Genomic DNA, 144,179 nt, shown 5'->3' with positions numbered 1-144,179 from the left:
GTCTCTCACTACAACTTACCCCTATTATTCTTAGAATATCGAAAATATTGCGCCATTTTACGTTGGCGAACGCTTTAGCCAGTTCGACAAAGCCTATGAACGCATCTTCAATTTTTCTTTAGTCTTGCTTCCATTATCAATCCCAACGTCAGAATTGCCTCTCTGGTGTCTTTACCTTTCCTAAAACCAAACTGATCGTCATCTAACGCAATCTCAATGTTCTTTTCCATTTTTCCGTATGTTATTCTTATCAACAGCTTGGATGCACGAGCTGTTAAACTGACTGTGCGATAACACTCGCACTTGTAAGCTCTTGCCGTCTTCGGAATTGTGTGGATGATGTTTTTCCGAAAGTCCAATGGTAGGTCGCCAGAATCATACATTCTACACACCAACGTAAACAGCCGTTTTGTCGCCACTTCCCCAGTAGTTTTAAAAATTCGCCGCACGGAGTGGCCGCGCGGTTTGAGGCGCCATGTCACGGATTGCGCGGCCCCTCCCACCAGAGGTTCGAGTCCTCCCTCGGGCATGGGTGTGTGTATGCTGTTCTTAGCATAAGCTAGTTTAAATTCGATTAAGTGGTGTGTAAGTCCAGGGACCGATGACCTCAGTAGTTTGGTCCCTTAGGAATTCACACACATTTGAACATTTTAGAAATTCTTCTATGTTATTTCATCTTAAGTCCTCCAAAGCTGTCTTAAATTATGATTACAATACTGGATTTCCTATCTCTTCTTAATCGATTCATGTTTCTTCTTCTACCACATCAAACAAATATAAGCCTTCAACGTACTTTTTCCACCTATCAGTTCTCTCCTCTGCATTTAACTGTGGCATTCCCGTTCCACTCTTACTGTTACCATCCTTGCTTTTAACTTCATCGAAGGTTGTTTTGGCGTTCCCATATGCTTAGGCAGTCCTTACGACAATCATTTATTTTCCGATTTCTTCGAATTTTTCGTGCTGTCATTTTGTCTTAGTTTCCCTACACTTCCTGTTTATTTCATTCCTCGGATACCCGTGTTTCCGTACTCCTGAATTTCCCTGAACAATTTCTACTTCCTTCTTTCATCCATCAGCTGAAGTATTTCTTCCGTTAGCCATGATTTCTTCGCAATTACCTTACTTCTACGTATGTTATTCCATATTCTGTGATTGCCCTTTTTAGAGATGTCCATTCCTCTTCAACTGTACTACCTACTCAACTATTCTTTATTGCTGTATCTACAGCCTTAGAAAACTTCAAGCGAATCTTGTCATTCCTTAGTATTTGTATACACCACTTCTTTAAAAAGTGGCTCTGAGCACTATGGGACTCAACTTCTCAGGTCATTAGTCCCCTAGAACTTAGAACTAGTTAAACCTAACTAACCTAAGGGAATCACACACATCTATGCCCGAGGCAGGATTCGAACCTGCGACCGTAGCGGTCTCGCGGTTCCAGACTGCAGCATCTAGAACCGCACGGCCACTTCGGCCGGCCCACTTCTTTATTACCACTTCTTTATGTAATAATACTTTCTGAGTAATCTTTTAAACTTCAGCCTACTCTTCATCACTACTACACTCCTGGAAATGGAAAAGAGAACACATTGACACCGGTGTGTCAGACCCACCATACTTGCTCCGGACACTGCGAGAGGGCTGTACAAGCAATGATCACACGCACGGCACAGCGGACACACCAGGAACCGCGGTGTTGGCCGTCGAATGGCGCTAGCTGCGCAGCATTTGTGCACCGCCGCCGTCAGTGTCAGCCAGTTTGCCGTGGCATACGGAGCTCCATCGCAGTCTTTAACACTGGTAGCATGCCGCGACAGCGTGGACGTGGACCGTATGTGCAGTTGACGGACTTTGAGCGAGGGCGTATAGTGGGCATGCGGGAGGCCGGGTGGACGTACCGCCGAATTGCTCAACACGTGGGGCGTGAGGTCTCCACAGTACGTCGATGTTGTCGCCAGTGGTCGGCGGAAGGTGCACGTGCCCGTCGACCTGGGACCGGACCGCAGCGACGCACGGATGCACGCCAAGACCGTAGGATCCTACGCAGTGCCGTAGGGGACCGCACCGCCACTTCCCAGCAAATTAGGGACACTGTTGCTCCTGGGGTATCGGCGAGGACCATTCGCAACCGTCTCCATGAAGCTGGGCTACGGTACCGCACACCGTTAGGCCGTCTTCCGCTCACGCCCCAACATCGTGCAGCCCGCCTCCAGTGGTGTCGCGACAGGCGTGAATGGAGGGACGAATGGAGACGTGTCGTCTTCAGCGATGAGAGTCGCTTCTGCCTTGGTGCCAGTGATGGTCGTATGCGTGTTTGGCGCCGAGCAGGTGAGCGCCACAATCAGGACTGCATACGACCGAGGCACACAGGGCCAACACCCGGCATCATGGTGTGGGGAGCGATCTCCTACACTGGGCGTACACCACTGGTGATCGTCGAGGGGACACTGAATAGTGCACGGTACATCCAAACCGTCATCGAACCCATCGTTCTGCCATTCCTATACCGGCAAGGGAACTTGCTGTTCCAACAGGACAATGCACGTCCGCATGTATCCCGTGCCACCCAACGTGCTCTAGAAGGTGTAAGTCAACTACCCTGGCCAGCAAGATCTCCGCATCTGTTCCCCATTGAGCATGTTTGAGACTGGATGAAGCGTCGTCTCACGCGGTCTGCACGTCCAGCACGAACGCTGGTCCAACTGAGGCGCCAGGTGGACATGGCATGGCAAGCCGTTCCACAGGACTACATCCAGCATCTCTACGATCGTCTCCATGGGAGAATAGCAGCCTGCATTGCTGCGAAAGGTGGATATACACTGTACTAGTGCCGACATTGTGCATGCTCTGTTGCCTGTGTCTATGTGCCTGTGGTTCTGTCAGTGTGATCATGTGATGCATCTGACCCCAGGAATGTGTCAATAAAGTTTCTCCCTTCCTGGGATAATGAATTCACGGTGTTCTTATTTCAATTGCCAGGAGTGTATATTGTGATCCGAATCTATATCTGCTCCCGGGTATGCCTTCCAATCCAATCTTTGATTTTGGAATTTCTTCCTGATCATGATGTAATCTAACTGAAATCTTCCCGTATCACTCGGCAGTTTCACGTATGCCTCCTCCTCATGTGATTCTTCAACGACGTATTCGCTATTACTAACGGAAATTTATCACAGAACTTAATTAGGTTTACTTCTCTCTCATTCCTAGTCCAAGGCCCAGATTCAACTGCAAACGTTTCTTCTGATCCTTCCCCTACAACTGCATTCAAGTCACCCATGACTATTAGATTTTCATCTCCCTTTATGTGCTGTATAACCCTTTCAATATCCTCATATACTTTCTCTATCTCTTCGTCTTCAATTTATGATGTCGGCGTGTAAACCTGAACTATTGTTGTCGGTGTTGGTTTGGTGTCGATTCTGATCTGAACAACCCTATCACTGAACTTTTCACATAACACACTCCTCCGTCTACCTTCCTATCCACAACGAATCCTACTCCAGTTGTAGCATTTTCTGCTGCCCTGTACACATCTGATCAAAAATTCTTGTGTTCTTTCCATTTCACTTCACTGATTTCTACTATATCTATATCGAGCATTTGCACCTCTCTTTTCGTATTTTAGAGTTTCGCTATCACGCTCAAACTTCTGACATTCCACGCCCTGACGCTATTCTTTCGTTGGTTATTTTTCTCGTGCGTTGGCAGTCCCCTCCTGGAGATCCGAATGGGACACTATTCCCGAATCTTTTGCCCTTGGACAGATCATCATGACACTTTTTCAATTACTGCCCTGTGTCTTTAATGTAGTAGCTTCTATTTCCTTCTGCATCCTCATGTAGTTGATCATTGCTGATTGTTCTGCCTTTAGGGCAGTTTCCCACCCAAAGGACAAGACAGTGTCCTGATCTTCCGTCCGTTCCTCAGCCCTTTATAACAAGGCCGATGGCAGAATGTGGGTGACTTCTTATGTCGGCAGTCTTCGACCGACAATTTTGGTTATTAATCGATATTTAAGCGGTGCCGTTGTTCGAACCCGGGACCGAGAACGTTTTGATGAGTAATCGAAGACGCTACCCCTAGCCCCCCCGTGCAGACCTCGTCCCGTGAATATAGGAGTAAAAAAAGAGAATAAAAATGATGATCATAATATACACGAAATGTCTTATGCTCTTAGATTTGTTTTTAAGATGATGTGTGAGGTAATTTTCTCTTAGTATTTTATTCAGTTGTATTTTTTCCGCAGTTCGCGAACAGCTGAAGGAACTTATGACTATCGTCACGTCTTCTTCAGGCTGCTGCCTCAGGGTGTACGCATGACAGAGCGTCTGGTGCATCGCAAGCTTGATTCACTCACAGGTTTTGAAAACACACCTTCCAGTGGACACAGCGGGGGATCCAGCATCGTAGGGTGATACATGGCTCGTAACGCCCACCTATCGCGGGATAGTGTGGAGGCTTGCTGTCTACCTTCAGACATTCACAATGTGAACTGACAGGTGGCCGCTCATACACCGTGGTCCTAGCAGGTACGAGAGGGGAGGGGTTTATCAGCTATCGGGAGCTCCAATGGTAGGAGCATTATGGAGCCTCTAAGAGAAATACCATTTAGAAAGAAAGCCAATGTGCTGTCGGTATGTCTGCTGGGTCCTCATCCGAGATGGAAGTAGTGGTTCACTTCGGCACCAATGGCGACTGTTGCTGCGCGTGTGAGACCATGCTCAATTCATACAGACAGGGCTAGCAAATTTCACCATTCTAGGATTCTTCAGGAACCTTTGGTTTGATGTCAAGTGGAGATACTAAACCAGAGGCTTTGTCTACTCTGTGACTGTCTTGGTTGCGGACATTGAACCAGTGATGATTGATGTCTCAAGCCCATCAGTGGAGCATGGCCTGTCCTGCTGATCCTTTCACACCTAACTAGGATATCTCTCAAATAATAATTAAACGGACTTGGAAAGGATACTGCCGTCACCTGCCACAGCTACAACAACTACTTTCCCCTTGCTCTGCAACCTGAGTTGCTCACAAAGAAATCCACTTGACTGATGAGCGCCCTCCAACCGTTAGACGTAACCGTGTATTTTGTCAGAAAACTGTTCACTGCTACAGAGAATTTGCAGTCAGTACACTGGTTCGCACAGATTTTGTGAGAAAGCAGTGCTCACTATTTGTAACGTTTACTTACCTCCAGGCAGGAGACTTACTCACCAAGAGATGAATAACGTATTCCATCAACCAACCCTTCTTCTTTTTTCTGTCGTGCTTGACTCGTTAGTCTACTTACGTGTGTCAAGCCAAGTAACACGGCTCGATGAAACTTGGATCATACAAATAAAGATGTGCTACCATACTGTACAGGAAGTAACTGAATGAAACACGCAAGGAGGCTAACAGAAATAACTCTTTTATTCGAGGACAATAATTACATCGAATTCACTGTGACTTATGGCGGTCTGAGTGACATTGCAAAACGCGGGACATTGTTCTCAATAGCGTGTGTGATTATTACAGGCGCCAGTGCACGTTCTGCAACGTCCTCCCACAGTGGACACGAGGTTGGTAGGGAGTTCTTGTGCTTGAATGTTCCCTTCCTCCAACAATATGGTTAACAACTGCTGGATGGTCGTTCGTGCATGTAGGCGTGCTGCAGTACATTTTCTCACTGGTTCCCGTAAGTGCTCGATGGGATTTAAGTCAGGGGGAACGAAAGCCAGACCATTCGCCGAATACCCTCGTGTTCCAAGAGCTCCTCCGACTGCGCTGTTTGAGGTGGCCACGTATTGTCATCCACACAAATGAAGTCATTGTAAGGACAAGCTCAGATTAATTACAGCATGCACAGATGCACTGAAACAAGCATTCTTCCCATGCTCCATATGTGATTGAATGGGAGCAAACTGGTACAATGGAATGTACCCTCTTCCAAGCACTTAACTGTGGTTTGCGGAGTATAGATATACACGTCATGGTCGAATTCACCCCTCAAAAGACGCATATGGGCAATGAGTACAGCGTCACAATAATTGATTGGAGGTGTAACGTGTCCAGTGTTTTGGAGGTCGGTGCGGCGATGCAACCCTAGGCCTCCCCACACCGTAATACCTCGACTACTAAAACGATCACGTTCGGCAATGTTCTTCGGTAAATTACGTGTACCCACGTCTCACCGTACGAGGGAACGTCTTAGCGTTGTCAAACATGATAGTTTTGGTGATCCAGATGTTAAGGTGTGATATCGCATAATATTGGATGGGCGGCGTACTGAGCTCCAAATATTTCAATATGAAAATCATCATAAATTATGGTGCTTTCAGTGTAGTTCTTGACTTTGGATAAAACTGTAATTTCGCTATCGTATTTCTGTCACTTACCTTCTGTACTGTACTGCAGCAATTTTTATTTAAGCAGCAGTCAAATAAATACGACACAGATGGAAAAAGTAAGCAAACTATTTATTATTTCAAAAGCAATCTCCACAAATACAAATATATTTAGCCCATTGTGAAACAAGACGGTTAACTCCTTCATGGAAAAATTGGTGCAGTTGCCTGGGGAACCATCATTGTACCCAGGCGTGCACTTCTGAGTCCCAAGCAAATCGACAGCCAAGAATGTCTTTCTTCAGGACTTCAAAAGTATTGAAATCTCACAGGGAGGAATCGGCACTGTATGGAGGATGTGTAAGAGCTTTCAGCGAAACTTCTGCAGCTTAAAAGAAACGACATTATCCTGTTGCAGGACAATGCCTTCGCACATGTTACCAAGATCGTTTCGACTACACTTCATAAGTTTCGCTGGGAGGTGTTACACATCATCCATACAGTCCCGACCCCTCCCCATGCTATTTCCATGTTTTGGAATATCTGAAGAAAGGCATCTTCGAAAGAAGATTCACTCCTGGAGTATGGCTAAAATCATATTACAATTTAAAAAAAAAAAAAAAAAAAAGATAGTCATCAGCCTTATAATGCGGCCCTCCACGAATTCCTCCCCTCCTCTCCTGTACCAACCTCTTCATCTCGGAGTATCACTTGCAACCTATCTCCTCAATTATTTGCGGGCTATATTGGAGTCTCTGTCTCCCTCTATACTTTCTACCCTGTACAGCCCCCTATAGTACAATGAAAGTCATTCCGTGATGTCTTAAACCACCCTGTTCCTGCTTTTGTCAGTGTTTACCATATTTTCATTTCCTCGCCGATTGAAAGGAACACCACCTATTTCCTTACCTCATCAGTCCACATAATTTTCAACGTTCTTCTGTAGCACCACATCTCAAATACTTCGGTTCTCTTCTCTTCCGGTTTTCCTACAACCCATGATTCATCATACAATGCTATGCTGCAAAAGAAGATACTCAGAAATCCACAAATTAAGGCTTATGTTTGCACTACTAGACTTCCCTACGCCAGGAATGCCCTTTTTCCGATGCTCGTCAGCTTTTTATACCCTCGTTGTTCCGTCCATAGGTTATTTTGCTGCCTAGGTATCAGGGTCCCTGAGCTTCATCTAGTAAGTGATCACCAATCCTGATATTAGGTTTCTCGCTGCTCTCATTTATGCTATTTCTCATTACTTCCGTCTTTTTTCGGTTTGTATTGTACTGCATTGTACTGTATTGAACCGGGGACCTAGAAGCGACAGAGAGGCTTCGTCGCTGCCCCATACCGAACCCAGGGTTATTGTGCAGTTCGGCCCAAGTGGACCCGCCTTCCCTCCCCCTCGGGAACGTCTCACTTACACCAGACGAGTATAGCCCCAATGATTGCGTGGTAGATGGACAGATGGGAAACCGCCTTACAAACCATCCACAGACTGGCCGGCACACCGGACCTCGACACCAATCCGCCGGGAGGATACGTGCGGGGGACCGGCACACCTTCCCGCCGGAAAGCAGTGCTTTAGACCGCACGGCTAACTGGGCGGGATTTTTTCGGTTTACTCTCAATCCATATTCTGTACTCATTCCATTCAACAGATCCTGTAATTCTTCTTCGCTTCCGTTGATTGTCATTGATGAACCTTATCGTTTCACCTTGAATTTAAATTCTACTCTTGAACCTTTCTCGTATTTTCGTAATTCTTTCTTCGATTTATAGATCGAACAGTAGGGACGAAAGACTACGTCCCTGTCTTACATCATTTTTAATCCGAGTACTTTCTTCTTGGCTTTCGATTCTCATTGTTTCCTCTTGGCTCTTATACATATTGTGAGTTATTCGTATTTCACTGTACCTTACTCCTATTTATATTAGAATTTCGAACATCTTCCGCTATTTGACACTGTCGAACGCTTTTTCTAGGTCGAGAAATCCTATGAACGCTTCTTAATTTTTCTTTAGTCTTGCTCCCATTATCAACCGCAACGTCAGAATTGCCTCTCTGGTACCTTTACCTTTCCTTAAGCCCAACTAGACGTTATCTAACACAGCCTCAATTTTCTTTTCCATTCGTCTGTATATAATTCTCGCCAGTAAACTGGACGTGTCAGCTGTTAAGTTGACTGTGCGATAAATCTCCGACTTCTCGGCCCTTGCAACCTTGGGAATTGTGTGGATGATGTTTTTCCGAAAGTAAAATGATGTATCGCCAGACTCATAGATTCTACTCACCAAACTGAATAGTCGTTTTGTTACCACTTCCACCAGTGAATTTAGAAATTCTAATGAAATTTTATCTATGCCTTGTGCCTTATTCGATCTTACGTCTTCCAAAGCTCATTTCATTTCTGTTATTAATACTGGATGCTCTATCTTCAATCTCTTCTACTTAGACTCGGGTTTCTTCTTCTACCACTTCATTAGACACGTCTTGCCCCTCATATAGGCCTTCAATGTATTCTAGCTATCCACTCTCTCCTCTGCATTTAACAGTGGAATTCCCATTGCCTTCTCAATGTCACAACATTTGCTTTTAATTTCACCGAATGTTGTTTCTACTTTTCTATATGTGCCTCAATCCTTCCGACAATCTTTTGTTTTTTTCGATTTCTTCACATTTCTCAAGCAGCTATTTCGCCTCAGCTTCCCTGCACTTCCTCTTTATTTCATTCCCAAGTGACTTGTATTTCTGTACTCTCCTGGATTTGCCTGAACATTTTTATACTTCTATCTTTCATCGATAAACTGAAGTATTTTTGTGTTACCAATGGCTTCTTCGCAGCTACCTTCCTTGTACCTATGTTTTTCTTTCCAGCTTCTGTAATTGCCGATTTTAGAGAAGTCCATTTCTCTTCACGTGAAATACCTAGTGAACTATTCCTTATCGCAGTATCTATAGCCTCAGAGAACGCCATGCGTATCTCGTTATTCCTTAGTATAACCATATCCCACTGCTTTGCGCACTGATTCCTTTTGGCTAGTCTCTTAAACTTCAGTCTGCTCTTCTTCACTACTAAATCATGGTCGGAATCTATATATGCTCTTTGGTACGATTTACAATCTAGTATACCTCAAATATCGTTGTCGGTGTTGGTTTGCTGTCGATTCTAATGAGAACGATCCTGTCAATAAACTGTTCACAGTAAATCACTCTCTGCCCTGCCTTCCTATTAAGTACGAATCCTACTCATACCATTTTCTGCTGATTAATATTACCCTACACTCATCTGACCAGATATCCTTGTCTTCTTTCCATTTCACTTCATTGACCGCCAATATATCTAGACTGAGCCTTTGCATTTCCAGTTTCAGATTTTCTTGCTTCTCTGCCAAGCCGTGACTCGTGGACTTGTGGGACGTTATCCTTCCGTTGGTTATTCAATCTTTTTATCATGGTCACCCCTCTCTCTGAAGTCACCTCCCTCAGACCCGAATGGGGGACTACTCCGGAACCTTTTGTCAATGGAGAGGTCATCATTACACTTTTTCAAGTACAAGCCACTTGTCCTGGGTGTGGACACACAGTACGTGTCGTTAATGCAGTGTCTTCCATTGCCTTCTGCACCCTCGCTTCGTTGATCATTGTTGATTCTTCCGCTTTTAGTAACCGCTACCTACCCCACTCCTTAACCATTGTCCGCTCCTTTTCCCTCTTTGACAAGGCCGTTGGCTGAATGAGAGCCACCTCGGGAGCCATTGTTGAGGATTTTTATTCAAATTTAAGCGATGGTTGGATTCGAACCCGAACAGAGGACATTTTGATTACTAATCAAAGACGCTACCCCTAGACCACTTGTGCGACCTATGTGATCGTTGCTAAACTCAAACATTTTTCCATGGCAAAGGTCCCGAGTTCGAGTCTCACAGTTTTAATCTGCCAGGAAGTTTCATTTTTACATGATGTCTTTGACTGTCTTGTCTCACAGTGTAATAAATGTATTAATAGCCATTATCATTACTTTTGAAATAAGAAACAGTTTACTTACGTTTCCATCTATCTCGTTTTCTTTTGGCTGCCCCTTATATACTTGGTAGAAATTTCATAGATCTCTGTTACTTGAAGTAACGGCGTGGTTAACTCACTCTGTATATTATTTCAATAACAGCGTTTATTTCTGCAAGCACAAATGATTGTATTTTATTGTATTGTATGTTAACCGGGGACCTAGAAACGACGGAGAGGCTCCGTCCCAGCCCCAGCCGCAGTGGTCCACAACCCCACGACGACTACTGCAGTCCACTTCACCCTTCCGGCGCCCCACACCGAACCCAGGGTTATTGTGCGGTTCGGCCCCCGGTGGACCACCCAGGGAACGTCTCACACCAGACGAGTGTAACCCCTATGTTTGCGTGGTAGAGTAATGGTGGTGTACGCGTACGTGGAGAACTTGTTTGCGCAGCAATCGCCGACATAGTGTAACTGAGGCGGATTAGGGGAACCAGCCCGCATTCGCCGAGGCAAATGGAAAACCGCCTAAAAACCATCCACAGACCGGCCGGTTCACCAGACCTCGACACAAATCCGCCGGGCGGATTCGTGCCGGGGACCAGGCGCTCCTTCCAGCCCGGAAAGCCGTGCGTTAGACCGCACGGCCAACCGGGCAGGCAAGCACAAATAATTAGAACCATTTTGTAGTACTTAATGAAATTAATATTTGAAGCACACTGTACTATCAAAATGTTTTCTTGATACTAAATACTTACATCAACGTTATAAAAATATTTGTACCAATCCCACACTGCATTATTGAGAGACTGTTCTTCGCCATCCCCTCTATTTTTCTGAAGGCTCAGAAGTTCACGTGCACATCATCTCCATTCGCTTCTGTTAGCTGCTCCAGTAGCCTCCAGTCCACGCAACTAGTGGTAAGACACAAAGGACTTCTTTGACCTAAAAAGTTATGTAGAGCACAACACGCAAGAACAATAACGTCTGCTGTTCTTATGTCATCATTTATTGTTGTCTGGATAATTCTAAACCTATCAGCACGAATGCCAAACGCATTTTCTGCCACTCTACTCCTACGGCAGTAGGTTATTCCTTTGTTTGGGTAAGGATTCATTAAGTTTTCCTTCATCTCCAAGAAATGTAAATTGCAAGCAAATATCTCTACAGGGAAACTTGTTGGTCAGAGCAAATTCAGTTTCTTATTTTGCACCATCTCTCCAAAATCTGTTTCCATCAGTACTGCTCCACTGGATATTTTTCCCTTGCTCCAGAATGTACCTAAGTGGACTCATGTTTTGGTTGACCACAGCAAAAAGAACAACCCTATACAATCATTTATAACTGCAGAAGTATAAAACACCTTTGGGAGATTAGTGTATCGCTATGTGTCTTCCATCAATACTGCCGACTTAGATTTCAACTTCCTCTCGCTATGTTCAACCACTCTGATGCATTACAAGGGAACTGAAATAGAGAACAATTATTGTAAGAATAATTTTTTTTAAATTTAACTTTTATTTGCTTATGAATCATGACAAGTGAAAACAATGTGAAGAACTGAAATTCGAACCCAGGACCACTGCCTTTCCATCGCTACAGCTACGAAGGTGCTAGTTCTGTAGGGATTTCAGAAGAGCGTTCGTGGTGTTCGGAATATGACAGAGATCTGTAATGACGTAAGTTGTGAAGCGCTTTCAGGAGGCGCAGTCGGTGTCGCAGTTGTCCTGTTCCGGTGTTTGAGCCCCGGATCGGCATGCAGGTTGGTCATGAGTCATCAACTCAGCAAATAATTCGCACTGAATAAAATAAAATCCACCGAATTTCTGTTTTATTAATGCAAAATATATGCATCTCTTATGCCGAGGCGTTGCAAGGGGGAGGTTATCACCCCATGGGAATACAGTAAAAGAAGCGCAAAAATTTCTGGAGGGGAGCGCCACAACCTCTATTCTCTTGGGGATATTCCATACACCCAGACCATCCGGTGAGTCCCTCAGAACCAAAATCCGCCCGACGCCTCTCTCTATATGTGTAAGTGTTAGCAAGTGTTAGCAAAATTATGGTTAACGTCTTTTTCTAGGTTTCAACTACACAGTGATTAACATAGCTTCAAGATCACGCTCACATGGACTGAATTCACATTTCACGACTCTCTCTCTCTCTCTTTTTGTAATCATTATTTTGACTGGTTTGATGAGATCCGTCACGAATTCCTCTCCTGTGCCAACCTAACCTATTCGTTTCTTCAATTTATTCTCGAATGTATTCCAGTCTCTGCCTTCCTCTACAGTTTTTGCCATCTACTGCTTTCTTTAGTACCATGGAAGTCATTCCCTCATGTCTTTAACAGATGTCCTATCATCGTGTCCCTTCTCCTTATCAGTGTATTTCACATATTCCTTTCCTGTGCACGGAACCTCCTCATTCCTTACCTTATCAGTCCACCTAATTTTCAACATTCGTCTGTAGCACCACATCTCAAATGCTTCGATTGTCTTCTCCGCCGGTTTTCCCACAGTCCGTGTTTTAGTACCACACATTGCTGTACTCCAGACGTACATTTTTCCTCAAATTAAGGCCTATGTTTCATACCAGTAATTTCTCTTGGTCAGGAATGCCCTTTTTGTCAATGCTAGTCTTCTTTTGATGTCCTCCGTACTCCGTCCGTCATTGGTTATTTTACTGCCTGGGTAGCAAATTAGCTTAACTTAATTTACTTTGTGACCATCAGTCCTGATGTTAAGTTTCACTCTGTTCTCATTTCACTTTTACTTAGGCTAGCAATGTCCTCAACGAATCCTATTGAATTTTAATACCACTCCTAAAATCTTTCTTTTATTTCCATCACTGCCTCTTCGATGTACACATTGAACAGTAGGGGCGAAAGCCTACATCCCTGTCTTACACTCTTTTTAATCCGAGCACTTCGTTCTTGGTCGTCCACGCTTATTATTCCCTCTTGGCTCTTGTACATATGGATCGGAAGAGATTATCTCTGGTTTCAAGCCGCTAACAGAAGTGGCAAATGCTGCCAGTCTTGCTTGCAAGATGAAATCAGAGCCGACCATTTGCAGCATAGCCGACATGACTGATTGTGGACCTCTGCTACAGAGCCGTGGAGGGTCTGAATCAGGGACTCAGACGGTTCTGCGACAGTGTAGCTGCAGGTTCCCCGACTTGCGCCAAAAGGTGTTTGGGTTTAGGGTTCCGCTGAATAGGTCAGGTGTCCACTATCCGGAGGAGGCAGCTACACAGATAGCAGGGGCTGTGTGGCGTGGACTGGGCGGTTTTTTAGGTTAGAGGGTCTCGGGAAAACACAAAAACCTGTTTCAGTCACAAAGGCCGAACACAGGCCGAACACAAGAAGAACGTAGATACAGGAACCATCGGTATATCAGTTGTAAATTGTTGTAGCAGTGTTAGGAAAGTGCCAGAGCTCCAAGCGCTAATAGAAAACACAGATGCTCAAATCGTTATAGGTACTGAAAGCTGGCGAAAGACGGAGATAAATGTAGTCGAAATTTTTGCGAAGAACCTAACAGTGTACCGAAAGGATAGGCTAAACACAGTTGCCTGTGGTGTATTTGTTGCTGTTAGAAGTAGTTTATCTTGTCCCGAAATCGAAGAAGATAGTTTCTGCGAGTTAGTATGGGCAGAGGCCATTGTTTGGCGAAATTGAAGTATACAGTTACAGTGAGTTAGCATGGGCAGAGGTCATTGTTGGCAACCGGAATAAAATAATAATTGGTTCCTTTTACCGACCTCCAAATTCAGATGGTACAATTGCTGAAAGGTTCAAGGAAAACTTGAATTTAATGTCAAACCCTTACCCGACTCATACGATTACAGTTGGTGGCGACTTTAATTTACCCTCGATATCTCAGCGAAAATCATGTTTAATTCCGGAGGTACGCATAAGACGTCATCAGAAATTGTGCTAAATGCATTTTGTAAAATTATTTCGAGCAATAAGTTCATGAGCCCACGCGAATAGTTAACGATTGTGAAACCTAATAGCAAGGAATAATCCTCAGTTAATAACGAGCATCAAAACGGATACAGGGATTAACGAGCGCAGGGTGTCATAGGGAGATAGAATATTGTAATACCAAAATCCTCCAAAAATTAACGAATAGTATACCTATTCAAAAAAGCAAATAAAAATTCATTTGACGTCTTTCTGACGGACAATCTCCACAATCTAAGTGCAGACCAGATTTGGCTTGAATTCAAAGAAATAGTATCGGCAGCACTTGAGAGATTTATTCCAAATAAATCAAACGACAGATCTAATTCTCCTTCGTACTCAAAGCGGGTCAGAACACTGTTGCAGAAACAACGAAACAAACATGCCAAATTTAGCAGACGCAAAATCCCCAAGATTGGCTATCTTTTACAGAAGCTCGAAATTTAGCTCGGACTTCAGTGCGAGATGCTTGTGATAGTTTCCACAATCTAACTTTGTCTCGAAACCTGGCAGAAGATCCAAAGAGATTTTAGCCGTACGTGAAGTATGCCAGAAGCAAGATACAAGCAATTCCTTCTCTGCGCCATAATAATGGAGATCCTATCGAAGATAGTGCTGCCAAAACGGAATGCTAAACACAGCCTTCTGAAATGCCTTCACTAAAGAAGACGAAGCTGCCACCGTTGAAGCAAATATCCTCGACTTAGGGAAGCAGTTCCAATCACTTAATAAAAGCAAATCTTCTGGTCCAGGCTATATACCAATTAGGTTCCTTTCAGGTTATGCTGATGCAATAGCTCCACACACAACTGTTCGATCAACGATAGATCCGTACCCAAAGACTGGGAAGTAGCACAGATCACACGAATATTCAAGAAAGGTAGCAGGAGTAAACCACTAAATTACAGGCCCATATCATTAACGTTGATATGCAGCAGAATTTTGGAACATATATTGTGTTCATACATTATGAATTACATCGAAGAAAACGGTCTATTGACACACAGTCAACACGGATTAAGGAAGCATCGTTCTTGTGAAACACAACTAACTCCTAGCTCGCATGAAGTGTTTGAGTGATATTGACAAGTGATTTCAAATTTATTCCGTTACTTCTGGATTTCTGGAAGGCTTTTGACACTGTACCACACAAGCGGCCTGTACTGAAATTGCGTGCTTAAGAAACATCGTCTCCGTTATGTGACTGGATTCGTGAATTCATGTCAGAGAGGTCACAGTTCGCAGTCAATTACGGAAACTCATCGAGTAAAACAGAAATGGTTTCTGGCGTTCCCCAAGTTACGGTTATAGGCTCTTTTCTGTTCCTGGGAGACAATCTGAGCAGCAACCTTAGGTTGTTTGCAGATGCAGTCGTTTATCGACTAGTAAAGTCATCAGGAGAACAAACGAAATACGACTTAGATAAGATATATGTAATGGTGCGAAAATTGGCAATGGACCCGAAATAACGAAAAGTGTGAGGTCATCCACATGAGAGCTAAAAGGAATCCGTTAAACTTCGGTTACGTGATAAATCAGTCAAACCAAAAGGCAGTAAATTCAACTAATATACCTAGGAAATATAGTTACGAACAACTTAAATTGGAAGTAACACATAGAAAATGTTGTTTGGAAGGCTAACCAAAGACAGTGTTTTATTGGCAGAACTCTTGGGAAATGTAGCAGATATACTAAGCAGACTGTCTACACTACGCTTGTCCGTCCTCTTTTAGAATACTGTTGCGCGGTGTGGGATCCTTACCACATAGGATTAATGGACTACATCGAAAAAGTTCAAGGAAGGGCAGCACGTTTTGTATTATCGCGAAATAGGGGACACCGTGTCATTGAAATTATACAGTATTTGGGATGGACATCATTAAAAAAAAGGTGTTTTCATGGTGGAGGAATCATATCACGAAATTACGATTACACACTTCCTGCTCCGAACTCGAAATTTTTTGTTGACGCCGACCTAAATAGAGAGAAACAACAACCATGATAAAATAAGGGAAATCAGAGCTCGTACGAAAATATATAGGTGTTCGTTACTTCCGCGCACCATACGAGATTGTAATAATAGAGAATTGTGAAGGTGCTTCGATGAACCCTCTGCCAGGCACTTAAATTTGATTTGTAGAGCATCTATGCTGATGTAGATGTACATGTATATTACCAGTCTCTCCCTTTAGCTTACGCCTACTTTTCTTAAAATTTGGAACATTTTGCACCATTTTACATTGTCGAAAGCTTTTTTCAGGTCGACGAATCCTACGAATGTGTCTTGATTTTTCTTTAGTCTTGCTTCAGCTATCAATCACAACGTCATATTTGCCTCTCTAGTCCCTTTACCTTTTCTAAAGCTAAAGTGATCATCGTCTAGTACATCCTCAGTTTTCTTTTCCGTTGTACTGTATATTATTTTTGTCAGCAACTTGGATGCAAGAGCTGTTACGCTGGTTGTCGATAATTCTCGCATTTGTCAGCTTTCGCAGTCTTCGGAATTGTGTGGATGATATTTTTCCGAAAGCCAGGTGGTATGTCGCCAGACTCATACATTCAATACACCAACGTGAATAGTCGTTTGTTGCCACTTCCCCAAATCATTTCAGAAATTCTGTTGGTATATTATCTGTCCCTTCTGTCTTATCTGGTCTTAAGTCCTCCAAAGCTCTTTGAAATTCTGATTCTAATAATGGGTCCCCTATCTCTTCCTGTTTCTTCGTCTAGCAAATCAGACAGATATTCCCCCTTATAGAGGCTTCCAATGTATTGTTTTCGCCTATCCGCTCTCTCCTCTGCATTTAACAGTGGAATTCCCGTTGCACTCGATGTTACCGGCCTCGATTTTGATGTCACCGAAGGTTGTTTTGACTTTCCTGTATGCTGAGTCTGTCATTCCCACAATCCTTTCTTTTTCGATTTATTCACATTTTTCATGTAGCCATTTCGTCTTAGCTTCCCTCCATTTCCCATTTACTTCATTCCATAGCGACTTGTATTCTTGTATTCCTGAGTTTCCCGGAACATTTTCGTACTTCTCCCTTTCATCCATCAACTGAAGTATTTCTTCTGCTACCCATGGTTTCTTCGCAGTTACCTTCTTTGTAACTATGTTTTATTTTTTTTCAACTTTTGTGATGACGCTTTTTAGAGCTGTCCATTCCTCTTCAACTGCACTGCCTACTGAGCTATTCCTTATTGCTGTATCTATAGCCATAGAGAACTTCAGGTATATCTTGTCATTCCTTAGTACTTCCGTATCCAACTTCTTGGCGTATTGATTCTTCCTGACTAATGTCTTAAAATTCAGCCTAGTCTTCATCACTAGTATATTTTGATCTCAGTCTATATTTGATGCTGAGTACGCCTTACAATCCATTATCTGATTTCTGAATCTCTGTCTGACCATGTTGTAAGTTAACTGAAATCTTCCCGTATCACCGGGCCTTTTGCATGCATACCTCCTCCTCTTGTGATTCTTGAACACAGTATTCGCTGTTACTAACTGAAACTTGTTACAGAACTCAATTAGCCTCTCTCTTCTCTCATCCTTGTTCCAAACCCATATCATCCTGTAACCATTTCTCCTACTCCTTCCCCTAAACTGCATTCCAGTCCCCTATGACCATTAGAATTTCATCTCCCTTTACGTACTGTGTTACCCTTTCAATATGCTCATATACTTTATCTATCTCTTCATCTTCAGCTTGCGAAATGGGCATGTATACCTGAACTATCGTGTTGGTTTGCTGTCGATTCTGATGAGAACGACTCTATCACTGAACTGTTATATTAACACGCTTTCTGCCCTACCTTCCTATTTACAACGAATCCTATTCCAGTTATATTCTGCTGCTATTGATTTTACTCTATACTCATCTGACCAGAAATCCTTTTCTTCTTTCCATTTAATTTCACTGATTCCTGCTATATCTAGATTGAGACTTTGAATTTCCCTTTCCAGATTTTCTAATTTCCCTATCACGTTCAAATTTCTGACATTACACCCCCCCCCCCCCCCCCCGCCCCCACCCCCCGAGTCGTAGAACGTTATCGCTTCGTTGATTATTCAGTCTTCTTCTCGTGGTCACATCCCCATTAGCAGTCCCTTCCCGGTGATCCGAATGGGGGACTATTGTGGAATCTTTTGCCAGTGGAGAGATCATCATGACACTTTTTCACTACTCTTATCGCATTAAAATGTGGTACTTTTTATATATACAGTTTCAACCTGCCAAAGATCAGGTTTCAGTGAATCACTATCGGGAAGTACTCCAGATTAAGGTATAGATAGATTGGGTGTAAATAGGAGAAAGATTTTGTAACTTGAACAAGAAGCAAGGAAATTTCTTCCACGTTTCTACGTCTCTTCTGACCAGTCAGAGTGAGTTGAGAGCATTTGGGAACAATGCGGCATTCCAAATAGAGGACATAGATCGGCGCCAGCAAGTGATTGCTGAAAAATTAATATTCAACGTTCTCTTCCACGGTAAACTAGGGAATTTGAAAGCCTTTACTGCGGTAGTAACTGATCAGCCTAATCACCATAATTACATTGAATCATCAGCGGTCCGCCGGCCGGTGTGGCAGTGCGGTTCTAAGCGCTTCAGTCTGGAACCGCGTGACCGCTGCGGTCGCACGTTCGAATCCTGCCTTGGGCATGAATGTGTGTGATGTCATTAGGTTAGTTACGTTTAAGTAGTTCTAAGTTCTGGGGGACTGATGACTACAGATGTTAAGTCCCATAGTGCTCAGAGCCATTCATCAGCGGTCACATTCATATTTCGTAGATACAAACGTTCAGATTCACTCTTTCACCCATCGCAGGATAAGTAATCAACATCGACTGTATTTTGACAAATTTCGTTCATACTGCTCCATTTATGTTGCGTATTCCAAGGAGCACCTTCCCAGCACGTTTCTACAAAAACAGGTGCATTGCCTTAACATACAGCTGCTCATAGTGAGTCGTCAAACGTTGCAAATGCACTTCCCGCAAATACGTCACATGCTGACAATCCGCTTTTTCAAACAGAAGCAGTAATATCTCTCCTAACGAAGGAATTAACCATCAAGAGACCAGGGAAGAACTTGGACAGTTTTTGCGTCTGATAATGTTGCAAATAATGAACACTAAATAATACGTACGTTATACGATTTTGTAAAATATTGTATTAACCATGTTTTTAATAAATCTCTATTTTTTAATGCCTCGCAGCCCTAATTTTTTTTTACAATTTCAGAATCTTGTGATTTGCACATTAAATCATCGATTATCATTGTCCTAACGCAAGCTACTAAAAGTTTCGCACAGGCCCAAGATAAATATAATTTGAAATTCACATATTGATTTGTATTAGATTTCAATTGTATACTACGCGAAATGTTAATATTTACAAGACAAAGAAGCATTGCATCAATCTCAATGTATTGGAAAATTTACGCTGTTAGGCTTTGACTCGTTGGCGGAGTATTCGCTGTTTTGAGAACTTTGTAGCACAATTGTAACATTTTAACCTCAAGATGGGTGACAGCTATTTCCCCATCATCTCTTTAGCGTAACAGTCCTGCACGTTTCGCAAGAGGGCGTCTATCAGGACAGTAAAATTTTAGAACGTCACCCCACTAAATGAAGGCGTCCCGGTTCGGGTCCCGGTCTGACACATTTTTCTATCGTGCTACAACTGTCCCCCTACAAAATTTATATGTCCACCCAAATTGAGATTACCTGGTCTTATTTGCATTTGTTACCACCAGTATGCATAGTACATTATCCACTACGATATGTAAGAAAGTAAAAATTCGAGTTATAATGTATTGTGAGTTCAGGTTAATACGAAGGTATTTCAATCGTGGAGTGCTTACCTTTAGTGAATCTTCCTTGAGAACATAAAAAGTAGCTGCTCATGTTTCGGATAAAATCCTACCGAGCGTTTGAGATGATATCATACAACTGAACTTCATGTTCTCATAGTTTCTTCCAGTGTCTAGAAAGTGAAATATGACAACAAGACATGATTTAGGAGAAATAGATTCCCTCATCCTAGTATCATGCTTTGGATAAGATTGAAAAGTCGTACAAGTTGTAATGGTACTTGAATTACATAACCATTACGGCACCACATCTCAACCTCTCGATACCAGCAATATTCTAGCGTGTTTCTGTAAAGTAGTTAACGTATTTCTGTGACAACATTCAGATTTGATTTCATTAATGTAGAGGTATTTCGATACATCGATTGTATATATTGCAATGATATTACTCTTATGCGTATTCTTTCTTTTGTCACTATAATCTTTGACGTACTTGTAACTCTGATTTTTGGGCGCGTAAGCGGTTATTAGAGAGAGTCAAGCTTTGGTCGTCATGTTAAAAAGACGCAAATTGTAGTCAGTTTATGAAATGTGAACTTAAACAGTGAGGAAGATATTTTGAAGTATGTTTTATATTGATGTTTTGGAACGAGTTACGTGATATTACAACAAAAGTAATAAAAGAGAAGTGTAACTTAAATTCGGAGTGCTGATTACCTTTTCACCATTGTCCTAACTTACAAAAGTTTAATCTTCAAGAATGGTTTATGAAACACATCTATAAAACTTTTGAATATCGCAGAATAACACCTAGGCATCTTTGCATCCGAGCTTGGAATCATCACTACCTAGATTTTCGACGATTGAGCCATGAGTTCACAACGAGACCAGCGTGGGAAACACGAAAAGATGAGTGCCTAGTTCATCCATTATTTCAAGAAATGACTTTATTAACTGTGCTCTAATGAAACCTGCCACATAATATAACTTTGTTGGTGCCCGAAAATGCAATATTTAGCAGCGTGAGCAACACTACAATCACAACTAATTTTTGACCTTTGTTGTGGTGGGGTTGTTAGAAAGTCTGTCTTCAAAATACTCCTCGTCCACTCGTAAATAGTTTCTATAATCTTGTGGCTCGTTGGAGGCTAGTTGTGACCATAAAGACATATGACTAAATTTATTTCGCTGTAATATCCACTTCTTAATCCACAATCAAGGAGGTTTTCGTTTCTTCCATTTACTTAGGCGAAAAGAACAACACACAGCTATAGGCGATTCAAAATACATTGCACAAAGAATACTGTAGTAACAAGTTCGGTCTAAAGCTCGTGCTTAACTCGATAGTATATGGAACAGGCCCTATATGTTGATTTCGCCGTTGGTTTCAGTGTCAGGTGCTTGTTGGCCTATATGTTCACTGTCAATGACGGCCTTTAGGCCACGTCATATTTCTCCTAAACGATCGACGTTTCGATCCCTGCGCTGGGATCTCATTCAGGATCTTGTGGTGTCCACTGTTCATTGAACACGCTCAGAGACTAGTGTCGCATTTTCTTATGAAGGAGAGTTTTCCCACGCTTGCGCTGCAGAAGTGGGATTATTGGGTAAATTTATTTTGCCTGCCACTGGAGGGCCATCGTCTTTAAGTGAAGTATTCCTGTGCTAATGCCAAAGAATTGGGTTATTGGCTAAATCTCTTGTGACTCCCGTCGGTGGGCCATTGTCATTGGATGTATAGGCATTTTTCTCCCGAACTTATTCTAGAGAAGAGTTATTGCTTAAAATTCCTCTTGCTGCTATTGGTGGCCCAATATCATTGGCTAGAAACGAAACGGGCAGAGCAAGAGAGGACAATGCTTGTGCAAAATATTATTGTCTGCAGAGGTGGCTTCCAGGGCGTTGTTTGTATTGCTCGGTGGCCGACCACTGGTAGCCAGAATTACTTAATCCAATAATTATACTTCTCCAGCAGATATATGGGAGAACCTCACTTTATAAGAGAACGCGACACTTGTCTCTGACAGTGTTCAGTCAACAGTGGACACCACAAGATCCTGAAGAAGATCCCAGCAAAGGGCTCGAACCGTCGATCGTTTAGAAGAAATATGACGCGGTCCAACAACCCAGAAGATTTTTGCTTCAATCCCAACGGCCAAGCAGTCTGAAGAAGTGTTGTTCGCAGAAATTCCTTCCACGTGGCGGATCTTCCGGGGTTTCGGGTTTCGGAAAGTAAGACACGTCGCTCGGTATCGCGGTAGCAAGACAAAAAGAACACAGTTGCACATAGATATTTTGATACATAATTCTACTTTATGCGATGCGACACTAAGCACAACCACACCTGGCTCGCAATTTCCGTTTACAACGATGATATACCCAACCTGTCGTGGACGCACTTGAAACTGAACTACGGTCGATACAAGTTTTGTTTAGCAACGCGGGATTTTAAAATTTAATGAGCAGGACCCTAAAGGAATTCGATCGATGCAGTAATACCGTAACACAATGGCGTGGCTGCACCTCCATATTAGCAAAGGTGGAATTGTTGGTCGCAGAAATTCTTCCACTCATCAGCTGCTGCGATTCTCCCCGGGGTCATTTTTTCACCCATAACCAATGAACCTGGTGACGTTTTCGTAAGGCGGTTATAATTAATGTGCTTTACAGTTTTGTTGTTCATCGAAAGCATTTGAGTTGAAGTCGGGGGTGACTCTTTCAGCAAAACAATACATTCCTTTCTTTTTATCCTAGTCCTTTTTTCTTGTGCATCATGCAAAGCCTTGCACTATACATCAACCGCAGATTTTGCCAGATTGGGTCTATAACCACAGTAATGTTCCTGTCTCCTTTCAGAGGTAAATTCTCGTCGATTCTGCATGATGACGAGAGAGGGGTGTGCGTCTTGAATCTTACACCTGAACCGAGTGCACCTGGAGCACCATGGCTAAAGAATACAATCAGTGTCACCACACGTTTCTGGCCCTGTGAACCGCACGTACTGCGTGGCTAGATATACTCAGATTAACGAACCGTGTGTTTTGTAGTACATTATTTTACATTTGTGAATTGTCTCTACAGGACACTTTATTAATAAAGGAGTATAAATAATTATTATTCCAATAATTGCAGAGAAACAATGTTGCCCTTCATAATGTTGCTGCAGACTATGAAACCTAACGTACCAAATTTAAAGCGCATGAATACTTTAATGTTTAGAGAACCTGGCGTTTCGTAGAAGTAACGAATTTTCATTTAATACTGAGCGACGTGGTGCAATAATTGATATACTGCATCAACATTTGATAGGAAAGGAGTTCAAACACGTGTTCACTAATTAGTTTTTTAATCTTCTAACGTTTACACGTATATTCAGGTCACTGCCGCGATAGTTCCTTCATGGAGCCGAAGCCCCGACTTCGACGAAAGGTTACACGGTAACCTCCCTTCCTCGTTCGATAACTGGCACTCAAGAGTAACTGAGTTACTTGTATTGCGATTCGGATTAGTAAATACATTGAGTCACTCGTCACAAAAACTTTGATTACCAGTGCGACAATTAATCTCATTTCCGTTAGCCGCTGTTGGGTCAGAGCTTTCACCTTAAATAAGTACATTCCTGCGTGAACTGTTCTTGCGTTACTCGCAGCCAAGTACCAATAATTACTTCTGGAAACTGAGAGATATGTTTCGGCTACGGCCTTTGTGTAGTATTTGGCGTCATTCTGATTTCATCTTATTGCGTTGCCAAATGTCAAATCTGACAGGAAACGCTGTCAGCGGCTTTTATCAAGACAACTGCGCCCGTCATCCGCGCCCAAATGACGTGTGACATTTAAAGTCCAACGTAGATAAGAGTCTTGAAACAAAAGAGAATAAAAGAGTTTTAGATACACTGCTTCAGAATAATGTTGAAAATTAAGTAACTAATAAAACAAGAAGAAGGGACAGGATCACAGGACATGTGTTAAGCACAGGGAACAACTTCGATTGTACCAGAGGAAACTGCACGGAATAAGAACGTTAGAGGACGATAGCTCAGTCATCAGACTATTTACTTTCTCATACATACCATTTCAGCCCGTTGTTCGTCTTCATGGTTTCTGTTAAGATACATATCTCCACATCGGTTCATCTGCTTTATTTCCCTGTTAGTTGCTAAGTTTAGTCCTCGGCATCACTTTATTCTCAGGCTGGTCAACAGCTACGTCATGCATGTAGTTATACTTACCTGAAAACCCTCTTTCTGAATTACAAGTATTCCACCCACTCTCAATGACACGATTTATTCTGTTAGGTTACAGTGTACAAAAGAACTACCGATTCTACACAAATTCATCCGAATGCTGTTGTGATTAAAGTGAGCGTCTGAGTCTGTCATAAATGAGACAAAGAAAACAATAGACTTCAATTGCAATGTATGCCACTTTAAATGTCCTCGTTCCTTAATCTCGCGTTTTCTTTTTTTCAGTATTAAGAGCTCCGTCAGTTTATGTCCAAGGACACACGAGAAACTGCAACTTTAGGCATAACTAGCACATATCAGTAAAATATGTCGTATAACATCTAGGAACAGTTAACCAGCCACTTAAAGGAACATTAGAGTGAAGGTCTAGGGACAACCTCGACTTTAACATTAAAACAACGATTTTTCTTTTCGAGTTGCGCGCGAGTTTGTTATTGCTTACGCAATAAGTCGGATGTTCAAATATTTAGTATGTGTAGTGAAGGCGTAGTAAGACATTATAATGAAAAGAATCAAGTGACTGACAGTGAAAAGTACGTAACCAGGATTTTGTAAAAGAGGAGGGAGGGGGGGCAGTCCGATTCGTTAAAGAGGGACTTAAAAGGGCTCATGTTTTTCAGTTATTATGCAAACATATTTGTTTATCATTTTAAATTTTATGTACGTAATTAGCTTTTGGGAGATCTTCATACAAATAGTATTTTTTCTATAAAATTAAGCAAAAAAAGCTTTTCTTAAAAATTTATAACACACACTCGCAACACTATGTAGAAATACCCAAATTCACAATTAAATACTTCTTTATTTGGCAGTGTGATAACTTTACTCTGTTGCCAAACGAATTGTAATTCTGATATAACTCACCACCCCTTGGCTAGCAGAACACAGCTCAGTCTTCTAATAAATTCATGTATATTGGATATTTTGATTTTTATTACTTAATTGACATGTTTTATACTTTAAGCCTTCAGATTAATCACCTTTCCCCACCTTTAGCACATAACACTACACTATTTTGCATAATAGTGCATTTTCACGACTTTATTCCACAAAATAAGGAAATTCCAAACAAAACAATAAACCATTTTCTCTGACAATGATTTCGGAGCTTTTATTAAGCAGTGATATAATCTATTTACTTTGACTGCTGTATTTTGGCAAACTACTATGAAGCAGTCATGCTTTAATCTCCCTTCAGACTCCCAGATTATTTTGCACCCTTCTTCTTTCAGTTTCGATTTGAGCTGAGAAAGTGATCAGAAATCAACGAATGTGGCAAAAATGCAAAGGATCTGGAAGTATTCAACCTTACACTTTTCCAACTTCCCTCAATTCAGTATTTGTATGTCACTTCTTGCAGTGGAGAAGGAACATTTTTTGAAGAGAGAACTTTGAATCGTTATGGTTATCTGTTTTAGATAAAGCTGGGGATGAAGAACTTACATCAGTAAAAGGAGGAAGGCTGAATAATGAACCAAGTGAGAGCTATTTTCGAAGACGCTATTTCGAAATCATTGATAATACCAGTAATCAAATAGAAATTAGATTGTCATCGTTTGAAACCCTGCAGTACCTCAAAAATGAGCCACTTTAAAGTGTTGAGGAAATGTACGGTGACCTTTCTAATTTGGGCAAACTTCAGAATGAGCTTTCCGTGTGGTATGTTTCTGACGAAGGAGGGACAAAACACCGGTTCAAGTTGTTGATTATTTACTATAAATTAATCTGCAGAGTGCCTTTAGAGAAATGTACAAGCTGGCTGTGCTCATTGAAACAAACCCATCCACGACATCATCTGTCGACAGGTCATTTTCGTCCATGAAACGGATTCACAAATTCTGCCGTGCTAGACAAACCCGACATCGTATGGCTAATCTAAGTCTCCTATCAACTGAGGAACAGTTTCTTTCGAAATTGAGCGATGATGATGAATCCAAATTCTACGAAGACATGATCAAGAAATCCTTGCAGAAATAACGAGGAAAAGAAATGTATTTTAAATAACTGCAAGTAATGTGGGCGATTTGTTGTTATTTTAGGTCTTCTTTTTTAAATTTTTGTCTTTTATTTTGATATTTTGCTAAAGGTTTTACGCGGCACTCACACTTGAAGGCTTTCGGCGACGCAAGGATGAGAAAAAAATACGATTTGGAAGGTAGCAAGCACCCTTCGCTTTGGTTAAGGTACGGCCTCGGCATTTGCTTGGTGTGAAAACAGCAAACCAGAGCTGCAGTATTGTCGGTTGTCGCGAAGAGAGATTAGAGTATGAATTCATGAGCAGTTACCGCAAGTCAATGAACTGACAGACACCGCTGAAACATTGAGACTGCCCGAAAAGTTGATCGTTATGCTAGTCAATTTTTTCCAGTACGTCCTAAATTTCATGGGAGGTGTTCGTTGAGCGAAGTTTCATTACACTTCAGTGTGACAATTTTTTGCAATAGAAGTGCCCCTGCAACTGCATCGCCCCTGACGCGCTAGTCTAATGTGCTTCTTCGCGAGACACCACAGTTGACTCCCTACGTGTTCAGAAGAAAGTGAAACCGAGTACCGGTACTCAAGTCCTTGTTGCAATTTACTGCTTTACTCAATAGACAGTTTTCTGATGCTCGAAGTCACTTCGCGAAACATTGTAACACATTTTTCGGCATAAGACACAAAGGAAAGTAGCTGGTTGGGTGAGAGAATGGTTTCTTTCGTTTCTCTACATCTCGTATAGTATACCCTATCCTGGTAAACATTAGGTCAGCTATCGTAATCAAACAGTGAGTGAAATTATGATGTACAATTAACTACATGAGAGAAATTATCATCTAGTCCTACACGTTTAACCAATGGAACGACTGGAAGTCCAATTGTTAAACGAGACTACTACGCAGTTTGGTTGAACCTAGTAGCTGAGTGCATATAACAACAATTCGTTTACAGAACAGCCTACATATTCGTTATTGATTAGGTTAGTACATAATTTCGTACCGTTTTTGTTTAGCATGTTGGTATTCCGGTTGCAACGAGTTCATTTGTAGATTTTCATTTTTATTTGTGGTTGTCTGTATATCGTCATTTTGTCATTTGGAGATAATGATTGGAGCAGTGGACCCAGGATAAGGGAGCGCCAAATGGCGAAATTGGAACATTTCAGTAGAGGGGTGACAGCCGCGGAAGCATCCAGAAACATTTGCGCCACCTAAGGGGATAATGCCATTGGACAGAGCTCGGCAAGAAAATTGTTTTGTTGTTTTAAGAAGGATCGTTTCGTCATTACTGACTCTCCACGTTCAAGAAGACCTTTAGGGTTTGATGAAGATCGTTTAAGCGCATTAACCCACAATGCTCCAAGTCAGTGTACTCGAGAACTGTCAAATGTGATGTACTGTGATATTAAGTTTTACTATATGATGTAATTATCAGGAAACTTTTTATAATGATGTTAATACTATACTTCAGATTGCTACTGTTGTGAAGAGAAATGACAAAACTTCTGAGCATAAAGACTGATTGAACTGATTGTTGTTATACCAAATGAACTTCTCAGTAATCTATATTACATTTCACACTTAACATTTTTTCATTGCACAAAATCGTATTTTTTACGCATTCTGCGTAGCGACAAAGTTGCTAATAATGTGTTTCAAATACAAAGAAAAAGTAAGGAAAATTGGAAGAATGAAGAAATTTACTCGATGTTAATAGTGCTGCAAGCTAAGTCTACAACTTAACACTGTCCTTTAATTTTTACAAAGAATAATCATTCAAACAAGCGGAAGAACAGTTCAGAACAGGAATAAATGAGTAAGGGTAAGGATGCTAATGCTAACATTTGCAGTTAATGTAGTTCTTCTGGTGGAATTTATCAACAAGTATTCACAAATTATAGAAAGGACAAGAGATACCGCACAGCATACGATTTGTGTTAACGATAAACAATTAAGAGCTGGACAGTAGTGCTCAGATAATGTCGACCTTCTAAATACTGAACTTGTGGCAAGATTATACAATGAGTGAAACAATACAGTTGTGTAGCAAATACGGCAGGAGCGATTGCAACATTAGAAGCTCACCTGAGCAGACGATAAAGGTTCATTAGAACAAAGAGTGTCCATTGACATCAAAACTCTGAGACACAATGGTGGAAGCATGTTCTCAAAGCACTATACTTTGAGGAGACAGTTGTGTTCGTACAAAGTGAACCTACACATAGTAGAGAAAAGTATCTAGAAGAAGTTTACATGTAATTTGATTTAAATCTATTAAAGCTTTCTCAGTGAAACGTAATGGATTGAGGGAGATAATACAAAGGCGTCTGAAGGAAAACATACAGGTAAGTGTGTCTTACGCCATGTCTCATAGGAACAGGATGAGGTGACTTCATTTTACGAGTACTTTACTGCGCAGTACACGCTACGATGAATATTCTTTACAGTTTAAACCCACGTGCCGAGCAGTGTGCTTACCAAACATGCTCCTTCCTTCTACTCAGTGATCAACTTGCCACTATGTCCGCTTTAGACATTCTAATCTTCACACCCTCCGATGACGCTGTGGTACTAGCACTTTGGAAGATTGCTAACGGCGCGAAATTTGACTTAACCAAAGTATTAAGAGCGTGTCTGATCGGAAATATGTGTGGAGAAGCGGCAAGTCAAAGTAGGGTGCCAGACGAGTATTCGAATCTGAATGATTATCTTCCTAATTTCATAATCTGAAGAACAATAAATAGCCGGCCGGAGTGGCCGAGCGGTTCTAGGCGCTTCAGTCTGGTACCGCGCAACCGCTACGGTCGCAGGTTCGAATCCTGCTTCGGGCATGGATGTGTGTGATGTCCTTAGCTTAGTTAGGTTTAAGTAGTTCTAAGCGTGGCGGACAGGTGACCTCAGACGTTAAGTCCCACAGTGCTTAGAGCCATTTGAACCATTTTTGCAGTTATGTCAAGTTCTCTGTTCTATCTATTTTACGAGAGACGCTAGGCTCACACTACAAATGGGCAGCCCCTGGGGGTGTTTGAACTATATGTAAAGGTAAGGCAGACGCATAGATGTGGTCGTTGGATCCTTGAGATGTACTCATTGAGTGCAATCGGTAGTGCACCGTCCGAAAATGGCAGGGTTCCGGGTTCAAAACTCCACCGGGACACAGTGTAATCTCTCACATACCTCCACCTAATAATAGATCGCTGGAAATAGTAGCAGAAGGTTAAAACAGTAGATTAGAAATAGTTGGAAATACATAAAAGAAACTGTGAGTGTTATGAGAGTACGTGTTATGCAGAGATAAGATTCTTAGTAGGTAGATGGACATAGGGAGCAACAAACCATTCATAATACTGTAGTATTCAATAACGATGTCATAGCTGAACAAGAATTACAAAACAAATTGCTTAAACCACGTCGAAAGTATATGAAACCAGGTGTCCGTTTTTTCGGACATCTCCTTAAGAAGAGATACCATTCATTCATAAAACTGATTCGCCTCGATGGGCATTTTGTTCGGCCTCTAGCGGTAATCCAAAATTAGCGAGCATGGAGGACATGGACGGGGACTGAGGACAGGAGGCGCTGGGTGGGAATGTGAGTCGGCCGGAGAACATGCCTTGATACTCCGCACATTTGCACTAAACACTCTGCCCGGATGGCGCAGTGATTAGCGCAAGTGCTTAGTAAGTAGAAGATTCCGGGTTCGAGTCCCAGTCCAGCACGTATTTTCACTAGTCACCGTTGAATTCTCATTAAGTTACGATGCAGTTGATATCATTAGTTCTTCCCTTTCCTTTCTCCCCACCCACCCTCATCTGCATAAAGCGTCTTATATCTTTCTGTGTCGGCATCTGTTCCGATCGTGTGAGTGCTTGGAGCCATGGTGACGGATGCTACCAACTGTCCACATTGCGACGGCTCCACGCCCGTCTTCTTCACTGACGGTAAGGACAATGACAGATTCTACGAGAGCATCAACGGCGGATCCGTTCACACGGCCTGCCCCATTGGCACCGCCTGTAACTCCAACATCAACACCTGCTACTGGCCAGACTTCAAGAAGTACAAAGCACCAGAAGATTAGCGCTCTATCATTTCGCATCACTTGGCATGACTCACTGACTATATTCCGCTTGTATTTCCAACACACTTATAAATAAATGGAAGCAGCGAATACTAAACCTCCTCCTTTCAATGTAAAACAACAATTTGCGCTGCTTCCCGAAGACAATTTTGCTGCAGAAACTTCCACAGGGATCCCCATATTACAACAATTTCTGTATCAGATGATACTGTAAACTAGATGATTGAGCGACGAAAAATCAAATTTCACTACAATCTTGAATGTTGAACCAATGCGTAATTTAGTTCTACAACTGTGAGTGTACGAGCATCACCCCATAATCTCTCTTGAACTGTTGAAACTTTCAATTCAATTGCAGACGAACAGAGTTTTCAATATCCTAAACAGTTATCTCTACGTACATTGCAAAACCGTCAATAGCATGAAGACATCTTTCTTGTTTTACGCCGTAGATCGTACGTTAGAACTGAAGCTCGTGGAGATGTTGCTAACGATATCAGTCTCCTCAATAGCGACCACATTCCTAAATTAAAATGCGTGCTTCAACACAAATGCAGAAGCTAGCCAAGCCTTCATTCTATGTTGGTGTCTTTGGCCACAAACGGAACCTGTGCAACTTCCTTAGTACTCTAGCGGCACCATCGTTTAGGATAGGAAAAATTAGTTTCGTGCAATATTCTGAACACAAGTTACAGCCAGGTGCAGGCTAGATTCAGTGAGTTACGCATAGCAACAGTTGTGAAATAGAATAGAGGCCACAGGGCTGTCAAATTGCTGAAAGACTATATGTAGCGGTTTCGCATGTCGCAAATCACAGGCAGAAGGGGCCCACTGGCCAACCTAGCACGTTATGTGTACGTGACGCAAAGCGGCGCGTATGGCAAACCAGAGGCACACAGCCGCATATAAATAGGTGCGGGTTTCTAACGAGATTCATTGTGTGCCAGCTGTCCTGGACAGCGGGGCATGCCACACCAACAGCTACATGCAGCAGCAGATGGGCGCCAGCGTTACAGTCCACGGCGGGTCGCTGGTTCGCCCATCTGAGGCCTATGTGGGGTCCACAGCCAGCCAGTGGCAGGCCATTCCACAGCTCGCTAACGCAGGCAGTCGTCGTGGCTTCCAATACCTGCGGGATGCATCCCGAAGCGAGGGCAGCAGATTCAGACACCGAATCGCAGGAGCTTGTTATTGCCACGATCTTAGCCACACTGGCGAGAAGCACGCAGCTGGCCGCCTGCAGCTCACACAAAGTGGCGCTGAGTCGGCAGTGATGCAGACCACTGACTCAACTGCCGGTATCCTGACGACGGCGCAAGTCCGCTGCTGTACAAGGCCGACACACGGCAGTGCGTGCACGGGTCGCTGAGGCAGCCATTCCTCGCCAAGCTGTTTAGCAGACAGCAAAGTGGTGTCCTCAGCATTGTGTGACCCAGTGACGCAGATCGAGAGGAATGGGGGCACTGTAGTTGGAAACAATAAAGCACATGAAAAGCTCGGACGAGTCTTAATACGGTGCCTTCTACCTCTTCCCACTACAGTATGTTTCAAGTATCAGTCATGGTCAGAACAGTATTCTATGTAGATGTCAGTGCCTTATGTCGGAATTAAGTGAACTCGAACGTGGACAAACTGATGATACAAGTATGGTGGGTGCTTCCATAAGCAAGATAGCTTATGTGTTTGTTTGTAAAGGTACAGTATTGAACATTTATACGGCTTATCGTGACAGACGGTCATTGAAGAGGTTTGTGACGAAAAATGAGAGGACGACAACTGCAAAAGTCGTTGAAGAACTGAATATCGCATTCTAGAACAGTGTCAGCACCAAAACAACACGAAGGGAGCTCCATAAGCTGGAAATTGCAGGACGAGCCGGAATTCCAAAACCGTCAGTGATGCAAATTCCCGTAACAGGAAGACGTGGTGCCGAAACCATAAAGCCAGGTCTACAGAGCAATGGATTAAAGTCATTTTTTCTGATAATTTCCCAACTTCTGGTCGTGTTCACATCACTAAAGTGGAACATGGCGTGGGTTCAGTGATGACTGCGGCAGCCATATCATGGAATTTCTTGGGCCCCACGGTTATTCTGCAACGTCACACTACTACCAAGATTATGCGACATGTCTGGCTGCTCGGGTAATCCTGTGGTCTAGTGTTTGTTCCTCAATGGTGACGCTGTGTTCCAAGACGACAGGGATCTTGTTCACACAGCTCGCTTCATTCAGGGCAGGTTTTGTGAGCGCAAGGTATAATTGTCATATGTCCCGTGGCCATCACTCTCACAAGGGAACCTCCCCATCGCACCCCCCTCAGATTTAGTTATAAGTTGGCACAGTGGATAGGCCTTGAAAAACTGAACACAGATCAATCGAGAAAACAGGAAGAAGTTGTGTGGAACTATGAAAAAAATAAGCAAAATAGACAATTGAGTAGTCCATGCGCAACATATGCAACATCAAGGACAGTGTGAGCTCAGGAGTTCCGTGGTCCCGTGGTTAGCGTGAGCAGCTGCAGAACGAGAGGTCCTTGGTTCAAGTCTTCCCTCTAGTGAAAAGTTTAATTTTTTATTTTCAGACAATTATCAAAGTTCAGGCACTCACACATAATCAACTTCGCTCTCCAAAATTCCAGGGCATGTTCAGATTTGCTTGGACATATGCAGGATTTGACGGTCTACACATGGAAAAATTTGAAAACGTTAAAAACATATGTTTTGACAGAGCACAGGGAAAACTGTGCGACTGTGAAACTGATGCATTCAATTGTTGCAGTTTATGTGACAAACTCTTATGTTTTCATCACTTTTTTGGGAGTGATTATCCCATCCACAAGAAAACATAAATCGGGCAAGGTAGAAGAACCTTTTTACCCATTCGCCAAGTGTACAAGTTAGGTGGGTAGACAACATATTCCTGTCATGTGACGCACTTGCCGTCACCAGTGTCGTATAGAATATATCAGACGTGTTTTCCTGTGGAGGAATCGGTTGACCTATGAACTTGCGATCAAATGTTTTCGGTTCCTATTGGAGGGCACGTCCTTTCGTCTACGAATCGCACGGTTTTGCGGTGCGGTCGCAAAACACAGACACTAAACTTATTACAGTGAACACAGAAGTCGAAGAACGAACGGGCGGATCATAACTTTGCGAAATGAAGGAAGTAAACTTTTCACTCGAGGGAGGACTTGAATCAAGGACCGTTCGTTCTGCAGCTGCTCACGCTAATCACGAGACCACGGCGCTCCTGAGCTCACATCCTCCTTGATGTTGCCTATGTTGCACATGGACTACTCAGTTTGTATATTTTGCTTATTTTTTCCATAGTTCCACACGACTTCTTCCTGTTTTCTCGATTGATCTGTGGTCAGTTTTTCAAGGCCTATCCACTGTGCCAACTTATAACTAAATCAGAGAGGGGTGCGATGGGGAGGTTCCCTTGTCAGAAGATCTCAATATTACTCATCCTTTGTGATATTTTTAAAGGTGAGTGATCGTTATCCTACTCCATCACTGTGACCTGTACTTGCCACTATTTTGCTTTTCCTTGAAAACCATAAAAGACCTGTATTTATCCATTTCGAGACGACTAAAGGCTGTACCGAATGCCAACCGTTTTCGTACACCTTATTAGTCATGATGTGTTGTGTTTTTGGTGTTTCCATATTTCTGTCCACCCCTGCACTTATCGAAAACCATACTGCATCACCATCAGTTGCTACGGAAAACTATAATTACACCAGTAATATTTTGGGGTGAAAGGAATCGAAAGGAAACAGAATGGGACAGAGTTAGCGAGGAAATAACCTCCAGCCGCACAGCGTATTGCGGCAATCCATTTGCAACATTGGACAATCTGAAAATTTGTGCCGGACCGGAGCTCGAACCGGTATGCCCCTATTCTCTAGAATGGTTGCCTTAACTGCCTGGCCATCCAGACGTACTTTCCATCAAACCAAAACTCCCAACTTCTCTCTCGCCGCACCGCAACGACCCCCTCCAATTAACTACCTACTAGCATATTTCTGAGTCCCGTAGAATTAAAAGTATGAGCGGTGTCCATTCTATCGGACAAGTTATGGCCGAGGGTCAAGGAACCAGCATCTCATAAATGGCGAAAGCGTTCAGCTGTTCACGTACTACTGTCATGAGCATCTCTGGAAAGACATTAAAGGATGAGAAAACCACAAATAGGTGACAAGTGGTTGGCAGTCTTTCTCTCATTACAAAATATGGAGATAAGAGGACTGTGAGTTCGCTCTCTGAAGCAGAATAGGTAATGATATGTGGTAGATACAATGACAAAGGTGGTGCAGGCACAAATCCTTAAGAGCACAGCATTCAAGGCACTGTGTTGAATATAGTGTCTCATAGCAGATGAGCCCTACGTGTTTCCATTTGACCCAATGACACAATCAATTACAATTTCAGAAGACAAAGGATCTTTGAGACTGATCTTGCATCATAAAATGTATCACCTGATCGGTTCAATCTTGTTAAACCTGAACAATGTTCACATCTGGATATACCACCATTACTACATGAGTCCCTTTTGCGTATAGTGCACAATCTCCAAGGGGGTATTTTTTCTTTTTTTTTTTTCATTGAGCCTATATCCTACGTTTCTGTATGCCCCTCTATGTGAACATTCTTCCTGTAGAGCGTGTATTCCCGTTCTTTTGTTATTATGGAATACCACTACAGAAGTGCTGACACAAGTGATAAAAGTAATCACCAAGTAAACCTATATTCAGTTTAACAATTCGTATATTTATATTTTAGCTCCCGCTGGAAACCCTGTGTCATACTTCCTAGTAAATATCACCAAGTGGGAATAAAGTGTACATGCCTTTGATATCAAAGTAAACCAGTTTTATTGTTGGCAGGATGTTTGTATCTCTTATTTCTTTAGAGTAATACTAAGACTTTTTATATAGTTCCATTTTTCTGTGGTTGTTATCGTTCAACTAAGTTTTAGTGTGCGAATGTTGCAATATGGTACGGGAGCATTCTTGAGATTGATGATCGGTCTAACGGGCCTATTTGTTGTCTTCATGTATCTTGGGCTGGCTACTGAGCAATGGTGCTACTGAAATTTTTTCTGTGCCATTTTGTACTGTGTTCTCATGAATAACTTTTTAACATTTTTAATGTATTTTTCAAATTCATTTGGAATCTAATAGATGCATTAAGATTTTAGTTCTTCGATATTTTTTGTAATTTTGTCTTTGTCTTATTCACATGTTTCTCCGTATTCATGAGCATTACCTACCTTTGTAGCTATTTACCTCTTTTTCTGCCGTTTTTAATTTCATGCTTCTTTGTTATATTCCAGGTTTTTTACAGAAGTTTTCTTGTTTTTGATAAAGCCATTTACTAGTTTTACTATCAATTCCCTGATTACCCAGTATTTTATCATTGTTTTGCTTTTAATCTTCCTTCTTATTCTACAGTATGTTCTGTTTCTATTATTATGTCAGGCAGTAGTAGCCGACCGAGACAGACGCAGCAACAGGGAAGTGACCGCTTTTGTGACATTTACAAGTTCCTAACCAGGAGAAAATTTTATTATATCATCTGTGTGTTTTAATAGTTTAGTTTCTTGAGTTTCTGCGTGTAAATTTAATATCTAGTAGCCACAGTTCTCCCGTTTTCGTTTGCGTCGGAAAGTAAACGGATTTTGTAACACATTACAAGTTCCTAATCAGGGGTGAATTATTTAGTTTCACCTGAGTGCTTCAGTAGTTAGGTTCTTGAATATCTGCGTATTATTAGACACAGTTCCTGCGTTTCCGTCAGGGCCTACAGTAGAGTTACGCAGCACGTGCCGATAGTCCGTTTATCTGCATAGGTTACTTTTCCACGGTCTTTAGTGGACAGGAACTGGATTGTTGTGTGCGGATGCGACCGGAGTTAGTGACACTTCGCTCTCAGCTTCATGATGTGATGGCTTCGGTTACACAGCTTGAGGCTGCAGTGGATGGGCACCACTGTTGTAGGCCGGCCGTGGGGATCCAACGGACGTCCAGCACGTCCGAGTCCTCCGATCGGTCTTCACCGGTGGCCAACCCAGTTACTGCTCGCACTGAGGTTGACCCCTCACCTATGGACGAGTGGGAGGTCACCCCAGGGCGAAGCAGGCGGCGAAAGACATCCCAGACGGCCGCACGTAAGGCCTCCCCGGTTTGTCTGACAGGTTCCAGCTGCTGTCTGTGGCTGACACTGTCGCTGAGCCAGATGCTGTCGCCTGTACTGTTTCAGTCGACATGACTGATTGCGGACCTCTGCTACAGAGCAGAGTGGAGGATCTGAATCAGAGGCTCAGACGGTTCTGCGACCGTGTAGGCTGCAGATTCCTCGACTTGCGCCGGTGGCTATACGGGTAGCAGGGGCTGTGTGGCGTGGACTGGGCGGTTTTTTAGGTTAGAGGGTCTCGGGAAAACACAGAAACAGCTTCAGTCACAAAGCGTGCAGGCCGAACACAGGAAGAAGACAGATACAGGAACCATTGGTATAGCTTGTAAACTGTCTTAGATGTGTTTGGAAAGTACCATAGCCCCAAGCGCTAATAGAAAGCACTGATGCTCAAATCGTTATAGGCACTGAAAGCTGGCTAAAGCCGGAAATAAATGTAGTCGAAACTTTTGCGAAGAACCTAACTGTGTTCCGAAAGGATAGGCTAAACACAGTTGGCGGTGGCGTATTTGTTGCTGTTAGAAGTAGTTTAACTTATCGCGAAATTGGAGTAGATACTTCCTGTGAGCTAGTATGGGCATAGATAATTGTTGGCAACCCGAATTAAATGATAATAGGAACGTTTATCGACGTCCCAATTCAGATGATATAGTTGCTGAAAGGTTCAAAGAAAACTTGATTTTGATTTCAAACACGTACCCGACTTATACGATGATAGTTGGTGGTGGTTTTAATTTATCCTCGATATGTTGGCGAAAATACATTGGAGTATGCTGATGCATTAGCTCCATACTTAACAATCATATACAACCGTTCGCTCGACGAAAGATCTGTACCCAAAGACTAGAAAGTTGCACAGGTCACACCAATATTCAAGAAAGGTTGTAAGAGTAATACACTAAATTACAGGCCCACATCATTAACGTCGATATGCGGCAGGAGTTTGGAACGTATATTGTGTTCAAACATTATGAATTACCTCGAAGAAAACTGTCTGTTGCCACACAGTCAACATGGGTTTAGAAAACATCGTTCCTGTGAAACACAACTGGCTCTTCATCACACGGAGTGTTGAGTGCTATTCACAAGGGATTTCGTATTTCTGGATTTCCAGAAGGCTTTTAACACTGTACCACACAAGCGGCTTGTAGTGAAATTGCGTGCTTATGGAATATCATCTCAGTTATGTATCTGGATTTGAGGTTCCCTGTCACAGTTCGTAATAATTGACGGAAAGTCATCGAGCAAAACAGAAGTGATTTCTGGCATTCCTCAAGGTAGTATTATAGGCTCTTTGCTGTTCCTTATCTATATAAACGATTTGGGAGAAAATCTGAGCAGCCGTCTTAGGTTGTTTGCAGATGACACTATCGTTTATCGACTAATAAAGTCATCAGAAGACCAAAACAAACTGCAAAACGATTTAGAAAAGATATCTGAATGGTTCGAAAATTGGCAGGTGACCCTAAATTACGAAAAGCGCTAAAAGGAATTCGTTAAACGTCTGTTACACGATAAATCAGTCTAATCTAAAAGTCATGAATTCAACTAAATACCTAAGTATTACAATTACGAACAACTTAAATTCAAAGGAACACATAGAAAATGTTGTCGGGAAGTCTATCAAAAGACTGTGTTTTCTTAGCAGGACACTTGGAAATTGTAACAGATCTACTAAAGAGATTGCCTACACAACGCTTGTCCGGCCTCCTTTAGAATACTGCTGCGCTGTGTGGGATCTTTACCAGGTAGGACTGACGGAGTACATGGAAAAAGTTCAAAGAACGGCAGAACGTTTTGTATTACCGCGAAATATGGGAGAGAGTGTACAGAAATTATACAGGACTTGGGTTGGACATCATTAAAAGAAAGGCGTTTTTCGTTCCGACGGAATCTTCTCACGAAATTCCAATCACCAACTTTCTCCTCCGAATACGAAAATATTTTGTTGACACCGACCTACATAGGAAGAAACGATCACCACGATAAAATAAGGGAAATCAGAGCTCGTACGGAAAGATATAGTGTTCGTCCTTTACGCGCGCTATACGAGATTGGAATAATAGAGAATTGTGAAGGTGGTTCGATGAACCCTCTGCCAGGCACTTAAATGTGATTTGCAGAGTATCCATGTAGATGTCCCTAACATTTGAATTTATTAATTTACTGTTGTCAATTTTAAAAACTTTCTCTAACAGTTGCATTTCCATTTATTCAGTTATATCTTACTAAGATTCGTTATTTATGGAAGAATTATATCTGTATCTACATACATACTCTGCAAACCACCTTATGATATACGTCATAGTTTGGCTTGTACTACTACTACTAGTCATTTGATTCCTGTTCCACCAGCAAATAGAGAGAGGGGAAAACGACTGCAGATATGCCTCTATACGAACTCTCTCTTAAGTAAAATATACATTGACGGCAGTAGAATCCTTCTGTAGTCAGCATCAAAAGCCGGTTCTCTTAATTTTCTTGATAATGTCTCCTGCTAATAACATTGTCTTCCCTCCAGTGATACCCATTTGAGTTAATGAAGCTGTGAAGGTGGTTCGATGAACCCTCTCCCAGGCACTTAAATGTGATTTGCAGAGTATCCATGTAGATGTCCCTAACATTTGAATTTATTAATTTACTTTTGTCAATTTAAAATCTTTCTCTAACAGTTGCATTTCCATTTATTCAGTTATATCTTACTAAGATTCGTTATTTATGGAAGAATTATATCTGTATCTACATACATACTCTGCAAACCACCTTATGATATACGTCATAGTTTGGCTTGTACTACTACTACTAGTCATTTGATTCCTGTTCCACCAGCAAATAGAGAGAGGGGAAAACGACTGCAGATATGCCTCTATACGAACTCTCTCTTAAGTAAAATATACATTGACGGCAGTAGAATCCTTCTGTAGTCAGCATCAAAAGCCGGTTCTCTTAATTTTCTTGATAATGTCTCCTGCTAATAACATTGTCTTCCCTCCAGTGATACCCATTTGAGTTAATGAAGCATCTCTGCAACACTCACTTGTCGACTGAACCTAACAGTAACATATAGCACTACACCTCTGAATTACCTCAAAGTCTTTCTTCAATCTGACCTAATGGGGATTCCGAACACTCGACCAGTCCTCAATAATTGGTCCCACTGGTTTTCTATACACAGTTTCCTTCATAAATGAGCTACACTTACAAAAAATTCTCCCACTGAAGCGAACTCGACCATTCGCCTTCCCTGATAATATTCTTATGTGTTCGATCATTTCATATTGCTTTGCAACGTTATGCCTAGAGATTTAATCGACATGGCTGTCTCAAACGGCACACTACCAATGCTGTATGCGACATTATGGGACAGTTATTCCTACTCATCTGCATTAACTTGCCGCGCGGTTAAAGGCGCTTCAGTCTGGAACCGCACGACCGCTACGGTCGCAGGTTCGAATCCTGCCTCGGGCATGGATGTGTGTGATGTCCTTAGGTTAGTTAGGTTTAAGTAGTTCTAAGTTCTAGGGGACTTATGACCACAGCAGTTGAGTCCCATAGTGCTCAGAGCCATTTTTTGCATTACCTTACATTTTTCTACGTTTAGAGCAAGAAGTCGTTCTTCACGCCAACTAGAAATTTTGTCTCAGTCATCCTATCCTCCTACAGTGACTCAACGGCTGCACCTTCCTGTACACCACAGCATCATAAACAGATAACAGGAGATTGATGCTCACCGTATCTGTTTGCTTATTTATATTTGCAGAGGATAAGTGTGGTGCTATCACACTTCCCTGAGACACCCCTGTCGGATAGCCTTCTCTCTGATGAACACCCATCGTCAAGGGCAATGTACTGTGTTCTTGTACGTAACAGATTTTAGAGCCACCCACGTACAGAGTAATCTAATTCCTATGCTCCGACGATTGTAACAGTCTGCAGTGCAGTGCCCAGTCAAACACTTTCCGGAAATCTAGGGATATGTAATCTGCCGGTTGCTCGTTATCCATGGTTCGTATGAGCGTTGCTTTCTAGATCCTAGCTGATTTGTGGACAGAAGCTTTTCAGTCACAAGGAAATTTATTATATTCGAGCTCAGAATACATTCTAGGATTCTGCAGCAAACCGATGTTAAGCGTATTGCTCTGTAACTTTGTGGGCCCATCCTTTTACCGTTCTTGTACATAGGAGTCACCTGCTCTATTTCCCAGTCATTTGGGACTTTGCGATAAATGCAAGCTAAGTAAAGGGGCCATACCTTAGCGTGCTTTATGTGAAAGCAAATTGGAATTCCATCTGGACTTGGTGACTTATTTGTTTGAACTTTTTCAGCTGCTGCTCTACGCCAGAGCTGACTATACCATGTCCTCCTTAAAGGAGTCTGTGTGTAGGTAAAACGACGGCGTGAATGATTTCTTAAATGTGAATTTTAAAAGTTCAGCTTTCCTTTTGCTATCTTCCAATGCCACACAAGGCTGATCAACAAGTAACTGGGTAGAGCCCTCCGACCCATTTAGCCGTTTTACGCAGGACCAGATCTTTCTCTGGCTTTCAGGAAGAACGTTTGCTGAGGCTTGAGAGGGATGGTTGTTCTATGCTTCGTCCATCGATGTTTTTGCAGACGCAAGAATTTCTATTAACTTTTGTCTGTGGTCATTTACGCGCTCTTTTTTGAAGCGAAAGTGCAACAGTCTCTGCTTCCTTACGACAGTCTCTGCTTCCTCGAATCACGGCGAGTCTTTATCAGCCTTAAGGGGCTCCGAAAAGGCCCAAAATCATGAAAAGTTCAATTTTTACTTTTTTGCGTTTTGTGAATCTGCAGACTATTACCTTTTAATAGATATATAATTTATTCAATTCCGAAGACTACAACTATTTTTAAATTTTTTTTGAAATGTGTTCTACATGGGCGTGACCCACTGTGGCGCTGTTAAACTGCTGTCAAATGGTGTTATTATTAACGTCCGTGTTCATCAGGTACATTTTAGTGATGTGAGATAAATTATGTGTTGTGGATAACCTGTGATGGTTCAATATATATCGCTGGTGTGATTGTCGATTGTTTAATGTTTATTTACTCTGTCGTTATCTCGAATATATTCGTAATTAATTCTGTTTCTTGAGTCTCTGTTTTGTTGAAGTATAATAATGAGTAAAAGTAAAGTTATTAGAAATCCTCTGAAGGCTTTTAAGAAAAGGAGAAATGTTGGAAAGCCAAAGGTATGTGTTATTACTGTAAACAATAAAGACGATAACCAAGTGAGTGAACCTAACCTCTCAAGTACACCTGCCCATAGCAGTCAAAGTGGGAAAGAAAATACTTCACAGAAGAAGCTTGGTTCAATGAGTGAAAACTATGAATGTTTTATGGGCGAATCGGATGTGAATGAAATATTTGATATGTCGGTTCTCAAAGGAATTTTTTCAAACTGTGTAAGATGTATTCATTGTAGTGAAGTTGGTCTGGAACTCTCCATAATAAAGCACGTAGGACTTGCTAGTGAAATACAACTGAAATGTGATAGGTGTTCATACATGACCACCTTTTGGAACAGTGTTGCAGTAACTGCAACTGAAAAAAATGGTAGCAAAATCTACGAACACAACAACGAGCGATGCTTGCTTTAGACAAGGAACGCCTTCGGGCTGCAGACAGGGCTGTAAAGAGTCTAGAAATACAAGCAAGAGTAAACACGAGGAGGAACAAGAGGAAGCTGGAGTAGGAGTTTGCAGAGGATGAAGATAATCCATCCTATGGACCTGGAATGCACTAAAAGGTTAATCCAATCTTTGTCGATCGATTCCCAAAACTTTTATTTTCTCATACTAATTACATGTTTTCTAAGGATCTTCCAAACATATTTGTTTCAAACTTTCAGTAAATGTTACACAGTACCTTCTGCATAATTTAACACAGCCTTTTTCCAAAAAACTGTATATTTTTGAATATATAAATAAAAAATTGCAAAAAAATGTTGTGAATTTTCATTACAATTACAAAAAATCATCTTTAATAACTGAACCAAAATTTTGTAAAATCCCTGTGTTAAGTTGTAGTCCATATTACAATAAATAATCTGTAAAAAGTTCAACTTCCTACCTCAAATACTTTGTGAGGAAAGATGTAATTTATAAGCGTTATTTTAACATTGCAAGTATAGGGCGTTCCGGAGCCCATTAATCCAGCTGCTCGGCGCTTACTTCTCCAGAGCCCGATTTGTAATCAGTTTAAACTTTGGCAACAATTCCTGTACGTCTCTCATATTGGAAATAAATTATGTCCATTCCTTGTCTAAGTGGGATGATAACAACTGCTTATCTGCTCTTTCCCGCAGAATCTCTCTCCTGGCCTCTTGGTGTATTTACTGAGTACAGTAATCATCGTCACAACGACGAAATCAAGATCATCTCTAACTCTATATTGACATTATCGATAATATCAGACCTAATTGACAGCTACGGGGCCCATAATACACTCTAAGAAAAAAAATCAGTAGATGTACACGAACAATCAAACAAATAATAAGAAGTTCAGACATTTGAATGATTTATTCAAGAGAAAGCGCTACACAAATTGAGCAAGTTAACAGCGCGTTGATCCTCTGCTGGCCCTTATGCAGTAAGTTATTTGATTTGGCATTGATTGAGTTGTTGGGTGTTGTCCTGAGGGATATCGTGCTAAATTCTATCCAATTGGCTCGTTAGGTCGTCAGAATCCCAAGCCCTCCGCATAATGCCCCAAACGTTCTCAATTGGGTGGCGGGGGGTAGGGGGGGGGGGTGAGGGAGAGATCCAACGACCTTGCTGGTTAAGGTAGAGTGATCTGTACTGAATTAGAAGCGGAACTCACCACTGAATACGACTCCACTCTATGAAATGAGAGTCGAGGACTGCGTTCAAGCCGCAACATATGTGAAGTGTGGATGTATCCCATATTCATGATCACTTTTGATTGGACAGTGTACATTACGGTTGGCTTAATAGTGCAAGAAACTGATTATAATTTACGGTCAGTTATAGACGACCTTGTTAATATTTTACGAGTAGTTTCATATTTAATACTTCATCTAAATTTCCCTCCAGTCCACGACATCTGGGTTGTGATCCATGTGATAGAAAGATAACATTTGGACGCGCATGTATAATACTTCAGATAAAATGAACCTATCGACTAAGTATTGAGACTCGTACATGTTAATTAAACTTCCCTAGTACACAATAAGGAAATAGAAGCTCTTGATATTTTGTCTTACAAAAAAAATGTTGAAGATTATCTGAGGAGATCGAACAATTACTGGAGAAATATTGAATATGGTAGGGTACAGAGAGTATACTAGAACGAAACTTAGGGTGAGGCTCGAGAGAATAGTTATTTAGCTAATAGATGGAAGTGTGCGGTGATTAAAGTTTGAAGATAGCAAGTAGTTTTAAATAGGTGCAGACTGTTGTTGCAATTCAGAGATGAAGAACCTCGAACAGACCAGAATGTCGTCAAGAATTGCATCAAACAAGTTTTCAAAGTGAACACCACAAGAACAACGATAACTTCAGTGTCTGTTTGATATTTACTGTTTTAAAAAAAGTATTCCCTCTAATTATCATTGCATTTAAATGAATCACTGGAGTCAGAGAAGGTCTGAATTACTATGTATAAGTTAAGCTAAGTATTTTTATTATTTCTGCTAAAAGCATTCTCCTTTTGTGATAAAGATACAGCGTACATATTCATTTATAGTAAGACCTAATGTCTTGGGCGCAAGAGGAATGGTACGTATACTAATAAATGTATAATATAATATATTGCAATGTGAACGAGTCACTACTCCAAACAGATATTTTTCCTTTAAAGAAAAATTATGGCTAGACTTCACGACGGTACTTGTAGGACTTTAAAAAGGAAGAGAGAGCAATAGGACACCGAGATAAACCAAAACTTCGTAGGATTAACAATGAAAGTCGAAGTAATGAGGTGGTCCATACTCATCTAGTGTTTGCTGATGAACTATACTAATCGTCTTGCACTGCAGTGTATGGCGTATATGGTTTGATTGCGTGTTGTACAATTTCAGCAAGATTACCATAAAACTAGTTACTTATTGTTAATGTAACACGAGGTTTTATTTAATCGTTGCTTTTCCCGACAAATTATCGTTATTTTGTTAAAGAAAAGTCCGCCTGGGAACGTGTAGCAATGTTATCTGTCAAGCAGCGTAAATAGCACTAAGTTCAAGCACAAAAGTAATCATATATAACCAGAAAACAAGCTAAAGGTATGGTAAGTAATATGAACTAAACAAGAGTAATGATTTTTATTAGTTTTCAGTGATGTTGTATAACAGTCTCTTTACTAGTTGCAGATCATTTATCGAATTTAACGCTACTGTTATTCGAGTTGGCAACACTTTTCTTTTTCTGTCACACAGTACCACACGCACACAACACTAATGTATTTTTTCCTGTCAAAATATTTCATAAGGGTTGTTACGAAATAACCAGGCTTCATACATCAGCAGATAAGAATTTATATCACGTAAGCTGCTGTTTGCATTCATTCACTGTATTCACAGTCTAACTGGAATTTATTCCCTCAGAGTGGGTCCAGGGCCACCAATACACAATTATTATAGCAATTATAACCAAGAACAATTATATCTGTATAGAAAATCAATTAAAAAGTGGCGCTGCAATATTTCACAAAGATGGCGGCTAACATGAGACAATCACTTATCGATTCTGCTTCAGGTCCTGTGTTACTAGTACTAACAAATAATATATATTAAATCTTTTTGTACCTCCACTACATGCATTAACATTTGAAAATATTTCTCAATGTTAATCGCTTATTATTCAGCATTTACCAGCAAACCGCGCTGTAGATCAGAAGCGCTAAAGGGAGAGCTCCTTTGTAGCTGTCCAGAAAAATTAACATTTATATTGGACGAGAATTACAATGAAATAAAACTTTAAACAAAGAAGATTCATATCAGTGGCACATAAACTCTATTTTTCAAATGTTAAATTAGAAACATAATACAGTTTTTACAGAACTATGTGTTACGAGACATCAGTCACATCCTATCAGTACAACGGTTCCTACAAGGATTTTTCTAGAAGAACCATAGATAACAAAAGATTGAGATTTTCATTATCATTTTCCATGGATTGTCTGAGATATAATTTTTTGCAATATATTAAATTATGTCATTGACAACAATTATTTATTATTTTATTAACGATGAAGTCCCTTTTATTAATATCACGAGAATACGATTAATGTTGGTTCACACTGCACACACAGTTCCGTCGTGAATATTATTCTGAATAAAATATAAGCGTGGATCTTACAGGTGTTTTTATTGCATCATTAGTAATCAAAATCACAATAAGAATATATGAAATACTCAGATATTACAGCTGCAACGGATGAAAATGAAATGTTATCAGATACTACTGCTGTTGATCAAGCGGGAGAATGAAACATGAATCAGACACAATACTCTCAGCAGCGAACTTTGATATGAACGACAGACTCACGTTTCTCTCGGATGACGTCCAAATCTTATCTCAGTTACTTCGGACCTCTTTTGTGATTTCGTAAAGCGATACTCTTCTTGTGGATCAGAACAAAATATCTGCGTCATTTGTGACCTTGTTGATAGGATGTAACAAAAAAAATCTGCGTTAAAGGTAGACGGATCTGAAGTCTTGAAGAAGAAACATGTCATGAAAGTCTAGAAGTGCCCGTCTAATGTCAAATGTAGCAACGTCTGGGTGCTTCGATATCCAGATGTATTACTATCGGGAGGCAGAGATTAGTCGTCACAAGTCGCAGCTAGTTTTCTTTTTACGTTGCAACAAACTGTTGACGTAATTTTATCATATACGCTATTGTCATTCCCTTGTATACTGGAACCCATGTTAACCGGAAAATGTCTCTTTTAGTACATGCAATGCAATGTTATATTTCAGAACAGCCATTGATTAATGTCACTAGACACAAACCATTTCAGATAATGTCATTCAAGACCTACATAAAAGAAGGCTTTCATAAAAATTTAAAAACATCAACTACGTTTATAGACCTCACAGCAGCTTACGACACAGTCGGAAGGCATGGTCTTCCCTTCAAACTCGTTCAAATAATCCCATGAAGAAAAACAGTTCATGCTTCCCAGCAGGTCATTTATGGTTACACTGATTAACAGAATAAGCTCTTAAACGATGGATTATCACAGTAGTCTGTCCTCGCTCCACTGTTGTTTAATCTGTACATTTCCTACATTCCTGAAACTATGACTTGTAAATTTGAATATACTGGTGACTGTATGCTAGCATTGGGACACAGAACTTTTGAAGAAATGGAAGGAATTTTAATATCTTATGGCGATAAAGGAAAAATACTTTCAGAGATGGAGACTGAAATCAAACTCCACCAAGACATAGATGGCTTGCTGTTACTTGCGAAATAGAACGGCAGACAGACAGCTCCTGGGCTACTTTGGTGACAGAATGTGTAGGATTTACATTGGACTGGATACTGTCTTACAAAAAGCATCTGGAAAATACCGTTACAAAGATACATACTAGGCACAACATTCTATGTAAGCTGGGCAGAACAACCGGGACTCCAATGCTGAAACTCTGCGAACTTCAGCACTTGAATTGTCTACTCTGTTGCGGAAAATGGTATCCTGCATGGCTCAATAGTGCACACACACCAATGCTTGATTAGGTTATGCGCTCTAGCTTTCAATAGAAAGCAACTCTTCTCTGTGAGTTTAAATGCATACAACGCAACACGCAATTCCCCATCGATCAAAACGCGCTTACCCTACGAAGAAAGCAGTTTCAATCAAGAAAACCATACATGAAAACAGCCATGGAAAAGCACAAAAAAATGGTTCAAATGGCTCTGAGCACTATGGGACTTAACATCTGTGGTCATCAGTCCCCTAGAACATAGAACTACTTAAACCTAACTAACCTAAGGACATCACACACATCCATGCCAGAGGCAGGATTCGAACCTGCGACCGTAGGGGTCACGCGGTTCCAGACTAAAGCGCCTAGAACCGCACGGCCGCACCGGCCGGCTGGAAAAGCATACGTCTCCGTTTAACTAAAAAGACTTATGGGAATGAGATTGAGCAGAAATCTATCCTCAAATAACATGAACTTGCCCTGCATAAGAAAGAAGCTCCTTGCCTTCCAAAAATCAAACAGGATACGGATAGCAGTTAAAAGAATACGCACCAAGCACGGCAGAACCGCAGACGCTCTTTATTGATAAAGTAAGGCTACATCCAAAAGCAGTTGTGGAGCGGCCAGACTAACCATTCGATACATTGTTACAGAATGTCCAGCAGGGCATATCGTGGAACTTTCATCGATTTCCTGATGGCAGCGAGCGACGCAATTGATAATATTAAAATTTTCAATGTATGTTTGTAAATTATATGAGCTACTGTTAGTATTGCACATAATATCATGCTTAAGATATCACATGACAAATAAGTATGATACAGGTTAAGAAAACATCTCTCACAGATTTCGCGGCCTCGTGGTGTACCAACAGGAACACGAGTTGAAAATGAAAAATAAATGCTTCTAAAAACGGGACACAAAAATATATTTAATTTGAAAATACAAAGCACTGTAACCAGCCATATTTATTTCAATACATAATTCTTCCAACAGATCACGAAAAGATACGTGCTGCTATATATCTCTATAGCAGGCATGACGCCTTCATTTGTATCTATTGGTCCTATTTTATTTTAACTTAATTGTAGTATCACATTACACCGTCTTCAGACACCTCTATTGTACCAAGAGACCCTATTAATACCAAGTAATCATTATTATACTTCTCATGCACGGTACAAGGGGAACTTACAGGTTTCCACGAAGGGGAGGATCTGTCTGATGGCTTGACAGAAGAAGATATAGGAGCCGATATGGATGACATAGGTGATCCAGTTTTAAAGTCAGAGTTTAACAGGACATTAGAAGACGTACGGTTAAACAAGGTGGAAGGCGTAGATCACATTCCTCAGAGATTTCTGAAATCATTATTCAAATTGGTTTATACCCTGGTGAGCAAAACGTAACGGCAAAAGCAACTTCCCAATGATGTGTCAGTGGCAAACAAGTAACGTAGTTCACCGAAACTTGGACATACATAGAACGAATTCCTACATAATAGTGCAATAAAATTTGGAAATTTGTGGTAAGGCCTCAAGGGACCAAACTGCTGAGGTCGTCGGTCCCTAAGCTTATACACTACTTAATGTAACTTAACCTAACTTACGCTAAGGAAGACACACACACCCATGCCCGAGGGAGGACTCGAACCTCCGACGGGGGAAGCTGCGCGGACCGTGATAAGACGCCTGAGATCGCGCGGCTACCCCGCGCGACAATAGTGCAATAGTAACGGGAAGTAACATGCAATGAGACGAACGGAAATTACACTTTTATTCAAAGAAAATAATCATTCTGTAATCATGACAATCTTCTGAGCGGTTCTAGGCGCTACAGTCTGGAACCCCGCGACCGCTACTGTCGCAGGTTCGAATCCTGCCTCTGGCATGGATGTGTGTGATGTCCTTAGGTTAGTTAGGTTGAAGTAGTTCTACGTTCTAGGGGACTGATGACTTCAGCAGTTAAGTCCCATAGTGCTCAGAGCCATTTGAACCATTTTTTAATCTTCTGAAATCATGACAATCTTCTGGACGTTACAAACGGTGAGACACGGTTTTTAATAGAATGTGAGGCCATCACAGAATGAACATGCACTACAATGCTCTCCAATGCTGATTACAAAGTTGGTAATGAGTACTTGTAGTAGGGCGTTTCACTCCATAAACGCTGTTGACAACTGATGGATGGTTCTTGGCACATTCATCTCCCCAACGCATGCAACCAGTTCTCAGCGGAGTTAAAGACAGGAAAGTGGACAGACCAATCCATTCGCCGAATATCCTCTCATTCCAAGAGCTCCTCCACTTGCGAAGTTCGATGTGGTCGCGCATTGTCATCCATATAAATGAAATCAGGGCCAAATTTATCTTGGAAAAGGCGCAAATGGAAAATGAGTACAGTGCCACAATAACGTTGACCATTGAGTGTACCATTTCCAATGATTTGGAGGTCAATGTGCCTGTGCAGCCTTATGTTCCCCCACACCATAACACCTGTACTACCTATGCATACACGTATGACAACGTTCTTAGGTGTTCCCACTGCTTGCCATATGAGGGTGTAAAATATTTTGAGAATTTATATATTAAATAAAGCAAGAAGAACAAAACAAATAAACCGGAGTGAGTGGTAACATACTTTCTGACATCTGACATTGGTCCATTCATGAAATTGATCCCTAGCGAAGGACGACGTGATGGCAATTCTTGGTAATCCTTGCCCTTCACCCCTGAGGAGCATTCTTTTTAATTATTGTAATGGAATTGCGTCACAGGCGTTGTTTGCCGACTGACATTGCAGACTCTACTGCTGTATGTCATCAATCTAAATATCGTAGATTTATTCCATCAAGTGCCTTCACAACCAGATTTCTAGGAGCTTGAACCTGGGAAACAAGGATGCCATATTTTACGGCCATCCCCGCTCATCTAGTAGTCATGAAGTGTCAGCGTTAGATGTCCAAGCACACTGCTGCAAAAAAGTGCTGAAGTGACAGGTGGATGAACTACATTATGGTCATTGCTGAAATGCTGCATCCTCCAGCAAGGTGGCAACATGTCTTGTGGAGAAAGACCTTATAATGAGCTCCACCTGTTTATGAAATTCGAACGAGACACATGACCATGAGTCATGCATTCCAGTGTGATCAATAATTGGACACAAGTTCCTGCAATTTTGTCTTAAATGGTGCGACATAGCTCTACCAACAGAAGAATCTTGTGAACGAGTTAAGAGGAGGCGTCACAGAAGAATGATGCAAGAAACCACAGTACAGAGGTTGGTTAGGCATTTTTGCATAGGATACTGTTAGCGGTTTATGCTGACACTTCAGAAACTGCTCTTGAAAAGAGAAATCGCTACACGTCGTGGTTACCTACGAGCACGCCTTGCATCTCGATTCTGTTGAGTTAGAAGAGGACAGTGTCACTGTCCAAGAATCAAAGATGGACTGAGTTTGCGTAGGCAGACAGCATCATTCGGTTCCAGCAGCCAGCTATGAAGGGAGCCTCTACACTAGCCTACTACTAGAAATGGATTAGCAGGCTGCCACTGACGGATGCTGCCTCCACTAGCTGCGGTTCTGATGTCTTCTAATAAGTGGGCCAACTAATGGCTCACTTGTATTCACTGAGATCCACAGTGTGTGACTTGGACGCCTAGCACCCCAAGTGTCATCGCCTGTGCTGGCAAACTCTGTCATTCATCGTCCAATGTGGGCAACTCTTCTGCTGTCCTTCGTCAACTGAGTGACACACGTCACCACTGTAAATCGCAATTGTCCACACCGGGGTCTACAGTTTGATTCTGAACACTCACGTGCGTCCCAAACTGAGCAGTGTATTCGTACCAGTCAGTGCGGCTCCCTACTCTGGCAGCCACATTAGACCCTGATTCGGCACCTGAGACAGCGCCATACAACTCTTGAGGACGTCGCCTCGTGCAGCTCCCATTGCTACCCAGGACGCCGAAGTCTGCTGGCTGCTCGCTGATCTCAGCATACTGAATCTGGCCTGCGCATTGGGAATGCTGACTGCCACCTAGCACTACCATCAATGTGTGTTGGTATGCAATAAAAGATTATATGTAAATACTGTTTTTTTGATAGGATGTCGGGCATCCACCCGGTACCTATTCACCAAACCACTGCACAAAACCCAGGTTGATGAATTACAGTCCTTCCTGACCACTGGCAGCTCATCTACACGAACCATTGTGGAAGTCTTTCACCTCCGACCTCTACAAGTAGCGTCAGAAGTGTTCCTACCGCAGACAGCTGCATTAACGATGACATAGGCAGCCACAGTCGGCAACATCAAACATACAAGGGTTATTCGAAAAGTAAGGAACGATCGGTCGCGAAATGGAAACCACAGTAAAAATCCCAAGAAGTTTTGCACAGGTATGTATTGGTCAGTGTCTCTAGTATGCCTGTCGACCGCTTTACGTCGTTCTTTTTAGTTCTGAGCACTCAGGGAGCACATAAATATACCTAGAACAATAGTGTCTCCCGCCAAGTACGAGGCCTGGTGAGAAATTTCACCTGACGCTATGCAGCAACTGTAGTGCGTTTTCTTCTTCAAGACAATTCTCAGCCGCATTCTACAGGGGCAATGAAGATGCTCCTCCATCGTTTTCAACTGTAAATGTTTGATTACCCACAATGCAGCCCGTAACTGTCTCCCTCTGAGTTGCATCTCTGTCCACATGAACCGCTGGCTATGAAGACAACATTTTGGCACAGACAACGAGCTGTAGGCCAGCGCAGAGAATTGGCGGAAATCACTGGCGGCTGCCTTCTATAACGAGGGTATTGGAAAGTTGATACAACGCAACGACAAACGTCTAAGTCGGATCGGCTACTATTGAGATAAGTAGCTGGAAGTTGTAGCTAACTGTTGCAAATAAAACAGTTTTGTTTTTCGTTGTGGTTTCCTTTTGGCGACCTATCGTTCCTTAATTTCAGAATAGCCCTCGTACAATGGGGTGAGAGGACTGTTTTCTTTCTCCTCTACCCTTGTCGCGTTTAGTGTGTGAATGTTGTGACTGGAATACGAGACTGCCAAGGGCACAAGAGTGGAGTTTTTGAGCCTGTTTCTAAATATTATATACAGCCTCCATAACATCTAAATATGAGACACTAGGATTAACCACACGAGAAGTGACTGAATCTTTGGCGCAGAAGGTAACTCAGCTGAGAGCAGATAAATTGAAAATGCATAAGCAGTTATCAGTTGTAATAGAAGGTAGAGTCTTGTCCAGCTGATCGCTCCCTCCTTAGATTAAGTTGCCACTGGTTTGGTCAGTCCTTTTCAGGCAAAGATAGAAACAATATTTTGTTATTTATAGATACCTATTGACAGTTGAAAGGCTATATTTCTGGACTCTTGAGCAGCTGATCAAGTTTTGCTTGAAATAAAAAGCAAAGAAATGTATCATGTACCGAGAAGAATTTAAAAATTCACTTACATTAGGGCAAAACTGTTTTGAGAGAGTATGGAAGCTGTGCCCCATTTGGATGAAGAGTACAGTGTGATCGTAGAGTGGGTTCTCTTGTGCAAACCAAATGAAAAAACTGATCTTCGACAGCACACGCTACAAATATGTGTGGCGCTGTTCCAACTGGAGGATGATGTGCCAATGTTCTACTAACGCAACCTCGTTAAGGACGAACCAGTTACATTGCGTGATCAGTCATTCACACTGGATTTCCGTGATAAAGTGCTGCAAGGTAAAGGGAAAATACTTCACGTCAAAGTAAGAACTTCCTGTCGACGATTCATGTGTAGTAGACCCACTAGAGGATAATGAGGAATTAGATGTACCAAGTTGCTTGTAGGCAGGAGGTGTACAGAAAGAGGACAGTGAACAAATGATTCTTGTCACCAGAAAGATTGCTCTAATACAGGCAGTGGTTTGTAGCTACGGTGAATGTCACAAGGCACAAATTACTGACAAGTGTGCAAGATATTTACAGCCGAAGTTCACTGTTCATTATAGTGTGCTGTATAGGACAACAAAGTTTGTACAGCATGTGGTAATGGCCGCCACATTGTGGTATGAATTATTACAGGCACCACATGAGCGTGTGTTATTTGGGCACGGAGGGTGTAGGTGTTTCAGTATATAAAGAATTGTATGTCATGTGTACAACTTGTCGATTTAAGTCATAAACAAGTGCCGTTACGGAGGTTACAAGAGGCATCCAACAACTTAGACTTGAGTGGAATGGACCTTTAAGCTCAGACATCAGCGGGAAACAGCTATGTTCTGAATATTAAGAGACCATTTCTCACTATATGTTGCACTGATCGCTGTTCCAAATTAACATGCGGACACATTAGCACATGTGATGGTAAATAAATGGTTGCTCTAGTCCTGTATCCCCTCAAGACATTAATCACAGTTCAGGTACCAATTTGATGTCAGAGCTGATGAAGCAGTTGCGTCATTTGGTATATACTCACAAACTAAGAACTGGTATAGATTATGGCTCGGGAATAAATCTAAGAAAGACGAGAGCAATTAAAGCAACGGAAATGAGAATACCCAGAAAATTATCATCAGAATTGGTGATCATAAAATAGACGAAGTTAAGAAATTCTGCTACCTAGGCAGTAAATGGGCTAGGCAAGGAGGAGTAGCACTGGCAAAAAGATCGTTTCTGGCCAAGAGGAGTTTGTGAGTGTGAAACATAGGCCATAATCTGCGGAAGAAATTTCTGAGAATGTGCTTTTGGAACACAGCACTGTATGGTGGTAAAATATGGACTGTGGGAAAACCATAACAGAAGAGAATAGAAGCATTTGAGATGTGGTGCTACAGAATAATGTTAAAAATTAGATGGACTGATGGGATGATGAATGAGGAGGTTCCACAGAGAATTGGGGTGGAAATGAATGTGTGAAGAACACTGACAAGAAGACAGGACAGGATGATCGGACATCTGTTGAAACATGAGGGATTAACTTAAATGGTACTAGAGGGAGTTGTGGAGGGTAAAATGTATAGAGGAAGACAGAGACTGGAATACATCTTGCAAATAATTGGGCCAATAGGTTGCAAGTGCTGCTCTGAGATGAGTTTGGCACAGAAGATTACTCGTCATGGGCTGCATCAAACTAGTCGGAAGACTGATGACTAAAAAAAAAGGGGAACTAGCCTATTACATTCGTAGACTAATGGAAAGATGAACCACATTCATCACACAGTTAGTATGGTGCTGAGCTATTACGTCCATAGCCATCATAATGACTGGAACGTTTTCTTACCATATATGGTAGCAGCCTGTAACCCATGATAGCACGGGTCTTTCCTTGTAGGTAGTTATGTTGTGTATGGTAGGAAAATGCTTTTATCTTTTGATATAGACGAGCTGAACAATGGGAAGTTGGTACAGAAACTCACTACATCGCTGAAGGATGTGTGAAACCACATGCAATAAGTGCAATGAGTGAACACCTATAAAGGGATAATGGGGCAGTATAGCAGCAAAGTACAGCACTATTGAGCAAGTTAATGTCTGTTGTTGACAAGTCCATATATCCTGAAGGGTAAGACAGTAAAGTTGATCACTTAGGCATACAACTATTATGCACATGGGGCACCTTCATCCTTTTAAATGTGCACTGGATTACTGCAACGAGTGCCAGCACCAGATCCTAAAAAGAATTTAGGGAGAAAAAGGAAAAAATGTGAGCCAGAAGCACTTCCACCAACTGTACTAAAATGTCACATGCATTAGGGTCTCACATTGTATTCAGATGCATTCTTTCTGAAGGGGGATTACGTTACATTTTTAAACTCCTCCCCCTTCTGAGCCGAGGAAGGACGAGGGCGGGATGGTCTCTTGGAGCTAGTAGGCTTGGACACACAGATCTGGAAGTGGAAAACCATTAGACACTTTCTAGTTAAAAGATTTATTAAACAATGAAGGTAATACACAACTTGTTACTGACCTGTGTAATCTCTTAAGAGTCTTAATGAACAGATACCTCACAGTCACTAACCCACCTGAAAATACACAGTAACTTTTATTATACAAATTATATTATCTAGCCTGAAAGTACTAACTGGATTTATCGTTCAAAATACGTATGAAACAGCAATGACAAAACAAGCAATTAATTCCTAAAAACACTATCACAGAATAAACGGAAATAACTCAAAATCTCAGGCACTTACCCACTCTTGAAAATTAGAATAGTAATGAGTAAGAAGCTAATGGGCAGTAGCCCACTCAAACATATCTGTTATTCAAATACGCTGCCGAATTGTTGCCCATTTGCAAACAGTTTATTCCTACAACCACTAGCTTATTTAAAATAACACAGAACAAGTAAAAGTTACTAAGATTTTGGGTAGAAGCCTGCTTATGGAAAACTAGATTAACAACAATTGAATATCTTACAGCACTAGTCCACTTCAAAACACTGGATACATCAGGAAGCGAACCAAGGAAACAACCCTGGGTGGCCTCAGGATTGCGTTGAAAACCCCACTCTCGGAAACGGTGACGGAACGGGGCTCTCATGCTGACTCGATAGCCAAAGGAATATAATTTTCATTTAATCACACTACGTCTGCTCGTTACAGTGGTCACGTCGGATCATTGTTGGCATTGCTCCGATCTCAAACAGCGACAGGTTGCTTCAACAACTCCGGTCCACAGGCCAGACTACCTCAAAATCACATACACCAGAGGGCAGACCCTTGTCGTCTGGCAGCTGGACTATCATCTTCAAGCCGCCAACATCTCTTCGCCTGTCTCCCACTTACGGCACGCCCCTGATTCTTAGCCGACACGCGCTAAGCTTTCTGGATTCACGTCGATCCTCGAGAATCAATATCCCCCCCCCCAAAAAAAGAAGCAAAAGCACAGATAAGTAGGTGACGGAACGGGCAGGACGAGACAGACAGACAACTACCTAGTTGGCTCAAATGGACATGAATACGGTTATGGGATCAAACATCCTCCACCAGGAAACTTATGGGTGGCAAGAATTTAACCAGCCGTTGAACTTGTCAACGTTCTATTGTAATTCCATTTGCTTGCTCTGTTCCCAAACGTCCTAACGAACACACACTCTCTCTCTCTCTCTCTCCTAATCCATCGGCTTCTTGTGCTTCGATCAATTATACACTTGTGTCTGCGTACTGTGAGGAAGCACGATGTTCCACCATATCACAACTCATCTGTTCCTGAGACTGTCAGGGATGTACCAAGACCCAACTTTGTGCCTGATTATCAGTTTTCAGACTAAATTTCGCTTTTCGAGATAAAATTTAAACTCTTCTAAGGGCACACATGTTGCTCCGATACAGATTAGTATAACTCAAGTCCAAGTAGAACCACTGATGCATACACCTAGGACGTGTGCCCTACTTCCTGCTCATCCAATACTACCATTGTTTCCCCCATGTGATGCATTAGTCTGTACGATGGGCGGTAGACTGAAATTGGGCGCTCCCAACACTGACGCATTACCCAGGGCCGTCTTCAAGGCACCCCTCCCGCCCCCTCCATACACACACACACACACACACACACACACACACACACACACACACACACACACGTAAACTTTTCACCCTTCAGTGGCAATTGGTGCTGCTGGGCATTCGAAATTGGGCAAAACTGGAAAAAATCTGCGACATCCCATTTTCTTCGGGAAACAGGGAATCTATAAATGGTTCCATTTCGTGACTGATCAATCTGAACTCCTTTGGATGGCACACTATGCCTAACAAATTAAATCTTCCATCTGGAAAAAGCGACTTTGCTATTTGTAACGGTCAACTGAGCTGCCTACAATCGGATTCAGACCTTCTCCGTATGACTCAAATGTTCTTCGAAATTTGTACTGTAAATGACCACATCGTCAAAATGATTGTAGGCACATTGAAACGTTAAGTCACCCAAAACATTATCCAGCAGACGCTAGAGAACTGTTGCCCCAGTGGCCAAGTCTCTCTGAATTCAGAGAGACTGTATCTGTGCAAAAAGTTATAACTAATTTGAACTTTTAAGCCAAATTCAGCTGATAGAAGACCTGATTCATATCCGTGATAGTGAAAATTTTGGCCCCCAACAACCACGCGAATGAAGTATGTTAGTCAAGTTTGGGAACAGGTTCTAAAACCACCTTTTGGTTGAGCAACTGGTAATCCGATACTGGATGGTACTCAGGGTCATTGGGCTTAGGTACTATGAATATCGACGAGAAGTACAAGGACACAGATTGCTGAAATTGCACCCTCCATCAACAGTCTGTTTATGAGTTTGTGCAGTTCCTTTATCTTCAGTGGCTAAAGCCAGAAGGGATCCTGCCATGCAGGAACCTGATCCATTAACATAAAGCTGTATTTGATCTTGTTAGTCATTTCTAACCTCTCCATTAGGACTTCCGGAAATCAGCACAACACTTCTAATAGTGTTCCCTTCCGGTTTCTCCCAACCTTGAAACCTTGCTCCATCAGACACGTGCCTAGATTACCCCATTAGTATCAAAACATAATCTCTTTTTCCTTGTGGCCTTGTATAGTCCATCTGGCACTGAAAACGCTCTAAGCAGTCACACCCTAACAATTGGTTCACCATTTCGTTTTCACAGCGGAGAACTTCATCAGCCAGCTAGACCACCCAATCCTGAGCTTTCATTAGACCTAACCGACCATTTGCAAAGAATCTCCAGATACGTTTCAACAATCCTTATCCCCATGGTGTAGCTTCCCTAAACTGGAAAGACTTCCGTTAGACCTCAAACATTCATAATTGACAAGCTAGATAGTACTCCCAGAGTCAATGAGCACACACACGAGTTCCGTTCCCAAACTGGCGCGCATAAAAGGTAACTTCCGAGTGTTCATCGCACATACCCATTTGCATGCTCATGGTGGCCTCCTTCTTCTGGAACCCAGGTCAAGTTCTTAGCATCAGCTGTTCATGCTCCACTCCCCCCTCCTCCTGTGATCTGTGATGACCTGCAGTTATTTACTAGGTGCTCTGTAATACTGCAACTGAAACGGATACATCGTGACTCATAGCTCGTTTTGTGCTCAATGGAACCTGCCCCTTGCAATCCCTCCTCCTTATCAGAACACCGAGCCTAATGTCGTTTTGCATGTCCAAACCTGGTGCTTTCAGTACTGGCCTCTAAACGATCTAGTAGGCGTAATCCAAGACATATCCGAAGGCCTCATATGCTGCCCAGATATTCGTTATGGCTTCAAATATTTTCAGGCACAGGGCAACCCTGGCTACCTGTATGTTCATCTACATGTAAATGTACTCTGAAAACCATAGTGAGATAAATAGCAGGGGGTATATGTCATTCAACCAGTTGTTAGGGTTTCAACCCGTTCCATTCACGTATGAAGTACAAGAAGAATGTTTGTTTGAATGCCTCTGACCGTGCAGTAATTATTATAATCTTTTTCTCGCGATCCCTGTGTTAGGGGATTGTAGCATATTCCTAAGGTCACCATTTAAATCGGAATCTCGAAATTTTATTAATAGACTTTCTCCGGATAGTTTACTTGTATCTTCAAGAGTCTTCCCGTTCAATTCCTTTGGTATCTCTGTGACACTTTCCCATGGATTAAACAAATCTTTGACCATTTGTGCCACCCTTCTCTGTATTCGTTCAATATCCCCTGTTAGTTCTATTTAGTATGGGTTCAGCACACTTGACCTATATTCTAGGGTGGGTCGCATAAGTGATTTGTAAGCAATCTCCTTGCCCTTCCTCTGCATTCAACCAATAAACTGAAGTCCGCCACCTGATTTGCACACAAGTGAGCCTATGTGATCATTCCATTTCATATCCCTACAGACTGTTGCAACCCAAAGACTTGTATGAGTTCGCCGATTCTAACAGTGACTCATTGATATTATAGTCGTAGGATCTATATTCTTTCGCTTTGTGAGTTGTACAGGTTTACATTTCTAAAGATTTATAGTATGTTGGCCATCTTTGCACTACTTTCAAGCCGGCCGAAGTGGCCGAGCGGTTCTAGGCGAAACTACCGTCCAATATACATTATACCAGTTTGTTGTAGGGTCTTAGAACATATTCTGAGCTCAAACATAATGAGACACCTTGAATGACGTCAGCCAGCATGGATTCCGAAAACATCGATCGTGTGAAACCCATCTTACACTTTTCTCACATGACACACTGAAAGATTTGTATGAAGGCAATCAAGCAGATGCAGTATTTCCTGAGTTGAGAAAAGCTTATAGTCAAAAGTTCGATCATATGGGTATCAAGTGAAATTTGTGACTAGATTGAGGACTTTTTGGTAGGGGGACACAGCATGGTATCTTGGATGGAGAGTGATCGTTGGATGTAAAAGTAACTTAGTGTGTACCCCAGTAAGCGTGTTCGGACCCTTACTGTTCATGCTGTATATTAATGACCTTGCAGACAACATTAATAGTAACATGAGGCTTTTTGCAGATGATGCAGTTATCTGTAATGAAATACTATCTGCAAGAAGCTGCAGAAATATTCAGTCAGATCTTGATAAGATTTGAAAGTAGTGGGCTGGTTCAAATGGCTCTGAGCACTATGGGACTTAACTGCTGTGGTCATCAGTCCCCTAGAGCTTAGAACTACTTAAACCTAACTAACCTAAGGACATCACACACATCCATGCCAGAGGCAGGATTCGAACCTGCGACCGTAGCAGTCGCTCGGTTCCAGAATGTAGCGCCTAGAACCGCACGGCCACTCCGGCCGACGATGGATAGATAGCTTACGGGCATGAGCCCACCTGAAAATACACCATAACCTTTACGAAACAAATTATCCAACGGGCAATCGGTCACTTGAAAATACTAAGCGGGCTTATGATTGAAAATACTCGTGAAACAGCGATGAACTACGAGCACTAGTTAATTAAAAAAAACACAGTGAAGATAAGTGGGCGGTAGCCCAGTTTAGAAATTAGATTAACAGCACGTAAACAGCTTACAAACATTACTGAAACAGTTAAATTCGTTATTACCGGTTTTAAAACAATTAGTTCCTAAGAGCAATAAATCATTTAAAAACGCAGAATTAACAGCAGTCACTCAGAATCTCAGGCGATAGGCCGCTTTTGAAAATTAGATTAGCAACAAATAAATAGCTCATGGGGGCTAGCCCATTCCAACACAGTTAAGTTTGTTATTCAAATAACGCACTGTTGCCCATTTTTGCATTAATTCCAGTAATCACGAGGTCATGGAAAAATGAAGTTACTCAGAATGTAAGGCGGAAGGTCCCACTTGAAAATCAGATTAGCAACAAGTAGACAGCTCATGGCACTAGTCCACATCACAACACTGAGTACAGCAAGATGCGAACCAAGAGAACGACGCTGGGAGGCTTCAGGGTTATGAGGGAAACCTTACAGAGACGGTGGCTCAACCAGGGCCCTTATACAGACTCAACACCTAAAGGTACATCTTTCATACAATCATTCTGTCTGCTCATCACAACCGGGTGCCGGTTCTTTGCTGGCACCCCTCCAAACTCAATCGCCATCTCAAACAAGGACGGGTCGCTTCAACAGCTCGGGTCCGCTGGCCAGACACTCAAAATCACATGCATCAGACAGCGTATCCCTGTCTCTGGCAGCTGGACGCCTGTCTTCTCGCCGCGCTCGTTGCCAACACATCTTCGTCCCTCTTCAGCTAACACCGCCTATCTCGTCCGCTAGCCGCCACGCGCTAACCTCTACGGATTCGGGAATCGTTGTTAAATGTCACATCTCCGTAGCAAGTTGTGGTGCTAAACTCGCTACAAGTGGTGAGGGTAATTTTGCGTTCTTGTGTCTGCGGCTTCTTGGATTCCCTTTGGTGGCTGAGGATACACGAGTAATGTTGTGGGATAGCTGTAGAGAAACAGATGGTGAACATATATACTTCTTTATAAATTCATTCAATTTAACTTTTCATAACTGGGATTCACAGTCATGTGACATTTCTTGAAAGACATCATGTTTACGGCAGTGACCGTTAAACTTTTTATTTCCACTAGTGCAATTTCGGACTTAGGCCATTATCAAATGCAGATGTTTTGGCTTTAAGCCATGTATACTTTACACAAGCTGACACATTTATATGTCGTTGTCATTTGCTGTTATATACATAGCAGCATTGCGAATGTATATAACACCAAATGACAACGACATATAAATCTGTCAGCTTGTATGAAGTAGACGTGGATTAAAGCCAAAACATCTGCACTTGATAATGGCCTAATGCCGAAATTGCAGTAGTATAAATAGAAAGTTTAGCAGTCACTAGCGTAAACATGATGTCTTTCAAGATCATTCGACTTAGTCAGTAAGTGGCACACTCACCTCTGGAATGGTTTAGTGCCAGCTTGTAATATTCCAGCTTGTAGCAGTAGCTACATTAGATGCAGCGTGTTGTGTACACGTGCTACCGAGAAGGCAGCGCGCTCAGATGGTGTAGCCAACACACCAGGAGCAAAGTTGTCTGTGGCAGCCAAGGCACGCACGTGGCTGTCTAGCGTGCAAGGCACCTAACAATAACAGCTGTTGCTGCACATCATGGTGTTGCCCAGAGCGTAACTATGAACTGATAAGTGTAGAGTGGTATTGGGTGGCACTGGACTCTCAATGCAGATGTTCGTAGGCCATCCATTCATGCCCTGGTCACAGAGCAGAGAAAGTATGTCAGTAATCGGGTGTCGTTGAGACGGCGGCGGATTATAGATTGCCAAGGGCCTTGACGGACAAGCAGTGGACCCTGGTTCACAGCCCCAGTATGGCAGAGGCTGAGGTGATGTAATTCCTGTGGTGTCACCGCCAGACACCACACTTGCTAGGTGGTAGCCTTTAAATCGGCCGCGGTCCGGTAGTATACGTCGGGCCCGCGTGTCGCCACTGTCAGTGATTGCAGACCGAGCGCCGCCATACGGCAGGTCTAGAGAGACGTCCTAGCACTCGCCCCAGTTGTACAGCCGACTTTGCTAGCGATGGTTCACTGACAAATTACGCTCTCATTTGCCGAGACGATAGTTAGCATAGCCTTCAGCTACTGTCATTTGCTACGACCTAGCAAGGCGCCATTATCAATTGCTATTTATCTTGTGATGCATGCACCGTCAGACCGACGTTCACCAATTATGGATTAAAGTTAAGTATTCCAACAGCTACGTACTTTATTTGCTAGACTCAAATCCTTTAACTGTTCCAGACCTCACGCCAGCCTGCGTGAGCTTAAACGCGTGCCTTTCGGCTTCACCTCCTAGTGGCTTGGCTGTCTTGCCAAGTCACAACAGTTCCAGTGAAGACTCCAAAGCTGTGGCGGACACACACTGGATGCAGCTAAGGTTTCCAGCTGGCGAACTATGACGGGCTGGACCTGCTTCCCACAGTAGACTTTGTGGAAGGAACGCTATTTATACGTCGCTTGGAAACATTTGGAACAGATACTGATGCCTAGGATCTGCTGGCTTTCAAGCAGCAGTTGATCACTGTTCCAGACAGGGCCGATGGCTCGCATAAGTGGACAGCATGAAAGCGGCGGTTTCTGCTGAGGTTTCTGTGTAGGCTTGGGCGTTGGCAGCTGGCATTCTGTAGCTGCTGTCTAATTTTTATTTACGGTTATGGACTGTTTTCCATACTGGTACAGTTTTATGGCAAGAAATACGCTCCTAAGAAAAATTAGGCCTCTGAATTCCTTTTTAAAACTGTCTACAACATAAGCATTTATTCACTTACAAGTATTTACACTTAGGTATCCCCTTCTTCATCCACAGCGACTCTGTTTACACTCTCTCATAACCACTGAATCTGTAGGTTCTCGATTGCACTATCTTCATCTCTCACTTCCAGTCGTGTTAGCAACTGTGTCCTTTCAAACAGAATCAGGAAAGGGTTCTAATCCACTTACTATTTCCTAGCTAAAATTCGTTTCTCACGCATTCTCATATTTCTCACATCACACAACTCTAATAACTCGATAAAAAATATTATACATAACATTACGTCATATCCACAATTTACACAGATAATATTACACTCTCCATGGCACTGACATAAAAGACTGGTCAGTCCTTGACCTTTGTGTTTCCCTTTCATTACTAAAGTAGTCTTGATCGCAATGAAGATATTTTATTTATGGTGCTCGCTTTCATTCTGGAAAGACCATCTTCGTATCATTGGGAATCACAATCGGCGACCCGAGTAGTTGCTGGTTCAAATGGCTCTGAGCACTATGGGACTCAACTGCTGAGGTCATTAGTCCCCTAGAACTTAGAACTAGTTAAACCTAACTAACCTAAGGACATCACACACGTCCATGCCCGAGGCAGGATTCGAACCTGCGACCGTAGTGGTCTCGCGGTTCCAGACTGCAGCGCCAGAACCGCGGGGCCACTTCGGCCGGCAGTAGTCGCTGAGCGAAGCTGTAGTGTATGACCGACAGCACAGTCGTCAGCCGATGCGAATCACTGATGATGATTCCCTATGGTCCGAAGGTGGTCTTTCAAAAATGTTCAAATGTGTGTGAATTCCTAAGGGCCCAAACTGCTAAGGTCATCGGTCCCCGGACTTACACAACCTAAACTCACGTATGCTAAGAACAACACACACACACACACACACACCCATGCCCGAGGGAGGACTCGAACCTCCGGCGGGAGGGGCCGCGCAGTCCGTGTCATGACGCCTCAAACCACGCGGCCACTCAGAGCGGCTGGTCTTTCAAGGTTGACACTGATCACCATAAGTAAAATATTTTTTTTTCTTTTTGCGCTCGAGACTGATTACTTTACTAAATTAGAGTTAGACTGCTGTGCTTTCCAAATATGTCGCCAAGAATTATTAACTTGCTTGTCATTGAGCTATATGTGTACTATTCTGTTACCTTATCACTATGACCGAAGAAGTAATGGAAACTGTCTACGAAAGGAAGAAATCAGTAACAGCAGTTCTGTAGTCGTGCTCTCAGTCGCATTGATGGGGGACAGCTCTATGACCTAATGAAAACAAACTATTGTATCTTCCTAAAAGGTACGTCACCCTCACAGTACAACAGTGAATGCACATAACACAGGGTGGAGCAAATAAACGTAGTCCAGAGAACAGAGTTTTAGGGGATAAAGGAAATGCGGTACTAATCTGACTACAGCAGGTGTTGAATGCTACCACCATTCATCTGTTGCCAATTCTGAGTCCTAGTCAGCCAGTTGCTGAAGGCGTACCGAAGCTGGATTGCTGGGGTAGCTGCAATCTCATCCTAAATGTTTGCTGCAGTTCTTGAAGACTATGAGGTTTGTACGGTACACCTTAAACTCGAAGGCTCTGCTCACAAAGTAATCGCACGCTGACACATCATGTGAGCTGGGTGGCCAGTTACGGCTGCGACCAGATTGACCTCTGCTAACAACTGCGTCAAGTGTGAAGATTGAGTAAATGTGCTCCAAGGTTCGGCCGTCTATATAGGCAGTTGCTCCATCGTTTTGGAAGTAACGGTGTAAGTAGGCTGTTTAGGTTCTTATATTGGTAACGCCACGTAGCGCTCTGTGTGAAAATCACTGGCTGTGCTGTGTGCAGTCTGTGGCTAGTTTGCATTGTTGTCTGCCATTGTAGCGTTGCGCAGTTGGAGGTGAGCCGCCAGCAGTGGTGGATGTGGGGAGAGAAATGGCGGAGTTTTGAAATTTGTAAGACTGGATGTCATGAACTGCTATGTATATTATGATTTTTCAACACTATTAAGGTAAATACATTGTTTGTTCTCTATTAAAATCTTTCATTTGCTAACTATGCCTATCAGTAGTTAGTGCCTTCCGTAGTTTGAATCTTTTATTTAGCTGGCAGTAGTGGCGCTCGCTGTATTGCAGTAGTTCTTGTAACGAAGATTTTTGTGAGGTAAGTGATTTGTGAAAGGTATAGGTTAATGTTAGTCAGGGCCATTCTTTTGTAGGGATTTTTGAAAGTCAGATTGCGTTGCGCTAAAAAATATTGTGTGTCAGTTTAAGCACAGTCATGTATAATTTTTCTAAGGGGACGTTTCATAACGGTTGGTCTTTTCCTCCACCGTGAATGCTGGCACAAATGGTTTTAAATTCTATTTAAGGCACCGAAGTCAGTGTCTGATGAAAGAAGGTGAACTAGTAATGCGACGTGCAGACACTGCACACCAAACCCTAACCTTCTGATTATGCAATGGTGTTTCGTGGAAATTATGCAGATTCTTCGCTTCCCGAAATATGCGATTCTGTGAGTTGACCACTCAGTTGAAACCAGGCTTCATCAGACATAAAGAACAGATATATGTCCAGGCAGCTCATTGTGATCTCAGTGAACAGCCGCTCATAAAACTGGAGGCGCTGAGGGGCATCTGCAAGTTTTAATGCGCGAGCAGCAGATACACATGCAGGTCCAGGTATATTCGTCCGCGTGATCGATGTGCGGCAGGCGTCGGGTTGATTTGCCACGACTGTCAAGCATTTCATGGTGAGCTGCAGTCACATTTTTCTGTGTACGGGTACGTTTCGGTATTTTCTTTTTTTCTTTCCTTTTTATTTATTTAATTTTATTTGACTTGTTCAAAACAGATCGTGTCTGGCGCCATTTTCGGCCTAAGCGTTGCATGGCATTGTTTGTTAGCACTTTGACACCATTAAACTTCTTAGCGAACAATAGACCACACCGTTTCCACGACTTCGTTGTCACGTAACTTTTAACAATGAACACCTGCTGCTCCACGGTGAGTACCATCGTCTCCTTTGCAGAGCTCCACTCACAACGACACAATTCGCACCAGGCTCTGAACCAGTGTGGATCACATGGCGAGCTTACACGTGGTGTGCACGTCACGGGGTGTGGTTACATGTGTACATTCACATATACAGATATGAATCGTATCCACTCCTCTGGGCCCTTTTATTTGCCCCACCATGTACTTCCTCAAGAAATTTCACAATAAAACTCCGTATTCAAATTCACGACTACCGCTCATTCTATAATCTACAACTAGTCCAGTAGTCTCATTTCACTATCTTCGATACCACAGACCTATTTCCTGAGTCAGAATCGCCTTTTAGCTACACTCCTATGCCTACAACATACCTTCGTAAAACTTCATAAAATTTTCTCTATTAACCTTTATGTTCGTCCATAGCAAATTCCTACACGCATCGTTGCCTGCTACTATGTGCAGTGTATCATTGCGGGCCTGAATCGGTTTAAATGATGTCTCGAATAGCGATCATCTTGCATCTATGTGGTTCCATAGAATACAGCTGCTTTGGGTCCGTGTCGCATAATCTAAGTACAGAAAATCTGCCCATCTGATTCCGTTACGCGTCTGAGACCATGTTCCACTTTGTCAGTGCTAAACTATCACTGTTTTCATATACTATATTACGAAACACTTTAAGTTTCAGGTATTCATATACTTGTTGTAATATACAGGTACGGTATGTCTAATCCGAAAGATCCTCTATTCTGTTATCTCGTCTTCACCATCTCCTTCACTTCAAACATTATACGTTTTTTTTTTTTTTTTTTTTTTTTTTTTTGCTTGTTACTGAGCCGGCCGCTGTGACCGAGCTGTTGTAGGCTCTTCAGTCTGGGACCGCGCGACCGCTACGGTCGCAGGTTCGAATCCTGCCTCGGGCATAGGTGTGTGTGATGTCCTTAGGTTAGTTATGTTTAAGTGGTTCTAAGTTCTAGGGGACTGATGACCTCAGATGTTAAGTCCCATAGTGCTCGGAGCCATTTGAACCATTTGAGCTTGTTACTGAACCCATCGCTTCCTCGGTCTTCTTGGACTTCTTCTCCCAACTGGCTTAAACCTTCTTATCGAGAGAGGTAATTTTTCTCGACTCACTCTTTCGAGACGTTCATTTCAGTTTCTTGTATTTTATTGATAGTGTTAAATATCTTGCGTTTTTTCCTAATTTCCAAATTCCGAAATCTATCGGATCTTGTACATCCCTTTAGTGCTCTTAGAAACCTCATCTGCAAGCTTTAGTGGCCGAGCAAATACAGTAAGCGGGGGATTCGTACGTTGTATGTTGCAGCAACGTAAGACAGAGCTGATGGATACAGGTTGAAGGTTGTTTAAAACAGTATTTGGAACCGCAAACACTGACTATATCCAGGAAATGAATGGTGCTCTGGATTGGGGAAGGAAATAGCAGATGGTAATAAAGCTTTGAGTTGCACAACCTTGGAATGAGACTTACTGAACAACCCTAGAACGCACCAAAAGATAATAGCATAATTTATGAATTTCGTGGACATGGCAACTGGCATTATGATCTGTTGTCTGAATGTTGTACACATCCAGTTAGAATTTTTTGAACACCACGCTAGCGAGACTCTTGTGATCAGTTTAGAGGATACTCGAGTAGAGGCAATGGAGTTACATAAGTCCATACAGCATGCTGTGCATGGACAGTTGAGCCATACACTCCCTACCCTGTTATCTCCTGAACTTTTCCTCGCTGGCACACATAACATCCAGAAGGAACTACCAGATGAGTTACAGCTGATCGCTACGTATACAAAGCAAACATCGCTTTACTGTATCAAATCAAAACAGCAGGCATCGACACCAACCGTGCTCGACTGTACGTGCTGCTCTGAGTTATGGAAGCAAGTACCAACATACTGCATGAGTGTTTTTCAGTCCATCCATTACTCGTAAAATGGGAGACATTTTGGTTCAAATGGCTCTGAGCACTATGGGACTTCTGAGGTCATCAGTCCCCTAGAACTTAGAATTACTTAAACCTAACTAACCTAAAGACATCACACACATGCATGCCCAAGGCAGGATTCGAACCTGCGGCCGTAGTGGTCGCGCGGTTTTAGACGGAGACATTTTGGAAGCACGTGCAAATGAAAACGAGAGAGGTAATGTTAATCTCCAAAGGAAATGAAAAAACGGTTCAAATGGCTCCAAGCACTATGGGACTTAACATCTGAGGACATCAGTCCCCTACACCTAGAAATACTTAAACCTAACTAACCTAAGGACGTCACACACATCCTTGCGAGCGTAGCAGCAGCGCGGTTCCGGACTGAAGCGCCTAGAACCGATCGGCCACAGCAGCCGGCAAGCAAATGAAAAATTATGTCATCATGTCAGTAGATAAACTCTGTCGTTGCCAGAAAGAGCAGGTCACGATATGCCTGACACAAGTGGCCCACAACACCACAGAGGAATGCGAGGTGCAGTTATTTCTAGGCAAAACAGCAGTGGAAGGATGACAACAGGATATTCAGGCACCACAACGTTACATACAAAGAGCAAGCCAGGTGTACATTAGATGTATTCCATGTATGTACATGAAATGGTGGTTGCAAATTGCTATGAGCAAGGGCGTAATGTGACTGGAGATGCAAGTCATTAGTTTGCTAATAACGACAGAGCTTGTGACACTTCAGGAACAACTTTTCATTCTCTGCCTACCATAACTGTGGTTACAACCGTGAATACGACTCCATCTTTGTTGTACTGACCGCATAAACTACTGGAAGTTCTCCTCGCCCAGACCCACAATGACAACTTGGAACCCGATTTGCTCCATTCGGCAGACGAGCTAACATCAACTAAAGAAGGAGGTGTTAGTCGCGTAGATGATCTATCACATCCAGCAGTTCCGTAATGATTGACGTCGTAGAATCAGCCTATATATCTATTTTAGGCTGAAAGCTTGTAACCTCCCCCCTCACTTATCGACCTTAATGACAGTGAAAAATTAAACCGCGTGTACCTAATGGAAATTTGGGAAAAGCAATCGTCACCGAAGTTAATCTATCGGTAAAGAGGGAGGAAAGGGTTACATCTTAATGAAAGGAAAAATGCAAATGAAACTGGTGGAAATTAATTTTGAAAAGGGGTAAAGTTAATAAAGAAAGTAAATGTGCGGCCGTTACGTTAACAATTAACTAGCGGTAATTAGATATTTGAGACTTGGGGGAAATCACGGTCGCCAGTCCTAAGGACAATTACTATAGTAACTGAAAAAGAAAGGTTATTACACATATAATTAACACTAGAAGCGTGGCAACTGAAGGTTGACACGTGTAGTGTGAAAACTGAAAGTTTGTCAGAAGTAATAAATTTCGCTACACTCTGACTTAATTTAGCAAAAGAATTAATAAAACCGGAAAATCGAAAGTTAATTTAGTGACTGAAGTTAATAGTGAGCTTTCTTTCTGAAGCACATCGAAATCCAGTAAAATACGGTTAGTCTTGGACTAAATCAACAATCATTTCAAAAGCAACTTGACTCTACGCAATTTAGAAACAAGAGATTTAACTTTGAACTTGAATTAAATGATTCTGAACTATTAACAATAGTAAAATTTAGTACGTACCAAGCTGAGCTGCAGTCACAGGTAACTAAAATACGGTAACAAAACTCGCACTCTTAATTTGTGCTTGTGCAATCTAAATATTGTAGCCAGCTGATCTTTGAAATTAAAGCAGTGAAATCGAATGATGCTGGCGTATGAATTTCAACGACCCTCGGGCTCATTTCGGAAAAGGAAGGGACCCTGCTTGGCAATGCAATTGGGACAATGAGCAACAAAGGTTCATGCTAAGTTGCTGTAATTTTGCGAGGCAAATGGAACAATTTGAAAAGCTGAGGTCTGCCATACAGTTCTGAAACTTTACGTGCTTTTAGTCTTCCTTGTTGGTTGATTGAAGGTTTGAAGCTGTCGATCGAGGAGGTGGCGACAGTCACTCATTGTCGGCCGTCGCTGCTGCAGAAGCTGGATGTTGGCGCGCCTTCTTCTCGACACGGTCACCAGGCGAAACGGGCTCTTGATGTGCGCCAGCTAATGCTTCCCGTCCGCGACACCATGTCAGAAACTATCATCGCGAGTCGAGCGCAATTACATGCTGCCAAACCCCGAAAGCGCGGCAACTCGCGGGAGCGTCACACAACACCTGCTCCACTCGCTACTCCCGCCAGACTCTCACTGCTCTGCCCGCGCTCCACGCGGCAGAGTTCACACTACCAAAGATCCTACACACTTTGATTCTTCACACGACCCATCGATGTAATCGTTCGATAGCAGTTTTCCCTAGGCAAGACCCAGCGTAAAAATACAAATAATATTTACGAAACAAACCAATTATACATCGACATGAGTGCATAAATATACAAACAGTAAAACAATTACAATATATAAAGAGACAGAAATGTCATATCTTGAGGTAACAAAACAAGGAAAAAAAAGTAATAGTACAATAGATGGAAATAGGAGGATATGCATTTCCGGCGTTACAAGCTGACGACCCACAGTACTTTAGGTGCCCATCGACTGGGTCAGTCTTAGAGAATAGCTCGATTAATACACTGAAGCGCCAAAGAAACTGGTATAGAAATGAGTATTCAAATACATATATACGTAAACGCAGAATACGCCGCTGCGGTCGGCAACGCCTGTATAAGACAACAAGTGTCCGGCGCAGTTGTTAGAGCGGTTACTGCAGCTACAATGGCAGGTTTTCAAGATTTAAGTGATCTTGAACGTGGTGTTACAGTCGGCGCACGAGCGATGGGAAACAACATCTCCGAGGTGGCGATGAAGTGGGGAGTTTCCCGTACGACCACACACGAGCGTACCGTGAATATGAGGAATCCGGTGAAACATCAAATCTCCGACGGCGCTGCGGTCGGAAAAAGATCCTGCAAGAACGGGACCAACGACGACTGAAGGAAATTGTTCAACGTGACAGAAGTGCAACCCTTCCGCAAATTGCTGCAGATTTTAATGCTGGGCCGTCAACAAGTGTCAGCGTGCGAACCATTCAACGAAACATCATCGATATGGGTTCGTGTACCCTTGATGACTGCATGACAAAAGCTGTACGCCTCGCTAGGGCCAGTCAACTCCGACATTCGACTGTTCAAGACTGGAAACATGTTGCCTCGTCGGACGAGTCTCACTTCAAATTGTATCGAGTGGACGGACGTGTAGGGTATGGAGACAACCTCATGATCCATGGACGCTGAATGTCAGCAGGGGACTGTTCAAGCGGGTGGAGCCTCTACAATGTTGTGGAACGTGCGCGGTTGGAGCGATATGAGACCCCTGATACATTTAGATACGACTCTGACAGGTGTCACGTACGTAAGCATCCTTTCTGATCACTTTCATCCATTCATTTCCATTGTGCATCCCGGCGGACTTGGGGAATTCCAGCAGGACAATGCGACACACGACTTTTCCAAAACATCTACAGATTGGCCCCCGGAAAACTTTTCTGAGTTTAAACACTTCCGCTGGCCATCAAACTTCCCAGATGTGAACATTATTGAGCATCTCCGGGATGCCCTGTAACGATCTGTTCAGAAGAGATTTCCATCCAGTCATACACTTAGGGATTTATGGACAGCCCTGCAGCATTCGTGTTGTAAATTCCCTCGAGCACTACTTCAGAAACTAGTCGAGTCCATCCCTCGACGTTCTGCGGCAGTTCTGCGTACCAGTTTTTTGGCGCTTTAGCGTATAAGGGATATACATATATTTTGATTCACTAAAAAAAACTTATCTTTTAGATCTATTAATTAATAAATGAATATTATAATCATTTATATGCATGGCTGTGTTGACTTAGCTGCAGTACCTACGTACAGCGCCAGTGGCTATCATTTATATATATATACACTCCTGGAAATGTAAAAAAGAAAACACTGACACCGGTGTGTCAGACCCACCATACTTGCTCCGGACACTGCGAGAGGGCTGTACAAGCAATGATCACACGCACGGCACAGCGGACACACCAGGATGCGCGGTGTTGGCCGTCGAATGGCGCTAGCTGCGCAGCATTTGTGCACCGCCGCCGTCAGTGTCAGCCAGTTTGCCGTGGCATACGGAGCTCCATCGCAGTCTTTAACACTGGTAGCATGCCGCGACAGCGTGGACGTGAACCGTATGTGCAGTTGACGGACTTTGAGCGAGGGCGTATAGTAGGCATGCGGGAGGCCGGGTGGACGTACCGCCGAATTGCTCAACACGTGGGGCGCGAGGTCTCCACAGTACATCGATGTTGTCGCCAGTGGTCGGCGGAAGGTGCACGTGCCCGTCGACCTGGGACCGGACCGCAGCGACGCACAGATGCACGCCAAGACCGTAGGATCCTACGCAGTGCCGTAGGGGACCGCACCGCCACTTCCCAGCAAATTAGGGACACTGTTGCTCCTGGGGTATCGGCGAGGACCATTCGCAACCGTCTCCATGAAGCTGGGCTACGGTCCCGCACACCGTTAGGCCGTCTTCCGCTCACGCCCCAACTTCGTGCAGCCCGCCTCCAGTGGTGTCGCGACAGGCGTGAATGGAGGGACGAATGGAGACGTGTCGTCTTCAGCGATGAGAGTCGCTTCTGCCTTGGTGCCAATGATGGTCGTATGCGTGTTTGGCGCCGTGTAGGTGAGCGCCACAATCAGGACTGCATACGACCGAGGCACACAGGGCCAACACCCGGCATCATGGTGTGGGGAGCGATCTCCTACACTGGCCGTACACCACTGGTGTTCATCGAGGGGACATTGAATAGTGCACGGTACATCCAAACCGTCATCGAACCCATCGTTCTACCATTCCTAGACCGGCAAGGGAACTTGCTGTTCCAACAGGACAATGCACGTCCGCATGTATCCCGTGCCACCCAACGTGCTCTAGAAGGTGTAAGTCAACTACCCTGGCCAGCAAGATCTCCGGATCTGTCCCCCATTGAGCATGTTTGGGACTGGATGAAGCGTCGTCTTACGCGGTCTGCACGTCCAGCACGAACGCTGGTCCAACTGAGGCGCCAGGTGGAAATGGCATGGCAAGCCGTTCCACAGGACTACATCCAGCATCTCTACGATCGTCTCCATGGGAGAATAGCAGCCTGCATTGCTGCGAAAGGTGGATATACACTGTACTAGTGCCGACATTGTGCATGCTCTGTTGCCTGTGTCTATGTGCCTGTGGTTTTGTCAGTGTGATCATGTGATGTATCTGACCCCAGGAATGTGTCAATAAAGTTTCCCCTTCCTGGGACAATGAATTCACGGTGTTCTTATTCAATTTCCAGGAGTATATATATATATATATATATATATATATATATATATATATATATATATATATATATATATAGGGTGAGTCACCTAACATTACCGCTGGATATATTTCGTAAACCACATCAAATACTGACGAATCAATTCCATAGACCGAACGTGAGGAGAGGGGCTAGTGTAATTGGTTAATACAAACCATAAAAAAATGCACGGAAGTATGTTTTTTAACACAAACCTACGTTTTCTTCAATGGAACCCCGTTAGTTTTGTTAGCACATCTGAACATATAAACAAATACGTAATCAGTGCCGTTTGTTGCATTGTAAAATGTTAATTACATCCGGAGATATTGTAACCTAAAGTTGACGCTTGAGTACCACTCCTCCGCTGTTCGATCGTGTGTATCGGAGAGCACCGAATTACATAGGGATCCAAAGGGAACGGTGATGGACCGTAGGTACAGAAGAGACTGGAACAGCACATTACGTCCACATGCTAACACCTTTTTATTGGTCTTTTTCACTGACGCGTATGTATATTACCATGAGGAGTGAGGTACACGTACACACGTGGTTTCCGTTTTCAATTACGGAGTGGAATAGAGTGTGTCCCGACATGTCAGGCCAATAGATGTTCAATGTGGTGGCCATCATTTGCTGCACACAATTGCAATCTCTGGCGTAATGAATGTCGTACACGCCGCAGTACATCTGGTGTAATGTCGCCGCAGGCTGCCACAATACGTTGTTTCATATCCTCTGGGGTTGTAGGCACATCACGGTACACATTCTCCTTTAACGTACCTCACAGAAAGAAGTCCAGAGGTGTAAGATCAGGAGAACGGGCTGGCCAATTTATGCATCCTCCACGTCCTATGAAACGCCCGTCGAACATCCTGTCATGGGTCAGCCGAGTGTTAATTGCGGAATGTGCAGGTGCACCATCATGCTGATACCACATACGTCGGCGCGTTTCCAGTGGGACATTTTCGAGCAACGTTGGCAGATCATTCTGTAGAAACGCGATGTATGTTGCAGCTGTTTGGGCCCCTACAATGAAGTGAGGATCAATGAGGTGGTCGCCAATGATTTCGCACCATACATTTACAGTCCACGGTCGCTGTCGCTCTACCTGTCTGAGCGAGCGAGGATTGTCCACGGACCAGTAATGCATGTTCCGTAGATTCACTGCCCCGTGGTTTGTGAAACCCGCTTCATCGGTAAACAGGTAGAACTGCAACGCATTCTCTGTTAATGCCAATTGACAGAATTGCACTCGATGATTAAAGTCATCACCATGTAATTGCTGATGTAGCGACACATGAAACGGGTGAAAGCGTTGACTATGCAGTATGCGCATGACATTGCTTTGACTCAGTCCACCGACTCTCGCAATGTCCCGTGTACTCATGTGTGGGTTCATGGCAACAGCAGCTAACACACCAACTGCATCCGCTTCTCCTGTGACGGGCCTGTTACGGACCCGTTTGCGTGCTACGACCATACCTGTTGCATACAGTTGGCGGGCCGGCCAGAGTGGCCGAGCGGTTCTAGGCGCTACAGTCTGGAACCGCGCGACCACTACGGTCGCAGGTTCGAATCCTGCCTCGGGCATGGATGTGTGTGATGTCCTTAGGTTACTTAGGTTCAAGTAGTTCTAAGTTCTAGGGGACTGATGACCACAGCAGTTTAGTCCCATAGTGCTCAGAGCCATTTGAACCATTTGAACCACAGTTGGCGGTAGATGTTTTGCAATGTGCGGCACGTTGGATGCTCTCTGTCCGGGCACCGTTCTGCATACACCCTGCAGGCTTCAGCTGCATTTCGTCGCCACTCGCCATAGATGAGTATCATCTCCTCCTTTTCAGAATTCTAATACACCATGGTTACAGTTCCTACAACACTACACTATCACAGACGTCTGGTAACACGGTGTACTACAGTTGGTCTGCGTGCGGAGACGAATGCAGAATAACAATAGCAGCAAGCGCTACATGCGGACACTGCGACAGCTAGACCAAACCACAACAGTGCACTACAGCCACACTCGCAAACACGGTCGTCATCGTAAACATGTCCCTGCAGATGCTGCTCGCCGACCGTTTCACGTGTTTGTTACAACACGCAACTGAACGTCGGAGGTTTCAAGCGTCAACTTTAGGTTACAATACCTCCGGATGTAATTAACATTTTACAGTGCAACAAACGGGACTGATTACGTATTTGTTTATATGTTCAGATGTGCTAACAAAATTAACTTGGTTCCCTTTTAAAATACCTAGATTTGTGTTAAAAAACATACTTCCGTGCATTTTTGTATGGTTTGTATTAAACAATTACACTAGCCCTCTCCTCACGTTCGGGCTGTGGAATCGGTTCGTCAGTATTTGATGTGGTTTACGAAATATATCCAGCGGTAACGTTAGGTGACTCACCCTGTATGTGTGTATGTGTGTGTGTGTGTGTGTGTATTTTAGCCGAAGAGGGAGGCATATTGCACCACCGTTTCAACTTTCCCAGCAGATAAACAAGGTAAACAACTTATCAGTATACATCATCGCATAATGACGAAGAAACCTCAGTTCAGGGGCCGGTGAGGTATTTTTGCGTAATACGCTGTACACGAATTGTGCTGACACCATGAGGAACCACTCCTGAAAGCGAAATTACTACACACACATGGTAAGCCATGGTTGTGATATTGCTGATGCAGATTAAAGGCTAGGTCAGTGAGGTCAGGGTTACCCAACAGGCATGAACTGCACCAAGGCTCTGTTACATCTTAGAAAAGAGAGGTGCTACCATTCCATAAACAATGGAGTATCAAGTTCTTAAAACACAAAGGGTGTTCAGTAAGTAGGGTAACACATTTTTTTCTTGGCAAGCTTCGATTGGAAAAACATGGAAATTGTTGTGGGACATCCTCAACTACTCTCACCTTATCCCCTACAGTTTCACGAGGTTTCGATAGATCGCGGTGCAATAGGTAACCTTCGAAATGATATTTATGGCAGGTTTGTTCCAAGCATATGACTGTCATGGAACATTTTGGCGGAAAACCATAGTTTCGAAGTTATTAATATGTGCTTGCAGAGTAACTATTGAGACCTGGCAGTAAACAAAAGCACTGTGAGTCGTTGAGCGAGGCGTACATCATCATCACAGCAGGGTCCCCCAAACCTGTCTGATCACGCGGGAACCAGCCGGCCGCACACAGCTGTAACTTCTGTAATGTTGGAATGTGCGGACACTTTTGTTCGAGGTGATTGACTGATGACAGTTAAACACCTCGCTGCTCAGCTGTACGTCTCTGTTGGTAGTGCTAACACACTCGTCCATCAGTTGGCGTACTCAAAGGTTTGTGTCCCTTCTGGTTCCTTTTCATCTAACAGAATACCATAAAAAGCAACGAAGGGCCATCTGCGTGGAGTTGCTGGCGCTACGAAGCAATACCTGGATAATGGCGAGGTTATTGATGCAGAAAGACGGCGCCGAAGTCGACCAGCAGAGCGGTACCATGCGAAAGTACACAGTAAGGTGGGGTAAGACTGTGGAGTTGAACAAAGATTATGCTGAAAATTAAAGTTATATAGCCAAAAGAATGGGTAATAATATGGTGTATTGGAATCTAGAATAAAACTAATCTGCTTTCAGAAAAACAACATGTCGCTTCACTTATTGAATGACCGTTGTGCGCCGGCCGGTGTGGCCGTGCGGTTCTAGGCGCTTCAGTCTGGAACCGCGCGACCTTTACGGTCGCAGGTTCGAATCCTGCCTCGGGCATGGATGTGTGTGATGTCCTTTGGTTAGTTAGGCTTAAGTAGTTCTAAGTTCTAGGGGACTGCTGACCTCAGATGTTTAGTCCCATAGTGCTCAGAGCCATTTGAACCATTTGACCGTTGTGCTATTCTACATAGACAGAATCAGTTACTGCCAGCAGCTAGTTACGATAGGAAACCTACACCAGCCAACGACTAGAAATGGGTCAACAAGTTGTCTCTGAGAAACGCTGTCTCTACCAGCTTCGCGTCTGCTGTCCATGCAGAGTCTAAACGCTACTGCCAGCGGATCATCTACTGGCTAACTTCCATCCACTACTGTCTGCCTATCCCAGGAATAGATAGTTCATACCTAACCACCTAGCTGCTCAGCCATAATTGCCATCACCACTGCGAGCCGCCGCCATCCACCCGTCCGCGCTGGGTTCCACCGTTTCATTCTGCATGCCCGCTGAGTCCCACACCGAGATGTGCGTTCGTATTAGTCAGCGCGGCTGCCTACCCCAGCTGCCGCCCATCGCCATATCTTGCGGCCTACGACAGCCACACCGCTTGAGTGCTGACAATGGGGCCTTGCCTGGCTGCTGCTCAGGGCGAAGCTTCCCGCTGGCCGTGGCAAGAGGTCGCTTACTGATCCAAGCATGTCGACATACGTAAAAGATATTATATGTAAATGCTGTTTCCGTGGTAGGAAGTTGGGCACCTACCTTGTAGCTATCGACCACACTGCTACAGTCATGGCTACGGTAGTGAATTCCAGGCCTTCCTGACCGCTAGCAGCCCATTACCACAATCCTCTGTAGAGATCATTCACCACCGACCTCTACAACTAAAATCAGCACACGCTTCTCCATCTCAAGCGTCCAGACTGAGTGAGGCATTCCACCATTTATCATTTGAGGTTCTACAGAACTTGTTTAGTTAATATACAAATGTCGGCATAACAGCTAATCCGTTGGTATTCCACGATGTTGATACTTTTCAGCTTATAGCTATTTCTACTTGCTGAACCATTGCACGTGTACAATAGTAGACTTCCGTTTGCTGAAAGGTTGTTAGTGTATGTAGGGACGATACCAAAATACGTACCCAGAGTAGAAGAGTTCTGTACACTAATACACAACAACATTCTGGTAAAAGAGCAACTCTATTTTACAACTCATTACATACTACCAATTGATCAGACTAACGCATAGCAGGAGTTTTCCGATACGGAAACACCCCACAACACTTTGTTGCTCTTATGGACAAGGAGTCAATGCCACGACAGCCTTCGTATGAGGGGCATTCATATGGTTTTATTTACCACATCGATAAATCAAGTTATGTAATTAATTTTCGGTTAGTTTGCAGGTACATGTCATTATTCCTTGTACACAATACAATTCCCGCATTATAGTACTGTAGCATTACCGTAGATGATAGCTTAACCTGCCTCCACTTGATGAATGAAATTTTAACCCAGTTCAGAAAGGTCGTGACGTCAAACAAATTTTAATCTTTATCGGCTCTTAACAGATAAACCTTGTAAAAGGAAACGCCCTTAACATACTTTAGCACGGCGGTCCCATTTGACGTCCGTATTGATATGGAGCAGATTATCCGCGCCATTGTGTATATAAACCCTCATTGATATACTGTTTTGCATTTTCTGATTGTTTGGAACGTACGGACTGCCCACGTCCCTGTAAACTATTCATCATGAAGGGTAAGTCAAAATTATCTTGTAACACAAATTGAAAAGACTAATTCTCTTGACGACTGAAACTTGTAACTCATGAGGGTTCCTCGAAGAAAACCACTTGCTGTCATCTTTGGCTTGTTGTTCGATGGTTACCTTAATCGTACACAGTGGTTTTAGAAGGTGTCGTTCATCTGCGTTTAAACAAAGAGAAACCGCCGTTCAGTTAAGAGCTTCACAGTAGTAAGCGGTGGTCGCATTGCTTCGAACAGAACGCAGTTATGATGTATGTAATAGTACCATACTATCCACGAAGGTTTCTCCGCTGATGAACCATACGATTTTATTAGAAACATAATACAGTGCGTATCACGGTAAAGAGTTAATACTGGCAGAGCCGAAAGTGCAAGCTAACGGAACACATATCATTACAGAAAACATTTGCGATGTAACTGCGAACGAGTGATTACGAGTTGCCACTGACTACAGTATGATATATTGTCCTTGTTAGCTATCAAGTCCCCATCTAATTCGACTCATGTTGGACACGTTATCGTCCCCAGCAATAGAAATGAAATGATTTGATCGTATGGCATTTATTGGCCGGGATATCCCCTTCGGGGTTCTACCGCCGTATTGCAAGTCTTTTTAGTTGGCCACTTCGGCGACTTGTGTGTCAATGATAATGAAGGACACACAAGACCCAGTCCCCTACCGGGAATCGAACCCGGGCCACCTTGCGTGGTAGGTGGTATCGCTACCGCTGCGCTACGAAGGCGGACAGCAAGAGAAAAAATTTTACATGGTCACGTTACATATTTTGGAGGCAATATGCACCCATCTCGTGCAGCGAGGTACAACTTCTTTGAAATACCTTCGGATCACCTCATAAGTTTTCCGAGACTCTAAAACTCGCTGCTCCAGTTCTCCATCATGAAAATGTGAGTGCGGTACACTTTGCTTCTGATGTGACCCCATACAGAAACATCGAGAGTATTCGAATCGGGAAATCTCGGAGACGTGTTTTCAGGAGCCTTTCGCCCTATCCACCTTGGGCCATATAAGGCGTTATAAATCGACTTCCATCAGCAAAAAAATTTGCCGGTGCCTCATCATGCGTCCAAGACATCGCCGAAGCCGCGTACGGGGCAGGGGTGATTTTTTTACCCAGTCAGATAAGGGCCTCATTTTTCACATATGTTTCTAGTATGACACATCATAGTGAAGTCAGTGGCTACTCGTGACCACAAATTCGCAGTTATCTTGCAGGGGGCATGTCTGCTAACTCATCGTTTTTACTAGGGCGATTCTGCTTCTGTTATCGCATACTTTCCTCCGTCTCACTTTTTGATGTTACAATGATGCAACCTGTATATATTAGTTGAAGCAGGAATACATATGGCACAAGTTTAGACGATTCGTGGACAGATGGTACACACAACTTTCCGTATGTAGGGTAATTAACGTTGGTCGTGATAGGAAAATCGTTGACGACCCAGTGGTAGCAACGTAGTGGGCAGGGAGAAATACCGAACAAAAAGAAGATCGTATAGCTTCCTGGAAATCTTAAAAAGGTTCGTTACTTAGCATCCCCAAGAAAATCCATAGTCAGTATTTCTGGTGTCGATGGGAGCGCGTAAATTTAGGCATACGAACTTGATTCTAATCTTTGTACGACTACCATCGCATTTAATGTTCCTTCGTTAAAAGGACGTGGCTCTTGGATAAATGACAGTGTGGAAATATTTTTCAATCAATTTGTAAATCACAAAGTGTAACACAAATAAGACTTTTAAACGTATTGCCGCGGAATCGTGTGCCTAAATTCCTAAATCTTTGCTCACTGATTACACTCCAAGAACGCGTTCCCTATGGTGACGACAGTCTACACACTAATACTCTTACTGTTCCAGTGCTGGCTTCTCTTCTGGCTGTGTGCGTGCTGGTAGCCGTGGTGTCGGCGGCCCCCACCTGCCCGCAGTACGACGGCTCCACGCCCGTCTTCTTCCCTGACGAGAACGACAGCAGCAGCTTCTACGAGTGCAGCAACGGCAGGTCCGTCCACATGGCCTGCCCCACTGGCACCGTCTGGAACTCCAACATCAACACCTGCGACTGGCCCCAGTCCAGGAAATAGAAAGCACCGGACGATCGGCTGTCTCTCATTCGACATTACTTGGCATGATGATGAAAATGTGCTCCAATAACTTTCACAATGTTCTGTAATGTAACAGTCGATTTTGAATAAACAGCAATGACAAAATTAATCATTAACAGCATTAAACAAGGATATTGCCTATACAACATGGTATCCTAAAGACTTGATATACATTTGATGATACTAAAAGAAGGCGCTGACGGCAGGCAAAGAGCCGAATATACACAAATCAAAAAAAAGTTTTGCATCACCTCGGTTTGGAGAGTTCCGGAACCTGTACAGAAAACTGGGGTAGAGATCAACATAAACATCATTTCCGCCCTTTTTATTTGCATGAAAACCACACATTGCATGTTGTACCACCATACAGCGACACCTTCAGAGTTGGTGGTCCAGACTGCTGTACACACCGGTACCTCTAATACGCAGTAGCACGTCCTCTTGCATTGAAGCATGCCTGTATTCGTCGTGGCATACTGTCCACAAGTTCATCAAGGCACTGTTGGTATAGATTGTCCCACTCCTCAACGGCGATTCGGCGTAGTTTCCTCAGAGTGGTTGGTGGGTCTCGTCATCCATAAACAACCCTTTTCAGCCTATCCCAGGCATGTTCGATAGTGTTCATGTCTGGAGGATATGCTGCCCACTCTAGACGAACAATGTCGTTATCCTGGGTTGGGTTGGGTTGTTTGGGGAAGGTGACCAGACAGGGAGGTCATCGGTCTCATCGGATTAGGGGAGGACGGGGAAGGAAGTATGCCGTGCCCTTTCAAAGGAACCATCCCTTCATTTGCCTGGGGCGATTTAGGGAAATCACGGAAAACTTAAATCAGAATGGCCGGACGCGGGATTGAACCGTCGTCCTCCCGAATGCGAGTCCAGTGTGCTAGCAACTGCGCCACCTCACTCGGTCCGTTATCCTGAAGGAAGTCATTCACAAGATGTGCAAGATGGAGGCGCGAATTGTCGTCTGTGAAGACGAATGCATCGCCAATAAGTTACCGATATGGTTGCATTATCGGTCGGAGTATGGCATTCACGTATCGTATAGCGGTTACGGCGCCTTCCATGACCACCAGCGGCGTACGTCGGCCCCACATAACGCCACCTCAAAACGGCAGGGAACCTCCACCTTGCTGAACTCGTTGGACAGTGTGTCCAAGCCGTTCAGTCTGACTGCGTTGCCTCCAAACACGTCTCCGACAATTGTCTGGTTGAAGGCATATGCGACACTTATCGGTGAAGAGAACCTCATATCAATCCTGAGCGGCCCATTCGGCATGTTGTTGAGCCCACCTGTATCGCGCTGCATGGTGTCGTGGTCGCAAAGATGGACCTCACCATATACGTCGACAGCGAAGTTGAGCATCATGTAGCCCATCGCACACAGTTTGAGTCGTGGCTGTACATGGTGGCGTTGCTTTCAGAGTACGTATATATTAAGCATCATTCATTGATTTTTCGTCATCTTGCAGAATATTGGATGTAAAAGATTTCTTCACCGTTGAAAACGCTTTCCATATCACTAGGAAATAAAGTGAATCTGTGTAGACTGCTGATGCGATAGGAGTGAACAGTAAGGATTAACGTCTCCTAGATGACATACTTACCGTCAGCACAAGTCCGGACGGGGGAAGGGTGACAAAGAAAATCGCTTGTAGAATTTCCAAAGAAATAATGATAGCATTTAAAGTAGCTTCATCATTCGCAGTTCTAAATATCAGTATTGCATTTAATTACCGATTATCACACTCCTATCGTCACGAAACTCGTACATGCCGCTGTTACATTCTTAAATGTCATAAAAAACATATTTTCATTAGAGTGTTTATACTTCTATACACATAATTCTCTTTCACCCTTTAGACAACATTCATGGGTGCATTATGTGTTCCCACCTCTCGCAATATAAGGGTACGTCCACCAATATCGGAAATGATCGTTTTTGTGCTCCAGTTGTATGGTGTAGGGAAGTATAACGGTGCATGGACGTACTAACTCTCAAATTTATCAATTGAAGACATAAAGTCTGAAAATAAGTTCGTGATCATATTTTTGGCACTTTATTTTACAGGTCTGTCTTGGGCACATATTATTTTCTTCTTACATTTCACTATGACCGGTTTCGGCTACTGCCATCTTCAGATCATAAAATATTCTGATGTAGTATCAACGTCAAACTAAACATGTAGGTACATAGTAAGTGCTGAGCAGTTACGTTCTGTACTGTGTTGTAGCAGTTCTTTCTGTGTACGTCCAACTTTCCTCGTGCTTTCGTCCCTAAGTTTTACGCACCAGTGTATACGCAGGTACGTCAGCGGATTCAAACAGAACAGAAGTATCTTCCCTTCTACCTTACGAGTAATTATTTAAACCTTGATTATGGCTGCGAACCACAGAAAGTGGTAACAGGTATAGTAAAGCCATTCATATTCCTCTACAGTGTTGGCATCACAGATGTTGTCTGTCAGCCATAGCCCTAAGAACAACAGATCACAATTTTAAGAACGGGGAGCAGGTACGAACATACAGGGCTATTCAAAACGAAGTAACACATTTCAGACATTTATTGCTTCCAAACAACAAAAGATAGAAACACGATTCCAGCATGCCTGGACAGAGAAAGGTTCAAATTTTTATGCATTCAGTTTGAGTACCATGTGTAACACAATATCAAAACGGCGGCTCATTTCCTGCCACACACTAAGCAGCTGGTCCCTCGTTATAGAATTCACATCTTCAATAAGGCAAAGTCGCAGACGTTCAAGACTGTCAGGCATAGGGAAAATAAAAAAGTGGTCTTCTACACACCCCACTGATATAAGTCACAACGTGTGAGGTCTGGAAACCCGGGAGGCCACCCGCGATGAAGCTCATCTTCTGATCTTCCTCTTCCAGTCCATTGTCCTGGAACGTTGTCACGCAGGTAACGTCGGACGTGCTTACAGAATTGTAATACTTGCTTTAGTTTTAACTTCTTTTTTCTTTTTCTTTTAAAAGTCTGAATTTCTTACTAACAAGCGACCTCCCGTGGCTCCGCGTGGTTAGCATGATGTACAGCGGTTGGACAACAATTTGGAAACAACAAAGAGCGCAACACATTACTGTACCTAATAGGGTGCAGGAAAATCGTTGGCATTGAAAACAGCTTCGAGTCGTCTCGGAATGGATAAATACACGTACTGTAAGGGTTTCAAGGAAATCTTAAACCATTCTTCCTGCAATAGTGGCAGTTGCAGCTAACGATGACGGAGGTGGATAGCGATCATACACCCTCTATCCAAAGCTCACTACAAAGACACAATCATATTGATATGACTGTGACGGCCATAGAAGATGCGACAATTCTTCCTCGTGCTCGCGAAACCAGTCCTGGACGATGCAAGCTGGGAAGTCCGCAGCTCGTGGTCGAGTGGCTAGCATTGCTACCTCTGCATCACTGGGTCCGGAATTCGATTCCTGGCCGGGTTGGGGATTTTCTCTGCCCAGGGACTGGGTGTTTGTGATATCTTCATCATTTCTTCATCATCTTCATCAACCGTGGCAGTGGCTAGATTGGACTGTGAAAAAAAAATTGGACTGTGAAAAAATCGGGACTTTGAACGGGCACTGATGACCGCGCAGTTGAGCACCCCACAAACCAAACACCATCAATATCACCACTGGGGAACAACCAATGTATCATGGCATGGACATGATTAATCAAAATGCCCACATAATTCTTGCAAGTAATGATAGCTTAGTAACAACGGGGTCAATGGAATACCACGATGTGGCTGCCCAAATCACCACCCAAGCACCGCCATGTTTCACACTTTGGACGTAAACTTGGCCAGAATTTGGAAACAGCGTGTATTGAGACTCATCTGACCAAATTGCATTTTTAGATGTCTCTACAGTACAGATTTTATGGTTACGCAACCACGTTTCTGTTATGGGCATTTGCATCGCTGATGATTCATTTTGGGATTCCAGCTCGATCTGAGATTGTCTGTTTATGGAGCTCGTTTTGGTTTTGACAGTGTTTTCGAACGCTACATTCAGTTCGGCTGCGACTATGCAGCTGTTGTCTTCTTCTTATTATTATTTTTTTTTTTTTGTTACAGTCCTGTTCATTGACCAATGCAGTATAAATCTTCGATATGGTGCCTCTTGAATCAATAAACACTCCGATCCCCTGGTTGCGGCAGCACCACCACACGAACACAAATAATTTGTCCACGTTCGAATTCACTTTTCTCCGACGAAATGCACTCACAACTACATAGAACACTATTGTGATCGCGATTGACACTTGCAATATAGTGAGGATGTTGCACGGGTGCTGTACATGGCCAATTACAACAGCCAACCTGTTGGCTTAACAACCAAGTACAAATGTAGTAGATTTGGTTCCGTACTATAAATTTCTATCTGTGTGTCCCTCTACATCTCCTTCCGAGATATTTTCTAACACTGTCACACAATAAGACCAATACATTCATTTCTTTTTTATACTATAATAAAAAAATATTATGAAAATCATTGGTTCGGCTTTAGCCGTTGCAAGAAATCCCCAGCACTACATTTTAAGTAATTGGGGGGGGGGGGGGTGCACAAATACAATTCCAATCTACATATTACAGAACCTTTTTTTGTTACAAAAGAATGCAGATACACTCCCCTTGATGCTACAATGCAGTCTCCAACCTAATGCGAAAGGTGTAAACTCTATAAGATGTGGAAACAAGACACATAACGATACGCAAAGATCGACCTCTGAAAATACGAAGCGGTTTACCTACGCTGCAATGCCAAAGTTGCGTAATACAATTAAAAATACACGAAGCTGGACAATCGACAACTTGGTGAATTCTTCGACCATTTATAGAAAATATTTAAATGTGAACATTAACATGTATTAAATCAGAATATGCTTATGATTATTAGCTGTCAGAAAGTAAAAGTTTGTTGCTTGAGCTTTACGCCAGAATATCCCAGAATATTTAATGAATCGACATCCTATGTATAAAATAGCTTCAAACGTCTGATCACTTTAAAAATGTCTTAAATATTTTCTTTTAAGCGTGTAAGCGAGAAAAAGTGTAGGAAAGATTTAAAATTATGTTTGAAGTTTGTTGGAAGTAGCTAAGTGCTGTCGTTATGAAACACTGGATAAATATAGTCTGGGAATTTGCTCTCCATTCAAAGTAAAATCTAGTTTTTCACGCACCTCAATGTTTATGATATCATGTGTCCTAAACTATGAGTCGTACGATGATAGAACTTCGCAGGTGCATTTAGTAGTATATGTAGACACTGTAAGCAAAATATATTGTGCATAGAATTAGTAATAAAGAAGCAATAAATTAAAACATAATGCATGATTTTGAAGATAAACTACAAGCCATTTTCAGCAAATATAATTTTTCAAGCATCAAAATGTTTCTGATGTCATATCTCCTAAACCATGATTTAATTTAGCAAGTAGATTCAGTGGTATATGTGTATGTTGTTGTTGTTGTGGTCTTCAGTCCTGAGACTGGTTTGATGCAGCTCTCCACGCTACTCTATCCTGTGCAAGCTTCTTCATCTCACAGTACCTACTGCAACCTACATCCTTCTGAATCTGCTTAGTGTATTCATCTCTTGGCCTCCCTCTACGATTTTTACCCTCCACGCTGCCCTTCAATACTAAATTTGTGATCCCTTGATGCCTCAGAACATGTCCTACCAACCGATCCCTTCTTCTAGTCAAGTTGTGCCACAAACTCCTCTTCTCCCCAATCCTATTCAGTACCTCCTCATTAGTTATGTGATCTACCCATCTAATCTTCAGCATTCTTCTGTAGCACCACATTTCGAAAGCTTCTATTCTCCTCTTGTCCAAACTAGTTATCGTCCATGTTTCACTTCCATACATGACTACACTCCATACATATACTTTCAGAAATGACTTCCTGACACTTAAATATATACCCGATGTTACCAAATTTCTCTTCTTCAGAAACGCTTTCTTTGCCATTGCCAGTCTACATTTTATATCCTCCCTACAAAAGCTTTCTCTAAGTCTACAAATGCTAGAAACGTAGGTTTGCCTTTTCTTAATCTAGCTTCTAAAATAAGTCGTAGGGTCACTATTGCCTCACGTGTCCCTATATTTCTACGAAATCCAAACTTATCTTCCCCAAGGTCGGCTTCTACCAGTTTTTCCATTCGTCTGTAAAGAATTCGCGTTAGTATTTTGCAGCCGTGACTTATTAAACTGATAGTTCGGTAATTTTCACATCCGTCAACGCCTGCTTTCTTTGGGACTGGAATTATTATATTCTTCTTGAAGTCTGAGGGTATTTCGCCTGTCTCATACATTTTGCTCACCAGATGGTAGAGTTTTATCAGGACTGGCTCTCCCAAGGCTGTCAGTAGTTCTAATGGAATGTTGTCTACTCCCGGGGATATTGTCTGGAAACTGTGTCACGTATAGTGTTGGTAATAAAGGAGTAATAAATTTGTACGTCATGCCTGATGTTATAGGTTGACTGCATCAACAGCTGAAATATAGCAAGGGATAAACTTGTTGATTCATCATTTTGTTGGGAGGAAGGGAGAGGGTGGTGTCAAAGAGAATAAGTTGGTTAAAAGTTTGAAATTGTACGGCATATTTGTTGGAACTCGCTCAATTACTGGATGAATCAAGCCAGGGTATTTGGGAGCCGTCAGTTACGGGCCCTTAGACAAACACTCAGTTTCTTATGGCAATATTTTTCTTATGGTACTAGACCTTTAACCTAAAATTATACTTCTCAATGAGTAGATTATAGCAGCATTTCAATTTTAAATTCGTTCAGTTCTTATGCGAAACATGTTTGTTGCTCCTACGCCGCAGCTGGTATCAAACTCCGGGTTTCGAGGCAGAGCTTTAGTAATATGTATACAGCGTAGTAACAAATATTAGGAATACAGCAGCACAGTCGGCCCGTTGCCTGCCGTCAGTACAATATCATTAAATGTTTGATGTTTTAGGGTACCATGTTGTATAGAACTTTGCAAAATCCTTCTTTAATGCTGTTAAAAAATAATTATGTCGTTGCTGTTTATTCAAAATCAACTGTTACATTATAGAACATTGTGAAACTTATTGGAGCACATTTTCGTCATCATGCCAAGTAATGTCGAATAAGAGACAGCCGATCGTCCGGTGCTTTCTACTTCCTGGACTGGGGCCAGTCGCAGGTGTTGATGTTGGAGTTCCAGACGGTGCCAGTGGGGCAGGCCATGTGGACGGACCTGCCGTTGCTGCACTCGTAGAAGCTGCTGCTGTCGTTCTCGTCAGGGAAGAAGACGGGCGTGGAGCCGTCGTACTGCGGGCAGGTGGGGGCCGCCGACACCACGGCTGCCAGCACGCACACAGCCAGAAGAGAAGCCAACACTGGAACAGGAAGAGTAAGGGTACTCGTAATCGGAATGACAGTCAGTCAGCAAAGATTAACACGCAATACAAATACGTTTAAGAATTTAGAAACGTATTAAAAGAGTCTCGACCGCAATAGATCATTTATTTACAATGGTTACTAGTTTTGCTCAGAATGCGACCATCTTCAAACCATTTAACCAAGATGGTAGGCCGCTTATTGCGGTCGATATTTGTTTTTAATCCATTTCGAAAGCACTTTCAGACGGAACGTGTGACGGTAAGTCACATAAATGGACATTTGGAGAAAGGGAAAGAAATTTTTTGTTGTGCGACTTGTGAATTATAAATTATTTCAAGACTGCGTACGTGCGCGCGATGTATAAGAAAGATTAAAAAAGTTAAATAATACCACCAAAAATCACAAACTGGGATGTGATATAAAAATAGAAGAACATTCTTTTTATCTGTGTACTGAAAATGAACATGACCAGAGACTATTGCTTTATTGAAAGCGCTCCTGTTTTTGTTTCATCTAGAGGTAGGCCGCCATTCTAGCGCTGGATAATATTTAATGTAAGAAAAATATACTTATAATTGTTATTAGAAAGTGTGTATTACTGACTTAGTTGTCACCTCGCATGATTGCAACCGTTAATTATAATTAACAAAATTTTAACAGAACTTTATAGTGCAGGGAGCTCATCTCCCCTAGCAGGATTTAGTCGGCCATTACGCTGACTGTATTATTTAATTAAAATTTCATGTAAATGCGAGAGACTTCTCAATTTTGATCTTTCATTAATTTCAAAGTTAAAAAAGCGTAGTAATAAATTTCATTTACTAAAATCCACAGCACTGAATGATATCAGTATGTTCCATTTTGGCCGCCTAACGGCAGATGAGATTCTCTCCAGTTTTACCTTGCAAATAATGAACAAGAAATATTGAAAATCATTACACTCAATAAGCGCCGCAATACCTCAGTTAATCTTTGTGACATTTGGTGCATAAGTAAGCAGTAGCCCCTGACACCCATATTAATAATTACAGTTTGCGTAAGAATACGCATATTTTCAATTTTTAAATAGCAGCGCTCACGCAAATTATTTATTAGAAGGCGGTGAGGCTCGTTGTGTTTAAAAAATATTATATCGTACGTACTTCGGCGCAGCCGATGTCCGTACGAGTGTTATCGTGGTATAAATTAAAAGTCTCATGCTAGCCCACAATATTAAAGCCACCCCAACCAAAATCATAAAATATATAATTATAAAAATAAAAATATGTAATTATCCCGCGATAAGTGGCCACACTCACGTTCATATACACTTATACCGTGATAAACGCTATTTCTCCACGAGAAATGTACTGGAAAATTACCTTTGAGAATGCTCGTTTGTGATTCGTGATTTCAAAAGAATAGATTGAAATATATTTCCGTTGTCACATTTGTCCAAGAACCAAGTTCCTTCAATGAAGGAACACTAATGCGACGATGGTCATGTAAAGTTTGAAACCACATTCATATGCATAAACATACACGCTCCCATTGACATCAGAACTACTGATAATAGAATTGCTTGGGCGTGTTAAGTAATAAAGCTCTTCAGCTGCCATGACTTACAGTAGGATACTCTGTCTTTTCCAAAGTTTGAAACCACATTCATATGCATAAACATACACGCTCCCATTGACATCAGAAGTACTGATAATAGAATTGCTTGGGCGTGTTAAGTAATAAAGCTCTTCAGCTGCCATGACTTACAGTAGGATACTCTGTCTTTTCCCTTTTGTTTGGTTTTTCTCACTGCCATCATCATTGTTTTTACATGCTCCCCAATGATTTTACTGTCACAACCAACGTTGATTACCCTATATACGGTTCTATGTACTGTCTGTTCACTAACCGTTTAAACTTGTGCAATGTGTATTGCTATTTCGACTAGTGTATACTGTTTGTATCACAGTTAACACCAAGAACTGGCACAGGTGGAAGTATAATAGAGGCAAAATTGCTCCAGTAAACATGACGTTTCAGCAGACATGCCATCAGCATAATAATTCCAAATGAGTGCAAGTAGCAACAGGCTACCATGTGATACATCACACTATAAATGTATTTGAAACGGACGCTTTTCGATGAAGTCCCCATCTAAATGGGCACAAATGTCACTCATGCCCCGTGTGCACCGTTGGGGAATGTTTTAGGTGCATTATGAAGCACTGGCACATTTTGCTGCTATGTAAGCCGACGTGTAACGCCCTAGTGCGGCCTAGACGCGTAGGGCGAGCAACACCTGAACCCAGGTGTCCGAGATCTTCCCACCCGAATCCTCTAGACTCTTCTGTCTGGGGTCGCATCAGAAGTGTACAGCACTCCCTTTTATATCGTTGAAGAATTGGTGCAGCGATTTGTACAGTCTTGCGAGATGTACCGGAGGTGTTTGAGAGAAATCGTAACTTACTCCTAGAGACGGTTAAAGTATAGCATCCAAAACCGGGTACACCTGCTTTAACTAGTACGTAACAGTTTATTTCAGCGTGTAACTTGAACAAATAGTATTGTTTCTCTCGTTGAGGACGGTCACGGGTCAAAAGTGAGTCGAATTAGATGGGCACTTAAACGCAAAGTTTACTTTCCACATTCTTTGGTGATAAGAAAGACAAGACGCTGAGGTAACGAAAGTAATGTAACACCTCCTAGTATCTTGTCGCAGCTCCTTTTGCCCGGCGTAGTGCAGCATCTGGAAGTAACATGGACTCAACAAGTCGTTGTAAGTCCCCTGCAGGAAGTCTGAGCTATGCTGGGACTTAATCGAGAGTTTAGTTCGTGTACAAAATCCTTCACCGCCAACACATTCACAGTTACGGACAGCTACAGGAGCAGCAAAGCTCAGACTTTCTGCAGGGGACTTATAACGACTTGTTGAGTCCCATAAATAATCGATGGGATTCATATCGTGCGATCTGGGTGACCAAATCATTCGCTTCAATTGTTCACAATATGCTTCAAACCAGTCACGAACAATTGCTGCCAGTTGACATGACGCATTGTCACCCATAAAAATTAAATAAGGTAAGGAACAAATTGTCTCCAAGCAGCCAAATACAACCAATTGCCGTTAATCATCGGTTCAGTTCGACCAGAGGACTCAGTCCAATCCATGGAAACACAGACCACCTCGCTATAGAGCCACCCCCAGCTTTTACAGTGCCTTGTTGACAACTTGAGTCCATGGCTTCGTATGGTGTGCGTCACACTCTAACCTTACCGACAGCTTATACCAACTGAAATCTGGATTTATCTGGCCAGGACACAGTTTTCCAGGCGCCTAGACTCCTACCGATATGGCCACGAGCCCTGGAGAGGCGCTGCGGGCTATGTCGTACTGCTAGCGTAGGCACTCTCGTCGATCGTCTGCTTCCGTAGCCCAGTAACCAAATTTCGGCGCTTTATCCTGAAGGATACGTTCGTCATATATTCCACATTGATTTATGCGGTTATTTCACGCAGTGTTTCTTGTGTGTTAGCACTGACAACAACACTACGCAAACGCCGCTGCCCTCGGTCATTAAATGATAGCCGTCGGCCACTGCGCTGCCCGTAGTGAGAGGTATTGCCTGAAATGTAGTGTTGTCGGCACGCTCTTCACACTGTGGATCTCGGAATATTTGATTCCTAAATAGAATGTCTCATGCGTCTAGCTCCAAATACTATTCCGCATTCAAAGCCTGTTAACTCTCGTCGTTCCCCCGTAACCAGGTCGAAAACCTTTTCACACGAGTCACCTAAGTAGAATTACTGCTCAGCCAATGCACTCCACATTTAGAGCCTGTGTGCGCGATTCTGCCGCATTCTGTATGAGCATATCGCTATCCCACGACTTTTGTCACTTCACTCTACACAACACAGTAGCTATATCATAGTGTAGTCGTCGGGACTTGTAACCACATGTTTGGAATTATGTGGCAAACGTTTTCTGTAACTAGTTCCGTTATCTTACAGCTTCACATCTATCAGCATTAACTCTTCGTTATGATACCCCTAGTATTAGATTTCTATTAACATGGTGTGCAATCAATAAAACTTCTTTGTCCTTCGTCGGTAGAAAAAACATCGTGGGTAGTAGAGTGCATTCTACCTTGTGGTCACATACGTGTGAACAGTGTTACTGTGAAGCTATAAACTGAAGAGTGGTTTCTCTTCCTTTAAACATACATGAACAACATCTCTCCAAAGCACTGAGTGGGTTAATATAACTTCCAGTCAAACAAGAAACCAAAGACGACAGCAAGCTGTTGGCATCGAGAATCCCAGATTTGCATATTTCGTAAATTACGTGATTTAATCGTCAAGAAAACTACGCCTTTCCAACTTATTTTGCAAGAGAATTTTTGACTCACCCTTCATGACGAATGGATTACACCGACGAGGTCAGTCCGTTTGATTCAGACAGGGAGAAGATGCAAAACAGTCTACCACCAAGGCTTTATATATACTCATTGGCGCGGATAATGTGCGTCATATCAATGTCAACGTCAAACAAGACTGCCACGATAAAGTATGTTAAGGGCGTTCCCTTTTATAAGATTTTGCTTTTTAAGAGCCGACAAAGATAACAATTAGTATGACGCCATGATTTTTGCAAATGCCGGTTTTTGTTCTGAAGTGCTTCTGAAGCAGTTGTTTGACAGCAACTGTTCGTAGATTTTGTTAATCACTTGAATACATGATTCAAAAAATTATTCCCATTTATTAAGCTGTGATTAGCACATACTGATTTCTCTTAGCATTTTTGAAACGGAAGTTGAAAAGAAAAACTACTTAAACAGGACCTCTCATGAATCTCAGTCGTCATACAAAGGTGATATTGAAATCATGATACCACCAATACAATGAGTTATACTGTTACAATTCGTCGTTAAATATACGTCCCGGTTCGCGGTGTCTCAAAATATTTCCGTCCCCTTTCCTTTCCCTCGAATAAATCCCAACGTATTAACCCAGTTCTTTCCTGAGATACATTATTTTGCCGTTGATTAAAGTTCCACATGTCATGCTGTATTTCAATTATCGCTCATGTTTCATTGTAGTTCACTGTGAGTCAAAAAATTCTTGATACTCTTTATGTGTTAATGTTTTCCGAGTAATAGGATACAGTTAACTTTCATAAAGTAATTGTACCACTAAATGCTTTCTTTGGGAGCAACCGCATGGGTATGGAATTCAAAAAATAAGCTTCTTGAATGGTAATGACAATACTGAGCCGCTTCTCACTGAGTCATGCAGTAAACTTGGAGTAATTATTCAAGAAAGAGAAACCTCTTTCAAAGTCTAGCAGTAATTTTTAGGCAGTTTACCAGAAACACCCAAAATCTTCTGATTTATTCAGTATTACAATGATGTAATGGACAGCAATAGGACAGAAATAAAAAGGTCATAGATCTTCTCTTCTGTACATGGGTGTCGTATTGTATTAGTATTAGAGGAACGGTATGCTTTAAGCATCCTTTGACTAGCAGCGGTATTCTCTTGCCATAAATTTCCTGTGTTATCTGCAAAGAAGGAAAGGAGAAAGGTGGAAGGTGTATATAAATGGTCTTGAGGATAATATTACAGAAATGGAAGAGAATGTAGTTGAAGATGAAATAGGACATACGATACTGCGTGAAGAGTTTGACAGAGCACTGAAAGACCAAAGTCGAAACAAGGGCCCGTGAGTAGACAACATTCCATTAGGACTACTGACAGCCTTGGGAGAGCCAGGCCTAACAAAACTCTACCATCTGGTGAGCAGGCTGTATGAGACCGGCGAAATACCTTCAGACTTTAAGAAGAATATAATAACTCCAATCCCAAAGAAAGCATGTGTTGACAGTTATGAAAATTATCGAATTATCAGTTTAATAAGCCACAGCTACAAAATACTAACACGAATTCTTTACAGACGAATGGAAAAACTGGTAGAAGCTGACCGGGGGGAAGATCAGTTTGGATTCCGTAGGAATGTTGGAACACGTGAGGCAATACTGACCCTACGACTTATCTTAGAAAGTACACTCCTGGAAATGGAAAAAAGAACACATTGACACCGGTGTGTCAGACCCACCATACTTGCTCCGGACACTGCGAGAGGGCTGTACAAGCAATGATCACACGCACGGCACAGCGGACACACCAGGAACCGCGGTGTTGGCCGTCGAATGGCGCTAGCTGCGCAGCGTTTGTGCACCGCCGCCGTCAGTGTCAGCCAGTTTGCCGTGGCATACGGAGCTCCATCGCAGTCTTTAACACTGGTAGCAAGCCGCGACAGCGTGGACGTGAACCGTATGTGCAGTTGACGGACTTTGAGCGAGGGCGTATAGTGGGCATGCGGGAGGCCGGGTGGACGTACCGCCGAATAGCTCAACACGTGGGGCGTGAGGTCTCCACAGTACATCGATGTTGTCGCCAGTGGTCGGCGGAAGGTGCACGTGCCCGTCGACCTGGGACCGGACCGCAGCGACGCACGGATGCACGCCAAGACCGTAGGATCCTACGCAGTGCCGTAGGGGACCGCACCGCCACTTCCCAGCAAATTAGGGACACTGTTGCTCCTGGGATATCGGCGAGGACCATTCGCAACCGTCTCCATGAAGCTGGGCTACGGTCCCGCACACCGTTAGGCCGTCTTCCGCTCACGCCCCAACATCGTGCAGCCCGCCTCCAGTGGTGTCGCGACAGGCGTGAATGGAGGGACGAATGGAGACGTGTCGTCTTCAGCGATGAGAGTCGCTTCTGCCTTGGTGCCAATGATGGTCGTATGCGTGTTTGGCGCCGTGCAGGTGAGCGCCATAATCAGGACTGCATACGACCGAGGCACACAGGGCCAACACCCGGCATCATGGTGTGGGGAGCGATCTCCTACACTGGCCGTACACCACTGGTGATCGTCGAGGGGACACTGAATAGTGCACGGTACATCCAAACCGTCATCGAACCCATCGTTCTACCATTCCTAGACCGGCAAGGGAACATGCTGTTCCAACAGGACAATGCACGTCCGCATGCATCCCGTGCCACCCAACGTGCTCTAGAAGGTGTAAGTCAACTACCCTGGCCAGCAAGATCTCCGGATCTGTCCCCCATTGAGCATGTTTGGGACTGGATGAAGCGTCGTCTCACGCGGTCTGCACGTCCAGCACGAACGCTGGTCCAACTGAGGCGCCAGGTGGAAATGGCATGGCAAGCCGTTCTACAGGACTACATCCAGCATCTCTACGATCGTCTCCATGGGAGAATAGCAGCCTGCATTGCTGCGAAAGGTGGATATACACTGTACTAGTGCCAACATTGTGCATGCTCTGTTGCCTGTGTCTATGTGCCTGTGGTTCTGTCAGTGTGATCATGTGATGTATCTGACCCCAGGAATGTGTCAATAAAGTTTCCCCTTCCTGGGACAATGAATTCACGGTGTTCTTATTTCAATTTCCAGGAGTGTAGATTAAGGAAAGGCAAACCTACGTTTCTACCATTTGTTGACTTAGAGAAAGTTTTTGACAATGTTGACTGCAATACTCTCTTTCAAATTCTGAAGGTGGCAGGGGTAAAGTACAGGGAGCGAAAGGATATTTACAAATTGTAAAGAAATCAGATGGCAGTTATAATAGTCCAGGAGCATGTAAGGGAAGCAGTGGTCAATCTGTATATTGAGCAAGCAGTAAGGGAAACAAAATAAAAAATCGGAGTTGGAATTAAAATCCATGGAGAAGAAATAAGACATTTGAGGTTCGCCGATGACATTGTAATTCTGCCAGAGACAGCAAAGGACCTGGAATAGCAGCTGAACGGAATGGACAGTGTCTTGAAAGGAAGATATAAGATGAACATCAACAAAAGCAAATTGAGGATAATTGAATGTAGTCGAATTAAATCGGGTGATGCTGAGGGAATTAGATTAGGAAATGAGACGCTTAAAGTAGTAAACGAGTTTTGCTATTTGGGGAGCAAAATAACTGACGATGGTCGAAGTAGAGAGGATATAAAACGTAGACTGGCAATGGCAAAGAGACCGTTTCTGAAGAAGAGAAATTTGTTAACATCGAGTATATATTTAAGTGTTAGGAAGTCGTTTCTGAAAGTATTTGCATGGAGTTTAGCCATGGAAGTGAAACATGGACGATAAATAGTTTAGACAAGAAGAGAATAGAAGTTTTCGAAATGTAGTGCTACAGAAGAATGCTGAAGATTAGATGGGTAGATCACATAACTAACGTGGAGGTATTGAACAGAATTGGAGAGAAGAGAAATTTATGGCACAACTTGAATAGAAGAAGGGATCGGTTGGTAGGGCATATTCTGAGACATCAAGGGATCACAAATTTAGCATTGGAGGGCAGCTTGGAGGGTAAAAATCGTAGAGGGAGACCAAGAGATGAATACACTAAGCAGATTCAGAAGGATGTAGGTTGCAGTAGGTACTGGGAGATGAAGAAGCTTGCACAGGATAGAGTAGCATGGAGAGCTGCATCAAACCAGTCTCAGGACTGAAGACCACAACAACAACAACAACAGCTGCACTAAGCGTTATGTATTAATCAAAAAACTTATTGTGTAGTTACTGTGGCTCGTTACGTTAGGACCTTGTTTGTTAGCAATTCTCCTCGAATACTGAGTGATATTTCTCCAGTTTGGTTAGGAGAAGTTAGCACAGGTACTACGTTTCACCTTATTGCCCTAAATTGTAATATGTGAGGCCATCCGAGAATGTATTGATGACTGATTGTGAACGCCATGTAGTCAGAATCGAGACTCGAAAGAATCAAACTTCTGAACAAAGTTTAAAAAATTTATAAGATGTAAAGTTCTCTGTGTGTCTTTCCCACGAAGGTCTACGATCTAAATAAAGACTAGAAATTTGACCGAAGACTGAATTGCATTTAAATAGTTCACATTGTGTAGATGCTCACATGGAAGTAAAACTGATAATAATTTTACTACATTAGGCCCACTGATATTGTCCAGTTCGAGCAGAAAATCGAACCTTAAAGTCACGTTGTGGTACGTCAATCATCGAGACGACCTCCGAATCATATAGTAACACTTTTCCTGGTATTTCTTGTGGGAAGTACCGAAACTGATGAAAGATGAGTTTTGCTATAGAGAGAAAAAGTTGAAAATCAAGAAATACGGAAAAGTCATTAGCACAGCTGCAGCATGCTGCAAATTTCCGGCTCTTTACTCTCCCATTACACGAGAGTAAATTGCATTGGCCGCCCCTGACATTTGAAAAGTCCACTGCCCTGGGCTATTACTTCATTAGTTTTCCGAATTGAATTACGGGCCGTAATAGCAGGTGTAGTTGGTCGATACCCATATGATTTTTGCCTTACAATGCCCACACAAATGTGCCTTAGGAAAGTGGTACTGTTAGATACCGAGTGCCACTTACGTCATACTCTCTGTGATTTGTGTGTGTGACTTCTAACGCAGTGTTTGCGCAGTAAGTATAATTTGTGTATCGCCAGCTAGCCACTTTCACCTCGAAACCATTTTCATTTGTTTTCATGAGTAAAGTGACGAAGCAAACAGGCAAAAATGATTTTAAATATTATACTATTAGGGAATACGAAAGAAAATGAGCTCCAGTTGTACATAGATAACCAAAGCTCTTGAAACGTAACGTCATAACTGCACGCGAGTGGAAGATTGTCTGTCCCAGACAAGCTTCGAGATAGGAAATATAAACAGAGATTTAGTTCAAATTTTATTACTAAAATATATTTCCTTCTGTTTATTATATTTACCTACAAGCTAAAAAGGAAATTAGTGGAACCCCAATGGATCCTTGTGTAATAAAGCACTTTTAACTCCGTTGCGCTCAAGTGAAGCCAACCTTTGACAATTACTTGCTTGTAACATCTCATCTGTATGCCACTAACTACACAAAACTACAGCATAGTAACATGGAGATAAATGTTCTCTGCAGCAGCTCACATAGATAAGTGACTTCTTTTATTCAGAACACTTTTGACCTCGGCTTTCCCTCTTAGCTAGTTAATTCTTCCTGCCAAGACGATCATTTCGCTTATCATCTTAGCAAACCACAGGCAACCATTGTCTTAAGGAAATTTGTCTACCGTAAAATCTCTTTGACATAAACACTGAACTTGTAAACCGCTATAGTTACGAGCCATTTGAGCTCACTTCTATCTATTGACTACCAGGAGAGGGAACTCGTCCATGAACCTTATGCGTTGTTCCTGCAGAAACAGACGCCTTACTGTGCGCTTTCAGTGAAGCAAGACTGCGTATAACCGATTTTATGACGACTAATGCTGCTGTAAAAACAAATAAAGATACCATTTCTTTTTGGAAAAGACATGAAAGCTTTGTAAAAGTAATCTTTGCTCTTTTATTACTCGATGTTTCAAGCTAATGAAACCAGTCATTCGACGCTGATGTTCAATAAGATTAATGCAATGGTCAAGCCCAACGTAGCAATTGTTTCCGTTTGCGGCCTCGTATATCCCAGTGGCATATTTTAAATTTTTGTAGGTTTCGTTCCGTTGTCGTCTTCATTTTTGCCTTATTATTATAAACGAAAAATTTGACAGCGATATGTTATTACATCACAACCCCTTGAATCCTTCAGTACACGCCCAAGATTGGTATTTTAATTTATCGGCTTTTCCGGTCTGATCTGAGAATATCAGACAACAGACAAATAATAATAGATGATGATATCAGTATGTGATCAGAGCATAAATTCTAATGGTGCTTGGTACAAACTTTGGGCACTTGACAATGGCTTCTTGCGTAAGGTCCGATTATTGTAAGTTTGACCGTGAGTGACTCTTCTGAAAATATTTCTTTATCGGACTTCGTAGATTGAGTAATTCCAAAGCATTGGCTCGTGCTGCGTCATTAAGATTTGTAACACGGAACCTTTAGCCATGCCAAGACGCCGTTTAACTGGACCAATACCTTGCAACATAAATGAAACACAAAATTAAATACTATCACTGTATTCACAAAATATTACATAAAATTAAATTACATAGCCACTTACATTAATCCTGTTGCTGTGTGTAACTATGAGTACGCCTAGTGAGATTACGTCTCAGTAAAATAGTAATAGTAATATTGGCGGTGAGCCAAATAATTATCTGATGACTGTTATTATAGGTTACCTGTCGTGAGCTGCCTGCAATGTAGCTTAAAAGAATTACACCAGACGCGTTTCGCTTTTATTTATATATCATCTTCTGTGGCATTCATCCGGCCGGAGTGGCCGAGCGGTTCTAGGCGCTACAGTCTAGAACTGCGCGACCGCTACGGTCGCAGGTTCGAATCTTGCCTCGGGCATGGATGTGTGTGATGTCCTTAGGTTAGTAAGGTTTAAGTAGTTCTAAGTTCTAGATGACTGATGACCTCAGAAGTTAAGTCCCATAGTGCTCAAAGCCATTTGAACCTTTTTCTGCCATTCAGTAAATTGGATACATACGTTTGTACATTTATTTTTTTATTCTTTTAGGTTAAAAACATACAGAAAACGCTGTTTTTGACCTAAAAGAATCAAAAAATAAATGTGCAAACGTATGTATCCAATTTACAGAATGCCATAGAATATGCTTTATAAATAAAAGCGAAACGCATCTAGCGTAATTCTTTTTACTTACATTGCAGTCAGCTCAAGACAGATAACCTATACTAACAGTTGTTAACAGCTGCTGCGCAAGATGGCCACACAAACAAACGAATTATCTGATGGCAGATATGCGTCTGATCTGGACCGCTGCAAGAACAAAAAAAAAAGCCTTCTCCTAGGCAAGACAACTGAACTGCGTAATTAATCTAATGTTTCAGCGGTTACAAGCCACAATCGAAACAACCGCTTATACTATTAACATCTTAAGTAATTCTTTATTTATACACTCCTGGAAATTGAAATAAGAACACCGTGAATTCATTGTCCCAGGAAGGGGAAACTTTATTGACACATTCCTGGGGTCAGATACATCACATGATCACACTGACAGAACCACAGGCACATAGACACAGGCAACAGAGCATGCACAATGTCGGCACTAGTACAGTGTATATCCACCTTTCGCAGCAATGCAGGCTGCTATTCTCCCATGGAGACGATCGTAGAGATGCTGGATGTAGTCCTGTGGAACGGCTTGCCATGCCATTTCCACCTGGCGCCTCAGTTGGACCAGCGTTCGTGCTGGACGTGCAGACCGCGTGAGACGACGCTTCATCCAGTCCCAAACATGCTCAATGGGGGACAGATCCGGAGATCTTGCTGGCCAGGGTAGTTGACTTACATCTTCTAGAGCACGTTGGGTGGCACAGGATACATGCGGACGTGCATTGTCCTGTTGGAACAGCAAGTTCCCTTGCCGGTCTAGGAATGGTAGAACGATGGGTTCGATGACGGTTTGGATGTACCGTGCACTATTCAGTGTCCCCTCGACGATCACCAGTGGTGTACGGCCAGTGTAGGAGATCGCTCCCCACACCATGATGCCGGGTGTTGGCCCTGTGTGCCTCGGTCGTATGCAGTCCTGATTGTGGCGCTCACCTGCACGGCGCCAAACACGCATACGACCATCATTGGCACCAAGGCAGAAGCGACTCTCATCGCTGAAGACGACACGTCTCCATTCGTCCCTCCATTCACGCCTGTCGCGACACCACTGGAGGCGGGCTGCACGATGTTGGGGCGTGAGCGGAAGACGGCCTAACGGTGTGCGGGACCGTAGCCCAGCTTCATGGAGACGGTTGCGAATGGTCCTCGCCGATACCCCAGGAGCAACAGTGTCCCTAATTTGCTGGGAAGTGGCGGTGCGGTCCCCTACGGCACTGCGTAGGATCCTACGGTCTTGGCGTGCATCCGTGCGTCGCTGCGGTCTGGTCCCAGGTCGACGGGCACGTGCACCTTCCGCCGACCACTGGCGACAACATCGATGTACTGTGGAGACCTCACGCCCCACGTGTTGAGCAATTCGGCGGTGCGTCCACCCGGCCTTCCGCATGCCCACTATACGCCCTCGCTCAAAATCCGTCAACTGCACATACGGTTCACGTCCACGCTGTCGCGGCTTGCTACCAGTGTTAAAGACTGCGATGGAGCTCCGTATGCCACGGCAAACTGGCTGACACTGACGGCGGCGGTGCACAAATGCTGCGCAGCTAGCGCCATTCGACGGCCAACACCGCGGTTCCTGGTGTGTCCGCTGTGCCGCGCGTGTGATCATTGCTTGTACAGCCCTCTCGCAGTGTCCGGAGCAAGTATGGTGGGTCTGACACACCAGTGTCAATGTGTTCTTTTTTCCATTTCCAGGAGTGTATTTTCAACTTATATCTACGTTTTGAAGTATATCAACGCCCATCCTGCAAACGTGCCTTTAAAGTATGATGAACTGTTACGCAATGGTCATTTCCACCCTCCATTTTTGTGCCACTGTCGTACGTGTCTCGCTCGTCTGTACAACTTTGACTTGTAGCTACTGCTTCTCGTCTGCACAACTTTAACTTCTAGCTACTGCTTCTAGTTGACTGTTCTAAGTAACATTTTGTGTACATCATTGGTCTTAATTTTAGCTATAGTCGTGTGTGACCAGCAATTGTAGCTCATTTCAAAATTGTTCAAATGTGTGTGAAATCTTATTGGACTTAACTGCTAAGGTCATCAGCCTCTTAGCTTACACACTAATTAACCTAAATTATCCTAAGGCCAAACACACACACCCATGCCCGAAGGAGGACTTGAACCTCCGCCGGGACCAGCCGCCCAGTCCATGACTGCAGCGCCTTAGACCGCTCGGCTGATCCCGCGCGGCGTAGCTCATTTGATACGGCAAAACAGTTGGAAATCAGTTCATTATCTTGTTCCACCAGCGCCGACATGGATACAAAGTTAACAGCTCAATGTAACATGTAGTATAGAACTGCAAAAACAGTTGAAAATTAATGAAAGTAATTTTCGGGGACTTGTCATCAGTTCGCAGCTAGTCTCCAAACGTTATTAGCTACCAACATATGGGTGATCATGATACGAGTCTACAATCAGCACAGTTATATCACTGTAGGAAGACATATACAGAGTGGTCACAAACAGTCTGAGAAGCTTGTAACGGTGTTACAGAGTAGGTTGTGCTGAGAAATAACTGCTACGAACAAAATTCGACGCATTTCGCCGTTTCCTATTTCAGTAGCATTGAAGTTAGTCAGTCACAAATTAAGGTGGTCCACCATGACAGTGTCGGCAAATATGTTCTTCGCTGGGTTTCCTAAAACCGAACAAGAAAGAGATACAGAAACTGGACATGGGGTGGTAGGAAGGATCGAACCCGAGCCAAAGGTTGAGCACTCTCTTGTGCTGTCGTATACGCTATGAGAACACTGACACAATTGTATTTGGCAGGCCGCTTGAATTTGCGCAAGCAATGGCCTAACTGCCTAACTCCGATGCTAATTGACTTGCAAACGGCGCAACGTATTAAATTTTTTTCTTAACAATTATTTCTCGCCACAGTCTACCCTTCTGCACCCTTAAAAGGCGTTTTCGGGCTGCTTCTGTCTGTGGTACCACGTATCGATACCACCACATGGGCCTCAATGTTGGCAGACGCAGATGAGGGTCGTATGGGATCTAGCGGAGCCAATGGTACGCTCTCACTGGGCCACAGTTCCAGCGGCTTTGGACAACAAGAGCCCTCAGCAGCCACAGTATAGGACAGGTGGCGGCAACCAGAGGGCCCACTCTATTCAGAGCCAGATCGATATGTGACGCCACGCAGTCACTGGCTAGTCACAGCTATGACACCACCGCTCATGCTTCAATTCAAGTAGATTCACCCTTGTTGACACTGAGAGCTGGACTCTATATCTTGCTGCATTATTTGCAATAAGTATTTGTACCCTTGGAGAAAAAATGTAAGTGAATCTTTTGTTTGCTATAGTTTGCTTGTTCGATGATCATATCTGCTCCTGTCCAGCTTCGCTACAACGACAGTAACTACACCACTCCGTAGCCCACCTCTCCTTACCATTGTGTACAATGCTGTACACAACGCTGACTATCCTGTACCTAACTAATAAAAAATGTGCTGTTTTTTCGACATTTGTGACACCTGTAGTAGGAGAATGTTTCATAGTGTAATTTTGTCCACAGCTCGTGGACTAGTGGCTAGCATTGCTGCCTGTGGATCACGGAGAGCTGGGTTCGATTCCGACTCGGCTCGAAGATTTTATTCGCCCGGGAACTGGATGTTTCTGGTCCTCAACACTTCATCATCATTCGCGGAAAGTGGCGAAACTGAACCTTTGCGCGTCCCACAACCTAAATATCATCATCATCATCATCATCCTGTACTTTTAAGTAGGCTTGTACTCTGCTTTTAATGTAGAGTTGGATGTAACGTACATATGAAATATAAATGGTTGTTTGCAAGTACTTCAGGAGTTTCAGAATACTACTCCAAGAAAAATCCAAACACACTTAGGAAATAAAGACATATCAGCAGAGAGGGCATCCCACTACGTTTTTAACTCACGTTATAGCTGCTGAATGTGGGCACCGTTTCAGACATGGCAAACGTCAATCCGCGAGTGCACTTCATTGCAGTCACTTACCAGATGTACACATCCCGCTTTAAACCTGCCTCCGCTTGCCTGTTAGCCACATATTATCAGCAGAATGGGCAGGCTTCTTTACTCTCATCCAAGCCAATCTATACCCAACCCAAGCAGGCTAAAGGAGTCTTGCTTGCCTGCCCGTCTTCTCGCTGTATTACGCTTTCATCGTAGTTTGATGAAGACGGTTCGGTAGTTGCTGGAAAGTCTTTTTAGCCAAGTGTCACGAGACAAGGCTCAGTCAAATATATATTCGTTATGGTTCATTGCAGGTCAGAAAATTGTGGCTTTTATTTGTCCCCTTTTCGGCATATTTCAGCCTAATTTCGAAATGAAAGGTCTTATCTAAAACTTCACTACCTTTCGACAAGCAATGACTATTCTCATATAATCATCAGGTCGCCTCTAATACATGTATTCGATAGTAAGAACAACAATCTCTGAAAGTCGAGGTCCTTTGTACAAAAGAACGTCAAGATGTATACTATATTGCAACGCCAACTAAAGCAGGGTTTTGAAAGTCTTGTTTCTGTAACGTTAAGAGTGTTCCAGCCAAATATGACCCCAGTTTTACCAGTTTAATTATTATTTCCAGCGTGTGTATTGTGGGTTCACTGAATTCATTCTAAATGGCTAAAATAGTTCATTCTAAATTCCCCAAATGCATTTTAGCAAAGATCTTTTTTCTTATTAAGTTAATCTAAAAAGTAGTTGTCTGAAAGAAGAAACTCTTCTTTCACACTATGCTTCCTTCGCAGTACGTTGCATACCACCAGAATGTGTTTACTAGCATTCAGCTACGCCTTATTTCAATCAATGTTTGCCCTATATTGAGAAAACCTGTGCATTGCTGAACGGCTTCAAGGCCTTAGCACTCATTTCGACGCACTTTTTTTTAAAAAAAATTTTTTCTTTCCATTTATAATAATTATACAAGAGTAATCCACCACCTTAGTGATTAGTGGTTCTTAATATTCTATAATATTATTATAAAGCAGCTACTACATATTAATTTGCGTTACTACAGACAGTACTACATGGGTTAATGTGCAGACTACTTCTAGTGTTAGCATACTTTCTAATAACTACAGGTGATTTGTGTTAACTGCCTGCAGCGTTACATGTGTCCAGTTTAATATAAACCTACTTGGGTTCCTGGCTCATAGAGCTAAACCCTATTAGCATGCCCCTGGCACAGGGCAGGCAAGGAGTTAACTGTCGCTGCAGGTTCCTAATCTACTATCCTATTCTATTCTACTAAAACTACTACCTAATCTACGTCATAATCCGTGCATTTATCAAGTCCGTGAAGTAGATCACCCCAGTCCCCCTAGTCCTGCACGTGGCGGATTCCAACTGTTTAGTCGACCTATCCACGAACAGGCGGTATGGGATTGGAGTGCTGGACGCGACTGGTGATTGTCAACTAGTCACGAAAGTCTCTCAAGAATATTGTTAACACTTTTCGTGATACCTCGTTGGCTAGAGTGCTCAGTGTTTGAAAGGTCTCTTCTTGTCTGAGTAGGTCGTAAGTATTGTTACTCGGCAGTTGTTGTCGTAGTGCGGCGGCTACGTCATCGAAAAGGGGGCACTCGTAAACCACATGGTCAGGAGTACCCTCGATGCGCCACAGTCACACGCGGGCGTCGCCCTCTTCCAAAACCGACATAGATATGTCGCATAGGGGCCATGACCAGTGAGGAAGTGGAACATCCCCGAGTCGGCTCAAAATATTTCATTCCCATTCTTTCCCTTACATCTGGTAGGAACTGAAAAGTCCTTCTACCAGTTTCATCTGTCTCCCATAACTCCTGCCATAAATCTTCCCCCCTCCTCCTTATCTCACTCTTATCCCTAACAGGTGCTCCCATAATTTCTTCTACTTTTGTAATGTTGTCTTTCTCAGCCCAGTACCATGCGGCCTGCTCTCTTATTTTTATATCCAGAGCCCCATTATGACTAACAGGGCTCCCCCTGGGGATGTTCTATAAGCCCCCACAGATCTTAGTAGCATGTTCCTTTGCACTCTTCTCAGTGTCATGGCGGGCACCACCCTAGTGGGCCCGTGAGCCCAGACTACCGAGCCGTAACCCACTATTGACGTTAATATACTATTTTGATATAATTTTATCAGATGAGGCGGAAAGTGAAATCTTTTATGTCCAACGGAAATGAGGTTATTTAATAGTTGTAATGCTTTCTGGGTTACAGCTTCAATGTGCTTTGCGAAGTTCCACCTTTCGTCGGCGATGATTCCCAAGTAGCGTGTCCCCCGTCTCCGAAGAACTGGCGTGCCCTCGAATCTCACAGTTGGGTTTCTAACCAGCTGTCCTTTAAGTGAGAGTTAAGTCGATTTAGTAGGTGAAATGGTCATCTTAGTATTTCGGCACCATAGTTGTAATTTTTCTATTGCCCTCTCTATCTTAGGTTCTATATCCTCGAGACTTCGGCCGCCGACCAACAGGAGGAGGTCATCAGCGTAGGCTATCACCTCTAGCACCTCCTCGCTATATTGCAAGCTGTCCAGAAGAGGCTCCATGTGGATGTCCCAGAAAAGGGGACCCAACACGGAGGCATGGGGACATCCCTTGGTGATAGCTTTTCCGACTTTCCCGCTAGGGGATGATAGCCATACCTACCGATCCTCACAATAGCTCCTCAGACAGCCATATAGCAGCCCTGGATACTCTTTCTCCCGGAGACAGGAGAAAAGCGAAGGCCACCACAGGTTGTCGAAGGCACCACTGATGTCCACCATGATGCCAACAACATACTTACACGGGGCTGAGCCGCAGACCTCGGCCGCCAGGGCGATTGCGTCAGATGCCGATCGCCCAGGCCTGAAACTGAATTGCCTGTTGCTCATCCCATGCAGCATGCGGTGAGCGGTCAGTCTGTCAGCTAGTAGTTTCTCCAGAAGTTTGCCAAATCCATCCAACAGACAGATGGGTCTGTAGGATTTTGCCTCAGCAGGGTCTTTCTCAGGGCTTTTCTTAATAATCACTACGTTAGCAACTTTCCAGATCTTCGGAAATCTCCCTTCCTGAGGCATTCAATGAAATGGTGTGTAAGTGGCGCAACTAGCTGTGGGGCTAAGAACTGCATCACCTCCACCACAATGCCGTCTGGCCCGGGGGCTTTCCCTCTCTTTAGTGACTTGATGAGAGCGGCAACCTCCTCCTCAGAGAAGGGGAGGACCGCTCCATCATTATCGTATCTAGCAAGGTCTTCGTTTCGTAGTTGTTGCCGTTCTTCAGTATCATCATTCCTATCATCATCAGGCAGCAGGGACTGGAGGAGGACCTCAGCAGTTTCCTGCCAGGATTCCGTCATCCCGCCTCCGTGCCTGATCGTTGATAACATCATTAGGGAACGGATCTTCTCCCTTACTAATTTATAGGGCACTCCCCAAGGGTCAAGGGCCAGCTGATTCGTTACTAACGTTTCCCAGCTTTTCGTCCTAGTCTTTTGTAGCTCTTTTTGAAAGTTTTCTTTTGCCTCCCGGTATAGCAACAGCCATCTTTGCTTTTCCCACCAGACGACACATATCGACGCACTTGTCAGTCGCTGAGTATTTGTCCTCTTTCAAAGTATTTATGGAGTGCGGAAACTGGCGGTCTGATTTACAAACACGTAATAAACTCGCGGTTCCTGAATGAGTGTTTAGTAACATTTTATGCAATTTGCATTGCGAGACATCCATCGATTTATTTTAAGCTGCTTCAACATTTCCCGTGTTGGGTTTTGTTTCGTGACTGTAACATATTCCCCAATTCTTAATTTCTCCTCAATCTCATTTAAGTTTGGTTTGTTCATTTTGCAGCTCCCACCGTTACGACGAATGAGCTGCAGTGAACCTACCTACGCGAACATGTACCGGGCTAGCAACGCTGGATTGATGGCGCAACCTGTTAACAGGTGCATCACGCTGAAAGGGGCCCGTGAAACTAGGCAGGCCTGCGGAAACCCAAGCTGACCTGCTTTAAACCTGCGCTACAGTACCCAGCAGGCTCAGCTACTTTAATGGCTGTAGCGGAAATAGGGGTAGGCAGACGGTAAGGAGAATTGGCACACCTCCGTCACCGACACCAATCTCCCGCTAAGGCCTGGCAGCAGACCGTTTTTGAAATATTCCCATTGGGTTGCTGTCTTGAGGCACGAACTAATTTAGCGTGACAGGTACCGTTCGTAGTCAAATTCAAACGTGATTCCTGCAGGCTAGCCTAGCATCTGCTTTCATTTTCAATCAAGAATTTCAGGCAGTGTTCCCATATTTTTGTCCTGTATGTGTACATGTTTTCGGACACGCCTGACTCCTAGTGAAACTATACAACAGCGCATATTGAGAATCTAAACTTGGCGACACATTCTGTCCACTGATATCAGTAATTTTTATGTATGCCTTCTAGTTTTCATGCAGTCCTCTTCTGTTACCCCAGAGTTCTTTATGAATGACGTTGAAAATAGAGGCTTCATCAGATTATACTGCACTATTAGTCTGACTACTACCCGTATCCCACGTCATGTTCCTCACCTTATTAATAAACAGGTACGTGCCCAGGATATGAGCATAGGGAAGCAGCAGGAATCGTGCACCACCGCTCATGGCAACGTCGTAGTGGAGGTGATATGCTGATGCCTTCCTCCGGCGTGGTATGAGATGGTAAGGGTGTATCTGTGTCGTGCGGGTGGCTGTGATGAGTATATTTTTACAGTGTAGTTTTGGTTTTGTGTTGTTTGCATGAAGGAAAGAGAGAAGGTAAGACCCAGTGCTGGCACATAGCCTACTCCTCGTGAAAAGCACCAAGGGAGCCGCAGATCTTATCGTCCCCATCCGACGGATGGATCACAATCAACAGTGTCACAAGCCTTCACCTCACGAGACACTGTGCGGAGGTTTGAAGCTTAACCCACGACACTGTCACAGAGACTGGTGGTCAGGAACTTTACGCTATCTCGTCTCCTCCCCTTGTGGGCAAAATACTGGACCGAGTGAGGTGGCACAGTGGTTAACACACTGGACTCGCATTTTGGAGGACGACGGATCAAACGAGCGTTCGGCCATCCTGATTTAAGTTTTCCGTTATTTCCCTAAATCACTCCAGGCAAACGATAGGATGCTCCCTTTGAAAGGGCACGGCTGACTTCCTTCCCTAATCCGATACGATCGATGACCTCGGTGTTTGGGTCTCCTCCCTACAAATAAATCAACCAACCAACCAAAATACTGGCAGTGAAAATTTCATTTACTAACACGATTCGAACTGGCGTACTTGCGAGTCTATCGCCACCGCACAGCCATGCGCTAGCGGCCTCGGTTACGGATTCCCCATCTCATCGGCTCTGTATTTTAAATGTTGTACGTGAAAATTTGTCGTTTGAGGAACTTGTGAAACTTGTTTCCTGGATGTCCATTATTACATTGTACAATTCTGAAATGTTGAAAATTAAAGAATAACAAGACTAACTGCAAGGCAGCTGCCCAGACAAATTCCCAAAGTCAATACAAAAATTTAAGAAGAACGTATGGTGCCTTTCTTAGAGATGACGATTCGCACAGGTACACACAGCACACGACCTTGCTAAAATAGTGTCCAGGACAAATGCAGTGTTACCTTGACACATTTCTATAAGTGTTTATTTGTCATTTTCCATCCAAGTTTCTCCACAGCATTCAGAGATCGTTTTCGTCACTTGAATGGTGCTTATGGCACGGTGCATTAGTCTCTAACATAAATTGTAATACACTCAATAAATGGTGATTTTAGAATGAAATCGTGTCATTTTGTCCATTGATAGATCCTTTCCGTTGAATAATAGCTCTTAATATGGGAGAGAGCAATGACATGTATTAACGATATGAATAGACTAAACCAACGAGAACGTGGACATCTACATCCACGGGGTTCTTCTGCAATTCACACATAACTGCTCGGCACATGGTACAAGCCACCCATCCGGAACTATTTTCCTACCTGAAACTTCCTGGCAGATTAAAACTGTGTGCCCGACCGAGACTCGAACTCGGGACCTTTGCCTTTCGCGGGCAAGTGCTCTACCAACTGAGCTACCGAAGCACGACTCACGCCCGGTACTCACAGCTTTACTTCTGCCAGTATCTCGTCTCCTACCTTCCAAACTTTACAGAAGCTCTCCTGCGAAACTTGCAGAACTAGCACTCCTGAAAGAAAGGATATAGCGGAGACATGGCTTAGCCACAGCCTGGGGGATGTTTCCAGAATGAGATTTTCACTCTGCAGCGGAGTGTGCGCTGACATGAAACTTCCTGGCAGATTAAAACTGTGTGCCCAACCGAGACTCGAACTCGGGACCTTTGCCTTTCGCGGGCAAGTGCTCTACCAACTGAGCTACCGAAGCACGACTCACGCCCGGTACTCACAGCTTTACTTCTGCCAGTATCTCGTCTCCTACCTTCCAAACTTTACAGAAGCTCTCCTGCGAAACTTGCAGAACTAGCACTCCTGAAAGAAAGGAGAGCTTCTGTAAAGTTTGGAAGGTAGGAGACGAGATACTGGCAGAAGTAAAGCTGTGAGTACCGGGCGTGAGTCGTGCTTCGGTAGCTCAGTTCAGTCGTGCTCCGGCACTCGGCCAGTGCACATCGCGCGGTGACGGGCGGTAGCGCGGGCCAGTGTTTCCGTCGCGAGCAGTGCTGTGGTGGCGAGCTGCGCAGCGTGTGCGAACGCTGTTAACGTTTTGTTTCTGTACCACTGTTGTAAGTAAGATGTCGACAATTAACAGAGCGAACAGCGTTCAGTGTGTTTTCGATCGTGCTGCCTTGCGACCGACGGCTTTCGAAATCCATGAGTGGATTTTTGAGGATCTGAAATTGCCGGAAGATATAGTCGACACGTTCCAGTTGGACTTTGTGCAGTACTCGTTATTTATCAAATTTATTTCGAGTGACACTTATGAGAAATTCGTTGAGGAGCATGCTGGTGTGAGACCATTTCGTCATAATGATGGCAGTATTAGCAATGTCCAAATCGTGCCTTCGGGATACGGAGTGAGAACCGTCAGGGTATTTAATGTGCCACCTGAGTGCCCTAATGACCTGATAGCACGTTCTCTGTCACTGTACGGCGTTGTTTTGTCGGTTACCAATGAAAAATGGTCGAGTGCATATCGCTACCAAGTTAACAGCGGGGTGCGAAGTGTACGTGTGGACTTAAAAAAGCATATACCTTCGTATGTTACCATTGGCGGCTGTCGTGCACAGGTAACTTACATTGGACAACCCCCTACCTGTTCGATCTGCCATTCAACAGAACATCTGCGGATGAACTGTACACGTCGACGTCCATTTCAACTTCCACGGGAACGTCCTGCAGACGGTAGTGAAAAGCTTGTTCCGCTATTGAGTGAGGTAGTCGCGGGGACGATACCACCACCTCGGCAGCCGGAACGTGTTAGCGAGGCGGAGATGCCAGTTCAGGTGGAATGCAGTGCCCAAGACATTTGCGGTAGGACGGACGTCGATCCGGCACCGTCATCCTCACCGGGGCAGTTACCGCTGGATAACAACGATGCGCCAGCCACCTCTGAAACTAAGCCGTGTGAGATACAGGAGCGGGTGCAGATCAGTTTGCCTGAACCGCCCCTATCGGTAGAGACTGCAGCAGACACGAAGAAAGGCCGCCGAAGGAGAAGCAAAGGGAATAGTAGCAAAGAGGAAAAGTCGGATGATTTGAGACCCGTACACATGTCAGAAAGTGGCAGCGAGACTGAACCTCCATCTTCTTGCTCCGTGCGCTGCGAGGACACCGCGAGGCAAGAACGCATTCGTGAACAGACCAAACACCTGAAGGCACTACTGAGCGCTGAGAGGGAACAGAGCACCGTAACGGCTAAGAGGAAGAGCGAGCAGAGCAGCGAGCAGCTGCAGCAGCGCTCCCGCAGGAACTCGCTGACGTCAGTCGCAGCCCCGCGTGTTGGTCAGGCGGATGCGACCACGTTGACAGACTCAGCCGGCGGTGGCGGGCAGGGCGGCGCGCGCACCGCGAAGCACCCCGACAGCAATGAGCCGTGGTGGCAGCAGGACGAGGAGATGCAGCAGTAGCTGCTCTCGCGCATGACCATCGCGCTGCGACATTTCCACTCTCTGCGTACTCCAGACGTTCCCAACGAGTTTGATTCAAAGATGTCGAGAAGGACGATCCAACACAGAGCTCATTGTCCTCTGCACCATCATGTGCGATAGCCAAACCTACAACGTTACCACACTTAACGTCAATAGAATTCACAGTGCGGTGAAACTCCGTTCGCTAACTGATTTCTTGTATGGTACCAGCGTTGACATTGCCCTCCTACAGGAGGTAATCACAGTCTTAGAAGTGCCCGGTTACGTTCTCATTGATAACATCAATCTCCAGGATGCTGTAGGCACTGCCATACTTCTGCGCGACGGTATACCATTTACGGATGTGCAGCGGCTGCCTAGTGGTCGTGGCATTTCTCTTCGAGTGAATGGTGTGCAGATTGTTAACGTGTACGCTCCCTCAGGTAGCACTCATAAGAGAGATCGCTCAACATTTTATAAAAACGAGGTTCCCATTCTTCTTAGCGCTTATCGTGCACATCTCATCCTCGGTGGTGACTTCAATTGTGTGCTTAACGACAGAGACCAAACTCCTCACACGAACAGATGTATCGAACTTGAACATTTAATTCATGGCATGCGTCTTCACGATACATGGCAACAACTGCACGGTGAACGGGTAGCGTACACCTTCGTAACTAGTCATTCTGCCAGTCGGTTGGATAGGATCTATGTGTCCGAGGCCCTCCAGCGACACGCTGTGAACTGTGACATAGCTCCTGTCAACATCTCCGACCATTGTGCGTATCAGTGTTACCTTAACCTACGCCGCCAGCAAATATACCGCGGGAAAGGCTACTGGAAATTGAATGTCAGCCTTCTGCAGGATGCCCAACTTGAAGAGGAGGTGAACATGACGTGGCAACAGCTCCAGCGGCAACGACGTCGTTACGATAGCGCTCTCCCGTGGTGGACTCAGTGTGCTAAGCCTAAATTACGCCTCACCCTCATGAGTTACGCCCGACAAAAAAGCTTTTGGCAGAAACAGACTATTGAGTTTTATTATCGCTGTTTGAGAGAACTGTACAGTCGTGCTAACAATCCTTCTGGCGATATCGACATAAAGATCAAACGATATAAAGCGAAAATCACGGCGCTACAACGCCAACGAATGCAAGGCATCATCGTGCGGGCCCACCCCAAGGACGTTGCCGCCGAAGAACGGGCCTCTCTGTACCACATCCTGAGAACGACGAAACGGTGTAAAGCCATGTTGATTGAAGCCGTTGTTGATGACGCTGAGAATGCCATCACGAAGCAACGTGACATCATCTCGCACGTCTACGACTATTATAGTCAACTTTACAAGAAGCAAGCCGTTGATGAACACTCGTGCGACGATTTTCTTAGGACCTTGAGCTGTCGCTTGTCGCAACAGGATACTGCAAATCTGGAATCTCTTTTCACAGAGGACGAAATCCGACTGGCGGTCCACAGTGCAAAGAAAGGGAAGCCACCAGGACCCGACGGTCTCAGCGCTGAGTTTTACCAGCGTTACTGGAACCTCCTCGGTCCGACGCTCCTCGAGATCGCGAATGAACTCTGGCACCTGGAAGTTATACCCAAGGCATTTACGGAAGGTATCATCCTGCCCTTACCGAAAAAAGGGAACAGCAGGAAGGTCGAAAACATGCGACCCATCACACTCCTGAATGCCGACTTCAAAATCATCACCAGATCGATTAAGCTAAGGATGCAAACCGTTATGTACAAGGTTTTGGGCAGTTACCAGTACAGTGCAGTGCAAGGCAAAAGTGCAATCTCAGCAGCCTGCGATTTGAGGGACATCATCTGTTCGTATGCTGAAACCAAAGGACAGGGCGCTCTGATCTTTCTAGATTTTGAGAAGGCTTATGACCGTGTACGTCATGACTTCCTCTTTAAAAGCATGAAGAAACTTGGTTTTGGACTTCATCTCATAGAATTAATTCGCAAACTTACTACAAACGCCTCTTCACGGATTCTCATTAATGGCCACTTTACAAAAGAAGTTTCCATTGAGCAATCCGTCCGCCAAGGATGTCCTCTGTCAATGATTTTGTACGCCATTGCAGTGGAGCCGCTACTGAACAACTTGGCGCATAGCGGGATCGGACTTAGCGTCCAGTCTGTCACTATCCCATGCATTGCGTATGCTGACGATGTATGCGTAACTGTGTCATCATCGCAACAACTTCTGTCAGCGGAAACTCTTTTACAAAAATTCACGTTTCTTTCAGGAGCAATACTCAATAGAACTAAAACCACAGCTTTGCAGATCGGTGGCGGTATCGGAGACATATCCCATGTTACCTGGTGCAAGGTCAAGGATTCTCACACAATCCTCGGTGTTACTTTTGAGGCCAAACCAGACAAATTCCTGACGAAGAACTGGTCACATATGCTTAATAAATTACGTGCTGCTTTGATACTTCACTCCGACCGTGACTTGAACATACTACAGAAAGTTAAGACCATCGAGATCGCCATTACGAGCAAGATGACTTATTTGGCGCAAATTCTTCCCATCTCCGACCATCTAGCCAAGAGTATACAACAAGCGTTATGTTGGTTTCTTTTTAGGGGGCACATTTTCAAAGTTCAATTCGATACCTTAACCTTACCTTCGTTTAAAGGTGGCCTTAACCTCATTAAAGTACACAAAAAATGTGTCACCCTGCTCCTAAATCGCATCAGGAAGGAGTTCCGTACCCGGAGGACCAGTATCATCACAAACCTCATTCAGCGGTGGAAGCCTCATAGCCTTGACCTACCCGTTAATATCGCCGGCATTCCACTTGCTTACCGACATGTGCGACTGTACTACATGGAAATGAGCTACATTCGACACAACATCGTCGATAACGGAAGCCTGACGAACAGGAAGCTTTATGGCCTTCTCACGACAACAAACCACAGGAATCGTCTCGAAGAAAAACATCCACATACACATTGGAGTATCGTATGGCGGAATGTGCACAGCGACGTGTTACCGTCACGCGTCATGGCCGACTGGTATCTAACAGTCAACGATAAAGTAGCAACGAATGAAAAGCTACATAAAATTGGCCTTCATCCAACGCCCAACTGTGACGCATGCGGAAGGGTCGATACGCTTCTTCATAGGTTCACGTGCGGACATGCAGAAGAAATTACTACATTTCTTCGTCAACGATTGTCGGTGATAGACCGTACGACGCCCTGTGGTGTAGATCTTTTAGAGATCATTCAGCCACAAAAACTGAGATATCCACGAGCAAAAAACAACGCTGCAACGTGGATCATGGGCCACACAGCATCGTTTATTATGCAGAATAGGCATGCTACTTTCCTCGACTATTATTCTTACATAGAAATTGAACACTTTAAAATGAGACAACACTGTGACTACAGGAGGATATTTGGAAATATGCTGAACATCATAATTAACGGTTAAATGCTTCAAATACAATCTTTCGGATCGCAGAGGTTGCCAGTGACCTGTATGTATGACTCCCATTTGCTTCCTGGGACTTTAGCACTTGCCGCAATTTTACGATACTATTCAGATGCTCACCAATGCAGAAGGCATTTTTTCTTTCCCATTTTCGCTTTCACATTTCCCTTCTCTCGCGGAGCGAGCGGAGCAACCTTCCTTCAATTATGAAGTGATAGTCTTTTGTGCACCATAACAATTTCTGTTTACAACTTGGCAAAAAAAAAAAAAAAAAAAAAAAAAAAAAAAAAAAAAAAAAAAGTTGGTAGAGCACTTGCCCGCGAAAGGCAAAGGTCCCGAGTTCGAGTCTCGGTCGGGCACACAGTTTTAATCTGCCAGGAAGTTTCATGTCAGCGCACACTCCGCTGCAGAGTGAAAATCTCATTCTGGAAACATCCCCCAGGCTGTGGCTAAGCCATGTCTCCGCTATATCGTTTCTTTCAGGAGTGCTAGTTCTGCAAGTTTCGCAGGAGAGCTTCTGTAAAGTTTGGAAGGTAGGAGACGAGATACTGGCAGAAGTAAAGCTGTGAGTACCGGGCGTGAGTCGTGCTTCGGTAGCTCAGTTGGTAGAGCACTTGCCCGCGAAAGGCAAAGGTCCCGAGTTCGAGTCTCGGTCGGGCACACAGTTTTAATCTGCCAGGAAGTTTCATGTCAGCGCACACTCCGCTGCAGAGTGAAAATCTCATTCTGGAAACATCCCCCAGGCTGTGGCTAAGCCATGTCTCCGCTATATCGTTTCTTTCAGGAGTGCTAGTTCTGCAAGTTTCGCAGGAGAGCTTCTGTAAAGTTTGGAAGGTAGGAGACGAGATACTGGCAGAAGTAAAGCTGTGAGTACCGGGCGTGAGTCGTGCTTCGGTAGCTCAGTTGGTAGAGCACTTGCCCGCGAAAGGCAAAGGTCCCGAGTTCGAGTCTCGGTCGGGCACACAGTTTTAATCTGCCAGGAAGTTTCATGTCAGCGCACACTCCGCTGCAGAGTGAAAATCTCATTCTGGAAACATCCCCCAGGCTGTGGCTAAGCCATGTCTCCGCTATATCGTTTCTTTCAGGAGTGCTAGTTCTGCAAGTTTCGCAGGAGAGCTTCTGTAAAGTTTGGAAGGTAGGAGACGAGATACTGGCAGAAGTAAAGCTGTGAGTACCGGGCGTGAGTCGTGCTTCGGTAGCTCAGTTGGTAGAGCACTTGCCCGCGAAAGGCAAAGGTCCCGAGTTCGAGTCTCGGTCGGGCACACAGTTTTAATCTGCCAGGAAGTTTCATGTCAGCGCACACTCCGCTGCAGAGTGAAAATCTCATTCTGGAAACATCCCCCAGGCTGTGGCTAAGCCATGTCTCCGCTATATCGTTTCTTTCAGGAGTGCTAGTTCTGCAAGTTTCGCAGGAGAGCTTCTGTAAAGTTTGGAAGGTAGGAGACGAGATACTGGCAGAAGTAAAGCTGTGAGTACCGGGCGTGAGTCGTGCTTCGGTAGCTCAGTTGGTAGAGCACTTGCCCGCGAAAGGCAAAGGTCCCGAGTTCGAGTCTCGGTCGGGCACACAGTTTTAATCTGCCAGGAAGTTTCATGTCAGCGCACACTCCGCTGCAGAGTGAAAATCTCATTCTGGAAACATCCCCCAGGCTGTGGCTAAGCCATGTCTCCGCTATATCGTTTCTTTCAGGAGTGCTAGTTCTGCAAGTTTCGCAGGAGAGCTTCTGTAAAGTTTGGAAGGTAGGAGACGAGATACTGGCAGAAGTAAAGCTGTGAGTACCGGGCGTGAGTCGTGCTTCGGTAGCTCAGTTGGTAGAGCACTTGCCCGCGAAAGGCAAAGGTCCCGAGTTCGAGTCTCGGTCGGGCACACAGTTTTAATCTGCCAGGAAGTTTCATGTCAGCGCACACTCCGCTGCAGAGTGAAAATCTCATTCTGGAAACATCCCCCAGGCTGTGGCTAAGCCATGTCTCCGCTATATCCTTTCTTTCAGGAGTGCTAGTTCTGCAAGTTTCGCAGGAGAGCTTCAGTAAAGTTTGGAAGGTAGGAGACGAGATACTGGCAGAAGTAAAGCTGTGAGTACCGGGCGTGAGTCGTGCTTCGGTAGCTCAGTTGGTAGAGCACTTGCCCGCGAAAGGCAAAGGTCCCGAGTTCGAGTCTCGGTCGGGCACACAGTTTTAATCTGCCAGGAAGTTTCATGTCAACGCACACTCCGCTGCAGAGTGAAAATCTCATTCTGGAAACATCCCCCAGGTTGTGGCTAAGCCATGTCTCCGCTATATCCTTTCTTTCAGGAGTGCTAGTTCTGCAAGTTTCGCAGGAGAGCTTCTGTAAAGTTTGGAAGGTAGGAGACGAGATACTGGCAGAAGTAAAGCTGTGAGTACCGGGCGTGAGTCGTGCTTCGGTAGCTCAGTTGGTAGAGCACTTGCCCGCGAAAGGCAAAGGTCCCGAGTTCGAGTCTCGGTCGGGCACACAGTTTTAATCTGCCAGGAAGTTTCATGTCAGCGCACACTCCGCTGCAGAGTGAAAATCTCATTCTGGAAACATCCCCCAGGCTGTGGCTAAGCCATGTCTCCGCTATATCGTTTCTTTCAGGAGTGCTAGTTCTGCAAGTTTCGCAGGAGAGCTTCTGTAAAGTTTGGAAGGTAGGAGACGAGATACTGGCAGAAGTAAAGCTGTGAGTACCGGGCGTGAGTCGTGCTTCGGTAGCTCAGTTGGTAGAGCACTTGCCCGCGAAAGGCAAAGGTCCCGAGTTCGAGTCTCGGTCGGGCACACAGTTTTAATCTGCCAGGAAGTTTCATGTCAGCGCACACTCCGCTGCAGAGTGAAAATCTCATTCTGGAAACATCCCCCAGGCTGTGGCTAAGCCATGTCTCCGCTATATCCTTTCTTTCAGGAGTGCTAGTTCTGCAAGTTTCGCAGGAGAGCTTCTGTAAAGTTTGGAAGGTAGGAGACGAGATACTGGCAGAAGTAAAGCTGTGAGTACCGGGCGTGAGTCGTGCTTCGGTAGCTCAGTTGGGCAGTCGGCTTTTGGCGGCCGTGGTGTGCGGACCTCCGGCGTGTGCTGTGCGCTGCGGTCTGCTGCGCTCCGCTCGGTAAGTCAAGCGCCTGTTGCAGTAGTTACTGCGTTATTTGAGACTCTTGATGGATTCATATTAGAAGGAGAGATGGATCAGCCTAATAGGAGAGACACATTGAAATTTGTTTTTGACCAGAAAGGGCAGAGACCGAATTCGTTCGAAATTGAGACGTGGTTAGAAGACGTTGTGAAAATTTCTTTTGAGGATATTATAGGTATTCACCTTTCAATTGTGAGTAGTATTGTGTATGTCAAGCTTAAAAACACGGAATTGTGTGACAAAATTGTTGAATCTAGTGGCGGAACATTTAAGTTCAAACATCACGATGGCAATGTTAGTGAAGTTCGTGTTACGCATGCTGGCTTTGGATTAAGAACTGTCCGTATCTTTGAGCTACCATTTGAAATCACCGCTGAGCAGATCAATTCCGTGATAGCTCCTTATGGGAGAATAATTAGCAATTTTGCAGAAAAGTGGTCTGCTGCTCACAAGTTCCCCGTCTTGAATGGTATCAGGCAACTGCGAGTGGATTTACACAAGCACATACCCTCGTATATAAATGTTTGTGGTTATCGGGCTATAGTAATATATGATGGGCAGCCAAGAACCTGCGCGTCTTGCGGCGGCACAGGCCATGTCCGCTCGCAGTGTATACAACGCCGAGTGGCCCAGCTACCTGCGGGCGAAGCAGTGAGACCCCCGGCCATGTCAACGTTGCCTTTAACTTACGCAGCGGCAGCCGCTGGACAACTCCATACGCGTGACGCTCCTGACGCTACTCGGGACGCTACCCAGGGTGATGCAGCTCGCGACAATGAAGTGATAATGGAAGTTAGCGACTCGACGGGGACAACACAGCCCAAGAGTCAAGAAAAAGAACCAAATATCTCTGTTCAAATAGAACAAACTCCTGAACCGGTTATAGTCCTTCAGAATGAGCAGTCTCCAGAAAACCACAAGGAAATCAACCCATCACTTGCCAGAGAACAAGACCGAGCGCAAGAAACCCAAGATGTAATGGAAAACGATGAAACCTCCCCAAGAGTCAGTCCTCCAAGGAAACATAAAAAGAGGAGACTAGCTCATAAGGGAGCTGAACAACTGGCACCCCCTTTGCGAGAAAAAGCAAAGCAGATTAGCAACAAACTGCATGAAGAACAACATCGTAATCCGGTTCTGAGTATGCAAGCACCTGACCTCTTGCAAGCCAAATCAAATACACCATGCCCCATGTCAACGGAGCAGTCGTCACACGAGAGGTTGAAGCTGACAGTAAATTTCGATGCAGACAAGGTTTTCCCTGATACTAGAACTGCAGAAAAAGAGACATCGAAAGCTAATCAACACAAAACCTGGGCTGATGAATCGGATGAAATGCATCAAGATGAAGAATTGAACGAAACTGGAGGAACGGAACAGCCTTCTGCCCCAAGAGATCAACTGAAGGCGATGAATACATCATTGCCGGAACATACATGTGAAAAAGGATTTTCCTCCGACAGCACTTCGTATGACGAATACTGACTTCGGTAATGAATAGGACAATATGAACGCAGCGCAAGCCTACAAAATCGCTACGTTGAACATTAATAAGATACGCTCCTCCCTGCATTTACAACATCTGCAAGACTTTCTATACGCTGCTGACGTTGATATACTACTGTTACAGGAAGTAACAGATATTAAATTAGAGAAGATACGTGGATACAACGCCACAATAAACCCCGGTTACGGTGCAGAGCTGGGAACCGCAATTCTCACGAAAGAAGGCATCCGTGTCACACAAATAGCAAAACTTGAAAACAGCAGAGGGGTTGCAGTGACTGTTAACAATGCCCGCATCATCAACGTTTATGCACCGTCAGGCAACAATAACAGGCGTGCTAGAGAGGATTTTTTTAGAAGGGAAATCGTTCATCTCTTCGGTACACGTCAAGATTATATAATCCTAGCCGGCGATTTTAATTCTGTACTTAGCCCGAAAGACCAGACACCGAATTTCAACAAGTCCGTAGAACTGGAAAGAATAGTCCACCAAATGCAGTTAACCGATACCTGGGAACATACCCATGGCGCACAGGCCGGTTTCACATATTTTAACAGTCACTCAGCAAGCAGGCTAGACAGAATTTACGTGTCGTCCAACCTTAAGAACCATGTACTCCAGTCTGAGGTCTGGCCCACTATGTTTTCTGACCATGCCGCGTACATCACCACAGTAAATTTGGAAAAACAAGAGACTTACCGAGCGAGGGGCATATGGAAACTCAACATTACACATCTCCAAGATGAGGAATGTCGCGTAGCATTTACTAATGTGTGGCAAGAATGCGAGAAACGATTCCCGCGATACAGTTCTGCCATAGCTTGGTGGTTACAATGTGCGAAGCCTAAAATAAGAAGAATGCTGATGGATTACTCGCGACAGAAAAGTTTCTGGATTAAAAAGACGACTGAATTTTATTTTAGCTGCCTTAGAGACCTGTACACCTTGGACACACGATTAATGGAGAACTTTAGCCGGATTCAGAAAGTCAAAGCAAAACTTTTGGCGCTGAAGCGGCGACAGTCAGAAGGTTTTAAAGTCAGAGCGAGACTACACAACATTGTAGAAGGGGAAGAAACGGCTATGTACCATGTAATGCGCGAGAATAAGAGAGGAAACAGAAAAATACTGACAGAAGTTAAGTTACCTGATGGGACCAGGCACACAAAACAGCATGAAATTCAAAACGCTGTTCATAAATATATCTCAGATATGATGTCCACCAAACCTACCGTCGACGAGGCGCGGCGTGATCTTGTTAGAAACGTATCAGGACGAATTAGTACAGAGCAAGTAGAAAATCTCATGGCCGAAATAGAAGAGGACGAATTGAAAGACGCAATAGCACAGAGTCCTAAAAATAAGTCTCCAGGACCTGACGGTATCCCCGTGGAATTCTACCAAGTGTTCTGGCCACAAATGAAAAGCAAGTTGCTATGTATGTACAACGAAATCATGAGTGGCACTGTTGCCGCTCCCAAAGAATTTCCTGAAGGGATCATAGTTCTAATTCCTAAAAACTCACTTAGCAAAGCGATTGAAAACCTTCGCCCAGTAACATTACTCAACAGTGATTACAAAATTATGGCCCGCGTATTAGCAAGAAGAATAAAAATGGTTATTAACTCTGTAACTGGCACGTACCAAACATGTGTAGGCAAAGACAGAAACATTTATCAGAATATATGCGAATATAGGGATATAATATCAACCGCAAATGTATGCCGAATAAAATGTGCTTTAGTGTCATTAGACTTCGAGAAGGCGTTTGATAGGGTCGATCATAAGTATCTTCTTGGTATCATGGAAGTAATGGGATTCCCACCACGATTCGTGAGGATTATTCAACAAATTCTGAAAAACAGTGTAGCACGAATAATGATAAACGGACAACTAAGTAGAGAGATTGAATTGACTGGATCCGTACGTCAAGGTTGCCCAATGTCAATGGCCCTTTTCGCAATAGCAATAGAACCTCTCCTCGCGACACTCACGCATCACCTGCAAGGACTGCATATACACGGCAAGAAAATAGTGTGCAACGCCTACGCAGATGATGTGGGCGTCCTGGTTATAAATGAAGATGAAGTGGCGAAAGCTCTTCAGATTGTACACACATATGAACTTGCTTCTGGCGCCAAACTAAATAAAAGGAAGTCAGGCATCATGAACCTAGGCAGAGGAATATCCATGCAAAATCGGGGACAATTGACGGAAGTATCCACATTGAAATGTTTGGGTATTGAATTTAGGAGCAACATCCAACACACTATTGCCGTCAATTATAAAAAACTACTTGCAAGCATACGAGCATCTGTACAAGGAAACAGTATGAGGCAACTGGACGAGATACAGAAAATCAAACTAGTAAATGTGTATATAACATCCAAACTTAACTATGTTGTCCAAGCTTTTCCGATGCCATTAGAAACAGCCAGAAGAATTTTATCCGCGATAGGAAGCTTTGTATGCCAAGGCAACATTTTCAAAGTGAAGTTCAATACACTAACACTCCCAACAAGGAAAGGAGGTTTAAACCTTGTTGATGTCAGTTACAGGTCACGAGCGTTATATGTGTGTCGAATGTGCAAGCAATGGAAACAGATGCCCGACAGCTTAACGGCCCACTTGCTGAATGAAATTGCTCCAACAAGCATGCAGCCGCCTATAGATGTGAAGCATATACCAGCTGGTCTTTGTCACCTGAAAACTTTTCTCGTTGAGTACAGTTATATCTCCTCGAGGCTCTCAGAACAGCAGTTGAAGAGAGTAAAGGACATCTATACATATTTGATGGAAGCTAAGGACGGAAATATTATTGAAAGAAAATACCCCAACAACGACTGGTCTGCAATTTGGAAAAATATCGACGATCGGAACTTACCCTCTAAGGTGAAAGCAACTTGGTATAATGCAGTCAACAGGAAAATTTCAACTAATTCCAAATTGCACGCTATAAATCTCACAAATTCGCCCTTGTGCGCGTCATGTAACCTTCTTGACACTGAAGAACACCGATTCGTGTGTGAAAGAGTAAGAGACATATGGCATGTAGTTAAGCAGAAATTAGCGACCGTTAACAGAACATCTCCAACCGTTTTCACCGCCGCAGATTTTCTGACTCCAGACGCAGTGCCATACCCTGATACGAAAAGAAATGCTGTTAACTGGCTAAAAGGGCACACTGTGCACTATATCTTGAAGGCAGAAAATAAAAGCAAAGAAGATTATTGGGTGTATCTAACGACTCAGCACCATCATCTCATGCGGACAAAAGACTACAAAAAAAATTACGCATGCTTCCTAAATAGAATCATGGAATAAAATTAAACGGAGAACAATAGACAGATTAAGATTGGTACGGAATTCAGAGATGTCAGCCTTGCACGATTACAGATACCTGGAACCGGAATGTCTTCGATCCTTTCACGAGACACAGCAGAAAAGAAATCAAGTCCGTGGCAAGACGCACAGGACTATATCCTCATGAAGAAATTAGACATCAAGTTTTATGTATTGTAATTTTTTTTTTTTAATTATCTTATGCCATACACGGAGAAGTTTTAAGTTCTAAAAAAAACGTTCTTCAAGGGGTTGCAAGATTTTATGTTTTCCTTATGAAGATGAGAGACTTCACGTATCAGTTTATTTTAATATACTTATCTTTCCATTAGCAAGAGGAAGATTCATTACCTTTAATTAATATTAAGAAGAAACATTTATTTCTCATTGCTGTTAGCTAAGGTAATTTAGACATCCAGCTTACAGAAAAAAAAAGGGGTATGATTCCTGCTTTGGGTGCAGGAGGTCCCGAAAAAAAAAAAAAAAAAAAAAAAAAAGTTGGTAGAGCACTTGCCCGCGAAAGGCAAAGGTCCCGAGTTCGAGTCTCGGTCGGGCACACAGTTTTAATCTGCCAGGAAGTTTCATGTCAGCGCACACTCCGCTGCAGAGTGAAAATCTCATTCTGGAAACATCCCCCAGGCTGTGGCTAAGCCATGTCTCCGCTATATCCTTTCTTTCAGGAGTGCTAGTTCTGCAAGTTTCGCAGGAGAGCTTCAGTAAAGTTTGGAAGGTAGGAGACGAGATACTGGCAGAAGTAAAGCTGTGAGTACCGGGCGTGAGTCGTGCTTCGGTAGCTCAGTTGGTAGAGCACTTGCCCGCGAAAGGCAAAGGTCCCGAGTTCGAGTCTCGGTCGGGCACACAGTTTTAATCTGCCAGGAAGTTTCATGTCAGCGCACACTCCGCTGCAGAGTGAAAATCTCATTCTGGAAACATCCCCCAGGCTGTGGCTAAGCCATGTCTCCGCTATATCGTTTCTTTCAGGAGTGCTAGTTCTGCAAGTTTCGCAGGAGAGCTTCTGTAAAGTTTGGAAGGTAGGAGACGAGATACTGGCAGAAGTAAAGCTGTGAGTACCGGGCGTGAGTCGTGCTTCGGTAGCTCAGTTGGTAGAGCACTTGCCCGCGAAAGGCAAAGGTCCCGAGTTCGAGTCTCGGTCGGGCACACAGTTTTAATCTGCCAGGAAGTTTCATGTCAGCGCACACTCCGCTGCAGAGTGAAAATCTCATTCTGGAAACATCCCCCAGGCTGTGGCTAAGCCATGTCTCCGCTATATCGTTTCTTTCAGGAGTGCTAGTTCTGCAAGTTTCGCAGGAGAGCTTCTGTAAAGTTTGGAAGGTAGGAGACGAGATACTGGCAGAAGTAAAGCTGTGAGTACCGGGCGTGAGTCGTGCTTCGGTAGCTCAGTTGGTAGAGCACTTGCCCGCGAAAGGCAAAGGTCCCGAGTTCGAGTCTCGGTCGGGCACACAGTTTTAATCTGCCAGGAAGTTTCATGTCAGCGCACACTCCGCTGCAGAGTGAAAATCTCATTCTGGAAACATCCCCCAGGCTGTGGCTAAGCCATGTCTCCGCTATATCGTTTCTTTCAGGAGTGCTAGTTCTGCAAGTTTCGCAGGAGAGCTTCTGTAAAGTTTGGAAGGTAGGAGACGAGATACTGGCAGAAGTAAAGCTGTGAGTACCGGGCGTGAGTCGTGCTTCGGTAGCTCAGTTGGTAGAGCACTTGCCCGCGAAAGGCAAAGGTCCCGAGTTCGAGTCTCGGTCGGGCACACAGTTTTAATCTGCCAGGAAGTTTCATGTCAGCGCACACTCCGCTGCAGAGTGAAAATCTCATTCTGGAAACATCCCCCAGGCTGTGGCTAAGCCATGTCTCCGCTATATCCTTTCTTTCAGGAGTGCTAGTTCTGCAAGTTTCGCAGGAGAGCTTCTGTAAAGTTTGGAAGGTAGGAGACGAGATACTGGCAGAAGTAAAGCTGTGAGTACCGGGCGTGAGTCGTGCTTCGGTAGCTCAGTTGGTAGAGCACTTGCCCGCGAAAGGCAAAGGTCCCGAGTTCGAGTCTCGGTCGGGCACACAGTTTTAATCTGCCAGGAAGTTTCATGTCAGCGCACACTCCGCTGCAGAGTGAAAATCTCATTCTGGTATTTTCCTACCGTTCCACTCTCGAATAGTGCAAGGAAAAATCGAAACCCAAATCTTTTCGTGCGAGCTCTGATTTCTCTTCTCATCGTGGTGGCCACCCCTCCCTAAGTAAGTGGAGCGCAACAAAATATTTTGGCTGTCGGTAGAGAAAGTTGTTGATTCAGAGTTATTGAAAATACTTCGACACAATGAAAATGGGCCTTATTTTGATAACTGTCAACCAAACTGCTATCATAATCGTAATACTGTCTTCCCTATTTTGTGATAACACAAAGCGAGCCTCTCTTCTTTGAACCTTTTCGGTGTCGTCTGTCATTCCTGTGTGATAGGGATCCTACGCTGCGCAGTAGTACTGTGCAAGAGGACGGAAAAGCTTAGTGTAAGAAACTTCTTTTATAAACTTTTTACACCTAAGTGCTCTTCCAGTAACTCTCAGCCTTCGGTTCGCATCGGTTGGTTGGTTGATTTTGTGGAGAGGACCAAACAGCGAGGTCATCGGACCGTGTGAATAGGGAAGTATGGGGAAGGAAATCTGCCGTGCCCATTCAAAGGAACCATCCCGACATTTGCCTAAAGCAATTTGGGGAAATCATGGAAGACCTAAATCAGTCAAATGTGAGGCTAGTGTGCTTACCACTGCGCCACCTCGCTCGGTGGTTCGCCTTCTTGCCAATATTTTCTCTATGATCGAACCAGCTTAAGTTGTTCATATCTGTAGATCTTTTTCATTTAGCTACGTCAGCAATGAAAAAATTGTCATTTATCGTAGGATAAAAATTGAAGGTAACTCCCTTAACTCTGGTGTGAGAGAGCTCTCTTTTTATTCTTCTGTGAAGTCTCTTTCCGCGCCACCCAGTTGTCTTATCTCAAATATATTGTAATTCATTTTGGCCTGTTGGTTTCACTAGAAGGTAAACGACGGAAACATCCGCAAATAATCTGAGAGGTCTGCTCAGATTGTCTCCTATCAGATTTTTTTGTTAACTCATCAGTCTTCCAAGTGGACTGATGCTGCCCGCCACAATTTTTCTGCCAGTGTCAATCTCTTCATCTCACTTACACACAACATCCTCCAAATGTAATCGATATATTCTAGGCTGTCTTCCTCAAGAACCGTGCTACCAGTTAGGTTTCCGTCCGCCATTCATCATCTCGCTGCTTACCGACGTAACTAGCGAAATGAATGGTATAACGCAGTGTTTTGTAATGAGAGCCCATCCAACCCATGCATTGGTCGTTTCCGAGTCCAGCGGCGACCAGTAGAGTGAATATACGAAAATGTATTACCCAGTGGCGTACAGTGTCAACTTCATACATACACTCCTGGAAATTGAAATAAGAACACCGTGAATTCATTGTCCCAGGAAGGGGAAACTTTATTGACACATTCCTGGGGTCAGATACATCACATGATCACACTGACAGAACCACAGGCACATAGACACAGGCAACAGAGCATGCACAATGTCGGCACTAGTACAGTGTATATCCACCTTTCGCAGCAATGCAGGCTGCTATTCTCCCATGGAGACGATCGTAGAGATGCTGGATGTAGTCCTGTGGAACGGCTTGCCATGCCATTTCCACCTGGCGCCTCAGTTGGACCAGCGTTCGTGCTGGACGTGCAGACCGCGTGAGACGACGCTTCATCCAGTCCCAAACATGCTCAATGGGGGACAGATCCGGAGATCTTGCTGGCCAGGGTAGTTGACTTACACCTTCTAGAGCACGTTGGGTGGCACGGGATACATGCGGACGTGCATTGTCCTGTTGGAACAGCAAGTTCCCTTGCCGGTCTAGGAATGGTAGAACGATGGGTTCGATGACGGTTTGGATGTACCGTGCACTATTCAGTGTCCCCTCGACGATCACCAGTGGTGTACGGCCAGTGTAGGAGATCGCTCCCCACACCATGATGCCGGGTGTTGGCCCTGTGTGCCTCGGTCGTATGCAGTTCTGATTGTGGCGCTCACCTGCACGGCGCCAAACACGCATACGACCATCATTGACACCAAGGCAGAAGCGACTCTCATCGCTGAAGACGAAACGTCTCCATTCGTCCCTCCATTCACGCCTGTCGCGACACCACTGGAGGCGGGCTGCACGATGTTGGGGCGTGAGCGGAAGACGGCCTAACGGTGTGCGGGACCGTAGCCCAGCTTCATGGAGACGGTTGCGAATGGTCCTCGCCGATATCCCAGGAGCAACAGTGTCCCTAATTTGCTGGGAAGTGGCTGTGCGGTCCCCTACGGCACTGCGTAGGATCCTACGGTCTTCGCGTGCATCCGTGCGTCGCTGCGGTCCGGTCCCAGGTCGACGGGCACGTGCACCTTCCGCCGACCACTGGCGACAACATCGATGTACTGTGGAGACCTCACGCCCCACGTGTTGAGCAATTCGGCGGTACGTCCACCCGGCCTCCCGCATGCCCACAATACGCCCTCGCTCAAAGTCCGTCAACTGCACATACGGTTCACGTCCACGCTGTCGCGGCATGCTACCAGTGTTAAAGACTGCGATGGAGCTCCGTATGCCACGGCAAACTGGCTGACACTGACGGCAGCGGTGCACAAATGCTGCGCAGCTAGCGCCATTCGACGGCCAACACCGCGGTTCCTGGTGTGTCCGCTGTGCCGTGCGTGTGATCATTGCTTGTACAGCCCTCTCGCAGTGTCCGGAGCAAGTATGGTGGGTCTGACACACCGGTGTCAATGTGTTCTTTTTTCCATTTCCAGGAGTGTATAAAAAAATTTATATATGTATATATATTATGTATTCTTCACATCTTTTCCCAAACCACTGCCCAGTTTCATCCAAACTTCGTACGCATATCACTTTCTATCTGGAAATAATTGTTGTGACGGTAAGAAGCACCTAACTATCAAAGGATAGGGGGAATGGAAAATAAGCGTTTCCCATGACGTGCGAATGGCCAGACTTTATTCATCCAGTATTTGAGAATTAGTGACTTCCAACAAACTTTACAAATAATTTCAAACCATTAAGAAACTTTCTCGCGGCCAATCCTCACAAAATGATAGGAGGAAAAAAAGTTTTTTGCTTACTACATTTTCGCTGTTCATGCAGCAAGACTGCCGCATCACTCATAACGTTTCAGTTTATTACTCCTTTACTATTAACTGAATTCGCTACACATTGTGCAGACAGTATTCCCCGTTGAGCCTGGTGTGACACCTGGAGGAGGAAGTCGGCCTATCCCGGTGGGAGTTATTGACGAGGTTACTATTGCTGTAACTGGCCGTGGAGCACCTTCTACGAATAGTGACAGTGTTCGTGCAGTGTCACGGGGATTGTCCATTCCACGGTCAACAGTGCGTAAAGTTTGCCGATCTGTTTTACACTGGTACCAGTACAAGACCCAGAAGGTGCAGCAACTGACATTTCATGATTCGCAGACACAATTTGAACTTGCTCCGCCGTGTCTGATACGAACAGAAATTGATGACAATTGTCCAGGTACATTTTACACCACAGGGAGCAATGACTACACCGAACTGCCGAATTTGGGATACTGTTAAACCACGTGTTGTGCATGGAGAGTCATTGCAGTCGCCTTATGTGACTGTGTAGTGTGAGTTCAAAAGCACCTTTATTAATGGTCCGTTCTTCTTTCAAGAGAATACTCCCAGAGGGCCTGTCAGATGTACCGTGACGTCTGCACCTTATTGAGATCTCCTTGTACAGAATGTGATTCCTGCTTTGGAAGAGCGCAGCTGTGTGGAAACCACTGCTTTCACGCAAGATGGGGCCACATCTCATGCCACTCGTCCAGTGAAGGATATGCTTAATGCAAGCATCCGCGAACATGTTATCTTCAGAGATTTTTCAAATGCATGGCCTGCAAGTTGATCTAATCTTAATCCATGTGATATTTGGCTTTAGGGGTATCTGAATGAACGTGTTTACTGGGGCCACTTTCGATCAGTACCTGATCTGAAAGCTAGTATACAGGAACACGTTCTTCAGATTCCACCGGAATTGCTGCGAGGAATTGCCGACCACGACTTTATACGAATGCAGTATCTCGTCGATGTATCCATTGCCCATTTGGAACAAATAATGTAAGCGTCGGTTAGTAATAAAATCAGTATTATGACTTTCTCACTTGTTTGATCTTTCCCAAGTGCTGTTCCTAATCAAGGAAACAACTCCATACTATTTTCTTACATTCACAGCGTCAATTGCACCTGCTGAACACAACTGGGGCCAATGTTTTCCCCAGAGTAAACTGATTCAGCATTAACGTATCTACCAAGTTTCACTGCTGTACGATAATTACAGCCAACACTGGACCTCTGTACATAGGTGCACTTTAATTATAACCAACCGGTACAAGGAAGGTAAGGGCAATTTTGAGTAAGAGAAGAAGTACTTCAACTGATCAACGAAACTGAGGAATAGAGAAATATCAGTCAGGGGGAATCATTCTCTGGTGATCTGATTGAGAAAGAAGTGGAAATCGTTCTGGAAAACGTAGGGAATCCGGTGCTAGAGTCGCAATTTTATAGAGCTTTGGGAGACTTGCGATCAAATCAATCAGTTGGAATAGTTAACATTCCTTCGGAGTTCCTGAAGTCACTGAAGAAAGTAGCAACAACCTGAATAGTCTAGTTGGCGTGTAGGTTCTATGGAATCTGGAGATGTACGATCAGACTTCCGATAAAATATCATCCACACAATTTCTCAGAAAGCAAGGACAGATAAGGATGAGAACTACTGCACGTCAGCTCAACTGCCCGTGCAACCAGGCTGCTAACAAGAATCGTATACCGAAGAATGGAAAGGAAAACTCGAGGATACGTTAGATGACGATCAGTTTGACTTCCGGAAATGCAAGAGCTCCAGAGAGTCAGTTTTGACATTGCGGTTGATAGTAGGAGAGAGACTTGCGAAACATCAGTCTCGTCATAGGATTTCCGAACTGGAGAAATCGTTAGACAATAAAAATGATATAAAATGTTCGAAATTCTGTGAAAAATGGGAGTAAGTTCTTTTCGAAATATGGATAGCACACAATTTCCATAAAAAGCAAGACGGAATAGTAAGAACGGGAGTCCAAGAACGAGGAGCTCGGATTACAAAAAGTGTAAGGCAGGGTTGTAGAGAGTCACCCCTACTCTCCAATCTATACGTTGAAGAAATAATGATAAATATCAAGGAAAGGTTCAAGAGTGGGACTAAAATTCAAGGTGAAGGGACAGCAGCGATAAGATTCGCTGAAGAAAGTGAAAGTGAAGAACAATTATAGAATGTATGGCGTAGAATGCACAGTCCAATGAGTACAAAATATTGATTGAGAGTAAACTCAAGAACGAATATTTAAAAGCGTTACGAGTAGCAGAAGTGACATTAGCGATACACTAACATGAAAATTGCGGGCCCTGAAGTAGATATAGGAATTGCACTACCTTGCAAGCAAAATAACAAATGACGGATGAAACAAAGCCATCAAAGGCAGACTAGCACAGGCAAAGAGGGCATTCTTAGCCAAGAGAAGTTTACCGGTACCAAACTTAATCCTTAATTTGAGAAACTAGTTTCCAAGAATGTATGCCTGGAGCAAGGCATTATATAGTAGTGAATCATGGACAGTGGTACGAACAAAAAGGAACAGAATCTAAAAGTCTGAGATGTGGTGCCAGAAAAATGTTAAAATTATGTGGACTGCTAAGGAATGAGGGGGTTCTCAGTAGAATCAGCGAAGAAAGGTACATATTCAAAACAATCACAAGTAAAATGGATAGCATTTTTTAAGTCACCAGGGAATAGTTTCTATGGTGTTTACAGAGAATTGAAGAGGGTAAGATAGGTAGGAGAAGACAGATATTGGAATAAATCCAACAAATAACTGAGGACGTAAGGTGAGGTGCTTCTCTGAGATGAAGACACTGGTACAAGACAGATATTTGTGACGGGCCGCATCGTACTAGTTAGGAGACTGATAACCCAAAAAAAGGCTTCGTTGGGTACAACTGCGACTGGAATGTAGCTTCCATTACTAACAAACGTTCAGAAACTGTAGTCCAAGTTATAACCTGATCCTGAAACTATTACCAGATGATACGTACAGAAGGCATAATGAAGTAAAATTCACTTACAAAGGATTATTACCACAAATTTTTCTTAGAAATGTTTCACGCTTGAACTACACCCAGCATGTAGCACTGAATAATGACTAACATTTCAGAAAATAGTTGTGTAAACTAAACATATCTACTTCGCTGCAGCGATATTCCAGCCGTAAGTAAGATTTCTCGTCAGGTGAGCACAGAATTACTAACAACGGACTATCATAGACGGGTAACTATCTGTCCTGAAAGGTGTGTAATATTGCAATTCATACGACTTGGAATCTGTGGACAAATTCAGCCTCTGGATGTTTGATTTCTGACGTGCCAATAATACATATTATCGCGCTATATGCAGTTAAGCTCTAAATGACAGCCAGTTTCACGATAAGCTCCAAGACAGACTATATCGCATTCAGTTGCATGCCATCACATGCCGTAAGTTATCATCAACCCGTTACACAGATATGCTTCTATATGCATTCTTGAAGATTGGATACCTAGCTGAACGACTGGCTCGGTTTATATCTCCCAAAGAGTCCAACTTCGATCTTGATTGTGCGAACCTGTGTGATCACTGTGACATATCACTTTTCATTCGGTGTTCATGGTGGATGTTAACAGTTTCTTTTGAACTTTTTCTGAATATCGACGACGCCCATTTTGTGTAGTGTAATACATATAAGTATTGGGGCAGGGGGGGTTCAGGCACATAGATATCAAAGGTGGCGGCTGTGGAGTCAGCTGATGACATCATCCAAGGTGGTGGCCGTGATGTCATTAAAATGGCGGCTGTGACGTCAGCTGATGACGTAAGTACCTTTATCCAAAATTGTGGGAAAGTGCCACCCCCCCCCCCCCCCTCCGCCACGTCCCACTGAATTTTGGAGTGAAAATAAGTCTACTGGGTTACCTCTACTAAGATAATGGCGAGAAAGAAAGGACAGTTAGGTTACCTCCACTAACCTAAGTTATCTGATCGCCACCTCTTCCTAGGAATTGGCACGAAGTTTGAAATTTGATGGTAAAGAAAGGTCACTTGGTCTATCTCTGTAACCTAAGAAAATGACGGGAAAGAATGGCCACTTGGGTCACCTCCACTAACCTAAGTCATCTGACCACCACCTCTTCCTAGGGATTGGTAGGAAAAGCACTCAGCCTGTGCTGGATGTAAGCGTTTATTATTTAGCACGCACTATTTATTTATACAATTATGCGCACTACCACCATCCAGTGTAGCCGCGATGGGGTCCGGACTCCAGCTGACCTTGTACACAGTACCACCTCCAGTTAGTGTTCACATCTGTCCCGCCATGACATCAACCGATGACGCAAGTACTGTTATCCAAGATGGTGGGAAACACTGTGTTTGCCATGAGGTCTGGATCTAGTACGCAGTACCACCACCACAGAGTCCTGTCATCCACTCTGTGACGTAATCCAAGATGGTTGTCTGGTGGTGGAGAGGAAGGGTTTCATAACAGGAAATTCAAGGGCATATTGTGTATCTATAAAAAATCAGTTTTTGGGGGCTAGATTTCTCTTGCTCATCAGTCTCAGCTGTTTTGAAACATGTAGGTCTTGTAAGAAGTAATTACTTGGAGCAAACATGTTGAATAACCTAATGTTCGACACTGTACTCCAGGCATCTTAACCTAATGTGTGGCCCTTTATCGGTACTTAACCTATTGTTCTGTTAAATGGTTGTCCATGTCACCCCCATTTCCTTAAACTATTCTACGGCCTTGGTACCAAATTAAGTAATTAGTTGAATCCTCCCACCATTTACTGATATACTTTACGAATTTCACATGCTTTTGAATGCCATTTCTGATGCATTCTTCCCTGTCACCCACCCCCTTAAAGTATTGCACTGAGTTTTACGTAACAATTGTACAAATTAACCTAGTCTTCTGCGCTCAACCTGCTGTTCTGCTCCATTTCACCCACTCACGCACACTCTCCCCTGAACTACTGTACCACTAACACCACATTGATATACAAAATAAATGCAAATTAATTAAATCGATTTTTTACGTGTATAGGGAAGTTTTTTTAATTTGTAGCATACTATTGGTCAGTGAAATCGATGGAACACAGTTTAAACAGAAGATCGCTAGTAAAAACACATCCCCCCAATAGACACACGACGCCACCACCGCCCCTGCTGCCACCACTGCTGCTGCCCCCGGCCCCGACCCCACCTTGGCAGCGGCCACCACATCATCCCTCTGGTATCCATGGGCTGCCCTTCCACAGGCAAGCAGGTTAAGGTTGCAGCATCCAGACTGGTCACAATGGCCCAGTTCCGCTGCGTCTCCTCCTCCGCAATCACGTCATCGCTGATCACATGAGGTACAGCACACACCTCTGTCCACCTCGCCACTGAACTCCCACACATTGATCCCACACGTCGAACGCCTCTGGGCAGCATGTGTGTTTACCATTGCTGACGCTATACCTGCATATAGTGACTTCACAAACCGCGCTATAGAAATCTGTTCCAGAAGAGCACCAGATGCTTTCCCCCTAGCGATCCTAATGTGTCATACGAGGTGCATAATACAGCCATACGTACCTGCCCCAGTGTGACTGACACCTCGCTGTGAAATGCCCACATGGTGACTCACCATGTAAAAGGTTCTCAATGTTATACTGACGTCACACATCTCTGTAAAATAAGAACCAAATAAACCTCTCGAAAATTACATAGTGTCACAGAAATAGTTAATGGTCCCATTTTGTAGGAGCTTTTATGATGTCTCAGCTTGTCTATATGGAAATTCTTGTCCTAACAGAAGCTGTTTACATAAATAACCCAGAATAATCTCGAATGCATTCTTCCTTGTGGTCCTAATGTGCCACCCTGTCCATCACATGTAACCCTTCCTGCTTTCAACACATGCAAAAGTTCTCACCACTATGTAGAGACTCCTACAACCCAGCACAAAGGATGTCGTCTGAATGAATGGTGGATTGTGATTAGCTCTTATCGAACTTACTCTCCAAATTACTGATGCAGCTAGTGTGGAAGCACTGTCCACCTTTTATTTCTTTCTGCAGATGTGACTTTCAGAGACAAAAAACCTTTTTACACATATAGCCATATTGCACCGACAATTAAACCCTGCAAAATGCACCTACATATTGTCAAATACGGAAAGACTGTTACTCAATTACACTGCTCTCCCACTGAGGACAGAAGATTGAATATTAGAGCGTGAAACCGATCTCCGACCCAGAAATATACCACCGCATACCGTGTCAATGAAGTACACATACATTTCCTATCCTGCGTCATACAAAATCAAAACTTTTACATCATTCTTACATATACCGCAAAGACAGACAGCACCATGTATACTCCTCATAGCATTACGTATTTCTATACGAGGTCGGCAGTCATCCACCCCCAATGGGTGACCAGAGCACCTTCTGTGGACCGAAGCCACTCTCAGAACTGTTCTAAAAATAAGGGCTCATTTCCCCTCGGCACAAAAGCGTTATTCTATCTGGTTCAGACCTACTTACTTGTTCGCCTTTTTACACGATCTCCAGATGTGAGGATTACAAGAGCACATGTATTTTTGCATGGTTTGCCATAATATTATACCCTTTTCGCGGTACTTCTCGAAATCAAGCACATGGAAGCATCTTATTGATCGCTTGCACAACATAATTCACAAGATATAGACTGGAAATTATTTCTCTACAAACCCCAAACTTAAGTGAGGTGGAGCGTGCTCTAGACCACTGAGTAACTAGAAACATGTCCTGTCTGCAAAGACCTTTACGTGAGAACTCGAAACAAATAGAGGAAAATGATAATTCCTCTCGCGAAAACCAATGTCGGCGATGTAACAGATACCAAATCATCCCTATAATTTACAATGTCAACTAAGGTGTTTCTCATGTCTAGAGAACCGGCAAACCTGTCTTTCGCCTGTTAGATGCCCACACTACAATCCATGTTCCCTCAACTAAATATAGGCGCGGAATATGCAGAAGCAGTCAACCGAATAATCTACATGGGAGGAAACAACGGTCCAGCGCAAACACACGTCCCTATTCAACCTTCTCATATTTCCACGCGATCACGGAAGCTGCCCAACACATACTAAGTATTAGTTCGTTATCCAGCCATCTAGAGGATGACACAGTTAACTCAGCTACATTCCTGCATTCCAACAGACCTTTACATTTGGCCAGCTCCTGCCGTTAATGGGAAACGTGAATCAGGCCCATCACAGATCATTCATAGACAGAATCATCCTAAGAAATCAGTCACATATATATTTTATCCCTGTACTTACAAATAAATGTTACGATCGTGGTCTCAGTTGAACTACATTTGACAATGAGCGAAGTACAGGAAATATACCCTTTCATGGCTGCGGCTCTGGAAATAGAAGTATCAGTACCATTCTTATGATTTCTACATCTAAATCTACATCCATACTCCACAAGCCACCTGACGGTGTGTGACATACTCTTCCCTCTGCTATCACAGTACTCGACATCCAAACCATACCATTCTTACAAATGGACGTAGACATTTCCTCTGCACATGTCGGAACACAAACACATACTTCATAATACTGATGCTCTCTGCAAACTTATAGACACCGCATACCATAATACTTCGTCAATAAATGATTCCAGACGATACAAAATAATACTCAGAGATAATCAACGATGAATGGGCATGCCTCATAAGTTTCTCTTGTGAGTGCTACCACCATGTCTTAAAAAAAGAGAGTTTTAATCGTCCTATAAACCGCCAGATGTTAAAAAACCGGACTCCACCAACTACTATACGTTACTGTCACAAGCGGTCTTGGTTCTACATGTGCACACAAGTATCCATGTTAAAATCTATATCGGTTTTATAAAGCCAAGTATTGTCTTAACTACGAATCACGTGGTTTTTCCAGACAAATACCGAGACAGTGATCGTAGGAGCACGTATTATCAGTCTGGCAGTCCGATTACACGTAACCCACGATGCAAACTCGTCATAAAATCGCTCAAGTTTAAAAGTGATTCGGCTACGGAACGTGGTATGAAAACGCTATTTGCAACCCCCTCACGCAGCTGCCACTAGATATTCCTCCAGTATTTCTAATGTATTTCGTCTCAGTACCATGTTAGAGATACTGCAATATACCTACTGAGTTGTAAGCGATGACTGATTGAGAAGAATCACAAACAGTAGTAGACGGTGTGCTAATTGAGGTCATAAGAAATGTACACTAGTTTTCAGATCTATAGTGTTACGCTATCTGCTAGAAATGATGTCTATGATTTGGAATCATGTCTTTCCATTCAACGACACACCTGTGTTGGATCCAAAGCAGACGTCCTCTAATGATTACACACACTAGTGAGTCATTTTCTAGCACTCTCATATCTCTCTACAGCTGATAGAGAAGTAGATCGGATTTTTACAGCATCTCACTCCTCACATATATCGAAAACAAATACCGCTTGCATGCAGTCATCAAGCACATGTGATGATCCTATTAAATATACAGGTATTGATCAACTGCACAGACCAGTTTAAAGTTCTATCACCTGTGCTCTAGGAGGATGGACATATCCCACAGACTATACTGGAACTTGCAACCACCCCTTCTCCATTTTGAGAGTATCATCACAAATGTGGATAGATCAGTACGCAGTACATCCATTCATTGTTAATTCTCGAATACATGCATCATCAAAGTAAATCAGACAGCGCTCTACATATTTCTATCACCTCAAGCATAGTGCTTAATTTATGATCTATCTCTATGCTGATGGAAATCACAGAGCACTCTGGCAGTCTTAGGGTAAAAAAACAGACTGAAAGGACCCCTCACACTGTCACTAACCAACCTGCCCTGCAGCACCATCACTGATTTAATCTGCAACCGACCAGAAGTAGACCACTACATTCCATGTCTCGTGAATGAATGGAGCTTACAGAGTCCTCACCCATCCAAGTGCACAAGATATCTCGAGATGCGCCCATATCGAGGAGGTTAGCACTTCTTATCGATGTATAGTAACAAATTCGAAATATCGTTATGTAATAGCAGATGGTTAAGTATGACAATAAACGGATGATTTTTATGAGTGATGGAACTTCAGGCAGATGGAGTTCGATTCATTTTTATGTAAATCAACCAAGCTATCAATTTTAAAGTATTATTCCACAGTCTAGGATCAGTGCTTGGAAGGTATTGCTAAGAGAGAACATGAACACACGCACTCCTAAAGCTACAACGTTCTGGATCTAAAACGGGTTATAAAGTTAGATCGCTTGCGTTTCCGGCCTATCAGCTGTATGGAAAGTAGCGCTGTTAATATCCCAGTGTAAGAAATATATTTCAAGTGCAAGACATACATCCTTCTTCCTTGTTTCTCTACGATAAACTATGTTCTGAACCATAAAACAAAAAAGCTACTGCCTTAAAACATCGGCTTTGCGTGATACGAGCACAATATAGCTTTCAGGAGATGTACTGCGCCTGCATGTGTTGAAAGCAGGAAGGGTAACACGTGATGGACGGAGTGCGACATTAGGACCGCAAGGAAGAATGCATTCGAGGTTATTTTGGGCTATTTTCGTAAACAGGTTCATTTAGGACAAGGATTTCCATGCGGACAAGCTGAGACATCATAAAAGCTCCTACAAAAGGGATCGTTAACTATTTCGGTAACGCTATAAAATTTCCGAGAGGTCGACTCGGTTCTTATTTTACAGAGCCCTGTAACGTCGGTAAAACATTGAGAACCTTTTAGACAGTGAGTCGCCAATCGGGCATTTTGAGGCGAGGAATCAGTCACACTGGGATAGGTAAGCATGGCTGTATGCAGCTTGTATGACTTGTTAGGATCGCTAGGGAGAAAGCAGCCTGTGCTATTCTGGAACAGATTTCTATAGCATGGTCTGTGACGTCAGTATCCACAGGCATAGCATCAGCAACAGTAAACACACATGGTGACCAGAGGCGTTTTGCATATGAGATCGGTGTGAGCATGCCTTGAAGTTCTGTGGCAAGGTGGACAGAGGTGTGTGCTGTACCTCAAGTGATCGGTGACAATGTGACAGTGGAAGAGAAGACGCTGTGGAATCAGGCCACTGCGAGCATCCTGCTTGCTGCAGCCCTAACCCGCTAGTCTGAGGGAGGGGGCCCATGGACACCATAGTGATGCTCTGGTGGCCACGGCCAGGGTTGGATCAGGGCTAGGGGGCAGCAGCAGTGGCGGTAGCAGCGGGGACGGTGGTGGCGTTGGGTGTCGAGTGGCAGGATGTGTTTTTTATTACCAATCTATTGTTTAAACTGTATTCCATCGATTTCACCAACCAATAGGATGCTGCGAATTAAAAAAAAAGAAGCTTCTCCATGTATGTGAAAAATATCGATTTAATTAATTTGCATAATTTTTTTTATATCAACGTGGTGTTAGCGGTACAATAGTTCAGGGGAGGGTGTGTGTGAGTGGGTGATATGAAGCAGAACAGCAGGTTGAGTGCAGAACTCTAGTTTAATTTTCGTAACTTTTATGTGAAATGCAGTGCAATAGTTTAAGGGGATGGATGACAAAGAAGAATGCGCCAGAAATAGCATTCAAAAGCATGTAAAAATTCGAGAAATGTACCGGATGATGGTGGGAGAACATAACTAATTACTTAATTTGGTATCAAAGGCGGTAGAATAGCTTAAGGAAATGGGGATGACATGGAAAACCACTTAACAGAACAACAAGTTAAGTGCTGACAAAGGACCAAACATTAGGTTAAGACACCCAGAGCACAATGTCCAACATTAGATTATGCAACGTATTTGCTCCATATAATTACTTTTTAGATGTTACGAGACGCTTCCTCTCCACCACCAGACTGTCATCTTTGATTCCATCACAGAGTGGACGACAGCACTCTCCTGTGGTGGTACTGTGTACTAGACCCGGACTTAGTGGAAACACAGTGTTTCCCGCCATCTTGGATAGTAGTACTTGCGTCATCGGCTGACTTCATGGCGGCCATCTTGGATTATGCGACAGATGAGAACATCCTGTGGTGGTGGTACTGTGTACTAGGTCAGTTGGAGTCCAGACCCCATGGCGGCTACATTGGATGATGGTAGTGCCTATAATTGTTTAAATAAATAGTGCATTCAAAATAATAAACACTTATGTCCAGCACAGGCGAAGTCCTTTTCCCGCCAATCCCTAGGAACAGGTGGCAGTTGGGTGACTTAGGTTAGTGGAGGTAGCCCAACTACCCTTTCTTTTTCGCTATTATCTTAGGTTAGTAGAGGTAACCTAATCGATTTATCTTCTCTCCAAAATTCAAACTTTCCACCAGTGGGGCATGGCAAGAGTGCATGGCACTCTCCCGTCATCTTGGACAATGGCACTTGCGTCATCAGCTGACGTCTTGGTCGGCATCTTGGATGACGTCATCAGCTGACCTCACGGCCGCCATCTTGGATAATGGTACTTGTGCCAGAACCCCCCTTGCCCTAATACTCATACATCCCATAAAAGTTTAAACTCTGCATCTCCGGGACTCTCATTTTCTGTCGACATCCTGATGCGCATGAGGAGTGGTTGACAGCTAACATTTTTCCTGCCATAATTGTTAACGCAACTTTTTCAAATGAGCCTTACTAGAGATTGCACTTACGACATCGCACTCAAGGGGTCCCTTGCGAGACGGAAGTTCGGGACATTGTGACCCGGAGATCGCCTCCCGGAGACTCGACGGCACTGAGATGGCAGCCCAGAGGCAATGGCCTGGAGACGTATTAGTGCTGAGACTGTGGCGCAAAGACACATAGTGGACGTGGTGCAACTGAGACGCTGCGGCACTGAGACGATGCGCCACAGAAAGAGCAGCGCAGATGTGCTGTGGAGGCTGCAACATGGAGATACTTTTTCATAAGTTCTCACATGACATATGGAACAGTGCGTAGATTTATACCACTAAGTACATTTAGTTTTACACTGCTGGGAAACATGTTCCGGCGTGTCACAACTTTATGTTGTCGAATTTTCATTTGTGAAATTTTGTTAATTTTTTAATCGTAGTGTGTCTTATTTGGTGAATGGTCGCTTTCAGAATGCTTGACAGTAATAATTTGTCAGAACAACAGTAGCAGACTTTAAACTGATTCATAAAGGTTACCCCTCTCTGAACACATACATTATAGGCACAGTACTTTTACAGTGCTAAAGAACTTGATACATCCTTAAAATAAATTCATCATATCCCACGCCGTTCCACTTTTGGTCCTTAAACTTCTCTGCCGCTTCGATGCTGTCCCAAGTATTCTCTCTCCTCGATCTCAGATTGTAATATATTCTTGTAGCTGAGACTTCGTCTTACTCATGGTCTTTCGTCTTTAACTTTCAGTTCGTACATTAGTCTTGGTAGCCTGTTAGCATCCATGTGCCGGATATATTTATACCATCACAGTGGTGCGAGGTTTTCTTGTCGTGTAGTCTGACAACTTGAGCCCTGTTTTTGTGTTTCCTCATGTTGGATTCCATTTCTCTTTGCCTTTCAGATCATACAATGAACAAACTTCATGTCTAATGCCTCAATTCTGTTGATGTCTCCACTTCTAATGGTCCATATTTCACAATCATATCTCAAAGTGGGCACGCAATAGGTTTAATAGAAGTGCATAGAAGATTTAGTGATACTTTCTTATTTCGTATTTGGTACATTTGAGTGGTACTTTTGAATTCCATTTTTAGTCTTTAACGATACGATACAAGTTACAACGTGCTTGATTTAGCTGAGCGATTTCTTTACCTATTGAACCAATATCGGAGGCAACACTACGAAGACAATTGAAATAATGGGTCATCTCTAGCTGCTTCCCCTCCGTTTGAACATCTGCCACTAAAAGTGGACTAAAACCAGTCTCGACTGCAATAAAACATTTATTTGCAATGGTAACCAGTTTCGATCAGGATGTGAAAATCTTCAGATCTTTCATACGATGACGGTAAACGGTGGTGGGAACGGAGTAGGTGTCGTGCTCCACAAATTTCAACTGCTACAATTCTCACTGGTTGCCCGCATCTTTTCGTGATCATCACCTCATTTTTCTCCTGGCTTAAGATGAGACTGTGTATATTTTAGCAGCTTCTGTACAGGTCTCTATTTGATCTTGGAGTAGTGGTGAAAACAACCTAATAAAAACAATCGATCCAGTCGATTGGAAAACAGCCGACTCATTCAGTTGCAGTTTTACGTGTCGGTTGAATTATTCGTTCATTCCTTCATGTGAAACCATTTTGTAGGAGCAAGCGAATCGACATGCTCCGTTGTAGTTTTGCGTACTAACTTAGTTATTCAATCTTTCTTTTCAAGTTGAACTATTCTGTAGTTTTTTTCTCATATGGACCATGAATTCCTTCTTCCATCTGAAACTTCTCGAAAGTGTTTTAGTTGACTGCTGTATCCATTTACTGCCCTGTACTTTCATTACCTGAACTGAACTACAACAGTGGTATACAACCGATGTACACGTGCAATCCTCCTTCTCCTAGAGCGTCACACTCCCACCCCCACCGCCCTCCTGCCCCCGCCCCCTCCACCCCCCAGCAACGTCAAGAGATCTCAGGGGGTACACAAAGGTAAAATAAGCGCTATACATATTCATTTAATTATGTATTGAATAAACTAATTCTTCTTCTCATAATTCAAAACTGATTAATATATCGTTGTGGATTACCTTCTTTCAGATGCAATTAACTTGTAACTAACGAAGTCGATGTAAAAGTTACCACAGATCTCGGTTGTGTCATAGTATTTTTCCATTAATTATCAGAGTACAATAATTAAATGGCTTGTTGATCTTTCTTGAATCTGTACTGTTCTTACAAGAAATATTCATCAATGAGGAATGTGATTTTACGTTCGATCAATTGTTCCATGAAGTCTGCCCATGTGCGATGTTAAAGTAATACTTCTACAGTTACATTCTTAGTGTCATCTTTCTTGAAGGTTGAGATTATGAAGCCCATTTTACAATCAGCAAATACGTTCCGCTGTTTCCACGTCTTACGAAACAACCTGAAGATCTGGTTTTTTTACGATATCTCCCTTGTCTTTGACCATTTCTCCAGTCATTTCATTAATACCAGCCAATTTATCAGTTCTGTGATGTTTACAGGCTTATTTTACGTCATTCAGTATTATGTATGTCTCGTTGTCTAACTCAAACGGATATGATGCAAAATAGTTGTGAGGTTATGTCTGAACTTTTAATGTACCTCCGTGGAGGTCATAATGATTCGAAGCAAGGTGGCCACAATGATCTGTCGCAGCTTGCAGAACATCAGCTGTAAACATCAGTCTGTAAATCAAGCGTTCGTTTTCGAGATCGGAAGTGCAGTCTTTCGAGGTTCTTGATGAAGTGTCACGTGCTCTTTCCCGAGGACGGCAGAGAAGTCTTTCCTCTAGTGAGAACTGATGTCTAGTGTCCTCTCTGTTCTCCATTGATTCTGAATTCATTCTCTATTCTGCGAGTCAACACAATCATAGAGTGACACTGCCAAAAACTTTGCAAAGTAGCAGTGAATTGCATATTTGTTAGCAAGTCGACAATCTCACCACCATGAAAATGTTTTATAGCGTTAAGCAGTAGTGTCACATTTGGGCTTCAACCCGTTAAAAAATTCTGAGTTTCTCTTCCACTCTTCAGCCTGTTCGACGTTTTAGCCAATTCAGATTCCTCCATGTATGCACTTCTCAAAAATTCCCTCACTCTGCAATTTGTTCCCGTTAGCCGATGAGGAGGCCTCTTACAAGTTTTTAGCCCAAGGGTCATCAAACGCAGGAAAGGCTGCTACAGAGACAGCTAAAGAAGAAATTAATTTATCACCCACAGTTTTTAATATATACATTGACGACAGGATTGATACATGTAAACAAGAATGTGGTCCAGGCTTTAGATTGTCACATGATCCTTTTTTCTACAACGTTCCTTGCAGATGCTCTTGCAATCGGGCAGGAAAGTGTAACTTCGCTGCGACGATCCATCTGTAAACTTAATCAAATTTCTGATGAATATGATAAGAAAACATCCGTACCAAAAAACAAAACCGTGATGTTTTTTAAAAGGGCAAAGCCACTGACGTCATAAGAGGAAATAAAATAGTTGAACTACTTAGTTATTTCAGTTACCTGGTAAATACTGTAAGCTACCCTAATAAACTCGGCATTGAGAACATACTACAGAAATGTCAAATATCAAATGATTTGCAAAATAGTCAATAGAACAATGACAAATAACTTCAGTAAAGACACGAAAATCTAGTTTTATCTGATAACAGCCGCCCCTACATTCCTGTTCGGAAGTGAAACTTGGATAACTACTAAAAAGCAAGAAAGTAGAATTCGAGTGTCAGAAATGAAACTGCTAAGAAGAGTTAAGTG

The 144,179-nt window shown here is 43.5% G+C and overlaps 2 protein-coding genes across 2 annotated transcripts; one reads left to right on the top strand and one right to left on the bottom strand.

Annotated features, from left to right (window-relative positions):
* Positions 1–30,224: 30,224 nt before the first annotated feature.
* LOC124606156 (peritrophin-1-like) lies at positions 30,225–80,981 on the top strand. The gene is made up of 2 exons (XM_047138121.1): positions 30,225–30,363; positions 80,758–80,981. Exons 1-2 carry the CDS (start codon positions 30,225–30,227, stop codon positions 80,979–80,981), a joined length of 363 nt encoding a protein of 120 aa, XP_046994077.1.
* Positions 80,982–88,071: 7,090 nt separating this feature from the next.
* On the bottom strand, positions 88,072–92,851 carry LOC124605097 (peritrophin-1-like). The gene is made up of 2 exons (XM_047136547.1): positions 92,800–92,851; positions 88,072–88,410 (listed from the first exon to the last, which is right to left on the bottom strand). Exons 1-2 carry the CDS (start codon positions 92,804–92,806, stop codon positions 88,187–88,189), a joined length of 231 nt encoding a protein of 76 aa, XP_046992503.1. The 5' UTR covers positions 92,807–92,851; the 3' UTR covers positions 88,072–88,186.
* Between the last annotated feature and the right edge of the window lie 51,328 nt (positions 92,852–144,179).

This window comes from Schistocerca americana, chromosome 3 (assembly GCF_021461395.2).
Source record: "Schistocerca americana isolate TAMUIC-IGC-003095 chromosome 3, iqSchAmer2.1, whole genome shotgun sequence".
Lineage (NCBI taxonomy): Eukaryota > Metazoa > Arthropoda > Insecta > Orthoptera > Acrididae > Schistocerca > Schistocerca americana.
This window is presented reverse-complemented; position numbering and strand designations above follow the sequence as displayed.

Bases quoted from the DNA above. Each gene is read 5' to 3' on its own strand.
- LOC124606156 (XM_047138121.1), top strand. From the start codon at position 30,225: ATGGTGACGGATGCTACCAACTGTCCACATTGCGACGGCTCCACGCCC. The intron at 30,364-80,757 runs GTAACTCCAACA...TTACTGTTCCAG, and splicing joins CTGCCCCATTGGCACCGCCT to TGCTGGCTTCTCTTCTGGCT.